Source organism: Cibotium barometz, chromosome 50 (genome assembly GCF_041138505.1).
Source record: "Cibotium barometz isolate CiBa-2024 chromosome 50, ASM4113850v1, whole genome shotgun sequence".
Lineage (NCBI taxonomy): Eukaryota > Viridiplantae > Streptophyta > Polypodiopsida > Cyatheales > Cibotiaceae > Cibotium > Cibotium barometz.
In genome coordinates, this window is record NC_141095.1 from 7,842,162 (window position 1) to 7,986,340 (window position 144,179).

The following is a 144,179-nucleotide window of genomic DNA, read 5'->3' on the forward strand; positions in this document are numbered from 1 at the left end:
GTTGTGTTCCTTTTCTTACTATGACTATAAAGTCGAATTCCAACAACGATAGCAACCATCGTGTGATTCTCCCCGTGGTGGAAGGTTTATTCACTAGGTATAATAAGGCTTAATGGTCCATGAAAAATACGAATTTGTTGGCCAAGAGGTAATGTTGATATTTCTTGATGGCATAAACCATGGCCAATCCTTCCCTCTCTATGGTGGTGTAGTTCACCTCCGCATCATTTAGCTGACCACTAGCAAAGCAGACTGGATAGTCCAATTTGAACCAGTACGCAACCAATAGCAAAATTTGATGCATCAATATGCACGTGAAATATGAGATCCCAATGGGGGGTCGTAGAATTGGCACTCTAGCCAACACTTGCTTTAGTCAATCATATGCTTCTTGATACTCCTTAGTCCACTCAAAGACAATGAGGAGCTTGTACAAGGGTCTGGCTATTTCAACATAGAAAATTATGAATCAGAAATAATACCCCACATGGCCCATAAATCTTTGCACACCCTTGTAGTTGGTAGGTGGTGGCAACTTCAATATCAGTTTGACCTTGTTATCATCCATGGATATACCATTCCTTGAGACAATGTGTCCCAATATCACACCATGCTTGACCTAAAGCTGACACTTCAAGGGGTTCAGGGATATACGATATAATCGACATTGCTCAAACACTTTCCTCAAGAAGGCTAGATGATCTGCCCCCATCAAGAGTGTGCACACAAATCAACAATGAATACCTCCGACCACTTTTGTAAGTAGTCATTGAAGGTTGTGCACATCAATCGTTGAAAGGTTGCTGGAGCATTGGTAAGGCCAAACAACATAACCTTGTATGCAAATGTCCCTCACATTGTATTGAAAGTTATCTTATTGTAAGATCCCTGTTCCCACCGAGCAACGGATTCAGGATACTGGCAGCGGAAGTAGCACTCTCGCGCGGGACAGGGTCCCACATTCGGGGCCTCACCCACGGATATCCGGATAAGAGACTAATCCGTCGGTTATTCCAAAATCGAACCCAGAAAAACTTCCTTTACCGGAAAGCACGGGCGATTCTACCAAGAAAACTTTTTACTCTAACGTAGTCAAGACCATTACTGATCGAGCTGATCCGACTGTATCTATAAAGATACTCGGTCAGATCAAGGAAGAAACTTGCACTTGGATCATTGGGATCAACGCTTTTTTCCCCATTCAAGAGGCACAGCCGTTGATTCCTATCCATAGAACAATTACTGTCCGGGATTTACTTTATCTATCGTAATAACAAAAGTTGAGTCTCGATTTACGGATCCATCAGTCCAGCCTAACCCCATCCAGTCCCATGGGTTAGCCAACCGCCCAACCACTGTAGTGATGGGATCCAATTAAGAATTTGGTTAGGTTTTGTCCCGGGTACTAAGGAAAAGAGTTCCAAGGCCCCCTAGCTGGATGTTCATGCAAAAATAAAACTAGTCACACCACTCACACACCCAATATGAAATTGCCTTTTGACAGATTCAACCAGTTTAAAACAAATCTTTAATAAAACCATAGTATCACTGATCACCATCTTCCAATTTATCCAGTTGATTCTTAAATTTCCATCATTCCTTCATCAGAGTATCTATGGCATCATTGGCAACTAGGACGCTCACCACCTGTCCACTTAGGGGCCGTTTCCTAATTCCTAGCCCATAATACTCGGCAAAATAATCACTTATCAAGATGGACTCTCGTTGAAGATCAGCAAGATCAACCAACAGATCCATATAAAGAGCCATGGACTCATCCGTTTTGAGGACCAGCAAGGTCAGTCAACCAGATCCATGCTCGGTTTCAGAAAACAACTCTTACTCCTTGTTCCAATATCTTCCTCGACGCACACGTGGGTATCCTAGGCGACCCAGAGCCCGGACCCAGAGCCTGAGCACCGTATGGTCAGCACCCTCTAGGATCCTTCGTCGCGCAGGTGACCTAGCGCTTCACTCATAGGCCGCTTCCTTGGCCCCTCATCTACCGTACCGGAAGCTCACCATTTTAATCGCACCGAGGCTGGTCAAGACCTCGGCCGACCTTGCTGCGCGAGACGTCCTCCATTGACTCTCCGTCAGCAGTTGCAACTTTATCAGTTAGGTCACCATGACCTCAATCCATAAGACGGTCAAAATGCTTCCCCAGCATTCTTGACATAAAATAGTCATTTACAAACAGTCACAAAATACAGTTTCTATATCGAATTTCCATCTTTCCACATTATCCCTCCTCAATCCACATCACTTATTCCACATTCCCTTCATATGTACTCATTCTCATCCATTCATTCATATCAACGACACATTATTTCCCATACACATTCACCTTCATTATTCTTCATACACATCCATGCATACATCCATTTTCACATCCTTACTCATACATCCACATCCACATACATACATCCATTCATACACATCCATGCATACATCCATTTTCACATCATACTCATACATCCACATCCACATACATACATCCATACATACACATCCACATGCATACATCTACCTCCTCATTCGTACATGTACATCTACATGCACATTCATGCATCTTCATCCATACATCCACATTTATATGCACATTCACATCCATTTTCACCTTATGACAACCCATATACATCTTATCTCATCACATACACTTCTTATCTCATTCCATACACATCTTATCACCTCTTAACTCATCTTATCACATCCTAACTCATCTCATATACATCTTATCTCATCTTATCACATCTCATACACTTCTTATCACATCTCATACACCTCTTTTCACATCTTAACTCATCTTATCACATCCTAACTTATCTCATATGCATCTTATCTCATCTTATCACATCTCATACACCTCTTATCACATCTCATACACCTCTTATCACATCTTAACTCATCTTAACTCATCTTATCACATCCTAACTCATCCTTTAGGCATACCTCTATGCAAGAATTTCAATTGTGATAAAAGTAACACTTTTACAATAAAATAATCATTTTTTTTCTATATTATTTTTATAATAAAATAATAATTTATTTATTTTTTTATTTCTATGCACGAATTTCAATATGATTAAAATAACTTTTTATAATAAAATAATCATTTTTTTTCTTTATAATTTTATAATAAAATAATAAAATATTCATCTTTTATGCATACCTCTATGCATGAAATTCAATTAGGTTAAAAGTAACACTTTTATAATAAAATATTTATCTTTTATGCATACCTCTATGCATGAAATTCAATTATGTTAAAAGTAACACTTTTATAATAAAATATTTATCTTCTATGCATACCTCTATGCATGAAATTCAATTATGTTAAAAGTAACACTTTTATAATAAAATATTTATCTTTTATGCATACTTCTATGCATGAAATTCAATTATGTTAAAAATAACACTTTTATAATAAAATATTTATCTTCTATGCATACCTCTATGCATGAAATTTAATTATGTTAAAAGTAACACTTTTATAATAAAATATTTATCTTTTATGCATACTTCTATGCATGAAATTCAATTATGTTAAAAGTAACACTTTTATAATAAAATATTTATCTTTTATGCATACCTCTATGCATGAAATTTAATTATGCTAAAAGTAACACTTTTGATATAAAATTTTATCCATTATGCATACTTCTATGCATGAAAATAAAAATAATAAAAGTAATACTTTTGATATAAAAATTTATTCTCTATGCATAATATAAAAATTCAATTTTCTCATGATTCTAATGAATTTCTTTCAATTAATCTAGGATGATAATTCCTAGAATATGGTAGGAAATCCTCTTTTCATGCTTTGAATGAAATTATTTTATGTGTAAAATTTTATAAAATTTTGCCATAGCTCCGCTACTATAACTGATAAATCTCAATTATTTTTTTTAAAAAAAGATAAGGCTTATCTTTAAGGGAATGATTAGAATGATCCCTAATTGGATCATTAACCCTTAATGGATTAAATAAAAAAGAATCATAAACTAAAAACATAGATAAAAAAACTATTAATTTATTCTCAAGCATAGATTAATCTTGGATTAAGAAAAAGCTTTATGAAAAGCTTCAATTTGGATTGAGAATGGGTCATGAATATGACTATTTCATAAGTGAGAGACGGAAAAATCATTAGAATTAAACATAAATGGAAATTTATGAAATTCTTTACTATTATTAATCAATTAACTTCAATAATATTCAAAAACCATACCAATTAAGCTTCTCAAGCTTGAGAGGGGTTGAGAAGAGAGAAACATTGAGAAATTATAGAAAAAATCAAAATTCACCATATTTACCTTACAAATTACTTGCTTCTTTATTCACAGTAGAGGCCCCCAACCAATCAATTGGTTTAGTATGTTGATGGAGCCACCAATGGGAATGAAAGAAAGAGGGAAGTGTCAAAAACTAGTGAATTATTAAAGAATTCACAGTTCTTGGCTTAGGTGGAGTAGAGTAACAATGCATAAGACACTATATTTTTTTCAACAAGGGGAGGCTTCTATTTATAGGAAAATTTGAGCTCCTAACTGTGAGGTGAAAAAAAGAAAGAAAACCCTGCCTCTATAGCCCTTCCACCTCGCAAACTTGGAATAACACACACGAACGGGGGCACCACCAGCCACTGGCTGGAACAATTCTCGCACTTCACCACCCAACCCACGCCAGACAGACAGCCCAAAAACAGAGGCACCATAAACCAAGACAAACACCCAGCTTTATATTCCCAGATCAAAACATTTCATACAAGCTTCTCCCGACATAGAAGCCTTACTCACACAACTCACAAACACAACACTCAGGCCTGTCAGCCGAGGATACACCACATCCCAAATCACCACATAATCCACTCGCCTGCATGCTGTACCAACCACACCAGAATGAACCCGGCCACTCTCACTCCAGAAGGCGCCCACACCAGCTAACCCTCGAGTCCTCTCTGCAGCCCATCACTTCTGCATGTGTCGTCAGCAGCAGCAGCTACACCATCATCTCTCTCTCAGTCTCTGTGCTGATCCTCTGCCAGCTTCACAACAAACCCAGGCAGCTTATCTGCCTTGCTACCGGCCCACCACCAAGCAGCAACCTGTCTTCTAGGCGGCCCACACCAGCCAACCTTCACTTGCAGCTTATCTGCTCCCCTCTTCACAGGCTCCCTCTGCCTTCAAAGTCACTGCCCACCTGTCTCTCTGTGTGTGTCCTCCACACTCACCAGTTCTCGTACCCCAGGGCGGCCATCTTTACAGTCTCCAGTCGCCCACCGGCCACTGCTCTACTTCAGCCCTTCTCTCAGCCCTTTGGTTACTTCTCCCTTTTCCGACCGCCGACTCGCCTGGCAACCACCTCGGCTACTCACCTCTGCAACCACACGACTCACACCTTCGTGACTCTCTGGCGATTTCTCTTCCTGGCGACCACTCTTCAGTCACACGTAGCCCCTCTACAATCCAAAGCTAACGTCGCTGCATCGGCTTCTCTCTCGGTCCGCTGGCAACCTCAACCATGTCTGCCCACGCTAAGCTGCCACCAGCCACCAGAACACATGCGATCGTCCACTCTCTATCTCCGAAGCGGCTGCGCCCCAGGCGCCTCTCTCTTCAGCTGCGCTCCATGCTCCCAGCTGTTGCGCCCAGAGAGCCCCTCTGGCCTCTGTCAGCCCATCTCTCTGCACATCACCTTGCTGCAGCTATGCTGGCGGGCTCCAAAGCGCCTCCACGTTGCCTGTACACGATGGCTCTACACCATCTGTCACTTCACCTGGGAGGCTCCCACGACTACACAATGGCCCGCTTCTCTTTTTCTCCTCGCCAGCTCGCCTTCCTTCCTCTGCAATCCTCGTGTTACACCTGGGAACCCCCTTTGAACAATACGGCCTTTCCCTTCTTATCTGCAGCCCACGCCGACTCCACAACTCGCCAGCTTCCAGAACGCTGCGTTGGCAACCACCCACGCTTTCATGTGGCCTTCAATTTTGCAAGCCACGTTTATTATCATTTATTTTATTTTTTTCTTATTTTGCCTAAGATGGCCACCCTCACTCCCATTCACACCAACAAATGCCCATGGCTACATTGGCCCCATTACCTCTAAATGCCCATGTTTCCATACTTCTATTACAATCCACGATGCCCGTTCATGCTTGGGGACGCATACACACCTCAAGACGACCGAGTGCTGAATATCAACTCAAGCTGACCATGTTCCAGACCGGCCTCAAAACAAAACCATCCACACTGAACGCCTGGCAACGCATTCACAGGCAACTCCCTCACACACGCCACACATCCATATATACACTAGCTCGAAATACCACTCAAAAAAACGCCTGACATACTTTGCCACCCCCCCCATCTGCTAGAGCATTCATGCTCAGCAGCATAAGCACAAATTCCATAGCTATCCACCAGGATCAAAAGGAAACAGTAACTCACCATCCCAGTCCCTAGCATCCATCAAACACCATGGTTGCATCACTGCATACCAAACATCAACCACGCGCATCACAAAATCACTCACGTCCACTTCACCCACAACAACCCTCCTCGTCTTCAAAACCTGTGGCATTCCAGCATCTAGCATCCCATCCATCAACACCTGTGAAAGCCAGCTTCCAGCATTTTGACCCTTCTCCACAGCAAAATCCACATCCTCTCCAATGGGAGTGTCCACCAGCACTTCCAGCTCCTGCAATTCAGGCATCTCTTCACAACCATTCAGCTCAACTGGCTCAGAATCCTTGTCATCCTTGGACTTTGCCTTCAGCATTTCAGCAACACGCAAAGAAGCCTTTGCCACACTCTCGATCATATCTGCATCCATCTCTATCTCTGGTTCCTGCTCATCAAGGCTAGCAATTTCCCATATATCATCCTCAGGCACACTACTCTCCTCACAAAGCTCTTCATCAGCCAAATCTACCTGCATACCTTCTTCAGCCACATTCCCTTCATATGTACTCATTCTCATCCATTCATTCATATCAACGACACATTATTTTCCATACACATTCACCTTCATTATTCTTCATACACATCCATGCATACATCCATTTTCACATCCTTACTCATACATCCACATCCACATACATACATCCATTCATACACATCCATGCATACATCCATTTTCACATCCATGCATACATCCATTTTCCCTTCATATTACATCTCATACACCTCTTATCACATCTTAACTCATCTTATCACATCCTAACTCATCCTTTAGGCATATCTCTATGCAAGAATTTCAATTGTGATAAAAGTAACACTTTTACAATAAAATAATCATTTTTTTCTATAATATTTTTATAATAAAATAATAATTTATTTATTTTTTTCATTTCTATGCACAAAATTCAATATGATGAAAATAACTTTTTATAATAAAATAATCATTTTTTTTCTTTATAGTTTTATAATAAAATAATAAAATATTCATCTTTTATGCATACCTCTATGCATGAAATTCAATTAGGTTAAAAGTAACACTTTTATAATAAAATATTTATCTTTTATGCATACCTCTATGCATGAAATTCAATTATGTTAAAAGTAACACTTTTATAATAAAATATTTATCTTTTATGCATACTTCTATGCATGAAATTCAATTATGTTAAAAGTAACACTTTTATAATAAAATATTCATCTTCTATGCATACCTCTATGCATGAAATTCAATTATGTTAAAAGTAACACTTTTATAATAAAATATTTATCTTTTATGCATACTTCTATGCATGAAATTCAATTATGTTAAAAGTAACACTTTTATAATAAAATATTTATCTTCTATGCATACCTCTATGCATGAAATTCAATTATGTTAAAAGTAACACTTTTATAATAAAATATTTATCTTTTATGCATACTTCTATGCATGAAATTCAATTATGTTAAAAGTAACACTTTTATAATAAAATATTTATCTTTTATGCATACCTCTATGCATGAAATTTAATTATGCTAAAAGTAACACTTTTGATATAAAATTTTATCCATTATGCATACTTCTATGCATGAAAATAAAAATGATAAAAGTAATACTTTTGATATAAAAATTTATTCTCTATGCATAATATAAAAATTTAATTTTCTCATGATTCTAATGAATTTCTTTCAATTAATCTAGGATGATAATTCCTAGAATATGGTAGGAAATCCTCTTTTCATGCTTTGAATGAAATTATTTTATGTGTAAAATTTTATAAAATTTTACCATAGCTCCGCTACTATAACTGATAAATCTCAATTATTAAAAAAAAAAGATAAGGCTTATCTTTAAGGGAATGATTAGAATGATCCGTAATTGGATCATTAACCCTTAATGGATTAAATAAAAAATAATCATAAACTAAAAACATAGATAAAAAAAACTATTAATTTATTCTCACGCATAGATTAATCTTGGATTAAGGAAAAGCTTTATGAAAAGCTTCAATTTGGATTGAGAATGGGTCATGAATATGACTATTTCATAAGTGAGAGAGGGAAAAATCATTAGAATTAAACATAAATGGAAATTTATGAAATTCTTTACTATTATTAATCAATTAACTTCAATAATATTCAAAAACCATACCAATTAAGCTTCTCAAGCTTGAGAGGGGTTGAGAAGAGAGAAACATTGAGAAATTATAGAAAAAATCAAAATTCACCATATTTACCTTACAAATTACTTGCTTCTTTGTTCACAATAGAGGCCCCCAACCAATCAATTGGTTTAGTATGTTGATGGAGCCACCAATAGGAATTAAAGAAAGAGGGAAGTGTCAAAAACTAGTGAATTATTAAAGAATTCACAGTTCTTGGCTTAGGTGGAGTAGAGTAACAATGCATAAGACACTATATTTTTTTCAACAAGGGGAGGCTTCTATTTATAGGAAAATTTGAGCTCCTAACCAAACAAACTGATTCTAGAATTTTCCAAGTCAGTTTGGTCACTTTTTGACCATTTTTAGGTCAGTTAAGCTAACTTTTTGGAACTAGACTTGAATGAGGAGAGAGGAGAGATGAAATATCTCAACTTTTATGATTTTAAAACTCATTTAAGCATGTGTTTTAGGTGCCTCATTGAAGGCCCTCCTTTTCCTTACTGATGTGTCAAAAATAGAATCCTTACACTCAAAATATCTCATATTTTTATATTACTCATAGTTTTTTACTATTAAACCTTGTACATTTTCAACTCTTCATCTTATGTGAGCATTGAAGGGACTCACCTTCCTTACATAGGTGTCAAAATGGAATCATTATACCCAAAATATCTCATTTTTTTAATATTGCTCATAGTTTTTTTACTAATAAACCTTGTACATTTTCAACTCTTCACCTTATGTGAGCATTTACTCATTTTTTGGTATTTTCTTTTTACAAATTGGATTTATCTCCTCCCTACACATGGATTGATGCTATTGGTCCATAAGAACCTTAATTGGACCATAGTCTAAAGATTTCTGAAAATTTAAACCCTTAGGCTAAGGTTCTTTATACCTATTTCCAATTAATTCCAATTGCATATTGGGAAATTCTTTTTGAATTTCTGTTTCAGGGGAACTCATCTTAATTATAAGAGATATTTTTCTATCCAAAAATATTCAAAATCTGAATATTCTCTCTCTAGAATAATTTTCTCTCTCTAGGCTAAAATAGTTAGAAACAAGGTCTTTATATTTTTTAAGGGGGGTTGATTATAGGGGAAGATACTAGATATCAAAAAGGGGTTGGGAGAGGAATCTTACACTTATGTTGATCCTCTAGTGCTATGTGATTGTAACCGTAGAATCCATCCAAGAAGCTGTAAGCTTATCTCCTAGCCACTTCCATGTTGTGTATAAGGTAGTGGATAATGGTCTTTCCTAGTGGTTGGGTTGACCTTTTTAAGATCAACACATACCCTAAGTTTTCATTTTTTTTTGGCACTATTAGGATTGCTGACAACCAATCCGTATGTTTGATTTCATAGATGAAATCTCCAATGAGCTTGTCTATTTACTCCTTTACAATTGTTGCATACTTAGGATTCATCTGGTATGGTTTCTACCTGGATGGTCTCAACCCTTCCATGATTGGAATCATATGCTGTACTACCTCAAGTAGTACCCCCTTCATCTTTTTGTAATTCCAAGCAAAACAATCCTTAAATTCCTTATGGAGAGAAATGATCTCATCTTCTTAAACGAAGTCAAGCCCTTTTAGCAATGTATACAGGTAGAGATTCCTCCCATGGTCCCGCAATATTGACTTCTTTCAATTCTGTGGGCCATCGTATGATGTGGATAGCCTATCCTCTTTCACCCTTGTTGCTGTCAGTCGGACTACTTTCTGTTCGCCAACAACAATATAGGTTTTGAAGTGGTCGGGTACTAAGAGAAAGTCTGGTTTGTCTTCATTTTCTATTTTGGTTTTAGCCATTATCTTTCTAGTCTCACATTCTGCTTCTGCCAAGGCTTTATTGCATTTTTGAAGCCCATCTTTTGTAAACTTGGGTGTTTCTAGCTCTTAAAGGATGACTTTCTCCTTGTGCCTTCCCTCCAGCGATATCTTACTAAACTCCTCACCCCAATTTGAGAACTCATCGTGTACCTTAGTGGCCTCAAGGTATCTCAGCCCCACTGAGCATCCGTGGGTTTTCTTCATAATAGGGCATTTCATCAAGCTATATATCATTTTTGCTTTCGCCACCGTCTGAGGCGTTGAGAACTGGTACGGCTTTGTGCTATGGTACCTTCTGTACTTGATGTCTCCTCTTCTAATTCTTCATCAATGGTCTGCCAATTAACCATACAGATAGAGGTCGTGGGGGGATAGTTCCAGATTCCACATACTCGGTCCCCCTGGGTTGCATCACGTCAATGGTGGCCAACACATGCATCCAATTTTCATTGAAGTCTAGAGGAGGAAGTGACGCATACATTTTCATTTCCTCTTCATCCTTGGGATCTCCCACCGAGGGCTGGCATATTTGTATAGAGGTGGTCTATTCCATTGTGACCAAATCGTTACCAAACCATTGCCCTTCCATGGCGTGTTCTAAGGCCTACTTACATACACGTGATCTAAGGCCTAATCATGCACCAATTTGGATTTCCATGTTCTCAGATCATTCTTTAAGATTTGTGAATCCCTACGTACATACACGTGATCTAAGGCCTAATCATGCACCAATTTGGATTCCCTTATGAAGGGTCTCCCTAATATTATGTCATGAATCAGGTTGGCAGAGGAAGTCCATGACCACAAATATATGATGGTAGCGAAACGTAAAGAGTTTGAATTTAACATTCTCCAAAAGCCCAATGGGCCTTGAAGACATTCCGTCAGCCATTTTAACCATTAGATCTACTTTTTTTAGATCAAGTTTCCCCCAATTTTTCCAGCAATGTTTTGTGATGATGCTATCCCCTGCCCCACCATCCACCAGGATAGCCAGTGCCTAGTACCCATTATGATGAATTGGGATTGTAGCATTTATGTCATCGCTTTCGTAGTAGAGTCCTAGTAGATTAACTGGTATCTTAACGACTCGGGTGTTCCTTGTATGTCTCAAGGTTCTTTCTGCCCTAGAGGTGGCAGAGCCTTATCTATAGTATCAGGTGGCTTTAGTCTGCCTTCTACCCATTCTTTTATGTATGTCCATAGGGTTGGTAAATTATGTAACAGTTTCCCTAATGGCATTTGTACAAGCGTGGACATCACAGCCACGAGACTTCCTATGTCTCTGGGTTCTTTGGAGATAGAGGGTTCTTTCCATGCATGTATGTGTCTCATATTCCTTCATAGGGAAGGAATGGATGGACTCCCCCAACCCATTTTCCTCAAACATTTTGGACAGTGTGTTTGCTTGAGACTCCTCTTCTGTTCCTTTTGGAATTGGGGTAGGCACGTCCAATTTCCTATCCCTTGTTGGCTCATTTCATTGATAAACTTTATCCCTGACCCAGTTGGCTCTTAGCTTGCCTTCATGAAGCCGTTGGCACTCTTCGACTAAGTCCTTGGCATCTTCGAGCTTTCTTATTTCCTCGTCGGCATTAGGGTATTCACCGACCCCCTTAGGAGTTGTTGGTTGCTCTCTTTTATCTTCTCGGTCCGACCCCTTGTGATTGATCCTTTGATCCCCCTCTTCCTTTGATTAGGTGGATCCGGAGTTGATTATATCTTCTTCGGATCCATCTTGGATTGTGACCCTTGTGTCACCCTTACCCAATTTTTTCACTCTTCTCTTGCGGCTAGTTCTAGAAACAGTTGCATCCGCTCAGTTCTTTCCCTTGTCTCCTAATTGAGCTTGAGTTCTTGTGTTAGAACGTTAAGTGGTGTGATATTCCCAGGCTATACACTAATGGTTGGGATGGTGGCCTGATTAGTGGTAGAAGTCAAACCACTTGCGCGGTATGGAAAATCCTTGATCAAATGATCGATCCCACATTTAGTACAAGTGAGTACTGGCATGTCATTGGGTAGAGCCACCACTTGTTGGGGTTGGTGTGTATGAACCAAATTCTTTTTTGGGCACTCAGCGACTCGATGTGGCCCTCCGTAGCATTGTAGCGGTCCTCTTCTCAGGTTTGAGTTCATGTCCTTGCCCTTCCATTGTATTGTGGTTTGAAACACAGGTAGTGTCATGTTATTATGTACGATGTAATATTCTGGCATGACCTCCGTCGTTTCTTCGTAGTACTCTCTGCTAAGTTCTACTTCCCCCACAATATCAACATCTTCTGACGGCTCTTCAATCAATAATTGATTGATTTTAGCCTATGGTGGTTATGGTGGTAGAACTGGTGGTGGCAAAGATGAATGTCTTGTGTACCGGAAACATCCCCCTAGGTAAGTAGGAAGAGTTAGGTTGTCCAGCAGTGGCAGTGATCTGTACAAGTGGCCCAGGTAAAGCCAATGGGGCTCTAAGTGCTTCAAGCTGTACCACATTTTGAAATCTTGGATATCTGCACATTAAAGTGTCATGATTTTGTAATTTTACATAGTGGACAGAATAGTGGACAGAATAGAGTAATGGCCTTGCTCTTAATTGTGGACACTCGGTGTGGTAGTGTGATTTAATCTGCACATAGAGCACCACACAAATTCCCTACGGGGGTAAAGATGATTATGCTCATGCCCCGATGTTTCTCTTCCCTCTTTTACTTTTAATTTCTCTAATATGGCATTACTCAGCTCATCCACCGACATTTTTTTGACTTGCTTGCTTTGAGTTCCAATTTCTTGGTGGCTCAAGACACGCGAAGTCAGAGTTGTTGAAGATGTTTTGACATCTTCTTTTGATTACAGCAATTCCAACATATTATCTTCATATTCGATTGCCAGTTTGCAACATGCATTAAGAGTAGCAAGTCAGGCTAGTACCAGTTAAATCATGCATTTTGTGGTCTCGAACCCCTCTTCGAAGCAAGGCAATAATTGATCATCAGTTAACCTCTCCCAAAGTTTTCACCTTGAATTTAAGTGCTTAAGACGAGACACATAGTCTCTCATCGACTCAATTTCCTTTTGTTTGATATTATGTAACTGTGCCACAGGGCTCCATCTATCACCACTTCGGGCAAAACAAGGCACAAAAATGTTCTTGAGTCTTGTGAAGTTAAATTTATCCTCGGGCTTGAGGGTTTAGAACCACTCATGAGCTTCTCCTTCCAAGGTCACTGAGAAGACATGAATCAATGTCACATCACTAATTGGCCCGTAGGTTTCACATGTGGATTCAAAAATCTCTACATGTTGGATAGGATCCCTGTCCCCAAAGAAGTTTTGGACAAGTTTGGAAATGATATGTGGTTTCATCTAGGAGGGTCGGGATTCTAGAGCAGTGCCTAGTTCTCTGAACATTCCCCGGCCCATCTCTGCAGCCATCTTTAGTAGGTCTATTCTTGTGGCTGCATTAAGGTCCATGGTTGGATCTATTCTAGACCTTTGAGGAATTGCTCCCCCTTCCTAGACCTCGTCCCCTTCCTGTATTGGCTCTTCTAGGTATTTCTAGTCCATGGGATGGTCTAGCCATTGTACCTTAGAGTGACTCATCATTAATCGCCTCCATACGTCTTTGCAAAATTAGAAGTTCCATGTCTTGTAGAGTATCGAACACCAAAATTAACTGCCCTTTTGAAAAAATCTTTTTCTTCGAATGCTGATCCACCTGATGTTTCCTCCGATTCTAGAGTTCCTGTGCCCAGTAAAAACTCCATTGATCTTCATCCAATGAACTCAAAACTTTGAGTCGATATGCCAAGGATTTTGCTAGCAGCAATTTATCTTCCATCGCAATCCGCAAACTCGGGCACAACAAACTCGATCGGTGTAATAGTCTCCATGCCAAAAGCCAGCTTGAAAGGGGTTAATCCAGTTACTACCTTGTAAGCTATGCAGTGTAAGATTCCTCCCTCCAGATTTTGAGGTGTGTAGGTGTAAGAATCTCCCCTTCTGATCTTATAATTATTCCCCTCTTTGAAATAAAAGAAAGATCCTGTTTTACCCTATTTTAGCCTGGAGAGAGAAAATGTCTAGAGGGAGGTAATTCAAAATTAAGATATTTTTGGATATAAAAATCCTCCTTGTGTCTAAAATGGTTTCCCTTAAAACAAAATTTCAAAAATTGAAAATAGGTATAAGGGACCTTAACCTAAGGGTCCAAAAATTGAAAATAGGTATAAGGGACCTTAACCTAAGGGTCTAAATTCTCAGAAATTTTTGGATTATGGTCCAATTAAGGTTCCTATGGACGAATAAGATTATTCCAAATGTAGGGAGGAGATAAACTAAAGAATAAAAGAAAAACCCCCCAAAAATGCTCATAAGATGAAGAGTGGACTAAGGACCAAAGAAAAGAATTTAAAAAACTGAATTTTGACACCTCAATGTAGGGATCTCCCCTCATGAAGTAGGCACCTTTTTCTCATCATTACCCCCAATTTTTAATCAATAAAATGGGATATTTTCATCTCTTCTCTCGCCTGTTTCAAAACTAGATCCAAAAAGTAAGCTGAACTGACCTAAAAATGGTAAAAAATTGACTAAACTGATCTAGAAAATTCTAGAATGAGACTGTTACTCTGCTCCTGTCGTGAGCCATATACATTGAATTTTTTAATAATTCAATTGATTTTGGCCTAATCCTCTCCAAAGTGAATTGGTGGCCACTATTGCTTAAAACAATAGTAGAACCCTCAATCCCTCAAGCCAAAAGAGAGCTTACAAGCTCATGTAAGCTAATTTTCTTACTTTGTTTAATGAAAAATCTATGGTTTTCTTGATTTTTATGTTTTTCAAATGTTTGACTTAAATTCAAATGCTATGCCTTTGGATAAAAAGGCCACCCCCTTCTCTTCTTTACATTCCAACCTTTCTTAATCCTAAAAAGATTAACTAAGTGATTAATTAAACTTTTCTTATTGTTTACTCTCTTAAATTTAGAAAATTATGTAGATTAGAGTTTTATAATTCTAAATTGGGTTAATTAAGTTTAATAAAGAAAGATAAAAATGAGAAATGGTCAGCCACACAAAGGAGGTTATGGCAAAAATTTTCAGAATTTTGTGAAAACGAAAGTTTGTTTTTATGTTATTTCAAAAGAGTAATTCCAACCATTTTTGCATCTTAAAGAAATATTCTAATTACTCCATGTACATATTCACCTACGAATATGCATGGATATCACTGATATTATTTATTAAGTTTGATTTTTATGCATAGAAAGATGCATAAAGGATTTTCTTTTATTATAAAAGTGTTATTCTTATTAAATCTGATTTTTATGCATAGAAAGATGCATAAAGGAATTCGTTTTCTTATCACAAAAGTGTTATTCTTATTAAATTTAAATTTTATGCATAGAAAGATGCATAAAGGATTTTTTTATTATAAGTGTTATTCTTACTCAATTTGATTTTTATGCATAGAAAGATGCATAAAGGAAATTTTTAAATATAAAAGTGTTATTCTTATTAAATTTGATTTTTATGCATAAAGGAAATTTTTTAATTATAAAAGTGTTATTCTTATTAAATTTGATTTTTATGCATAGAAAGATGCATAAATGAAATTTTTAATTATAAAAGCATTCTTCTTATAAAAATTGATTTTTATCCATAAATACATGTATAAAGAAATTCTTTTTATTTTAAAAGTGTTATTCCTATTAAAATTGATTTTATGCATAAATAGATGCATAAAAGGATTTTTTTTATAAAAGTCTTATCCCCATTGAAGTTGATTTTTATGCATAAATAGATGCATACATAATTTTTATATCAAAATTAAAATTCTCTTAAACTCCATGTTTAAATTCTGAGTATTTGATAAATGAATAATTAAATACTCTAAGAGAGAAATTTCTATCATTTTATTTTCACACAGATTGTAAATAAAAAATAAAAAATCTATCGAGATCGAAATATTCAGATAAATGATGAATTTATTCCTCATTCGAATTCGTAACTATTTTAGAAATCAGTTAAGTGAATATTCAAAGAAGAATTTCAGTAAATTAGTAACTGAATTACCAAACCTTTTCGAGAAAGATAGTTCAGAAAAAATCTTATCCGACTCAAACCTTGAATCAGACTATTACCAAGACCAAACTCTTTCGTCAGTTTCGAGGAAAGAAGGTGTGACCAGTTTAGAAAAATACACTCAGAACTCCCGCCAAATCTGAAACTAAGTTTGAGACCCTTCAACTTGATTTGTGGATCAAGGTCATAGAATTCGAGGAATTCTGGTATGACATTTAGAATTTCGATCAAGAAGTTTTGGGATACTAATTCAAGAAATACTCCTTGTACTCAAAAGAAAATCAAACTGAAAACTTGCATCGAAATGAGATGTGATGAGATGTGATGTGAATAGATGTGATGAGATGTGATGCAAATAGATGTGATGAGATGTGATGCGAATAGATGTGATGAGATGTGATGCGAATAGATGTGATGAGATGTGATGTGAATAGATGTAATGAGATGAGATGTGATGTGAATAGATGTGATGAGATGAGATGTGAATAGATGTGATGAGATGTGATGTGAATAGATGTGATGAGATGTGATGTGAATCAAATAGATGTGAATGAATGGATGAGATGTAATATGATGTGAAACGGGATGTGAATGAATGAGATGTGATGTCATGGAAATCGGGATGGAAATTAATGATATGGGATGTGAATGTGTATGTGAAGAATGGATGTGGATGTGTATGTGAAGAATGGATGTGGATGTGTATGTGAAGAATGGTTGTGGATGTGTATGTGAAGAATGGATGTGGATGTGTATGTGAAGAATGGATGTGAATGTGTATGTGAAGAACGGATGTGGATGTGTATGTGAAGAACGGATGTGGATGAGTATATGAAAGAATGGACGTGGATGTATATGAAAGAATGGATGTGGATGTGTATGTGAAAGAATGTGATGTGATGTGACATGAATATATGTGGATGTGAAGTGATAGATATGAATGTATGGATAGATGTGGGTAGTCGTACATGTGAACGATTGGATGGATGTGGATGAATGAGATGAGATGTGTATGAGAATGAGATATGATGTGGATAGAAGTGATGTGATATAGAATGTATGTGGATAGAATGTATGTGATGGGATGGTGATGAGAATGAATGTGATGGATATGAATGAATGATTGTGATGTGATAAATGTATGAATGTGTAATGAATGGATGGATGGATGTGGATGTGTAATGTGATGTGAATAGATGTGATGTGAATCAGATAGATGTGAATGAATGGATGAATGGGATGTGATGTGAATGGATGTGATGAGATGCGATGTGAATCAGATAGATATGAATGAATGGATGGATGGGATGTGATGTGAATAGATGTGATGAGATGCGATGTGAATCAGATAGATATGAATGAATGGATGGATGTAATTGTGAATAGATGTAATGAATGAATGGATGGATGTAATGTGATGTGAATAGATGTAATGAGATATGATGTAAATTGGGATAGATGTGAATGGATGATATGTGATGTGAATGAATATGATGTGATGAGATGTGGATATGGGTAGATACGTGTGGATGAGATCTGATGCGGATAAATGAGGAAAGATGTGATGAGATGGAAAATGATGTGATGAGAATGGAAATACATATGAAATAAATGAGGATTGATGTGGAACAATGTGGAAAGACGAGAGTTCGTTTATAGAAACTGTATTTATGACCTGTTTTTAAATGATTGTTTTATGTCAAGAATGTTGGGGAAGCATTTTGACCGTCTTGTGAATGAGGTTGTGGAGACCTAACTGATAAAGTTGCAACAACTGACGGAGATTCAACGGAGGACGTCTCGTGTAGCAAGGTTGACCGAGGTCTTGACCAGCGTTGGTTCGATTTAAATGGTGAGCTTTCAATACGGTGGATGAGGGACCAAGGAAGCAGCCTATGAGTGAAGCGCTAGGTGACCTACGCAACAAAGGATCCTAGAGGGTGCTAACCATACGGTGCTCGAGCTCTGGGTCATGGAAGATACCCACACGTGCATCGTGGAAGATATTGGAGCAAGGAGTAAGAGTTGTTTTCTGAATTCGCGCATGGATCTGGCTGATTGACCTAGCTGGTCCTCAAGGGATGAGTCCATGGCTCTTTATATGGATATGTTGGTTGATCTTGCTGATCTGCAATGGAGATTCCATTTTTATTTTTATAAATGAATATATTGCCGGGTACTATGAGCTAGGAACTATTGAAAAGGCCCCTGAGTGGACAAGTGGTGAGCATTCTAGTTGCCAATGATGCCATAGGTACATCGATGAAGGAAAAATTGAAAATTAGGATTCATCCGGATATTTTAGAGGATTATGATCAGTGATATGATAGTTTCATAAAAAATTTATTTTTAAAGACAGCTGAATCTGTGAAAAAGGTAATTTCATATTGGTGTAAGTGGTGTGACTAGTTTTTAGTTTGCATGAATATCTGGCTAGGGGGCCTGGGAACTCTTTTCCCTGGTACTCGGGATAAAACCTAACCAAGTTCTTAAATGGATCCAATCACTATAGTAGTTGGGGGCAGTTGGCTAACCCACGGGACTGGGATGGGGTTAGGCTGGACTAATGGATCCCAAAATTGAGACTCAATTCTGCTATGGTACAATAGATGAGTAAATCTCGGATAAAACTTATTCTATGGAAAAGAATCAACGGCTATGCCTCTCAATGAAGAAAAAAGCGTTGGTCTCTATGATCCAAGTGCAAGTCTTTTCCTTGATCTGACTATGGGACTTACGGGTTTGGTCAGATCACTTCAATTAGTTAAGGCTCTTGACTACGTTAGAGTAAAAATATCCTGGAGGAATCGCCCGTGCTTTCCGGGCGAGGGAAGTTTTTCCGGGTTTGGTTTTGGAAGAATCGAGGGATTAGTCTCTTGTCTAGATATATGTGAGCAAGGCCCTGAGTGAGGGACCCTGCCCCATGCAAGAAGTGCTACTCTCGCTACTAGCACCCCAGAATTCATTGCGCGGTAGGGACAAGGATCTTTCATGTAGTATGCCCAAAGTTCTGACAGAAGCTTAACATCCCAATCCGTCCGATGCTTTGCTGATGATGACGAGCTTGGTCAGAATACACACAATCTTCTTATTGGATGATTCTGCCAATCCATTGGCTTGCGGATAATAGGGGGATGATTTCTTGTGAAGAATCAAATAAAAGCCTATCAGGTTTTGTCCCAGGTACCAGGGAAAAGAGTTCCCAGGCCCCCTAGCCGGATATTCATGCAACTTAAATCAAACCGCTTCCTTGGTCCCTCATCCACCGTACTGGAAGCTCACCATTTAAATCGAGCCGAGTGTCAAGACCTCGGCCGACCTTGCTATGCGATACGTCCTCCGTTGACTCTCCGTCAACAACTGATGCAACTTTATTAGTTAGCTCTCCACCACCTCAGTCACAAGACGGTCAAAATGCTTCCCAAGCATTCTTGACATGAATAGGTCATAAATACAGTTTCTATAACAAACTCTCGTCTTCCCACATTGTTCCACATCAATCCACATTATTTAATCCACATCCATTTCATATGTATTCCCATTCTCATCCAATCACATCATTTTCATCTCATCACATCTTTCCTCATTTATCCTCCTCATCAGATCTCATCCATTTTATATGTATTCCCATTTTTATCCAATCACATCATTTTCATCTCATCACATCTTTCCTCATTTATCCTCCTCATCAGATCTCATCCACTCGCATCTACATATATCCATATCCACATCTCATCACATCACATTCTTTCAAATCTCATCCATTCATATCTACCCCGATCCACATCACATCCATTTCACCTCACATCTCATTCATTCACATCTATCTCGATTCATATCCCATCACATCTCATCCATTCACATCACATCTCATTCATTCTATTCCGTTTCACATCACATCACATCACATATCATCCTTTCACATCTATCCCGATTTTCATCACATCCATTTCACATCACATCTCATTCATTCACATCCCAATTCACATCACATCACATCTCATCCATTCATATCCCATATCATTCATTCACATCTTGATTCACATCACATCTCATTCTCTCACATCTATCCATTTCCCATCTCATCCATTCACATCCCATATCATTCATTTACATCTTGATTCACATGACATCACATCTCATTTATTCACATCCTGATTCACATCACATCTCATTCACTCACATCTATCCATTTCACATCACATCACATCTCATTCATTCACATCCCATATCATTCATTCACATCTCGATTCACACCACATCTCATTCACTCACATCTATCCATTTCACATCACATCACCTCCATCCATTACATCCATCACATCACACCCATTCTTTCACATACATATCCACATCCACTCTTCACATACACATTCACATCCATTCTTTCACATACACATCCACATCCATTGTTTCACATACACATCCACATCCATTCTTTCACATACATCCACATCCATTCTTTCACATAAACATCCACATCCATTCTTTCACATACATATCCACATCCATTCTTCACATATACATTCACATCCATTCTTTCCTCGAAACTAACAAAAGAGTCTAATCTTGGTCATAGTCTGATTCCGAGTCGGGTAAGATTTTTCTTGAACTATCTTTTTCGAAAAGATTTGATAATTCAGTTACTATTTTATTGATTTTCTTTCTTTGAGATTCACTTAACTGATTTCTAAATAAGTTACGATTTCCAATGAGGAATAAATTAATCATTTATCTGAATATTTCGATCTCGATAAATTTCTTAAATTTTCTTTTTACAATCCATGTGAATATAAAATGATAGAAATTCTCTCTTAGAGTATTTAATTATTCATTTATCAAATACTCATAGAATTTAAGAGAATTCTAATTTTGATATAAAAATTCTTTATGCATCTATTTATGCACAAAAATCAACTTCAATGGAAATAACACTTTTATAAAAAAATCCTTTTATGCATCTATTTATGCATAAAATCAAATTTAATAGGAATAACACTTTTAAAATAAAAAAGAATTTCTTTATGCATCTTTCTATGCATAGAAATCAAATTTAATAAGAATTACACTTCTTAATTAAAAAAATTCTAATATGCATCTTTCTATGCATAGAAATCAAATTTAACAAGAAAAACACTTTTGTAATTTAAAAAAAATTCCATTATGCATCTTTCTATGCATAGAAATCAAATTTAATAAGAATAACACTTTTGTAATAAAAAAATTCCTTTCTATGCATAGAAATCAAATTTAATAAGAATAACACTTTTATAATTTAAAAAAATTCATTATGCATCTTTCTATGCATAGAAATTAAAGAAAAAGTGAGCCTCTAACCAAGCAAACTGATTCTAAATTTTTTTAGATCAGTTTGGTTAATTTTTGACCATTTTTGGGTCAGTTTAGCTTAATTTTTGGATCTAGTTTTGAAATAGGAGAGAGGGGAGATAAAAATATCTCATTTAATTGATTAAAAATTAGAAGTAATTATGACAAAAGGTGCTTACTTCATGAGGGGAGATCCCCACTCTGAGGTGTCAAAATTTAATTTTTTAATCCTTTTCTTTGGTCCTTAGTCCACTCTTCATCTTATGTGAGCATTTACTCATTTTTTTTGGGGGGGGTTTCTTTTATTCTTCAATTTATCTCCTCCCTACATTTGGATTGATCCTATTGGCCCATAGGAACCTTAATTGGACCATAATTAAAAAAAATTAAAAATCTGGACCCTTAGGCTAAGGTCCTTTATACCTATTTTACTTTAATTCCAATTGCAAATTGGAAAGTTCTTTTTGAATTTATGTTTCAAGGGAAACCATTTTAGACACTAGGAGGATTTTTATATCCAAAAATATCTCAATTTCGAACTACCTCCCTCTAGACATTTTCTCTCTCCACGCCAAAACAGGGTAAAACAGGATCTTTCTTTTATTTTAGAGGGGGGAATAATTTTAAGATTAGAAGGGGAGGTTCTTACACTTGCACACCTCCAAAGCTGGAGGAAGGAATCTTACATCCTACCCCACTTAAAAAACGCGAGATGTACTCATCTCGCAAACTAGAGGACAATTCTTTCCCTTCAGATCCAATTGATTCTGGGGTTCCTTAAAATCTTGTCAACCTAACAGAATCTTGGGATAAAGATCCCTTATATAGAACTCATCATCATCAGATAACAATTCATTTAGATCATATCATTCATATCTTTAACACAATAATGGTCCATTAGACCAAAATTTCCAACTGAACAGTCTTCCATGGGAATTTCAGTTATACAGATTTTTAATTTGTCATCCTTTAACTTGATCCACTAGGTCAAGTGTTAACAATAGCAATTTGTCACAGCACAATCCACTAATCTCATAGTGATTCGCTGAAGTCATTATCGTCATTCCAGTTAGGAGCATCATCATAGGGACTCATCCGATTCATCCTCATTATGGTTTTGCTCAGCTTATCGTTTTTCAACCAAAATTCAGGAATCATCATTTTTCAATCAGAATCCAAATATCAACTCATCATTTTTCAATCAGAATCCAAATATCAACTCATCAGTTCTCAACCAAAATTTTAAAATCATATCAACTACATTCGAATTCATCATCTGGATAGCATTTTTGCTTATAATTTTAAGGTCTTAGATTTACTCGTATGTATTGCTAGTAAAGAACTGCAGTTATACCCTCGGTATATATGGGTAGTCAGGGTCCTTGGAATTATAAGGTAAATACCATCATGTCTAGGCTTCAAGCAAGTCAGGGATTCCATGCAATTGCGGTACTTCCATCTGAAGACCCAATTACTAATTTATGAATTTCAGTCTGAATATCAATTTGTATGAATTTCATCACACATTTCTAAAACTTCAAATTATAAGCATAAATGCTATCCAGATGATGAATTCGAATGTAGTTGATATGATTTTTAAATTCTGGTTGAGAACTGATGAGTTTATTTAGATTCTAATTAAAAAATGATGATTCCTGAATTTTGGTTGAAATGTAATAAGCTAAGCAAAACCACAATGAGGATGAATGGGACGAGTCCTTGTGTGATGATGTTCATAACTGGAATGATGTTAATGACTTCAGCAAATCACTATAAGATTAGTGGATTGTGCTTACAGATTGCTCTTGTTAACACTTAACCCAGTGGATTAAGTTAAGGGATGTCAAATAAAAAATCTGTATAATTGAAAATTCCCATGGAGGACTGTTAAGATAGAAATTTTGGTCTAATGGACCATTATTGTGATAAGAATTTGAATGATATGATCTCAGTGAATTGTTATCTAATGATGAGTTCTATATAAGGGATCTTTATCCCAGGATTCTATTGGGTTCAACAGACTATAAGGAACCCCAGAATCAGTTGGATCTTAAGGGAAAGAGCTCCTCTAATTTTGCGAGATGAGGACATCTTGCATTTTTTTAAGTGGGGTAGGATGTAAGATTCCTCCCTCCGGCTTTTAGGTGTAAGAACCTCCCCTTCTGATCTTATAATTATTCCCCTCTCTGAAATAAAAGAAAGATCTTGTTTTACCCTATTTTGGCCTAGAGAGAGAAAATGTATAGAGGGAGGTAATTCAAAATTGAGATATTTTTCGATATAAAAATCCTCCTAGTGTCTAAAATGGTCTCCCCTGAAACAAAATTCAAAAAGAACTTTCCAATGTGCAATTGGAATTAATTGAAAATAGGTAAAAAGGACCTTAGCCTAAGGGTCTAGATTTTCAGAAATTTTTGGATTATGGTCCAATTAAGGTTCCTATGGACCAATAAGATTAATCCAAATGTAGGGAGGAGATAAATTAAAGAATAAAAGAAAATCGCCCAAAAATGAGTAAATGCTCACATAAGATGAAGAGTTGACTAAGGACAAGGTTTATTAGTTAAAAAGGAAGAGATATTTAGAGGAAATGATGCATTTTTGACACCTCAGTGTGGGGATCTCCCCTCATGAAGGAGGCACCTATTTCACATGTGTGGAGGAGTTTTAAACTCAAAAATAATGAGATATTTTCATCTCTTCTGTCTCCTGTTTCAACTAGATCCAAAAAGTAAGCTAAACTGACCCAAAAATGGTCAAAAAATTGACCAAACTCATCTGAAAAATTCTAGAATCAGTTTGCTTGGCTAGAGGCTCATTTTTTCCTATAAATAGAAGCCTCTCCATTTGTAAAAGGTTAATAGTGTTTATGCACTGTTACTCTACTCCTACTACCTAGAGCCAATTACATTGAATTTTCTTGATAATTCAATTATTTTTGGCTTAATCCTCTCGAAAATAATTGGTGGCCACTCTTAATCCCTTTGTAAAAGGTTAATAGTGTTTATGCACTGCTACTCTACTCCTACCTAGAGCCAATTACATTGATTTTTTTTATAATTTAATTATTTTTGGCTTATTTTTGGCTTAATCCTCTCAAAAATAATTGGTGGCCACTCTTAATCCAAACAAGAGTAGAATCCTCAATCCCTCAAGCCAAAGGAAAGCTTACAAACTCTATGTAAGCTAAATTCTTCTTACTTCTAAATTTTAAAATAATGGTTTTCTGAATCTTCTTGTTTTTTATAGTTGATTAAATTGAATTCTGATGCTTTGCCTTGATGAAAAGGCCATCCCCTTATCTTCCTTACAATTCAGCCTTTCTTTATCCTAGAATGATTAACAAACAAATTGATTAAACTTTTCTTATTGTTTACTCTCTTGAAATTAAAAATTGTGTAGATTAGAGTCCTTTATATCTTATTGGGGTTAATTTAAATAGAAACTAGAATGTTAAAAATTGAGAAATGGTCAGCCATACAAAGGAGGTTATGAAAAAATCTTCTTGAATTTTGTGGAAAAGAAATTTTATTTTTATGTTATTCGAAAAAAGTAATTTCCACCGTTTGTGCATTCTAAAAGAAATATTCTAATTTACTCCATGTACATATTCACCTATGAATATGCATGGATATCACTGATATTAATTATAAAATTTGATTTTATGCATAGAAAGATGCATAAAGGATTTATTTTTATTTCAAAAGTGTTATCCTCATTAAAATCGATTTTATGCATAGAAAGATGCATAAAGGATTTATTTTTATTTCAAAAGTGTTATTCTCATTAAAATTGATTTTATGCATAGAAAGATGCATAAAGGATTTATTTTTCTTTCAAAAGTGTTATTCTCATTAAAATTGATTTTATGCATAGAAAGATGCATACAGGATTTTTTTTTATTTCAAAAGCGTTATTCTCATTAAAATTGATTTGATGCCTAAAAAGATGCATAAACGATTTAACTTTATTTCAAAAGTGTTATTTTCCTTAAAATTGAATTTATGCATAAATAGATGCATAAAAGAATCTTTATAAATAGATGCGTAAAGAATCTTGATATCAAAAATTAGAATTCTCTTAAATTCTATGTTTAAATTCTATGAGTAGATGTGATGAGATGTGGTGTGAATCAGATAGATGTGAATGGATGGATGGATGTTATGTGAATAGAGGTGATGAGATGTGAGGTGAATAGATGTGATGAGATGTGATGTGAATCAGATAGATGTGAATGGATGGATGGATGTTATGTGAATAGACGTGATGAGATGTGAGGTGAATAGATGTGATGAGATGTGATGTGAATCAGATAGATGTGAATGGATGGATGAATGTGATGTGATTAAAGGTGATGAGATGTGAGGTGAATAGATGTGATGAGATGTGATGTGAATCAGATAGATGTGAATGGATGGATGAAAGTGATGTGAATAGAGGTGATGAGATGTGAGGTGAATAGATGTGATGAGATGTGATGTGAATCAGATAGATGTGAATGGATGGATGGATGTGATGTGAAATATAGAGGTGATGAGATGTGAGGTGAATAGATGTAACGAGATGTGATGAGAATCAGATAAGTGTGAATGAATGGATGGGTGGTTGTGATGTGAATAGAGGTGATGAGATGTGAGATGAGTAGATGTGAATCAAATGAGATGTGAGATGAGTAGATGTGAATCAGATAGATGTGAATGAATAGATGTGAATCAGATAGATGTGAATGAATAAATGTGATGAGTAGATGTGAATCAGATAGATGTGAATGAATAGATGTGATGAGATGTCATGTGAATCAGGATGTAAATGAATGATATGGGATATAAGTGGATGATATGCGATGAAAATGGATGTAAATTTATAAGTGAGGAATGGATGTGAATGTATATGTGAAAGAATTGATGTGGATATGTATTAGAATGCATGAATGCAATCATTTGTTGACATTTGGTAGTGTAGGTTTACAATCACTGGTGCCTTTGATTGAGGTATCAAAGATCATGAGATCTAGGTGAATATCATTCTCAAGGAGCATGCGGCTCAAGAAACCCCAAATTATAGTTTAAAGGGCAATCAAGCAAAAGGAACTAAGGGAAATCTTGTGAGTGTCTGATCTTATAATTATTCCGCTCTCTAAAATAAAAGAAAGATCTTGTTTTACCCTGTTTGGCCTAGAGAGAAAAAATGTCTAGAGGGAGGTAATTGAAAATTGAGATATTTTTGGATATAAAAATCCTCCTAGTGTCTAAAATGATTTCTCTTGAAATAGAAATTCAAAAAGAACTTTTCAATATGCAATTGGAATCAATTGAAAGTAGGTATAAAGGATCTTAGCCTAAGGGTCCAGATTTTTAGTAATTTTTGGATTATGGTTTAATTAAGGTTCCTATGGTCCAATAGGATCAATCCAAATTAGGGAGGAGATAAATTGAAGAATAAAAGAAAAAGCCCCCAAAAATGAGTAAATGCTCACATAAGATAAAGAGTGGACTAAGGACCAAAGAAAAGGATTAAAAAAACTGAATTTTGACACCTCAGAGTGGGGATCTCCCCTCATGAAGTAGGAACCTTTTTCTTATCATTACCCCCAAATTTTTTTTACAAAAGTGTTATTCTTATTAAATTTAATTTCTATGCATAGAAAGATGCATAAAGGAATTTTTTTAATTATAAACGTGTTATTCTTATTAAATTTGATTTCTATGCGTAGAAAGATGCATAAAGGAAATTTTTTTATTACAAAAGTGTTATTCTTAGTAAATTTGATTTCTATGCATAGAAAGATGCATAATGGAAATTCTTTTATTATAAAAGTGTTATTCTCATTAAATTTGATTTGTATGCATAGAAAGATGCATAATGGAGTTTTTTGAATTATAAAAGTGTCATTCTTATTAAATTTGTTTTCTATGCATAGAAAGATGCATAAAGGAATTTTTTTAATTACAAAAGTGATATTGTTATTACATTTGCTTTCTATGCATAGAAAGATGCATAATGAAAAAAATTTTTATTACAAAAGTGTTATTCTTATTAAATTTGATTTCCATGCATAGAAAGATGCATAATGGAATTTTTTTATTATAAAAGTGTTATTCTTATTAAATTTGATTTATATGCATAGAAAGATGTTTAAAGAAATTATTTTTTATTTTAAAAGTGTTATTCCTATTCAATATAATTTTATGCATAAATAGATGCATAAAAGGATTTTTTTTAATGAAAGTGTTATTCCCATTAAAGTTGATTATGGATGTGAATATATGATATGTGATGTGAAGGAATTTGAAGTGAAGAGATGGAAAATGAGGTGATTGGATGAGTACACATATAAATGGAATGTGGAATAAGTAATGTGGATTAATGAGGAACAATGTGGAAAAATGAGAGTTAATAGAGAAACTGTATTTGTAAACTGTTTGTAAATGCTGTTTGTAAATGGCTGTTTTATGTCAAGAATGTTGGGGAAGCATTTTGACCATCTTGTGATTAAGGTCGTGGAGACCTAACTGATAAAGTTGCAACTGCTGAGACGGAGAGTCAATGGAGGACGTCTCGCGTAGCAAGGTCGACCGAGGTCTTGACCAGCCTCGGTTCGATTAAAATGGTGAGCTTCCGGTACGGTGGATGAGGGACCAAGGAAGCGGCCTATGAGTGAAGCGCTAGGTCACCTGCGAAGGATCCTAGAGGGTGCTGACCATACGGTGCTTGGGCTCTGGGTCGCCTAGGATACCCACGCGTGCGTCGAGGAAGATATTGGAACAAGGAGTAAGAGTTGTTTTGTGAAACCGGGCATGGATCTGGTTGATTGACCTTGCTGGTCTTCAATGGATGAGTCCATGGCTCTTCATATGGATCTGTTGGTTGATCTTGCTGATCTTCAACGAGAGTCCATCTTGATTTTTATAAGTGATTATATTGCCGAGTATTATGGGCTAGGAACTATTGAAAAGGCCTCTGTGTGGACAGGTGGTGAGCGTTCTAGTTGCCAATGATGCCATAGATACTCCGATGAAGGAATGATGGGAAATTATGAATCAACTGGATAAATTGGAAGATTGTAATCAGTGGTACTATGGTTTCATTAAAGGATTGTTTTAAAGTTAGCTGATGCTAAGAAAAAGGCAATTTTCATATTGGGTGTGTAAGTGGTGTGGCTAGTTTTATGTTTGCATGAACTTCCGGCTAGGGAGCCTTGGAACTCTTTTCCTTGGTACCCGGGACAAAACCTAACCAAATTCCAAATTGGATCCCATCACTACAGTGGTTGGGTGGTTGGCTAACCCATGGGATCGGATGGGGTTAGGCTGGACTGATGGATCTGTAAATCGAGATTTAATTTCTATTATTACGATAGATGAAGTAAATCCCGGATAGAAATTGTTCTATGGATAGGAATCAACGGCTGTGCCTCTTGATGGGGAAAAAAGCGTTGATTCCAATGATCCAAGTGCAAGTTTCTTCCTTGATTTGACCAAGTACCGTTAAAGGTGCAGTCAGATCAGTTGATCCGTAATGATCTTGACTATGTTAGAGTAAAGAGTTATCCTGGTGGAATCGCCCATGCTTTCCAGGTAAAGGAAGTTTTTCCGGTTTTGGTTTTGGACAAACCGACGGATTAGTCTCTTGTCCGGATATCCGTGGGCGAGGCCCCGAGTGTGAGACCCCTACCCACGCATGATGTGCTACTTCCGCTGCTAGTACCCCGAATCCGTTGCGCGGTGGAGATTGGGATCTCACATAAGGGGTCATTCAAATTCATGAAAAAATCTTAGGTAAGGGGTTTTCTAAATACTCCTTGAACACACATGATACATAGGGTTTCTTAGTAGTACACTCCTCGAGTAAATCATCCACCAAAGAAAAATTTCGGGCTTGCAAAAAGAACTATTTTCTTTGATTGTTGCGAGTAAGAATGGGTACAACAAGATGAGGCTGAATTTTCCCAAAGAATTGGATTGAATTGTTACCTCAATGTAGGGTTTGTGTGAATCTCTTTATGAGATGGTTTTGGATGTTAGAGATCTCTTAATTTGAGGGTTGCAATTGATGACCTTCTGGAATGATTTTCTCTCCTTGTATAGCTGCTCTAGGGAGCCACTAAAGATGAAGCAAGGATTGCAAATGAAGATGGAGAAGAACGAGATGATGCACGATAGAATTGACTTATCTTTGGTATTACATCAAAACGACTCCTTGTTGGAAATAACTCACAAATATGCTTGGTGTCTTGCCTCAAGTATATGCACTTGTCCTATACAATCATGTCCACATGGCATCAAAAAGTGGGATGCATGTGACATCATGTTTTCTTCTTCTTGCTCCACAAATAGGCTTCTTGGTTGTCATCCATGAGGGTTTTGCATAGCTACATTCAAGGCTATATCTTCAATGTCAAGATTGAAATTTTAACTTCCAAGCCATGAATCTTGTTGTTGTGGCTCCTCATGGGACTTAATATCAAGCATGTCAGCTTCTCTGTCAACTAGAGCGCAAGGGAATCTTATGGACTCTCTAATTGTGGTGGAGAGATCCCGATAAATGCTAAGATTATTGCATAGCCCCCTTCGTAGGGCTTTCGGTTTGAGAGGGAGAAAATGGAGTACACACTAAAGCATGCTCTCGAAGGAGGTCACTAAAAGCTCCTTGGGAAGTCCCACCTGCCAACTCTCATGAAACCCTCCCCTTAGGTTTGCTTTACACACCAACCAGCTTTTGGGGGTCATGAAACATGCTGAGTTTCTCTCCTTGGACTTGTGCACAGCTTCTAGGACACCAATAGAACTTAGCATAGCTGAATATCCTAATGCTTTAACCAGTTCGACATGCGAAAGCTTTGGGTGGTCTTCTTTCAACCCTAAGCACATATGCCCGGCCACCAATGCTGAAGAAGAAACTCCTCCTCAGTGTCAAAAGAACTTGAGAGTTCTCCACCGCTCCGCCTCAGACCTTTACTCGGAGATAAACAACAACTTCTTTCTTCGAGTAGCACGCTAGCTACTTTAGAGATGTTCGGCCAACACGGTGTCCACGTCTACCACTTCGACTATGCTTCCACTCTTGACAAAGGCTTCGCCCACTTAGAAAGACGGCTTAGAAGATGCGACTGAGAAAAAACAACTGCTACCGCTTGGCTCAGGTACGTAAGGTCTCCAGACGGTGCTCAGATCTTTTTCCGAGGGACTAACGGCGATTGAGATTGGCTGGGGTTTTACGACTGTGCCCTTCTCTCAAATAAGCTCCATCTCTCAGATCTGCTTTGCTCAGCTCATTCATGACCAACTGTTTAACCTCTCAGCTAAGTTGACAATAGCCACACTTGACATTGAGCAGAAAAACCAGAAGACAACGACCACGAGTTGCACTAGTGTGAGTGTTGAAGGCTAGGAAATGAATCTGCTCTGATACCATGTAAATAAACTCACAATGGTGAGAGCAAGCTCAAGTTCGAGTGGATGTGAAGGAGATAAGGAGATGAAGACTCACAACCACACAAAACACAAAGAGAGAAGCTCACACGTATACAAGAAAAAATCTTGCCTATTAGTTTCTCAAGATTACAACTATGCTCATCTCATACACAAAATGAAGCATAATATGTCTTTATGTAGGCATGGTCACCTAGGGTTATGGTTTGTATCCCTAGGGTGACTTCACACACACACTCTTTACCTATACCCTTACTCGCATACAAAATGAAGCATAATATGTCTTTATGTAGGCATGGTCACCTAGGGTTATGGTTTGTATCCCTAGGGTGACTTCACAGACACACTCTTTACCTATACCCTTACTCACATGCCAAGCTTATTTTCTAACAAGCACTCCATAGCAACTCTTGATGCAAAAATAATCAACATAGACGATATATATATATATATATATATATATATATAGAGAGAGAGAGAGAGAGAGAGAGAGAGAGAGAGATGGCAATGTATTTAGTATATTCGTATGATACAAAAAGGTACATCTTTTGTGGCCTTTGGGCTTTCCAAAAGGATAACAAAAATCCTAGCTATGACCAATCTTCACTTGGGAGAGATATTCCTAACAACAATGAGCAACAAGGTGTCTTTTATAGGCTATTGGAAGAATAATCAATTGGCTAACATGTTATCGGCCAATTCACTAGACCTTGATAAATCTTCATGCTTCTGATTGGAAGTAGATGCCCTCCTAAGCCTGGCCAACAGGATTTTGGTCCACATTTACCCTTCATCAAGCCTATGATAGAATATACTACTCAAATCCTAACATTTAACTATTCTAAATCAGGGATTAGCTTGGGATTAAGCATAGCCATGTGCATACACATTACAGGTTTTTTTGTGTTTTTTTAATGAAGAAGCAGATCATTTTCAGTTGTACTTTTTGATTGAAAGACCTGTACTTTCTAATGTTCTCATTGGACTAAAAATGTAGGGTGTATTTTCTAAATTCTTGATTGGTCACAAATCTGCAAGTGAATTTGATTGGAAGTCAAACTAAGGTACAACTTTTACCTTTTAGACGTGCTATGTGTTATCACTTTCTCATTCATCCACAGCATGGAATTTATATTCAAGGGGCATGACTGGACGAGTTAAGGGAGCATGATCATATTGCTTCATTGCCATGTGGGCATAAATTTTCTCTCAACATCTGGCATAGCTTTATCTTTAATCTGTATACTCTTTAAGTTAAACAAATGTTTTGAGAAGCAACTTGCCAATTACGAAATGCCTGCCTTAGTTCCAATCACTCCTTGGCAATGTTGTAGCTGAAAGATTTGTCTTGTAACCATACACATTCCCTTTCTTCCCCTTGAGATCTAAATTCCTTTTTGGCCTGCCTATGGTTGAGGCCTTAGCATTGTGTATGAGGGATTGCCTTGCTTCCCATCAAGCATTGCTTTCTATGAGTTAATGCACATTTGCCTTCCATGAGTTATGGGCCTGACATCCTTTAAATATCCAAATTTCAAAAACTCTCTCTATTCCTCTAGTTGAACATTCCCTTTTCAACCGTTGCTTTCTATGAGTTAAATGCACCTTTGCCTTTCATGAGTTCTGGGCGTGACATCCTCTAAAGAGGCAAATTTCAAAAACTCTCTAAAGTCTTCTCGTTCATTGAACATTCCCTTTTTGCTATTGGTCTCACTATTCAATCACCTACATTCTTATTCATGCGTGACATTGCAAAATAATAATAAGGCAAGCCATCGCATGTGATTCCTCACCTTGTTTAAGTTTGGGCACCACCTTTCGAACATTGCTCCCTGGGTGTGTTATGCATGCAAACCCTTAGCTGAAGACTCTATAAGTACCATCTGCCCTTCACACGCCCTGCTCTGAGGTAGGTTTCATCCTCACTACTAGCTAGTGTTTCTAGGTTTTGTCTGTCCTTGGGCATTTATTGTCTTCAAGCCCTTTCACAAAGTACCTCGATGATGCTCTTCAAACACCCTGCTCTCAGGCAGGTTTCATAATCACTGCTGAGTTATTCTTTAGCTTTTAGCCATTCTTGAAGAAATCAATATTTGGGGAAGATTTCGTCATTGTTGGTTCTTGACAAAACTATCTTCGTTGTGTAGCCTCTTTGTTCTTATATACCGTCACATGGAGGCTCCGACCAATTAAAAGACGAGGCCGAGTTGGAGCAGATGCTTCTTATCCCCATAAAGGATGTGATTCGAAAAGCTTACAGCCTCATGGCTGTTGCCCAGGCGGAGAACCACATCCGCACAGGCGGCTCGTTCCATTCATGGAAGGACGTGGATGCATGCTTCAGGCTGAAGAATGGATTCGTATCTTGCAACGACAATGTGGAGAGAGAGTACATGACTAGCCTGAGATACAAGCTGGTTAGCAAATTATCAACCCCAAAATCACGTGCTCTATCTTCTGCTTCTACTTTTTATTAAACACAAGAAAGGAGAATTCTTGAAGTTTGAAATGAAGACGTAAATTGTCACGCATGAGGAAAGTATATTTTGTTATATTTAGTAGTGTGAAAGGTAGCTTATTTCTTGAGACTGGTAATGTTGTGGTAATTTAATGATAACCTCCTTCACGTCCACGCAAATAATCCTCTTTTTCGACCAAAATATGAATGCACATTACCAGAGTAGAACGCATTCGAGCATCAATTGAATAAATGTCGTATAACATAAGGTTTCTATTCATAAAAGTTTGGCTAAGGTTTATATAAACAACATTTTTCCATTCGAGCAAGCAAATTTTCTCTCATCATCGTTTATTTTGTATTATCGACTTGCCTCGCTGCACCTCCTGCATTTTGCCATACCACGATCAGCAAGCAGGCCCGCTGTACAATTTTAGTCTATGGACAAACAACAAATGAAGAACTCTCCGCATGCATTTTGAGTCTTTAAATTTCGCAAGGATTAAGCGATGAGGAGAAATGTATGCAGATAATTCATCAGTAGAAGAAGGAGAAGCTAATTTCTGATTCATGCAGCTAACTGAGGATTCCTTTGTGTGCGTGTGGTACAGCCGAGCCTGATGATGAGAAGCTGACAGAGGAGGACCGTCTGATAGTGCTGGCATATGCTGCTGAGCATGATGACGTGGATGGACTCGTAAATCATCTTTCCACGAGGATGCCGTTTTTCTGGCTTGGCACCGTACTTCACGCGTGCGCATGGTTTGGGAGTTACAAGCTGCTTGCCAAGGTGCTGGAGAGGTACCCTCAAAGCGTAGACGTGGGCATCGTGGATAAAGACGGAGAGACTTCACTTCACGTCCTGTATGGTTCCTATGAGGAGTCCAAAACAGCTGCGTGCCTCCTGCTGCGGATTAATGCAAAGCATGGCCCATACAACTTGCTCTCTGTGCGCAGCATGGATCACATGGGTCAAAATACAGCATTGGGTAAAGCTTTAGAGAATGGGGATGAGGATGTGTGCAAAGCTCTTCTGGACGCCAGCAAAGAAATTCTTCTGGACGCCAGCAAAGAAACTTCAGGGCAAAAAGTAGATGCTCCAAACTGGTTAGCAACCAAGACCGGGTGGAACGACTGCATCTTGCTGTTGAGATACAGTCTGTTGAAATTGTAGACAAAATTCTGACTTATCCTGGAGCTAAGGAGGTGAACCTTATCAGCCCTAAGGATGAGGATGAAATTGTCCGTGTTAGATGCTTGCATTGCAGAATTAAAGCAAGATAAATCTGATTAAAAAAACCGGCCCCAGTAGTGGCTCGACAACCACCTTGATCAATAAAAAGCTTGAATTCGGCCTCATACCCTTGCATGTAGCAGCAGCCATCTCTTCGCGTCGTCACATTACAGCTCTACTCAAAGCTGGGGCTCGTCTTGATGCTAGGAGTGACGATGGCAAAACGCCATTACACTTAGAGGCAGAGGCGCAGGAGGGCAAGGCAGATGATGACGATGAGGATGAGGTTAGCCCTTTCTTTGTCTGCTTTGACCTTTTAGATAGTAGTCATAGCCGTTAATCATGACAGGATAAACTGGGTCAATACGAGAGACTTTTTGGGGCAGACATCTCTGCACATTTTGATCAGGAGTTCATCTAAGAAAAGAAGAGACTATGAGCCGGAAAGTGTAGTGAGAAGGCTGTGCTGGGAAGAAGGTGCTCTAGTGGATCTGAAGGACAGTAATGGTGAGACTCCACTGCATGTCGCGTCAAGGCTAGGCCATGAGGAGATTGTGTCCATTTTGCTTTCAGACAAGTGTCGGTACTCCCAAGGCACGGATCGAGAGAAATGGATTGCAATGAGCGACTTCTCAGGAGAAACCGCACTGCATGAGGCATCACGAAAAGGCCACAAAGAGATAGTAACAATGCTCCTCGGAAAAACCAAACACCCTGGTGAACTGCTTCGGGTGAGGGACATTGAGAACAGGACGGCCTTGCATTACTGGGTAAATGATGAGACAATGGTCTCTGCGATGTTGAAATATATTGCAGAAGAAATAATAACACAGCGCTTCTTGTTGTGGAATCTTCTTGCTCAAGACAGGTACTCCTGAAACTTTACTTGATATTCATCTGAACAAGCTTGCAGAGAAGGAAGCCAAGCTTGCAGGGGTGCAACCTAGCCTGCTAAAGGGTGCTGTGGACGAGGGGGACCTCGATATGGCCAGGGAGCTTATAAACAAAGGAGTCGCTACTATGGCTCATTGTGGACTCTGGAACTTGTATATCTTGCCAGAATCTCGGCTTTGGTTGTCTAAGAACTTATGCAGAATTGCTTCCGACCAACCTGCGCTAGAGGACAGCTTGGGTATGTATTCAGTAACACAGACAACCTGCAGACTATGTGCAATGTGCTTCTAACGTTCTCATTTTCGTGAAAAGTAGGATTTTTTCAGAACCTAAAAGCTGAAGAATTGATGAATGTTAGTTGTTTTAGCATCTAAATCTGCATATTTTTAAAAGAGCAACTTTTAAATTCCACGAATTTCATGCTGCAGAATCCATTAGTCCATGAACACTGTAAACCAAATTCAATGGATCAGCTGCAAGATTTCTTTTTTCAAAGAAACAGGCTGATTGTATTAGGAAATTAGGAGAAGTTACATCAAATAGAGAGCATCCACTAGAGAGGTGTCCTCAGAGAGAATGATCTCTCTAATCCTCATAGGTTCCTGAATCTCCGAGTCTATTCTGTCATCTTGCCTGTGCTTGACTTTCTTGAGCTTCTTGACAATTTTGGCTTCCAGGTCCTTCATCCTCCTTTGTATGTACCTTTTACCTGCATGAATAAGATGCACTTTCAGCCAACACAATCCACATATCCATAGAGCAACCAATGTTTTCACCTAGCATCAGGTTTTTCCAACCAAGTGACTGTCCATTCCAGGCATAAATGCAGGCAGTCAGAGAATCAAAGCATTTTTTAGCTCGAGGGCAATGGAGGAAGATATGCAAGTCATCCTGAAATTGCTGGCATCTGTGACATTTCCCATTTCCAATGTTCAGCCTGGCTGCCTTCTGCTGTGTCCAGATGGCTCTGTGCATTAGGAGCCAAGCAAGGCAAGCCTTCTTGGGTTCTATGTATTTGGACCAGAGCTTTTCAAAGAGTGTGTACTAATGAGCTCTATCCCATAGCACCCCCCATCTCTCATTGAGTTTACAGTGTATAGGGGGGGCTGTGTTCTTTATAGGAAAGGGTAAAAGCAGAGGCTACGAGGGCCATTGAAGGGCTTTTGGGTGAGGCATATCTCTGACTGACAGAAGCCAATGATCACTGGGGCACTAGAGGCTGATCCTCTCTCCTATTACTGCAAGCTCTGCCTTTGAGGCATTGAAAACCCTTATTAATTCAGCCGTGGACAGCCATGAGTTGCATGCAGCATCCCATAGGTCCCACCAACTGCAGATTCCTCTCTTATGCATCCTCAGTGCCATTTCAGCCTTGGAGGAAGCCACTCGAGGAAAAGGGAGCATGGGCCAACAAGTAGAATCCCTGCCATGAAGGCCCCATGTGTAACTGGGTTTGATTGAAAGGGTTAGGTCCCCCTTCAGGGCATTCCAGGCTGACCATAGAGATTTAACTATTGGGCTGCCAACATGTTTAATTTGATGCTTGTTCACCATGATAGTGAGTGGGAACAGGTGTTTCCATTTAGGGTGAATTGGTTGGTTTTTCTATTGATTAGATAGGCCCAGGTTTCTGTAGGATGGAGGAAGCTTCTCAGAATCCATTTGCCAGCTTGTCTAGCAGCAAGATTTAGTACATCTGTGATGCCCATCCCCCCTTTCCATGTACCATTGCAACACCAAGCCCATTTGACTTTAGGTACTTTACTTAGCCCAGGGTCTCCCCCCCACAGAAAGTTCCTACAAAGTCTAATGAATTCTTTAAGGTCTTCCTCTGGAGGTCTCCAGCAGCTTAGAAAATAGATTACAAAGGGGATTATAAAGTGATTCACAACCATTTTCCTACCAGTAAGGTTGAGTTGCCTCTTTTTCCATCTGCTTAGTTTGCTTTCTATTTTGGTTAGGACCCAATGCCATCTCTGAGTCAAAGTGACCTTAAAGCCCATGGGAATTCCAAACAGCCTGAAGATCACCCCTTCTTCCAAAGTGTTGCAGCCAGCCTGAATAAGCCATTCAACGGGCTTGTCAATTAATGACCTGATTCCTATTTTCTGATGATTTATGACTGAGCATGAAGCTCTACAGTAGATATCAAGACAATACTAGAAACATGTGAGGCTTTGGTTAGTGTTGGACACCATGGCATTGGTGTCATCTGCAAACATCTGGGTACAAAGCTGATTGCCATTGGGCAAAGTTATACCCTGCATTTCAGCTTTGGCCATCTTGTCCTTAATAAGCCAGTTCAAACCATCTGCAGCTATGGCATACAGTAGCAGGGCCAGGGGGCAGCCTTGTCTAATGGATTTGACAAGGGGGAAGGAATCAGAGAGTACTCCATTGACATTGACCTTGGCTGATGCATTCCCAAAACGAGTCCCAACCATCTGGATAAACTGCTTGCCTGCACTCATATGTTTGAGAGAAGGCAGTACATAGTGCCAGCTTAGCCTATCATAGGCCTTGTCAAAATCAATTTTAAAAAAGACAGTCCTGCTCAGTTTCCTCAGCATATTCCATACCTTCCCATAGAGTGATGATAGCATCTAGGATGAACCTACCTTTAATGAAGCCTTTTTGTTCCTGGCTGATCTAGTCTTTAAGTTGATTGGAGAGTCTCAATGCCAAGGCTTTGGTATAAATTTTGTAAGCACAATTAAGCATAGTGATTGGTCTCCAATTGCCAATGTTGTCCTTCTCCTCCTTTTGTGAATGATTTTAATCCAACCTTCATTAATCATAAGGGGGAGAGCCCCATAGGAGACATATCCTCTTGCCATACTGCAAGTAGGGGACCGATCAAGACCTCCTTGAAGGTTTGGTAGAATTCTGAAGGTAGGCCATCCACCCCTGGACTTTTCTTGCCCTTTAGCTGGTCTATTGCCCTACCTATTTCTTCTTTTGAGAGGTTAGCATCCAAAGTTTTGGAGGTGCCATCACGGATGGAGGGCTTCCTGGCCTCTCCTACGAGTGCTATACATCTGGCTTGATCCTTGGTCATCTCTCCACCTTTACTGAAAATGTTGTTGAAGTGTTGGAAGATTAGCCTTCTATTGCCTTCTTTTGAGCTGCAGTTAAGGCCATTGGAGTCCTTAAGAAAGGGAATCTTGTCTTTGCAGTGTCTAATCTTTAGCATTTTGAACATTTCAGGGGTAGGCAGGTCACTTTTCCCTGCCCACCAATCTCTGAAAAACAGATTGGCTTGCTGAATGGAAATCCCTTCCTCCCTTCTTATTTCAATTCTGGTTCTACAGATTTCATCCTGTATAGCCAGATCCTTCTGGTTGCACTGGGATTCCAACTCCTTCAGTCTCATGTACAATATATCTTTTCTTTGTTTCCTCATGTTGGTTACTTCCTTCCTGATGCATATTATTAAGGATTGGGAGCATTTGATGGTCAGGCTCCAAGCTCTAGCTGGAGTTAGTTCTCTCCCAAATAAGTTCTTCCTAGATTTTTTTAATTTCCTCCTGCACTATTGGAAGCTTGAAAAGGCCAGGATCTATGTGGAACCATTGGTTGGACACCTTTTTGTCTTTGTTGTCCAGCCACAAGGTAATGTGGTAATGGTTTGAAAGGAAGGTTGAAAGGTCAGATAGACATTCACATCTCACAAAGGTGTTGCACATGCTTCTGTTAACATATCCTCTATCCAATCTGGCCTTCCTTGCAAGCTCCCCCAAGGCATAGTTCTACCAGGTGAAGTCTCCTATGTTTCCCAGATCACAAAGCTCAAAGTGTTCAACAGTGGCCTGCCAAGATTGCAACTCTGAGCCTTTTAATACATGCCCCAAGCCTCTATATCTGTCACCTCTAGACTCCACCATATTGAAATCCCCCATTAATATGGTGGGACCAGGGACCTGTCTGAGGGACCTCCAAGTTCTTGATCTATTTCCCTGTGGAATAAAGGAGTATGTGGTCATTTCAAAAGCCACCCATTGGTCATAGACATCCAGTTGGATATCTGTTAGATCTTCTTGAAGGTCTATGTGCATCTCAACTGCCACACCTACTGACCCTTGATTGTGAGCTGTGTATATCCACACATGATCTTTTGACATGGTCTGGAGTCTTTTTTCTAGTTCCAAGCCACCTACCTTCACTTCTGTCAGAGCTAGAAAATCAATTTTACCTTGTTTTCTAAACCATTGTTTAACCCTTTGGACTTTGGAGGGGTCTGTGAGACCCTTAACATTCAGAGAGGAACAATTCATTTAGGTTTCCTCTGGGAGTTCACCTTCTTAGTCCCTCCTTTAGTAGCTGATTGTGGAGTGGTGGACCCTAACAGGGAGTGACCCCTTTTGAGTTCTTTAACCACCTCCATGTCAATTTTTTTTTTCCGAGAATTTCATTAGTTATAAAAAAACGCCCGTAGGGCTACAAAAGATCCTCTCCTGCTCACAAGAAAAAATAGAGCAGAGAAAACAGCAGGGCAGCCAGGGAGACTCTCCCTAGGTGCTGAAAAGTACAAGTATCAATCAGTACAAAGAACTGAATGGCTATATCATACAATAGGAGGGGGGAAAAGCCAAACAGGTGGCCTGTAGTGCCAGCGGGGGGACCCCGCGTGAAGGGTATAGAAGGGGCCGCTGCGCCAGGTGGTGTGAAAGGCCTGGAGCCGCAAGATAGCCTCATCCGAGTCGCCCCAAATGCGGTCGTACTGTCCCCGCAAGGTGTGGATCAACTCCTGCTAGATCCCCCGAACAGTCTCTGCTGGTGGCTCCAGTCTCCCCTCAAAGGCCCTGAAACACCGGGCCTTCCAGGTGAACCAGACGGTGATGCTGCTGAGGAGCTCCCATCGTAGATCCCTCTCCTGTGTCCAGCTGGCAGACGAGAAATCCGGTGAAGGAACAAGGCGAGGCTGGCCCCTAATGAATCTGATGGCCTGGCTGTCCTGCTCCGTCTCATAGCCCATAACAGGCCCTGACGAAGTCGACCAAGCAGCGGCACCCCACGTATAGGTACTTTGGAGAGAGGGGGGCCAGAATACGCAGCATCCGCAGCCAAATCAGCTGTGCCTGAGGGCAGTCCCAAAGGCAATGTCTCTGTGTCTCCATAGGGTGGCCGCATCGAACGCAGGCCGCCGGAAGACCACTGTAGACAAGCCAGGTGCCAACTGCTGAGCCCCTGTGGGGCGACCAGCCACCACTGGAAAGTCGAGATCCTGCGGGCCTGTCGACTAGTAGCCCAGAGCCGGGCCCAAAAATCCTCCAGAAACTCCTGTGTGAGAGTCCCTGTAGCCGCCAGTGCCCCGCTGCAGCTGGAGAGACCATCCTCCTCGCCAACAAAATATGCCGTCCCAACCGAACAGTATACTGAAAAAAGGTAATCTCTGTGGCCTCAAGGGATGCATAAGGATCGTGCCACTCGTACTCACCAGGGTCCCACTGTAGCCGGGCCAAGGGGCGCGCTGCATATGCCCATATGCGCCAATCCAGGAGCACATCTGCAGGGTCTGGGTCAATATGCCACTTCCGAGAAGCGGCGGCCACTACCCGTATCCTCTGAAAGGTGCACTCTGCAACCAAAGGCGACTCCACCTTCACTCTCTGAAGTCTGCCCTCATCCTGAATCTCATAGTAGAGGCATCTGCCATCCTCAGTGCAAGCTCTGACAACAATCAGGATCTCCAACTGTGTAAAGGCTCCCATCCACCGTGGGGCCACTAGCTCGATAGGCGTGAACCACTCCTCTGTGAGTGCCTCCTGAATGTCATCCCTCATAATCAACCCCCTCTGAAGTGACTCAGCCTCTCCACCTGGATCTCCTCTGGTAGACTGCAGAAGGCCTGCCAGTCTCCAAAGCTACGTGCTGGGCCTGCCGCCAAAGGTCCCCAGGCTAGACGCGGTCGAGAACCCAACATATGACCCTGCTCTGTGCGAACCGTTGGGCTCCAGATGAGCGGCTATCTGGCCCGCTCCTCAACACAAGAAGGAGGTCGTTGAGAGAGCCCCGGTCTTAGCAGCTCCCAAGCTCTCAGGATGCTCAAAGCAAATCTGTCCTCCCGTCCTCTACTGAGGCCTGTCCTCCTCATCTCTATGAAGATCCATCGAATCTCTGGTGCCCAAGTGCCCCCTGTTGGGGAGCCCTAGCGTGCAGCCGCTGCAAGAGAAGCTCTTTCCAAGGCTCAGCGCCTGGAAGCAGCCCCCGAACAATAAGCTTCCCCAATAAGGCTCTACTCTAATCGATTGGATCTATAATGCCCAAGCCACCCTGAGCCAGCGGAAGTGTAATAACTGCCCATGCAACCTTTGCCCGAGCTGGATGACCGTCCCGCCCCGCCCAGACCAAAGAAAGTTCCTGATCAGCCTCTGTACCTGGCTGATGCAAGAGCTCGAGAAGATCCAGCAAGACGTAATGTACCACATGGTCGCTAACAGTACTTGATTTGCCACCACCACCCTCTCGGCCAAGGATAGTCGAGTTGTACTCCAATACAAAAGCTTCTTCCGAATGCTCAGAAGAAGCGGGGCAATCTGCTGCTCAGGTGACAAATCTAGTCCAATCTGGCATCCCAAATACCGCACTCCTCTGCCAGGAGGAATCCATCTAAAGCCGGGGTCCGGGCTCCATGCCAGAGTGGGAGCGCTACTGATCCAAAAGGCCACTGTCTTGCGCCAATTGATCAAAGCTCCTGAAGGTGCACTAAAAACCTGGAGATACTGCTCTGCCCGAAGAAGATTGGCCTCCTGGCCATGCAAAAATAAGCCCGTGTCGTCCGCAAACTCAGCATCGAGCAGGTCCTCCCCCCGAACTGGGAGCTGGAGTCCTCTCAAACCAACCTCCTCTGCCGTCAAATACATGCTCACATCCGTAACCTGGGTCCAGAACTCTGCTCTGGCACTAGCATGGTTGGGCGCATAGACGTTGAGCACGCCCACTAGCTCATCATGCATCCTTAGAATGACATACTGTGCTCTACCAGGCACAATGATCCCTCGATCCACAATGGCCTGCCGCCATACATCTGCAATGACCATGCATACTCCTCCCTGTCCACCCAAAGGACCAAACCCTACAGACCAAAAGGTGTCCCATCTACCAGGCATCACCGAACCATATCTCTGGATCCTGCTCTCACCCAAGTGGTGCTCCTGCATCATCAAAATATCAATGCTGCCACCAACCAGGCATCTCTGAAGCTCCTGCCTCAAGCAACCACGATAGCGTATATAATGTGCTCCGCCAAGGCCCTGTACATTCCATGAGATGATCCTCATGGATGACCTGCTGAGGTGGATGCTGTCTCAGCCGTACGGCGGGCCTTCGCAAGCGGCTTGGATGGAGAATAGTCCCCATCCGAGCGGCTGCGAATCTGCCCACCCGGTGTACTGCAAGAATCACGGATCAGGCGCCAGTGGCTGTCCCATGGCGATTGCCTCCTGCTCAGACAGAGCAACCTCGTGTATACATACATATCCAGGGTCGCGTGCTAAGTCTGCCACTATCGAACGACCAAATGCCGAATCCCTGAGGCATCCACACTCCCGGGATCCAAGAAAAAATGAGCCAACTCCCATAGTCGGCCTATCACATCTGTCACCTCCAGATCGCTCACATGATGAGAAAGCTCAACTGCCTGAGTCTTCAAAGTGCTAAGAGTGAGCTCTAGAGTCCACTCCCGGTCGCATGGGCCACATAGAGGGAACGAGAAGGCCACCGTTGAATCAAGTGCCTCCTCCCTGCGGGCCGGAGGAATCACTACATGAACTCTGATGGGTGCTGGCTCATGGGGGCCCTCTGCTCCAAAAAGCCGTGTGAAGGCGTAATCAAAAGCCTCCGAGCAATGTCTAGTGCCGAGGCGACTCAGCCGACTGCGGATAGATGATATCCGTGAAGCCCGAATCGGCATGGTAAGTCTCCTCTGTGGTGCTCGAGCGAGGTCGGTGCTCAGCGCCCTCCGGACTGCAGGTGAACACCAGGGCCTCCCGGGGAGGTGAGGCGGGCGGGGGGGGGAGGAGGGGGGGCGAGGGGGGTGGAGAGGGAGCCACTGCCGAAACCGGAGCGGGGACGGGAGGAGGCGAAGGTGGAAGCGAGGCGGTGGGGGGGACGGGGGTGGGGGGGTGGGGGGGGGTGAAAGAGGGGGTGCTGGCATCTCCTGGTCCTCAGTCGTCACAGGGGTCTCCTCTTGGAGGGGAGCAAAGCTGTTCCTCACAGGAACCCAGTGATGCTGAGACTCTGGCTGCTGCTGTTGCGGTCTCTGGGCGTGCTGCTGTGGCTGTCTCCCTCGACGGCGCCCCTGTCCAGGCTGCCACTCCGAGGTCCCTGTGGCCTGAACAGGTGTCCCGGAGGCTGCCTGCCAAACCGCATCTGTGGGCGGCGGGCCATCAGGGGCCTGCTGCTGTGGTGAGGGTCGGGGTCTCCTGCGAGGGCGGCCAGATGACCGACCTGCTTGCAAATGAAGCACTGGTTCGGGAGCCCCGAGAACTCCACTCTCTGATCAATCCATCCCCCCCCATCCTAGGTAGCTGAATGACCTTAGGAAGGGAGGAGATGTCAGACACCAAAACTCTGACCGAAGGTAGCCCAGCTGCTGTGGCCACCACTGAAGCTGCCGTGGGTCCAGTCTCTAGTACCGAGCCCACCAATGCTCCTAGCCTAGAGAGGAGCGGAAGATACTCCCGGCGGAGTCCAGGGAAGCAAACTGTAACATGGAAAAGGCGCTCTCCCTGCTTGGCCGCTGCTGGGTCAAAGCCATGCTGCCAAGGTCTGAAGAAAGCCCGAGCACCCCTGATGTCAAGGGGACTCATGGCTAGGATCTTGGCCACGCTCTGGGCGGCGGTCTCGAACTCGATCTGGTAATGTCCACGGCCCAGTAGCTGTACGTCCAGGATCTTGCCCACATCTGCAAGAAGGCGGGCCTGGAGAAGATCCCGGATCTCCCCTCTGCTGGGGCGAGTGCCGACTATACGGCAGATGGTGGAATGAGCTTGGAGGCGTTCCACCTCTGCGGTGAGGCTCGCTTCCTCTTCTGGCGAAAGAGAAGGCCTGATGGGGGTGTCCTCAGGGGCGGGCGAGGGGGTTGCGGGGGAGTCCCTCTGAGGCGGGGCGAGAGGAGCCTCCATCAGAGTCTGAAGCTATGGCAAAGGCGAGGCGAAAGCGGAGATCTTGCAAGAACCAAACTGCACACAGAGAGGCAGAAGACGAAGGCCGGAGAAAAAGGAAAAACCCCCCTGGGGGCGGAAATCAGCAATTTATACACTACGATGAAGTTGTGAAGCTTAACACATGAGCGTTTCCACCTCCATGTCATTTAGATTGTTCACTTCAATATCAGCCCAGTTCCTGAATTGGCCTGATGGGTTCCTCTAACTGGTTCTCCTCATCTAAGGGTTGAAAGGAGTTGTTCAGATCATGGTCCATTTGGTTAATTTCTGCATTGATCCTGTTCCTATTCAGGGGAGAGGGGTGTATGATATCTTGACCAACCTCCAGTTCCTCCGGGTCTGTTGGAGTATCCAGTAGGGCATAGGAGTTCGCATACGCTCTCTGTTACCCAGGTCGACCTGGCCTGAAGGTTTTCCTCCTCGGTGGGACCGAGAAACCATCATTCTTTTCTTTTGTCAAACCGAGAGTATTGTGAGGGGGGCCTTGGGGCAGTACTTGACCACTATTTTGAGGACTTTTGCTGGAATATGAGGGGACAGAAGGGGGGCTAGGAGGCCTAGAGTCAGAATGCTTGATGGGACAATTCCTGGTTACATGTCCCTGGGCTCCACAGTGGAAGCAGGCATTGGGGAGGTGTTTGAAAAGGACTTTCTGCTATAGTCTCCACAGTTTATTTCTATCTCCTCACTTAGGGGTTTGTCAAGATCCACTTCCACTAGGATTTGGGGATGCTAGGTAGGATTGTAATCATTTTTTGGCCTTGATCGTAGGACTTTGCCTATGGGAGAAACTATCTTTTTCACCCAAGGGTAGAGATAGAAAGGGAGGTTGGGCAGCTCCACCCAAATAGGGTAGGCAAAAGGTTTAGGGCCATTGGGGTTGAAGTCCTTGGACCATCTGAAGAAGCAAAAGGGGAGGTTTCTATACATCCACTATCCTGACCCAAGCACTTTTAGGGCCATCTCCGAGTCCTTCAACCGAAATAGATAGTAGCCATTGGGGAGAGCCTGGATCACTTCCACTTTTATCCCTACACTATTCCAATTGTCTCTGGCCCAGTTCCGTACCGAAGGCCTAGGGCCGAACAGCAAGCCTACTAAACACCTGGCTGCATAATCCCTTTCCAACACCATAACCATGTTGTAAGGGGAAATCGGCTCCACCCACTTGAGTGGGCCCGGGTGTGTTTGAAAAAAAAACCATGTCTGAAGGCAGACATACTTACGAAATCATGGAAACGGGATTACCTTTTTGAGAAGGGGATGCCTCATTCGCTGGCTCCTTGTCTCCACTCTCCTCTTTCTCCCCGAGTTGTTTCTACAGAAGTAGGTTCAGCTCCTCTACCCGAGCTCAAGAGTCGTCCAACTGTTTCTTTGTTTCCAAGAAGTCCTCGACGATCTTGTTGTATTTGGTATTCGCCTCTCGGTTAGGATCCATAGCCGGGTGCCAAGAGGGGAGGTGAAGCTGCGAAGGAAGGAAATCACCCCAGAGGGATTGAGAACGCTAAGCAACCCCGGCGCTTGAGCTGGCGCTTTGCACCCTAAGCAAGGTAGGAGGCCCCCTCCACTCGGTGCCCATGCACCGAAGGGGGTGGGGGGGATCTCTCTAAGCAACTAGGCAGGGTATAGAACGAGAAGAGGGTGAGGGAAGCAGAGGGAGGGGCCGTCGCTTCAGGCGCTACCTGCCATCGCTCATGCAGGCAGCAGAGCACATGCTCACACATGGCATAGTTGAAGCTCCCGAAATATTGACGTTACACTCAGCTGCAAGGATTTTCTTTTTTTCAAATAAGGGGCAGAAGTTAGAGAAGACAATTACAACATATAGAGTGCTTTCATAAGCATCATATCCTTGGAGATGACAGTCTCTCTCTTCATGTCTCTCTCTTCATCAACAGTTCCTGCATTGTCTGTATCAGCTGATTCACTTGCCTTCCATTAGCTTTCTTATGCAGACGAAGAAGTTTAGTGTCCAGATCTTTTAACCGCCTTTGTATGAATCTCTCACCTGCATGTATCATGTTCTCTTTCAGCCTTATGCTGTTAGTAGGATTACTATTAAAAATGAATTCAAGTCTATGTAACCACAAACACCATAACAGTTCAGTTCTCAAGACAGCCCACAATGCATCCAATGCCTTCTCAAAGAAGCAGGTTTTTCCAGCCACCAAGGGTGTAGCCATTCCATGACTGAATGCATTTGGCCAAACCCATAAAGCATTCCTTTGCTATAAGGCAGTGCATGAATATATGCAGGTCATCCTCAACCTCATTGCATCTATGGCATTTCCCATCCCCAATCTTTAATTTGAGGGCTTTAAGCTGAGTCCAAATCGCTCTGAGCATAATCAACCAGACCAGGCATGATTTTTTTGGTTCCACATATTTATTCCATAATTTACCAAACAGAAAATATCATTGTGCTATATCTAGGAGGATTCCCCATCTCTTGTTTAAAGTGCAATGTATAGGAGCAGTCCCCAATTTGGGGGGGATAGGTAGCAGACTCTACCATTGGAAAGCTTTGTGTACTGGCCTATCTTTAATAGATAGCAGCCAGGTATCTGACTAGTGCCATAACCTGATTCTTGCTCCAATAAGGTCTATTTTTGCATATGAGACATTACAATATCTGATCAAATCAGCTTTGGACATCCAAGAATTGTTATCTATGTCCCATATATCCCACCAGTTGCATATGTCTTTCCTGTGTAACCTTAGAGCCCCTTCAACCTGGGCATTATCAATTGGGGGGAGGGGAATGCTTGGCCACCAGATGGATGTATGTAACTAGGTTTCTCAGCTATGATAAGGTCAGTTTTAATAGCATTCCAAGCCATCTAGAGTGATGAGACGAGCTGGCTGCCCACCGGTTTCACCACGAATTTGCTTGCCATGATTGTGAGTGGGAGGAGGTTCTTCCACTTAGGGAAATGTTTGAGATGGAATTGTTCCAGATTTCTGGAGATCAGCCATGCCCAGCCTTCAGAGGGGTAGAGAAAACTTCTTAACACCCATTTGGCTGCCAGTCTATTAGCTAGGTTGGACACATGTTGATACCAAGGCCCTCTTTATCAGTTTCTAGATAGCACCATTCCCACCTGACTTTAGGGATATTCCTAATCCAGGGGCCCCCTCCCCATAGATAATTCTTGCATAACCTTATATATTACAATAAATCAGATTCAGGAGATCTCCAGAGCAGCTGAGAAAGTAGATGAAAGAAGATATAATGAAGTGATTGATTACCATCTTCCTGCCCCCCAAATTAAGATGCATTTTCTGCCATCTAGCCAGTTTCCCTTCTACCTTGTTTAAAACCCAACACCATCTTTGCTTGAGGGTGACCTTGAAGCCCATAGGAATGCCCAACAGTCTGAAGATCACTCCCTCTTCCAGGGAATTGCAACCAGCTTGGATCAGCGAGTCAGGGGGCTTATCAATGAGAGTCTTGATACCAGTTTTCTTATGGTTGATCACAAATCCAGATGCCCTGCAATAGATGTCCAAGCACTCCTAGAAGCATCTAATACTTAGCTCATTATTAGCAATCATAGCATTTGTGTCATCAGCAAACATTTGGGTGCATAAGTGCTTGTTGTTGGGGGGGGTAATGCCATTCATTTCCCCTTTGACTGACCTGTCTTGAATCAGCCAGTTCAATCCATTTACAGCAATAGCATAGAGGAGGGGTGCTAAAGGGCAGCCTTGTTTGATAGATTTGGTTAGAGAGAATGCACTAGATAGCACACCATTGACATTCACCCTAGCTGTGGCATTTCCAAAAAGAGTACTCACCATCTGAATGAAAGGCTGACCTGTGCCCATATGTTTAAGGGATTCCAATACATAGTACTAGCTGAGCCTGTCATAGGCTTTATCAAAATCAATTTTGAAGAAGATGTAGTCTTGTTCAGATTCTTCTACATACTCCATGCCCTCCCACAGAGTGATAATGGCATCTAGAATGTACCTTCCTTTGATGAATCCTTTTTGCTCTTATCTGATCCTGTTCTTCAATTGACTGGACAGCCTCAGAGCTAATGCCTTGGCAAAAGTTTTCAATGCACAATTTAACATGGTAATATGACTCCAATTGCTCAAATCTTGCTTCTCCCCTTTAAGTTTTATCCAACCCTCATTGATTGAGAGGGGCAGAGTCCCAAAAGAGATAGCCTCCTGCCACACAACTAGTAAAGGTGATAACAAGATATCCTTGAATGTCTTGTAGAATTCAGCAGGCATGCCATCAACACCTGGGCTTTTTCTTACCTTGAGACAATCTATGGCCTTACCAATCTCCTCTTTGGAGAGATTGTTTTCTAGCTCTTTAGCTAATGTGACTGGGATAGTTGGCTTCCTATCCTGCTCTATGGATCAAATTCAGTTCTTCCACTCGAGCTCTGGAGTCTTCCAAAATTTTTTTGGTGTCCAAGAAGTCCACTAGCACTTGCTCGTATTTCAACATCGCCTCTCGATTCCCATCCATGGTAGGCGGCCACTGCACGAACTGTTGAAATGTTGTAGCTTCGTGTTCTTGACCCGAGGGGGATGGCAGCATAATAGTCCTAGAGCCAGAACTGGTGTCCTGAGCTCTGAGCAAAGTGGGGGTTCCCCTCCACTCGCTGCCCATACACCTGGGGGGGGGGGGGGGGGGGGGCGATGGCGAGAGAGGGGATTAACGAACTACAAACAGGCAGAGCCCTTGGGCAGCAGGTTGAGAGAGGCGAAACCCTAACGGGAGGGGGCCTGCCAAAACGTAACCGGAGTTTGCATGCTCGACGAGGAGTTTGTTAGCTTTACACCTCAATTGCAAGATTTTCTTATTCACCTGCAAAGTTTTCTTAAATATTGCAAAATCCAAAGCAGTTAAAGCCATAGTCACAGGGGACGAGGGGGACGGACCCCTCGGACGGGGGAACGCCGTCCCATGATGCGTGGGAACAGAACCGGGGACGGCCAGGGGACGTGTGAGCCCACGCTGGGGTCGGAGATTTCGGGACGGCGGGACGGCGGTTCGTGTGGGACGGAGCTGGATGCGGGACGGTCAGCGGACCGTTGGGCAGTGTGCTATTGCGCCCTGTAGGTCGTTGGACTCCTAGCCATTGGGCGCCTAGCCGTTGAGCAGCCGTCCCCACTTGGCCCATGGCTATAAGAAGAGCCCCCATTGGCAAGGCTCAAGCAAGGCTCAAGCAACTTGCAAGGCTCCTAGCAAGTTTGCCCTTGTCTTTTGCTTTAGCCTTTGGCGATTGGGTCCTGGGTGCCCGATCTCCTTTTTTGTAACACCCATTTTTTTGCTAGTATGACTTAATATTGATGCTTTGGAAGTGTAAAGTGACTTTGTTTTAGTATTGTCAAGTTTCTTAAATGAATGCTTACTTAAAATTACATATTTTGTATGCCGTCCCTTGTTGGCCCCCGTTCCCCGTCCCAGTTCCCAAGAATCCCCGTCCCCATCCCTGTTCCCCGTTATGTTCCCCATTCCCATTCCCGTTTCCCTTTCCCATCCCATGTTACTATGGTTAAAGCATAAGTTTTTTTTTTTTTTGGAAAAACGATCCTTCTATTAGTTAATGAGAAAACGCCATAAGGCTACAAAGCTCACCTCACAAGGAGGGATAAAAAACCACAGTGAACACCGGAGCCCCACCCCCTGGGGCTGGCCACTCTCTGGGGGGGGCTACCTAGTAGTACATGCGGGAGGTGAGAGGAGCCAAACTAGAGGCCTGTAGTGCCAAGTGACATCCTCGCCCCTCGCGATGAGGAAAGGGGGGGCTACCTAGTGCGGAGGAATGCCTTGCGGCGACCTCTCATGCGATCCGAGTCGCCCTGTGAAGTTTCCCCCAGTGTCCGCTCAAGGTGTGAATGATGTCCACCCAGAGGGCCTGTATGACCTCCGCCGGTGGAGTCGCCTGGCAGTCTATGGCCTCCCTGCATCGGGCTCTCCATATGTGCCAAGCCGTCATGTTGCTGATCATCTCCCATCTGTGCCCGTCCCCCTCCTGGGAGACTGCCGAAGAGAAGTCTGGCGTCGGAACCACCGCCATCGCCCTGTCAGAGACCTGGATGGTCACACTGCCAGGGACGTCCTCGTATCCAAGGGCTGGGCCGCTGTCCGTGGCCCAAGCCACCGCACCCACGTCGCCATCATCTCACTTGGCGAGCCTGCAAAAACCATCCTGAGAGCGCGCTACCAGACCTGCTGAGGGCAATCCCATAAGCAGTGCCGCTGCGACTCCTGTGCATGGCCGCACCGAGGGCAGGACGCTGGGTGTCTGCCAAAAGCTAGCCAAGCCCCCACAGCCAGTCCTCTATGCGCTGTAAGCCAGAGAAAAAGCGTCACCTTCCGGGGCCGGAAGCTGGCCCAAAGGTGCTGCCAGAAGTCCCTAAGGAAGGCATGGGAGAGCCCCTGTCTCGCCGCCAATGCTCGGCCGCCGCCGGGGTGCCCGCTATCCTGTGCCTCTGGATCCGCCGCCCCAGCCTCGCTGTGTACTGAAAAAAGGGGGTGCCTGGGCTGGTAGGGGCCGAGTAGGGATCTCGCCAAAGCCACTCGCTTGGATCCCACTGAAGGCGAATAAGAGGCCTGCTGTCCCAAGCCCATAATCTCCAAGAATAGTCCTCCCCTATCGAGGCCGGTGAGGGGTCTACATGCCACTGTCTCTGATGAAAGCCGACCACCCGCACCCTCTTAAAGATACAAACCTGGAACTCCTCCAAATCTAGTCGGGTCCTCTGAAGCTGGCCTCCCTCTCCCACCTCGAAGGTGAGTGGGGCGACTCTCTCTGCTGAGCCGCAGACCGCTAGAAGGATCTCATGCCGAGAAAAGACGCCCATCCACTATGGAAGTGTGGAGGGTCCTGTATTGGAGTCCACCACTCCCGGGGGATGGCCGCCTCAATGTCCTGCCTCATCAACTCTCTGCCCCTCGTCCCGCTGAGTCTCCTCTCCTGAACCTCTAGAGGCAGCTGCTGAAAACATATCCAGTCGTCTAGGGACTGGGCTGGGCCGGAGCTTAACGGGCCCCACGACACGTGAGATCGTGATCCAACCATATGACCATTGGGAAGTCGGATCAAGGGGTTCCAGATCAATGGCTGCCTCAGGCGCTCCTCATCGGTGCCCGGGGGAGTCTGGAAGAGTGACGGCCTCAGATGCTCCCAGGCCCTCAGAAGGCTAGCCGCAAAACGCTCCTCGAAGCCAAGGCCCACTCCTCTGGATCGCTGCTCTGTAAAGATCCACCTGATGCTGGGGGTCCAGGGGCCGCTAAGAGAAGGAGTGCGGCTGAGAATCCTGGAAACAAGAAACTCCTTCCACGGCTTAGCGCCTGGTAGGAGGCCACGAACCACCAACTTGCCAAGCAAAGCTCGGCTCTGACAAATAGGATCAACTATGCCTAGGCCGCCTCTCTCCCTCGGCTGGGTGATCACAGCCCATGCCACCTTGGCCCTGGCGGGCCGCCCGTCTCGCCACTGGACCAAAGAAAGTTCCTGATGAGCCTCTGCACTTGGCCAATGCACGCCCGCGAGAAGGCCCAGCAAGAAGTGATGTACCACATGGTAGCAAGCAGAACCTGGTTGGCCACAACCACTCGCCCAGCCAGAGATAAACAAGCGGTACTCCAATACAGAAGCTTCTTCCGAATGCTCAGAAGAAGGGGGGCTATCTGCTGCTCCGGAGATATGTCAATGCCCACATAGCATCCCAAATAACGCACTGTAGTGCTGGGGGGCAGCCACTGAAACCCATCAACTGGCCAAGTCGGGGGGGCACAGAACTGACCCACAGCCCACACGACTTGTGCCAGTTGATCAAAGCGCCCGAAGCTCTGCAAAACCTGTCCATGGCTGAGGCGAAGCGGCGGAGGTTCTCCTCCCCTCCCTGAAGATAGACAACAGTGTCATCCGCAAACTCCGAGTCTAGGAGCTCCTCCGAGGTGCGGATGGGGAGCTGGAGGCCCCGCAAACCTGTATCCTGTGCCGTCAAGAAAGTGCTCATGGCCTCCGCCACAAAAAGAAAAAGAAAGGGCGCCAAGGGGCACCCCTGCCGCACCGAGCGCGAGAGCTAGAACCTCTCTCCGCGCACGCCCTGTATCAGCACCTGGCTATGAGCCGATGTGTAGAGTGCAGAGACCCCACGGATCCACTGAGGAGGGAAGCCCATCCTCTCCATAGTGCCTTCCAAGAAGGCCCAGTCCACCCGATCATATGCCTTCTCGAAGTCGAGAAGGAGCACTGCCAGATCCTCCTGCCGAAATCTAGCCAAAGCTGTAGCCTCCCAGAAAGAGAAGATGTTATCCAGGATGCTCCTATCCTGGATGAAGCCTGTCTGTGTGGAGTGGATGATGTCCGGAAGGTGAGGCTGAAGCCGCCTGCTGATCGCCTTAGCTAGGACCTTGTAGGCCGTGCCTAGAAAGGTGATCGGTCTCCACTGTCTAATCTCCAGTCTGTCTCCTCCCTCTTTGGGGATCAAGTGAATCAACCCCTCTACCATGCTGTCCAGCATGTCTCCCGACTCCATGATCTCCTGGAATGCCAATCTGAAACCCCTATGCAAGAGACCCCAGTACCTCTGGAAGAAAGCCACTGAGAGACTGTCCTCACCAGGGCATTTGCCCCGAGGAAGTGCCTGAAGAGCCTCCTCCAGTTTCGTATCTGAGAAGGGGGAGAGAAGGGAGTGCTGCAAATGGGCCAGCACAACCAGTCTCGTGAAGCTCCAGACTGCCTCCCGAGCCTCTCTCACCCTGTCATCTGCTGGCTCAGCAGATCCCTGTAAAAATCTGTGGCGATCGCCCAAACCCTGGGGGGATCCACCACCACCTGGCCATCAGCCTGCCGAAGACGCCTGAGACCCTCTCGTCTGAAGCGAGGCCCTGTCGCCTCAAAGAAATCTCGAGTCACTCTGTCTCCAGCCTGTGTCCAAAAAGAAGCCCGAGCATGGAATCGGAACTCCACCCTCCTCTCCTCGATGGATCTGATCTCTGTGCGAGCTGACTCCATCTGCTCTGAAATCCAAAGGCTCGTAGGCTCCCTCTCCTGAAGTCTCTGAAGGGAAGCTAGACTCCTCCACAAGCTCCTCTCCTGCTCTCTGAAAGCCTCCAGACGGTCCAGGGCAGCCTGTCTGAGCATCCTACTGATCTCCTGCAAACCCCTGTCAAGATCGCTGGCTGCCGATCCTCTCCTGAACTGAAGCTCCTGCCAGACCTGCTCAACTCTGGTCGCAATCTCGGGCTCCTCTATGAGACAATCTGGAATCCGGACGCTCTGGTCTTGCTCTCCTCTCGTAGGGTCATCGATCTGGAGAAGCACTGGAAAGTGGTCTGAAAACGAGGAGCCTGCAAGTATACCCACAGTGCCACCTCTATCGCAAGCCCACTCATCAATGTAAAACCCGTCGATGCGAGAAAGGTTAACTCCTGTGGCCCGTCTATCCGAGCGTGAGAAAGATAAACTCCCCTACAACCTGCCAAACTCCGAGAGAGTCCACGGATCCTGGCCTCTAACCTGCAGCACTAGTTCCTCCCAGGCAGCGAGCTCCGGCCCATGAATGGTCTCCTGGCTGCCCCCCATCCTGTCCTCTGCATCCTCCAGCATGTTGCAATCCCCCCCTAGGCACCAATGGTCTGCCATGGGGAGGGACTGCCTAATGGTGCTCCAGAACTCAGCTCTCCCGGTCGCCCCATTAGGGGCGTAGAAGTTGAGGAAGCCAATGCGGTCTTCCCCAACCCGAAGGATGATCCACTGCGCTCGACCCTGGACCAGAGTGCCAGAATCCACAACCTCGGATAGAAGCTGCTCCTGACTGAGATGCATACTCCACCTTGGTTCCCCTGGGAGCCATATGCCGGTGACCAAAAAGTGTGACTCCTGCTTGCCTGGCAAGATCTTCCCGCAGGTGCGGGTACGCCCGACAGGAAGGTGGTGCTCCTGGATGAAAAGGATATCTATGGGTCCTCCAACTCTGGATCTCCTGGCGAAGTCTGCCCTGACCAATGTAGCAGCGAGGTCCACCAAGACCCTGGATGTTCCATGAGAGGATCCTCATGGATGAGCTATGGCAAGTGAAGCAGCCGCCACTGGCTCACCCCTCTCAGCTGGCCCGGATGAGCTGCCCTCCACTCTGTGAGTCTTGGGCGCCGGCTTGGAGGGAGAATAGTCACTGTTTGTCCGGGTGCGGAGTCTCTCCAAAAAGAGGGTGACTTGTCTCTGTGTCCAGCCCCACTCCACCTTCGCCCTGTCCAGGGCATAGGCGTGAGACCAATCCTCTGCATATATGTATCTAAAGGTAGGCTGCACCCTCGGGGCGAAGGAGAATCAGTAGCACCGCCTCAACTGAGGTGTGGACCGGATCCGCCCGCCAATCTCCTATACCAAACAAGCTCATGCGGGCTGAGTGTAATCGGGTCTGCAATAGGTCCGTGAGCCCCAAGTCACTGAAGTGGTGAGAAAACTCCAGTATCTGATCACGCAAAACTTTCTCTACAGAGTTGCAATCCCATGCTGTGTCTAGGGCAACACTGAGAGGAAAGGAGAAGGCCACCATGCTGCTCACCACCGAAGGAGAACGAGAGGGATGGCACACCACGCAAACTCGCAAGGGCGCGACCAGTGTCTCGAACGGGCCAACATCCAGCTGGAGACACCTGAAAAAACCATAATCCACTGGGAGCCCCATCACTCGCGGGGGCCCCCCACCAGGGGAGGCTGTGGAGAGAACTCTGTGGCGGGCGAAGCTAGGATCGCCATCTCCACCGGCCCGGAGTGGCGGTGGAACAGCCGCCCGCTGAACTGAACTCTGGCCTACCCAGCTGCGCTGCCCCGGGGTAGTGGGTGGTCTGGAGGAGTATCCTGGAGAGGCCGAGGGAGGGATGGTGGCTCGCGGAGAGGAGGGGGGAGAGCGAGGAGAGGATGGAGAGGCATCTGCCAGAGGAGAGGTGTCAGGCCGCCGGGGGAGGCGGGAGGGGGGGGCTGGTGGGGGGGGAGAGGGGGGGAGGAAGGAGTGCTCTCCGAGTGAGGGGAAGAGGGGCCGGGGGTCGCAGAGTGCGGCCCGGGATCCTCAGGAATCTGCTCCATGGAGGGGGCGGCGAGGCCCCCCGCGGGGGAGGCGGGAGCGGGGTCTCCACGTGGGGGGCTCCATCGGCGGCCTCAACGGGCACTGAGACTGAATCCTCGTCCATCGGGGTGGGACCTGCTGGCCGCCTATCCCTGACTGGAGCATAAGTGCGGGTAGGTGCGTGGATGCCAGCAGCTGGGGTCGCCTGTCTGCCAACCTGTGCTGCCTACTGGCGTCTGCGAGACGGTCCCTGCGGGCCGAGCGTTTCCGCCGGCGAACCTCCTACCATCCGCCAGCCTCCTGGGACTGCGCGGCATCCTCCGCCGGGGCCTGCTCGTCAGATGATGGCGCCTGCTGAGACGAGCCAGGGATGTCCGGTCTCTGAGGTGGATGGCCACCCCTCGGACCTCACCCCTCGGACCTCCTGAAGGGGGTCCAGAGGCGGCAGAGCGTGAAGGATGAACCCCCTTGCGGGGACAGGCGCGTGCGAGGTGGCCCATCTCCCGACAGATGTAGCACTGGCCGGGGAGGCCCGAATACTCCACGCGCTGTATCAGATGTCCTCCAGAAAGACAAGGGAGGAGGATCGTCTTCGGGAGGGACTCCGGTGACGGAACCACAACACGAATGGCCGGGAATCCTGCTGCTCGAGCTATCACTGAGGCCGCTGTCTGCAGGCGTCTCCACCACCTGCCCGAACACCTTGCCAATGGATGACAAGAGGGGCAAGTACTCCCTGCGGAGTCCAAGAAAGCAGATAGTGATGGGGAAACCTGTCGCGCCTGCTCTAGCGGGTCAGAAGCGGGGTCGAAACCGTGAGTCCATCGCGCCAGGAACGCCCGGGATGAGCGGAGGGCCATGGGGCTCCGAGCCAGCATCGTCGGAGCTGCCTGGGGGGACTCGAAATCCACCTGGTAGTAGCCACGTCCCAAAAAATCGACGCTGACGATCTTGGCAGGCATGCCAACGAGGCTGCCTTGCAGAAGGTCGCGAAGCTCTCTCCGCCATCGGACGGCTACCCACTATCTTGCAGACCAAGGAGGAGGCCTCAAGAGCGGATACTGTGGAAACAAACAACTGCTGATCTGCAGCAGCTGTGAACTCCAGACGGAGACCGGAATCGGCAGGGGTAGTCGGAGCGGCTTCCATGGAGTCCTCCAGAGGGAAAAGGCCAGAGACCAGGGTCACCAACGGGAGGGACACAATCCTACGAGGAAACGGAGAGGCGGAAGGTGAGAGGATAGCGGGGGCGGAGCGGGGGGGGGGAGGGGGGAGGGGGGAGCTGAGGCGGGGGAGCTAGCGGTGGGAGGAAGGGCGAGACGGAGGGGGAGGTGAGGGAGAAGGCGGGGGGAAGAGCCGCGAGAAGCAGAGGAGAAGGCGGGGGGGGAGAAATGGCGGGGGAGAGATGGCGGGGGAGGAAGCGATGTTTGGGACATCATAGCATAGCGGAGGCTACACTCCAACCCACACAGATTGTCAATCCGTGAATGCAACCCGGTTAGCGCATAGAGACTATCCCGAATGGGAGAAGATTAGTTAACCACACACTAATGACTTCTAATCCTACTCAATCCTTCTTCAAGAATCAAGCAATCAATCGTTGATTCCTTCTCAATCTAACATAATCAACGCATCAAGATTAGGCTACACTTAAGCACAAAAATGCAACTTATGCAAAGAATCTAACATGCAAAGAGCTATCACACAAGCCTCAACTACACATTATTTCATGCACAAAAACGCAAAAACGCCTAATCCACCTAGATTAGCAAGTGTGTAGACCACAACCTCATATCATTGTGAATACGTAGCGAATAGAGAGTACAAGATTGAAGCAAGAATGGAGATAGAGAGCCTTGGGAGAGCATAAGAGAAGGAGCTATGGAGCAAGCTCTCTCTATGAGCCTCTCAACCAAATGACCAAAAGTCCCCTTTAGCTCTCAAATGAGCCACTTTTTATACAAAAACTCTAAAACTCTCAAAAGTTTCCATGTGGGATTATTGTCAAGCCCACTCCCACATTCATCTACAACTTGGAACTCTTTACAAGAGCCCTAAGTGTCTTTTTTGTTGCATCCTTGCATTGATCTTCACTCGTCACGCAACACTCCCCCCTTCCTATTTTGCGCACGTTCTCGAGCGCGGTAGTAGCAAGAGCTGCAAAAAACAATGGATACAAGTAAAGTCTTTTATTGAAAAAAAGAAAAGAAAAGAAAAGAAAAGAAAAGAAAAGAAAAACCAGCAATGATAATTTCACACGTGAGCATATAAGTGCAAGGCTGATTAGAGTTTTAAAGAGTACTAAAATAGGTGAGTAAAGACTAGTCAAAGTGAGACTAAGTGGTAGATAGTGCTATGTAAAGGCAAATGTGCTTGCACACCACAGGTTATGACCGCAGTCTCAATGTCCTACAAGTATTTAAGTTATGCCTAAGTGGCAAACCTACTCCTAAATATGAGCAAAGGTGATTGGACCTCTTTTTGTTTTGTTGTTGTTATTGTTTTTGTTTTTTTTTTAAAAAAAAATTAAGTTTTTGATGTGTATAGAGGATGATAAAGATTAAGGTTTCATCCCAATGAGACCCAAGCAATGGCCAAGAGACCTCCGCTAAGAGAATCTAAAGGCCGCTAAGTATCTCAAAGGCGACAAACCCTTTTCTTTCTTTTTGTCTTAAAGGAGTACCCCATGAAGATGATGGCATCGGTCTCGAGGGCCCATAATGTACCCCAGAGTCCTACCAACATCTATCAAGGCGATAGATTCCTTGAAGGTCTTTTTCTGAAGTTTTTAGACATCAGTGTCACCCCATGGAAACCAAGGCATCGGCCCCAAGGTGCTAAGACAACCCCAGGTCCTACCAAGCATTCCACATGGCTGTAGACACGTCATGTCTCGATTCACTTTATATACATTTTTTTTAGGGTATATTTTCGTAAATTGTTTTTTAAAAATTAATTCTAGCACCTAGCTCATACCTAAGAGGTAGCTACCACCACTAGGAATAACTAATATACCTTGAGAGCATAAGAACTTGGCATACTCCATTGGTATATATCCTACACTGTCTTCAAATAGAATTACCTTCTACTAAGTCCTCTAAGTGCTAGAAATCACTCACCTCATTTTAACAACTAATCAAAAACTTAAACTAGCCAACATTGTGTGAATATGCAAACCATATATCCAAAAGATAAAAACACATAAAGAACAAAAGATTATGATTTGAATACACCTGTTGTAGTGCCCGTTGATGTTGTTCGTTTGCAGTGATGCATTGCTGATTTTGTGCAGATTGCTCCTCCTTGGTCTTTGTAGCATGTCTCCCCCCTTCCTAATTTGTGTGCATGGTAGGTGGACTGTTGGGGCGTGTTTGATGCTCTTGTTTAGCGGAGATCTCTGCAAAATTTTTATTAACAAACAAGAAAAGAAAAGAAAGGAATAAAATTTGCTATTAGTGCCAATCACCGAATATAGCCGAGGGGAAAAAACCCAGTGGGAGAAAAGTGCCCTGGCTTGTCGATCTTATTGTAGAGTCGCTGAGCTTACCCTTGCGCTGGTGGTGGATCTGTGTCCACTTCTGCTGGAAAGATATTATCAATTTCCTCAGGTTGCAGGGACAACCCTTCACAAAAACCGGCCTCTGGAGAAGGTGGTAGAGGAAGGAGTGCTTCCTCGCTAAAATATGGCATTGGTTCTATGGGAAGATTAAGCAGACAATTTCGATTTTGGAACTGCGCAATATAGATACTCATATTGATCCAATATTGACATGTTGAGGCTTGGGGAAGGAGGGCTTGCAAGATAGGTGGTTGCAAGTCATTTAAGCATGTATCCCTCCATTGTTGTGCTTGAATCTCCTCAGGTAATCTACGTTGATTTGGTCCTCTCTCTGATATTCTCACATTAAGAAGATTATGGCATTGGGGTGTAATTCCCACAATTTGTTTCATTAAGCCCGTGCCATATCGTCTAAAGTAAGAGCGGCATATCCAACAAATATGTGAAGCTTCTCCTAATACGAGTCGTGCACACTCTTGACAATGTGGAAATGGGTGATGCTGTTGATAGAATAACGTGACAAAGTGATGCCCACAGCAATTTTCACCTAAGGGAGCATAGAAGTACCTAGAATGAGTTTGAAACGGAGGAGCACTATAATCCCCGCGATGATCAGGTCGAGTACTATCGGGGTCAATGCATGGTGGACATGTATCTTGCCAAATATCTATCAGGAGTTATCTGGACGTAGAACAATGAAATTTAGAACACTCATATCCATCATTACAATTCCAATCAAAAACAAGATTATCTCAAAAAGAACACAATCCTCTACTAAAGGCATAAGGAACCACATTATTCAAACATTGATCTACCAAAGAGCTTCAATTGTAGTGTTAATGCCTTATCTTTCGTTTTGGGTATGTCCTTCTAAGAGGTGGGAATTTTATCAATTGTCTTGGAATTTGAGCAAGATAAGAGGATTTAGGCATTGAAGTGCTAGAATCTATGCTCAAATGAGACTCATTTGGACTTGTCTTAGGTACACAAGTTGATGGTGGAATTGTGTAACAAGGAGAAATTGGGACAACTGGTGTTTCAATACATGTTTTAGGAAGATCAACACAAGTGGATTTGTAGGTGCTATCACAGCCACCTATCCTATCTTGAAGAGTTTGTGTTGATTTCTTTTGCACCCACTGATATGGTAGCACTTAACCACGATCGACTGAGAACAGCCTCTACTACTACCTTGGACTTTCTTGCCACATAAAAGGGCACTGACATCTGGTGATCCTGAATGGACATCATAATGACACATTTTCCCTCTATAGGATTATCTTCACCTGAGAAGCTTCGCAAGTCAATAGGAATTTGCACAAGTGTTGGTTGTCCCAATGCTTTCCATGTGTCAAACGAGAGAACATTATAATCTGCACCAGAGTCAATTAAGGCAGAGACAAAGTAGGTGGTCTCATGAAGATGAAGGCACACTTGAATATTGAATGGATCGACATATGGTTCATCAGTAGCCAACTGTAGGGCCAACATAGAAGCTTTGCGACGCTCCTTGGCTTTTGCAATTCTAGCTTTAGTCTCTTCTTGAGCGTGACATTTAAGTAGGTCAAGTGCTTCTTTCTGTGTTTGTGCAGCATGCATCTGTTGAAGCATGGCTTCAGTTAATGGTTCATTGTATTTCTTGAGACGACTTCCATTAATGAAGTTAGGCATTTTCTCACCTTCTAGTGTCTCTAAACGCATAGCACCACTTGGAGTAAGCTCATTAATCACAAACGGTCCTAGGCCACGTTTCTTGAGCTTTTGCTTATGCTTCTTAAGTGTGTACAAGAGCACTAGGTCCCCTTTTTTGAATCGGCCAGTTGTTACATTTCTATCATACCATTGCTTTTGTCTCCTCTTCTCAGCATACATCCCCATTACCGCCAATCAGCGGGTCTCATCAAGCTTTTCCAATTCATCAATGCGTTGTGAAAGCTCATGACCAGTCCAATCCAATTGTTTAGCAACTCGTAGAGTAGGTACAAGAAATTCAATGGGAAGAATTGCATCTAATCCAAAAGCAAGCTCAAATGGGGTTGTGCCCACAGATGTTTTAAAGGCTGTCCTATATGCCCAAAGAACTGAGTGCAACTTTTGCTCCCAATCAGTCCTATGTCCCTCAACAATCTTAGTTAGTGCTGTGCAGAGAATCTTGTTAGTACTCTCAGCTTGTCCATTGGTCTGGGGATGATAGGGTGCAGAACGCTTGTGAATTACCATAAATTCTTGAAGCAAAAACTCTATGACCTCATTTACAAAGTGCACACATTGATCACTAACGATTTCAATGGGTAAGCCATAGCGTGTAAACACGTACTCATACAGGAACTTGGCTGTGGTTCTGGCATCATTTTTGACTGTAGCCTTTGCCTCTACCCATTTGGTCAAATAGTCGGTTGCGACTATAATATATTCTGCATGCGTGTGACGAGCTGGAGGTTTAATGGGACCGACAAAATCAATACCCATTTTGCAAAAGCACGTGTGCTTAACATAGGCCGCAATGGCATATTGTCCTTTGTGATGGGAGGTTTGGTCCTTTGACAATCGTCACAACGTTTCACATATTCTTCGGCATCCATTTGTAAGGTTGGCCACCACAGCCCAGACCACCTAATCGACTTAGCTGTGGTATTGCCCGAAAAGTGTCCACCCCCAACACCTGCATGTGCATGAGTCAAGATTTTCAAGTAGTCAGCTTCACATACACACATGCGTAAGTTGCCATCCTTGCCCCTCTTGTAGAGTTGGCTCTGTATCAGCATATAGTTTGCCGCTTCAACTTTAATAGCACGCTTTCGATGTTTAGAAATTTTTTGATCCGTATGACCATGCTGAAGATAGTCCACAATATACTTACTCCAACTTGGTGTAGTTGAAATTTGGAATAATGTGACATTATGAATTGGCTGTTGAATTTGACATGAAGCACAGTTATGAACAAATTTTTCAGCATCCGCATGCATGGTAGGCCACCATTGCCCATCCTGAGATATATGTCGCACACAAGTAGTAGCTGATGCATGGATTCCACCGATACCCGCATGTGCCCATTCCAAGATCTCCACATATTGATCAGGGTTAGGTATAAGCCTCAACACTCCATCATTACCCTGACGATATAATCTCCCTGAGATTAACTTGAATGGTCGCCATAGGTCCACATTAGGACTCGCTAGTTGTATCTGCCCACTTGTGAAAATTTCTAAGATGGGTTCAGACCATCTTGGAGCTGTCTCAACAAGAAAAAGTGTTGAATCTAACATATCATTATCCACACCCACAGGAGCTTCGCCAGAGGTGATTCGAGACAAATGATCTGCTCGAAGATGAGTTGTTCCTTTACAAAAAATATGAATTTGTTTGCCAAAAGGTAATGGCAAAACTTTTTCACTGCATATATCATGGACAACCCTTCTCTTTCTGTTGTGGTGTAATTCTTCTCAGCATTGTTCAACTGTCGACGACTAGCATATGAGATTGGGAAATCCTTATTATGTTCTCCCGATTGAGCCAAAATACATCCAATTTGCAAAGTTTGAAGCATCAATATGGACATGAAAGATTTGGTTCCAATCTAGTGCCTGTAAGATGGGTGCAGTCACTAATGCTTGCTTCAACTTTTCAAAGGATTCCTCACACTCATCAGTCCAATTAAACTTTACAAGAAGAGCATATAATGGTATGGCTAGGACAGCGTACATGTAGATGAATCGACGATAATAGCCACAATGTCCCATGAATGTTTGTACCCCTTTAGGGTTGATAGGCCGAGGTAATGAGACAATGACATCAATTTTATCCATATCTGTTGAAATCCCATTGCGAGAAACAATATGGCCCAAAATTTTCCCTTGTCTTACCATGAATTTGCACTTGTCAGGATTCAAGCATATACGATAAAGTTGACACTTTTGAAACACAAGTCTGAGGTGTTCTATATGATCATCACGCTCTTGTGAGTGAACACAAGAGCAAGCACGACCTGTTCCTTGGTGCTCAACCTCCTGCTCCTGGGACTGCTCCTGTAAGGGTTGTGGACTACGACAATTCAAAAATATGTAGAGAATTGGTAAACCCAGGCTATGTGGAGGAGGAATACACATCATATTCATCCAAGGAAAATCTCTTTGAAAGTCCCGCATACCCAAGCCAAGCACTGGAGACTCAACCAGGGGAACACAACTCTTTGATGTTGCTAGGCAGCTACCAACCTAGGACTCCAGGCCCCTCAGGTCAATGGCAGCAAAGGAAAGTAGAAGCCAAACTAATGGGCCCTTGTTATGAGTGCGGAGAACCCCATTGGGCTCGTGATTGTCCACATCGCTCAAGGCAAGCATCTCGATCCAATACAACAGTACAACAGTTTCCACCAATTGAAAGATATTGTCTAGGGTGTTGTGTAGAACACTTCCCCAAAGGATTGTCTGCTGAAACCACATGAGGAAGGCACCTCTCAACCAAAGGTCTCACTCAACCTTGTAGGGGCAGTTCCATCACCACCTTCATCTGAGAATGAGGATGTCGTGCCACTTAGAGTCATGACTAGATCACAGACACGAAATGCCGAAATACAGACTGATGAGACACCTCGAACTAGGGATACAAAGGCAAATCTAGTGGACAAGACCCTACATTCCAATAGAAAAAGGAACACTAGGAGGAAAAAGAACTGCAACAAGCAAACTAAAAGTGCATCCACTAGTTCTCAAGAAGCCTTTAAACAAAACATGAGGGATCAAACTTTTACATCCCAAGAAGTGCATGAGGAGCATCAACCTCAACCTGGGCCTAGTGCTAAACAAGATGAGGCTAGTACAACTGAGGATAGTTCTGGGGGTTCTATATTTGTGGATAAAGTGAATGAGACTCTAGATGCCATCATTGATGCTCATAGAAGTCGCATTGCAGCTTTATCTGAGCTACCCAAGAAGCTTCAAGAATACCCAAACCCTCGTGAGGAGAAGATCAATCTAGTTGTACATCAGCAACTCATTAGGGAAGCTCAGTCAATACTTGAGGGACCATCTCCACCTATTCCTCGGGGCCCAACCTCTCTTAAGCCAACATTAGAAACCATACGAGAAGTGTCATCAAGTCGGGAAATGAAAAGTGAGCTCATTTCACAAGCTCATAGCGAGAGGTCTGTACCAATTGACACCCAATTGAAAGGAGGTATTCTGCCACCACCTAGCCTTGTCTTCCCATGCAATGATGAAGTTATTGATGCTAACGAGGACATGGCAAATGAGATGTGGGCAGCAGTTCACGATTAAGTCAATGAGAACATGTCCTCTATTAGTTCACCTCCATTCTCTGAGGTGGATTTTACCAGGGGCACAGAAAACAATTCTAGACGCCCAAGCATCCAGGAGGAAGTTCAAACAATTGTTTCTCCTAGAAGTAAGCATACAATGAAAACCTTACCATCATATTTGGGAGAATATCAGAACTGTTCTCAAACCTTGAGGATACCCTCCGTGCATAAAAGGTTGACAAAGGAGAAGGATATGAGTATCGTGCAAGCTATTTTATCAGCACCAGTAGCTTGTACCTTACCTTTGCTTGAGTTGATAAAGCTTCGACCTGAGTTGTGGAATGATATTGCCACATGTTTGTCAGAGCAGGTATTGCTACAAAAGGATCACCATGAGTGTACTCTACACCCTGAGACAAAGCATGTTATGCCAGTTCCTATCAACAAAGTAGGAAAATTTTGTGAGGACGATCAAGGAAATGCTACCCTCCCATTAGAAGTGCGAAAAGTAGCATCAACTGCAATACTTGATAGTGGTGCAGGAGTGGGCATTGTAACAAGGTCCATTTGGGAAAAGTGGGGCAAACCAGCTATTAGGAGTACCAGGATGCGCTTGCAGCTAGCAGATGGAAGCTTAGAACATCCCCTTGGGCTGCTTGAGAACATATTGGTCACCACATGTGGGATTGAATATGAGCACACCTTTGCAGTAGTGGATTTTGGAAAATATCCAAACTATGAAGTGATATTGGGTAGACCATTCATGCGACAATTTCAAATGATTCAAGATTGGGGATACAATTATTTGTACCTCCGACATGATTCTATCATCACAAGGGTCAACCTAAGGAATCACTCATATCGTGATGTAACAAAGTCTCCAATAGATGAGTTTGATTCTGCTTCATCTGAGGGCTCAAGAGTTACATTGTCAGACGGGCGAGAAGATCTGTGGATGTGTGGAGCCTCATGTAAGGATTTCAACACTGGGAGACTTAAGGGTAATCGAAGTGTATCAGATGAGGCATACATTCCACAACCCTTCTGTTGAAATATACAAGTGAAAAGGGTGTGTGTGGGAACAAGCTCTTGGATAGAGGCTGTAAAAGAAGAGATGTAATTGTGAAAGAACCTGTGAAAAGGTTAGAAGAATCTACTGGGAGAGAATAATGGGTAGCATGAGGGAATTTAGGAGTGTGGAGATATTCTGGGAGATATTCAGGGAAAAGAGAAGAGGTGGAGAGAATCAGGCAAAAGGTGGAGATATTCAGGGAGTAAATCATGGAGAAATCAAGGGGATTTGATGCTTGATGTAAACTCTATAAATTGAGGCATAGCCCTAATGAGAATTTGCTGGTTTTTTGAGTATCCATGCCTACATTAATCTATGTGCTAATTTTTCACTAATTACGTCTTAATCACTTGCTAATCACTTTGTTAATTATGTTGATTCTAGTGTTTGATCCACCATAGCTCATCATTCAGCTCAAATTTCAACATGGTATCAGAGCCATGCCTAGAATCAACTAGATTTATGAGCCCATTAGTGAATTAATCAGGATTAGTAAGATAATTAGCAAAAAAATCAGTTTTTAGTAAGCTTTCACTCTTTCCCTTCACCCCCAGCCAGTGGAGGGTCTCTAGCACTTAGCACACTTCAAATTAGGTCATGAGCTTCTAGCTTAAGCTAGCTAAGGTCTTTGGCTTCAAGCCTATCAAGAAATCGTAGCAAACCGCCGGCGCATTCAGGAGATCTACGCGTTTTTTTCAGCGCTGCATTTTCTGGGTATTCTGCAGATCTTGAGCTCCTCCAATCAAATTGAGCTAATTCCTCCTAGCCCAAGGGGTAATCAAGCATGCTCTACAAGCTGGTGAAGACAGAAATCAATTTCATCAAGTCTACAGAGAGATCAAAGCTCTTCATCAAATCTGCAGGTGACTTTGGTAAAACAGAGATTAAGCTTTCATTATTTGGTCAAATCTTGTGTTTCTTGGCTTAATCCTCTACTAGACTCATTGCTATTGATGCCTTTCAAAGCATTTGAACTCATTTGAAGTGGAAGGCACCAGATCTGGACTCCCCGCATACTCTGTTTTCTGCACACAAAACAGAGCATTAATTTGCTAATCAGTGATTAATCAGTGCTAATCACTGTACTTTGGTGCAATTGAGGGTTCAAATTAACCATTAGGTATCTGATACAGATCTCTATAACTTCAGATTTCAAATCGGAGTTGGTTTGATACTCCAACCATCCCGTACAAATTGGTTACTCTCAATTTAATGTAATTTCTGGTGATTTTATGCTGATAAAATTGTTGTAATCATCTATTAAACACCAGATTGAGTTGTAAAAGGGTAGACACTGCCCTTGAATCTTGTTTTTGGATCAAGAGGTAAGACCCCCTTCACTTCACCATGAATTTAGCACAGGAAATAGCCAAATTTAATGGAGAACAGTTTTATACATGGCAAACAAAAACCATGTATTTGCTGATGAGGAAAAATCTGTGGGGATTAGTTGAAGGGAGAGATGAATGCCCAGAGAGAGGGGAAAATGAGTGGAAGTGTAGGAATGAAAAAGCATTGGGGCTTATTGCACTCAGTTTAAATGATGAGATCATTCACCATATCACAGGGATACAGTGGGCAAAAGATGCATGGGATGAACTCAATAAATTATTTGGTACACAAGCAAAAAATTCCAAGATAAATCTATTAATGCAATTTTACAAATTGGACATGAAGGAAAGTGAACCCTTAATCACACACTTGAACAAATATAAAAGCATTAAGCAACAGCTGGCAGCTATTGGCAAAAAGGTAGAAGATGATGAAGCATTAGCTGTACTTTTGAAGAGTGTGGATAAAGGAGATTATGAAAACATTGTAGCAACACTAAAGAATGTACCTGAACTGAAGATACATGAGATAGAAGCAGCTCTACTGGAGCAAGAGAGCAGAGGCAAAGAGAAGAAAGAGCTCGACTCAACAGCAGGAGAGGAAAAAGCATTCTTCACCCGAGGAGGATTCTCTCGAGGACGAGGACGAGGAAGAGGCAGAGTAGGAGGGAGGACCTTCACTTGCCACAAATGTGGAAAGCCAGGACACATGGCGAGAGACTGCTACAGCAAACCCAGTGAAGAAGGAACGACATCGGCAAACTTCATGGAGGCTCCAAGAGAAGTGGAGTCGGATCATCTTTTCTGAGAGAGAGAGAGAGAGAACCCACAACCGAATGTAACCTGCCCCAATAAAGTAAAACCACCTCTGAGCCACCGATGATGTAGGCCAAGTGGTAGATGTATGTGTGAGCACTTTAGTCAAGGTCGCGGGCACTTATAGTAGCCTTGGACACATAGAGAGAGAGAGTGTCAAGGACTATGGAGATTAGGGACTTGAGGCACTGGTCGCGGGCTATCAAGTAAGAGGGAAACTTGATACAGGGTCCAGGTGTGTTAGGATTATTCACTTGAGGGGAGGTGTTGAAATATACAAGTGAAAAGGGTGTGTGTGGGAACAAGCTCTTGGATAGAGGCTGTAAAAGAAGAGATGTAATTGTGAAAGAACCTGTGAAAAGGTTAGAAGAATCTACTGGGAGAGAATAATGGGTAGCATGAGGGAATTTAGGAGTGTGGAGATATTCTGGGAGATATTCAGGGAAAAGAGAAGAGGTGGAGAGAATCAGGCAAAAGGTGGAGATATTCAGGGAGTAAATCATGGAGAAATCAAGGGGATTTGATGCTTGATGTAAACTCTATAAATTGAGGCATAGCCCTAATGAGAATTTGCTGGTTTTTTGAGTATCCATGCCTACATTAATCTATGTGCTAATTTTTTGTTACCATATTATAGTAGTGATGTGTGTGAACACACTTAGGACCGCCGGGGCACTTTTTCCCTCACTAGGAGGTTTTTTCCCCCGTGCATTATATATACGCCCATTATCTTCTAGGGCTTGTAATCTTTCATTTTTTGGCACTCATAATACACTACTGTGTTGTGCTCAAGCTTCCTCATCTTCTTGAAGTTGTGTGTGCATTCCTGCAACCCTAATTCCAACAATTGGTATCAGAGTAGGCTTCCTCCTCCCGGGCAGCATCACCGGCACCTGCCGCTTCATCTCCTCCGATTGCGACGAGGTTTCACGAGCGTCTGCAGGTTAGTATATGCCGTGGGAGAGCCCGTAGGGATTGGTCGTTTCAGAATTTTGATCTGAAGTCATTTCGCCCTCCGTTTTTGCATTCCAAGTACTGCGCAGGCAAAATCGTCCTACTGTGCAGATTTTCTGTCAAGATTAAAATCTGCAGGACAGGTGCCCATTCGTCTGTTTTGGGCTGTGCTACATAGCACAGGTCGATTTTATATAGGTTTACCTCTTACAGACAGCATTTACATCTAGTAGTACAGTCATTGGCCATGGCTGACAACAATGATGTATTCCGCATGTTGGCTGCTGATGAGGATAAGTTGGATGGCACCAACTATCCATTGTGGGCATATATGATGCGACATGTATTGGTAGCAAAGGGGTTATGGAACATTGTGCAGGGTATTGATGCACGTCCTATTGTGGCTGGGAATGCTGCAAACACATCAGAAACAGGTACTGTTGATGATGGTGCAGGCACAAGTGCTGTAGCAGCTGTTCGAGAACCACCACTTTCAGCAGAGCAGATTCGTTGGGATGGTAGAGATGCGCAGGCTCATGCCTTGATTGCGCTGTCTGTCAAACGTACCATTATCCCACATATTCGCTCCTGCAGGACTTCTAAGGATGCTTGGGATGTACTTGCCACATTGTATCAGGCAAGAAATGAGGCTCGTGTTGCTTACCTCCGAAAACAGTTGGAGAGTGAGCATATGAACGAAGGTGATTCTATGGATAGCTTTTTGACAAAGATCAAGGATTTCAAAGAGCAGCTCATTTCTGCAGATGAAAGTTCACTTGTGCAGACTGTTTTGAATGGTCTACCAGATTCTTATCAGGGTTTTGCTTCCACTCTTCGCTTGATGATGAAAGGCAATCCCAATGCCTTATCATTTGAGGAGTTAGTTTCTGTTTTGCTGCAAGAAGACCAGTCAAGGCAAAACAGGAATATTATGCGTGTCGCAGATCAAGCTTTCGTTGCTAGTCAGAGAAGCGGGAAAGGTAAAGCTGGCTTTTCTTCTAGTAAGCAGAAATCTGCAAATGCTGCGCAACCAAAGAAGGAAGACAAAGATGAGAAGAAGGGTGACAAACAGAAGACATTTTGCAAGTACTGTAAGGGAAATGATCATGTCATCAAAGCGTGTCCTAAGCTGGCTGCGAAAGAGGCTAAGAAGAAAGAGGCTGGTATGGCTGTTGCAGATGCCTCTCCTTCTAACAATGAATCTGCTAATGTTGTGCAAGATACAGAATGGGCATTCAATGCGCAGTGCAGTTATGACCCATCTTTGCATGACACATGTATGTCTGCAGTAGATTCAGATGTATGGTACTTTGACAGTGGTGCCACTAAGCATATCACCTCGCAGCGCAGTTTATTCACTTTCCTTGAGTCTGCTCCCACAGGGAATACTGTCACTTGTGCCAATAACTCCTCTTATCCCGTTAAAGGAGTTGGACAGATTGTGCTGAATGTTGCAAATTGCAACACCTTTACACTTTTTGATGCATTGTATGTGCCAGGGATCAAAAAGAATCTGCTGTCAGTCTCCGCATTTGCCAAAACAGGTTTGGTTGTAAAATTTGTGGATGACAGATGTACTGTTCATGATCTCTCTTGTGGTGACATCATTATAGCATCTGGTTCACTATGTCGAGGGCTGTATAAGCTCAATATGGATGGCAAATGTGTAGAGGATTCAGCATGTGCTATTATGGATACGCAGGCTATTTCAAATGCAAAACTGTGGCATGCACGTTTTGGTCATCTGAATTTTGCAAGTTTGCTGCGCCTGCAGAAATCTGAAATGGTGTCTTCTTTGCCTAAGCTTGAGGCACCTGTCAAGCATGTTTGTGAGGGCTGCATATTGGGTAAAATGCAGCGTGCTTCCTTTCCCAAAGATGGATCAGTGAGAGCTGAACGCAGATTGCAGCTTGTTCACAGTGATGTTTGTGGTCCCATGCAAACTCCATCATTTGGAAACTACCTTTACTTCGTGACTTTCATTGATGATTTTACCAGGCATGCATGGGTATATCCTTTGAAGGCAAAGTCCGAAGTGTTTTTGTGCTTCAAACAGTTTTTGGTTATGGCTGAAAATGTGTCAGAAAGTAAGATGGGCACCCTCCGTTCAGATCGAGGGAGGGAGTATATGTCTTCAGAATTTAATGCATTTCTGGCTGAGCGTGGGATAAAACACCAATGTACAGTGCCGTATACACCACAGCAAAATGGTGTGGCTGAGAGAAAAAACAGGTCTCTCATGGAAATGGCAAGATGTATGGTTAAGAGTCAAAGTCTACCACATGGTTTTTGGCTTGAGGCTGTCATGTGTGCCACTTATGTACTAAACAGGTGTCCCACCAAAGCATTACAGGTTGTCACTCCATATGAGGCTTGGCATAGCCGCAAGCCATCTGTTGGCCATTTACGTGTTTTTGGTTGCCTGGCATATGCATTAGTGCCTGTGCAACATCGCAGAAAATTGGATGACAAAGCTGTCAAATGTATTTTTGTTGGATATAGTGCTGAGAGCAAAGGCTATCGTTTGTATCATCCACAGACAAAGCGCATTTTGGTTAGCCGTAATGTTGTATTTGTGGAAGATGCAGTTCAGCCCTTGGTTTCATGTACTAAGGAGACAGATATCAGCTCACGTGATGTCTATGATACATTATTGCCTCTTTTCAGTGGTGCACAGTCAAGTGCAATACCTCATGAGGCAGTTTTTCAGCCTATGCAGGTTTTAAATGATGGCACAGATCAGCCTATATCTGATGCAGATGTGCATGATGCACTTGAGGATGAGAGACAAGAGATTGAGGGCTCTAGGAATATGCCTAGATGGCTGGTGCAGACTTTGCGTGACAGCAAGTTGGATGCCCCTTTGTCTAGTCGCACTCGTTCTGGCTCTCATGGTGCCTCTTATGCGTCAGATTGTTATGCATTGGCTGTTTCTAGTATGTGCGATGAAAGTGAGCCTGTTTCATTTGATGAGGCACAAAGTTCAGAAAATTGGATGGCTGCTATGCAAGCAGAATACGATGCTATTATGAAGAATGGTACATGGTCTTTATGTGACTTGCCCCCTGGCAAGAAGGCCATTGGCACTAAGTGGGTATACAAATTGAAGCGTAAGCCTGATGGCACAGTGGATCGCCATAAGGCTAGGCTTGTTGCAAAAGGTTATGCTCAAGAGAAGGGCATTGATTTTGATGAGACTTTTGCTCCCACATGTCGTATGACCACTGTTCGTAGCATCTGTGCATTAGCAGCTCATAATGGTTGGAATGTACATCAGCTGGACATAAAGACTGCGTTCTTAAATGGAGATTTGCATGAGGAGGTGTATGTATCGCAGCCTCGTGGTTTTGTTCAAAGAGGGCAGGAAAACAAAGTGTGCAGGTTAAAAAAGGCTTTATATGGTTTAAAGCAAGCTCCACGAGCTTGGTATGAAAAGATACATGCATATTTGACTGCACATGGATTTCAGAATAGTCCAACAGAAAGCACTTTGTATGTTAAACGTGTGGATGGTGTACATCTAATCATTGCTCTCTATGTCGATGACATGCTGCTCACAGGACCAAATGAGAATCATATTGCTGATTTTAAGGCTGATTTGAATGCCTCTTTTGAGATGTCAGATTTGGGGCATTTGCATCATTATTTGGGGATACAATTTAAACAGTGTGATGGAGGTATTGCTTTGTGTCAGACAAAGTATATTGAAACATTGTTGCGAAGATTTGGCCTTGAAGACTGCAAGCCTATTGCTACTCCAATGGAGACAGGTTTGAAGTTGAGTCTTCATGATGCTGGAGATCACTTTGATGTCACACTCTATCAGACAGCTGTTGGTTGCCTCATTTATGTATGCATTACGAGGCCTGACATTCAGTTTGCAGTCTCTCAGATGAGCAGATTTATGCATAGCCCAGGTATTAAGCATTGGCAGGCAGTGAAGCGTATCTTTCGCTATTTGAGTGGTACTCGGCATCTTGGGTTGTTTTATCCCAAGGGGGGATCATTGCCGCCAGATTTACATGTTTTTTCAGATTCTGACTGGGCTGGTTGTTATGACACACGCGTGTCCACGAGTGGTTTTTGCTTCATGCTTGGAAGCTCATGCATATCATGGTTGAGCAAGAAGCAGCCTACTGTGGCCACTTCTAGTTGTGAAGCTGAGTACAGGGCAGCTTTCACAGCTACGGTTGAGTGTGTGTGGCTCAGACGCCTTATGGCTGATTTGGGTGTTGGGCAGCCATCTGCCACCACCATCTTCACTGACAGTCAGAGCGCATTGGCAGTTGCGCGGAACCCAGTGTTCCATGCTCGTACGAAGCACATTGAGGTGCACTACCATTATGTCAGGGAGAGACTCTCTGCAGGAGAGATCAGTTTGGCTTATGTGCCAACACAGGATAACCTTGCAGACCTTTTTACAAAGGCTCTGCCTCGTGAGAAGTTCGAAGCTTTTCGCAAAGCTTTGGGCTTACTCCCTTTTGTGGATTCGTCCACATAGCTAGACACTTCCCTATACATGAGTGCTAGCTCTTGTTCACCGCATCACTCCAGGGGCGATTTGTTACCATATTATAGTAGTGATGTGTGTGAATACACTTAGGACCGCCGGGGCACTTTTTCCCTCACTAGGAGGTTTTTTCCCCCGTGCATTGTATATACGCCCATTATCTTCTACTGTAGCTTGTAATCTTTCATTTTTTGGCACTCATAATACACTACTGTGTTGTGCTCAAGCTTCCTCATCTTCTTGAAGTTGTGTGTGCATTCCTGCAACCCTAATTCCAACATTTTTCACTAATTACGTCTTAATCACTTGCTAATCACTTTGTTAATTATGTTGATTCTAGTGTTTGATCCACCATAGCTCATCATTCAGCTCAAATTTCAACACCTTCCCTGAGCATTTAATTGATCCACTAGAATGGAGTCATGTCCTTGCAACATTATCGACATGTGCTTTACCTAAGCCAATTCAATTTTGTGACTCAGATGGATATGACATTATTCCTATACGAATGGTACAACCACGTGACCTTCTAGATGATTTGTACTATAGGAATGCATCCACAACAGAACTGCGTGTCGAGGAAGTCTCAGTGGAGGATTTAACACTCGAATCTGCAAATGATGCTGATAAGGAAGATGGATGGGACTCTGATTTTGATAATAATGTGATAATCCCTGAGGAAGAGTTAGGAAAGGCACGCCTACTCTTGAGAGGAAGGGAGGTTCAAGTAGAGATCCCTCGAAGTCGACCTAAACGTAAATGCTGTAAGAGCCATAAGAGAATCCGTAAACAAGATGAGAGGGAACGATGTGAGAGACTACAAAAAGAAAAGGAAGAGTCTAAGAGTGAACACTCTCGACCACCACCTCACTTCTCAGAAAAGAACGGATATCTATACTATGTCCAAGCACAAGATAGTATCAAAGACCAAGTAAAACGATCAGATGGAGAAAAGCTAAAAACTATTAGCAAAAATCGTAAAAAACCGAAGAAACAAAAACCAAAACTCAAGTCTAAAACCGATTCAAAAGAGAGTGTCGGAAGTGCAAAGACAACGGTTGAACAAAAAAATCCGATGCAAGATGGCAAAGGAGAGCTCAAAACCGCATGGTCTTCAATGAGTGAAGACTCAAGTGGACAAAAACAGGGTCTCAATGTTCTCCCCAACTTCACACAGTACACTCTTCAAGATCGGAAGATTGTTCTTCAACAGCCCATGCGACAAAAACCAAGCATGCCAGGGATTTCATATGATGGTCCAGAAGATGCAAAAAAGATTGATATTGCTAAGCCTGGAGAAGAGCCTCGCTATGTGTGGATTGCCACAGACTTGTCCTTAGATGAGGAGAAGTTATTAATTCAAACAATAAAGGAGTATCGCGATGTTTTTGCTTGGAGTTATAAAGACCTCAAAGGAGTTGATCCAAGCATATGTCAGCATACAATTCCATTGCAAGAGGGTGCAAAGCCTTCCAAGCAATGTCCTTATACTTACAATGAGAATTTTGCACGGAAGATAAAGGAAGAAATAGACAAGCTCTTAGAGGCAGAATTTATCTATGAGATTGAACACACTGAATGGGTCTCCCCTATTGTAGTGGTGCCCAAGAAAAATGAAAAACTTCGAGTATGTGTAAACCTCAAGAAGGTAAATGCAGCTACTGTGCGTGATCATTACCCACTTCCAATCACGGATTATGTTCTGGAACGAGTTGCAGGGAAAAAGGCATATAGTTTCTTGGATGGATTCTCCGGTTACAATCAAGTGTCAATTGATCCAAAGGATCAACACAAGACAGCCTTTGCTACTAAAGATGGCATCTTTGCCTATCGTGTTATGCCATTTGGTCTAACAAATGCACCAGCAACCTTTCAGCGGTTAATGAGTCATGTATTCAAGGAGTACCTTAGGCAATTTCTTGAGATCTCGGTGGCTTACGTTCAAAATTAGTATACTGTTGATACATTTGTGGAGCCACTCCACCCCTTGGCTGCTCACGCTTCTGTCTCATTCTTGCAATGCGAGTACATTCCTGTGTGGTATGGGTAAAGTTCCAAGCACAGGCTTGGCACCACTTTTTTGTGGGTTGGTTTGTGACTAGAGGAGAAAAGGTATTACATTCCTCGGTTTTATGGTTACCGCCACATGCTCCACAAAGATGAGGACCTGAAGGAAGTACACTCCTCATTCGTTGCTGTTGTTGTGGTGGCTGCATGGGTGGGTGATAGGTCTGTCCCAATCTCCTTAGTACTAGGTTAGCTATTTGGTCTGGATTTACTAGCGCGCTAGACCCTGAACTTTGGTCATCACCCCACTGATCTCTAGGTTTCACCTCAGGGCTAGAACCATCTTGGAATTTGAAGTTATCGGTGAAATCCATAGCATCATGGCAACACTCATTGAAATTTGTATGCTTCTTTGCATAGAGATGTGTATGCAGTGTTGAATTTTTGAGTCCTTTTAAGAAGAGAGAAATTAATCGACTTTGGGCGGGCTTCTCATCTTCTGGGCAACGATTAATGTACTGCTTCATTCTATTTACACAGTCTCTAACACTCTCATTCTCGCCTTGCTTGAAAGAGTAGATGTTTGCTACCGTGTCATGTTGAATCCCCATCAAGGAAAAAGCAGCAATGAATCTCTCTTCCAAAACTCGTAAAGAAGATTTGTCTGAAGCCTCTAATGCCTGAAACCAAGCAAGGGCCTTTCCCTCAAGAGTAAGCCCAAATCCTTCAATTTGAGTATGCTTGTCAGCCACTTGCTCAGCTCGAACTGCTTGCCTAAATGCTGCTACATGGTCGTATGGATCTCCCGACCCTTCATACTTCTTTACCAGTTTCTGAAGAGTTGATGGCCTTACTTGTCTTGAATACTCGTCATAGGGCCTACGGCCTCTCACTTTCAGTGGGAATTGTTCCTCTCTTTGGTAAGATGGTCCACATGCATCCCAAATTGGTGTGGGTCCCCTATTACCAGCCTCACCAAACCCCTCCAAAGATCTTGCCACCCGCATTTCAGGAGGTGCATTTATGGGAGGCCGAGTTGGCTCCTCTACCCTCCGATTGTCATAGTGAGAGAAATGTTGTTGTGGTGTGACCTGTGGTCGGACTTTTGGTGTAGGACAATATCTTGGTGCTAGAGTTGGGCTACTAGCAGTGGTCCACTTTGATGTTGAGGGTCCCTCTCTAGTGAACTCTCGTAGGGGAGGAGCAATAGTTTCTCCAAGAAAGGCTGTCTCTCCTGGTTTGGCTGTATTTGTTGAGAACACTTCCATGAATAATGGTTGTCCTTTCCACGTGAGCTCCCGAATCTCCTTCCAATCTAAGGTTCGGTATTCATTGGCCCATTTATCAATTATTCGGTTCATGTGTCCTGCAAGCTTCTCAACTACCACCACAAGTGCTAGAGGAAGATCGAGCTCTGGCATTCTAGTTGTGGCATACTATCCCTCTAAAGGGTCCTTATAGACCTCTTGAAGTGGGTCATCTTGTAAGACCTTTGTCACTGAAATTTGTAGTACAAACTCCCATTGGTTCTCAGCCCCCTGATCCATTTTGTTCTTGCCTTTCCTATCCCTTTCCAAATTTAGATCTACAAGAAGTAAATCATCTATGGATGGTTTTGAGGACTGGGCATTGGTGGATGGTCCAGGCATGTCCGGCTCAATGAGCCAGTCATCTCTAGACTCCCTTGCTTTGGAAAGCTTCGATAAGTCTAAGAACTCGGTTTTATAGAGCTCCCCTAATTTGTCTACATTTTCTGGATGGTAGGTGACTTCGTAGCGAACACCATCTCCACCCATGTACATGTTACCCTGGTCTCATTGACTAGAGGTGCTCTATCAAGTTCTGAGAAAATGTCTGCGATCTTAACAAGATACCGTTGTTGTGGATCCCTAAAGATCTCAGCTCCTTGAGCATTCGTGTAGACATATTGGAGTCTCACATTGAGTGTTAACGCCATAGTGTCGGCTTCAAATGGATTAAAAGATCTTGTGGGTGTCCTATTTGGGGCTAAGGGATGACTATTTGACGGCCCTAGATTGTCCATGGACAATGAGCTAGTTGTTCTGGAAAAGGTATTAGATTGGGATTCAGAAAGGGTTTCAGCAATATCTGCCAAATTTCCTACTGATTGGGTCCCACTTTCCTGCGTAGGTACTCTAGAAGGAGCCCTAGGCCCTATGGCAGAATCTATAAGATGTCCTGACCGCAAGTACAAAAGGTCAAATTTTTTTTGGTTTTTTATGTGTTTTTTTCTTTTTTGTTTTTGTTTTTTTATTTTTTTTAAATAAATATATATATATATATATATGTATATATATATGTATATATATATATATATATATAACCCTACCTAACCACTAAATGCAACTAAAATGAATATGTGTATAAATACCTATCCTATTTTTTTATTTTGATTTTATTATTATTATTTTTAAATGATTTTATTTTTTTTCTTTTTTCCTAATTACACAAAAATATGAATTATGCTAAAAAAATACTAATTATGCACAAAATTAAAATTAAGTTTCACTAATTATCCAAAAAATTACAGAAATTTAAGAAATAAAAAGTTGCAAAATATGCAAAAAATTTGGATTCCTAAAAATACATAATTTACAGAATTTATTTCTTTTTAATTTCTTTTCTTTTCTTTCCTTCTCTTTTCTTCTCCCTTTTTTTTAAAAAAAATTTATTGTTTTATGGTTTTTTTTCTTTTTTTTCTATCTCTCCCTTTAAAAAAAAAACTAATAAATTTCGTACTAATTACACAAAAATATGAATTATGCTAAAAAATACTAATTATGCACAGAAAGGCTAAAAAAATGCAAGTTACTTTACTTATGCAAAATTTTACAGAAATTTAAAAAATGAAAAATGGATTCAAAATACAAGCACAAAAATTGTTTTTTCTTTTTTTTAAAAAAAATCATTGTTTTATGGTTTTTTTTCTTTTTTTTCTTTCTTTCTTTTTTTCTATCTCTTTTTCTCTTTTTTTTTCCGCTTTTCTCTCTTTTTTTTCTTTTTTAAAAAAAATATATATTTCTTTATTATTTTGTTGTTTTGTTTTTATTACTATATTTTTTTAAAAAAAAATAAAAAAATAAAAAACATGAAAAATTAATGAAAAAAAATAAAAAAATAAAAAATAAAATTTAAAAAGGAACTAACCTTATCAGCTCGCTCCGCACCTCGCCGGATTTCTCGCTGCTCCTACGCGTTACCCACTTGCTCCAGCCCGACGCCAGCTGCTCTCTTCAATGAGCGCGTCTTCGTTCACCACCTCCTCTGCCGGCCTTCGCTCCCAACTCCACGCAGCCGACGCCTGCTTTGCTTGCGCCCGCCTTCAGCTTCCAACTCCACGCAGCCCACACGCAGATCTCCTCACCGCCCTACTCCCAACACCTTCTTCTCGTCTTGCTTCTGCCAGCCGTCGCCTGCTTGCACCTACAGCCAGCCTTCACAACTCCACGTAGCGTGGAGCCTCCTCTGCCGGCCTACCTTCGCTTCGACTTGCCCGCCTTCACGCCTCCACACGCTTTGCTTGTGCCTGCTGGTGCTTCAGTCGCCTTCACTCCACGCTGCTGTCCACTCTCTGAGGCGCCTTCTAGCCTCCACGCCTCCCACTTCAACGCAGCTACACGCCTCCAACTTCTTCAGCCGCCTCCACTCCACGCTGTCGACAGCCTGCACTTCGACCTCCTCTTCTGCTGCACCCGATGAAGACGCCCCCCGCAGCGCCTCTCCAAGCTGCGCCTCCTTCAGTGTATATTTTTTTTTCTTTTTTTTTTCTTTTTTTTAAAAAGCCGTCTCCAACACTTCCCACCTACCTCTCGCCAGCCACGTCAAAAAATACAAAAACAGAAAGCACTTAAACCTAATTAATGGCGGGGTTACTCTACCGCAATGGGGTTTTAATTTTTTTGCTTCTAATCAAAAAACAAAAAACACACAAGGCACCCTTGAGATCACACACTCAATGCCCTTGCAAACTCTACTCTAATCTACCCTAATCCACGATTTTGTAATCAATGGAGCACTTAGTAAGAAGTAATGGTTAACACCCTTCACTAACTTAGGTGTGCGTTCCCCGGCAGCAGCGGCGCCATTGTTTGGGACATCATAGCATAGCGGAGGCTACACTCCGACCCACACAGATTGTCAATCCGTGAATGCAACCCGGTTAGCGCATAGAGGCTATCCCGAAAATGGGAGAAGATTAGTTAACCACACACTAATGACTTCTAATCCTACTCAATCCTTCTTCAACAATCAAGCAATCAATCGTTGATTCCTTCTTAATCTAACATAATCAACACATCAAGATTAGGCTACACGTAAGCACAAAAATGCAACTTATGCAAAGAATCTAACATGCAAAGAGCTATCACACAAGCCTCAACTACACATCATTTCATGCACAAAAATGCAAAAACGCCTAATCCACCTAGATTAGCAAGTGTGTAGACCACAATCTCATATCATTGAATACGTAGAGAATAGAGAGTACAAGATTGAAGCAAGAATGGAGATGGAGAGCCTTGGGAGAGCACAAGAGAAGGAGCTATGGAGCAAGCTCTCTCTATGAGCCTCTCAACCAAATGACCAAAAGTACCCTTTAGCTCTCAAATAAGCCACTTTTTATACAAAAACTCTAAAACTCTCAAAAGTTCCCATGTGGGATTATTGTCAAGCCCACTCCCACATTCATCTACAACTTGGAACTCTTTACAAGAGCCCTAAGTGTCTTTTTTTGTTGCATCCTTGCATTGATCTTCACTCGTCACACGCAACAAGCAAGGAAGGAGGCGGGGGGGGGGGGAGAGATGGCGGGGGAGGAAGCGAGGAAGGAGGCGGGGGAGGAGAAGGCGGGGGGTAGATGGCGGGGGAGGAGGCGAGGAAGGAGGCGGGGGGGAGAGGCGGAGGAGAGGCGGGGGAAAGGGGGGGGAGAGGGGGGCGCGCGATGGCGAGGAGCAGCAGGGGGAGGGTAGACGGGAGGGGGGGGATGGGGCTTAGCTCGCAGGAGCAGATCAACGCAGGTTGGAAAATGTTAAAGCACAAGTTAAGTCTACACTCTTCGTGATCTAAAGGAGGTTTTATGATTTGGTGAAAAACTTGTTTATTTTGGCAACACGGTTAAGTTTACTTGGTGTGTTTATGAATAGGGGAAATTAAATGAATGTTCACTTAAAACGTATTTATGCAAAGTTAATATTGTTTTGTATATGATGTGTGTTTCATTGCAGGCAGAAGACATTTAGTGAAAGGGGTAGCTACGTTGCTCTTAAATCCTTACACGGGAACTCCCATATCTATTGGACTTCCTATCCTGCCCTATGAGGGCAATGCATTTGAGTTGGTCCTTGGTCACCCCACCCCCATTGCTAAAAATATTGTTAAAATTCTTAAAGACCCTTACTCTATTCTCTTCCTTAGAGGAGTTTCCTGGGTTATTAGGATCATGCAAGGTAGGGATTGCATCCTTATATTGTTTGACTTTTAGCATTTGGCACATCTCAGGAGTGGGAAGGTCAGCTTTCCCAGCCCACCAATCCCTAAAGAAAAGGAGGGCATACTTCTGGGATAACTCCTCTCTCCTGATTTCAGCCCTAGTAGTAAGGACATCTTTTTGAACAGCAGGGTCCTTCATTTTGGCTATAGCTTCCAACTCTTTTAGCTTTAGATAAAGCAAGTCTCTTCTGTTTTCCTGATTTTGGTTACCTCTTTCCTAATGCATATCAGGGCTTGGGTAGATTTGATGGCCAAACTCCATGCCCTTGCAGGGGTGAGACCACAACTGAAGAAATCAGTCCAAATTCTTTTGACTTCTTCCTTTATAATAGGCATTTTGAATAGGGTTGGATCCGTGTGGAACCACTAATTAGAAACCTTTTTATCATGGTTATCCAATGCTAATGTAATGGGATGATGGTCTGAGAGGCAGTAGACACATCTGTTCTACATTCACGTCTGATGTGGGAGGAGCTACCCAAGGTCTTGCTCATGTATGTTGTGTCCAATTTGGCTTTCCTGGTCAAGTCCCCAAGGGCATAATTCTGCCACGTGTATTCACCAATATTCCCGTCACATAACCCAAAGTGGTGAGTAGTGCTTTGCCAAGCTTGGAGCTCAGCAGCTTTAATGACTTGTCCCAAACCTCTGAGTCTGTCATTTCTGGATTCCATCATATTGAAATCCCCAATTAGAATGATAGGTTCAAGAACACTTCTCAATGTACCCCAGGTTCTAATTCTGATAGCCTAGGCACCTCCAGCATAAATACCAACGAAGGAGAAGGTGGACATTTCAAATGCAGCCCAATCCTCACATCCTGCAGTTCATTCTGATGGTCCACATGCATACCCATAGCCACTCCTCCAGATCCCTGACAGTGGGCAATATAGATCCAGATGTGATCTTTAGAGATGTTGAGCAGCCTTTTTTCAAGCTCATCCCCACTAGCTTTGACTTTGTTAGAGCTATGAAGTCAAATCTACCCTGTTTCCTTAGCCATTGTTTCACTAGTTGGACTTTTGTGAGGTCAGTCAACCCCTTTACATTTAGAGTGGTGCATCTTATTTACCTTTCTTCTGGGTGTTGACCTTTTTAGGTCCAACTTTGGAGGCAGCTTGAGGTGTGGTGGATCCAACTTGAGCATGCATTCTTTTCAATTCCTTAACTATTTCCATTTCTTTGGGAATACTGTTTTTTGTATCAAACAGATACTGATCAGCCCTATCTTGCTCTTCTCCCCTTAAGCCAGCCAATGTTGAGTGGGTAGGGATCAACTGGTCATGGTCCATTTGGTTTGTTTCGGCTAGAATTCTTGATTTGTCCAGGGGAGTGGATTGAATGAACTCTTGTGAGTCACCCAAGTCTTCGGGGTCCGATATGCTATCTAAGAAGGCAAAGGAGTTAGCAAAATCCCTCTAGTTACTCGGCCTGTTTTGTCTAAAGGTGTTCCTCCTGTTGGGTATGATAAACTTTTCTCCCTTGTCTTTTGAAGAAGAGGGAGCAAGGTGAGGGTGCACAGTTTGACTATTAGTAACTCTAGCAGGCTAAGTTTTGTTGTTGGTTGTTGGAAGGCTAGGAGCTGATGTCCTTCAGATTGGGGTATTTGGTAGGACACTCTCTAATAACATGCCCTTGCTTTCCACAATGAAAGCAAGCATTGGGTAGGTGTTTATACAAAATGCTTTGCTGTAAGATGTAGTCCCCACAATTGATTTCAATCTCATCTATTAGGGGCCTATCTAGATCAACTTCCACAAGGACTTGAGGATGCCAAGCCGGGTTGTAATCGTTTTTGGGCCTATGCCAAGCACTTTCCCTATTGGGGAAACATATTTTTTAAGCCAAGGGTATAAATAAAAAGGTAGGTTGGGCAGTTCAACCCACACCAGCAACCCACACCAGACAGGCTGAAGGCTTTGGACCGTGAGGGTTAAAACTTTTGGACAAACTGAAGAAGCAGAATGGGATGTTCCTGTACATCCATTGCCCTGATCCAAGAACCTTAAGAGCCATATTTGAGTCTTTGAACAGAAAGGGGTAATACCCATTTGGGAGGGCTTGGTTGATGTCTACCTCAATACCAATTGATAGCCAGTTATCTTTGACCCAGCCCCTAAGGAACTCAACTGGAGGCCAAGGACCGAACAATAACCCTACTAAGCACCAGGCTGTGTAATCCATTTCCATTGAATGAACCATGTTTGGCGGAAGAGAGACCAGAGGTTTAATGGAAGAAGAATTACCTGATGGGACCACGACCTTGGTTGGATTTTGCTTGTTATTATGCGCGTCTTCTTCAACTTGCTTGTGCAGCAGCATCAAATTCAGTTCTTCCACTCGAGCTCTGGAGTCTTCCAATTTTTTTTTGGTGTCCAAGAAGTCCACTAGCACTTGCTCGTATTTCAACATCGCTTCTCGATTCCCATCCATGGTAGGCGGCCATTGCACGAACTGTTGAAATGTTGTAGCTTCGTTTCTTGACCCGGGGGGGGGGATGGCAGCGTAATAGTCCTAGAGCCAGAACTGGTGCCCTGAGCTCTGAGCAAAGTGGGGGTTCCCCTCCACTTGGTGCCCATACACCTGAGGGGGGGGACGATGGCGAGAGAGGGGATTAACGAAGCCTACAAACAAGCAGAGCCCTTGGGCAGCAGGTTGAGAGAGGCGAAACCCTAACGGGAGGGGGCCTGCCAAAACGTAATCGGAGTTTGCATGCTCGACGAGGAGTTTGTTAGCTTTACATCTCAATTGCAAGATTTTCTTATTCACCTGCAGAGTTTTCTTAAATATTGCAAAATCCAAAGCAGTTAAAGCCATAGTCACAGGGGACGTGGGGGACGGACCCCTGGGACGGGGGAACACCGTCCCATAAAGCGCGGGAACGGAACCGGACACGGGACGGCTAGGGGACGTGTGAGCCCACGCTGCAACAAGGGGACGGCGATTCCGGGACGGCAGGACTGCGGTTCGTGTGGGACGGAGCTGGACGGAATGGTCAACGGACCGTTGGGCAGTGTGCCGTTGCGCCCTGTAGGTCGTTGGGCACCTAGCCGTTGAGCAGCCCTCCCCACTTGGCCCATGGCTATAAGAAGAGCCCCCATTGGCAAGGCTCAAGCAACTTGCAAGGCTCCTAGCAAGTTTGCCCTTGTCTCTTGCTTTAGCCTTTGGCGACTGGGTCCTCGGTGCCCGATCTCCTTTTTTGTAACACCCATTTTTTTGCGAGTATGACTTAATATTGATGCTTTGGAAGTGTAAAGTGACTTTGTTTTAGTATTGTCAAGTTTCTGAAATGAGTGCTTACTTAAAATTGCATATTTTGTATGCCTTCCCTTGCCGTCCCCCGTTCCCCGTCCCGGTTCCTAGGAATCCCCGTCCCCGTCCCCGCCGTTCCCCGTTCCCATTCCCCGTCCCATGTTACTATGGTTAAAGCACAAGTTAAGTCTACACTCTTCGTTGATCTAAAGGAGGTTTTATGATTTGGTGAAAAACTTGTTTATTTTGGCAACACGGTTAAGTTTATTTGGTGTGTTTATGAATAGGGGAAATTAAATGAATGTTCACTTAAAACGTATTTATGCAAAGTTAATATTGCTCTGTATATGATGTGTGTTTCATTGCAGGCAGAAGACATTTAGTGAAAGGGGTAGCTACGTTGCTCTTAAATCCTTACACGGGAACTCCCATATCCATTGGACTTTTTGGAAGTTGGGGAATGGGAAAATCTAGTTTCATGCTCCAGGTAATATTTGGAAATCCAAAAACTCAGAAGCTAATCTTCAGTTCGCTCTTAAGAGGATTAGACCTTGCATGTTCCTCGATGCATGATATACATATTGTATTCTGTCACTTGAATAAAACAACAAATTTTATCACCCTGAATTGCTTGTTGATATATGTATGTGGAAAGGTGGAAGAAGCTTTGTTGTGTATGGCTGTCAAAGAAACTTTCAGAGACACTAGTCCTTCTACTACTAAATCCCCTGATCAATTACTGCTCGGAAAGGAGTCAACTGTGCCTAAATTCTCCTCAACTGGAGCAGCACTCCGTGTCAAGGTGGCCAAGGCTCTTTACAAACTAACTCTAAAAGCAGATATTGTTACCGATGAGATCAAGGTATCATGAGCTTGTTTGGTTCTTTAAGAGTAGCTTTCCACTCGGATTCAACTTCAGGCTTGCTGAGGCAATGCATCTAACAGGAAGTGGACGCGATCGATAAATTTCCAATCGAGTTGCACTCTCTGAATCATGCATTGTTCAAAGATTTGGCATTGGCAGATCGATCAAAATTGGTGCGTGGATTTAGTAAAATTGTTTGGCTTGGAACATTAATGTTTTATTCTAACAATCCACATGAAGTTTTCAGATTTGATTGTTTTGCTTGTATTTAGGTGAAGTTTTGTGGTACGAGAAATGCCATACTGACTGATCAAAAATTTCTATTCAAGTTATACTCTCAGTGTCGCCAAGTGTTCAAAGATTTGGCATCGGCAGTTAAAAAGTCAAAGTTGGTGAGTGGAAGTATTGAAGTTCTTTGGATTGGAACATCAACATTTTACTCATGTTCATGTATTTATGTTTAATTGTGTGCTTGTATTCAGGTACGGTTGTTTCCTGGGGAACATGGTGAGAGCAAAGCCATACGGACACAACTAACAGGGCACACACCTGCTGTGCTGACCGTGCATTATAATGCATGGCGATATGACAATAAGACTCAAGCATCTGCTGGGCTTGCCGTGGAAGTTAGCAAAGAGCTAGAGGATTCCATGACTCCACCTCAATGGCTAAGAATGTGCTGGATGTACTCATGGGAAAGCCAACCCACTGATATCTTTGTGAAGCTTCTTCTTCCAGTCTTCCTTGCCTTTTTTGTTGCATGTGGAATACTAGTGCTGTGGAGGGTAGCGCCAATCAGAACAGAGTACAAGCTTTTGACTCTGCCAGTAGGTGTTTTTGGTGTCATCTGGGTATTCTTCAAGACTCTTTTGGCAGTTGTGCAGCCAGTGACAGACACAATCTTCAAATACATCAAATCTCCTGATCACAAATCCATGCTTGGGTACCAGCAAAAAGTGATTCGTGATATAAATTTTCTTCACGATCAGCTTTGCAAAGAGGCAAATTTTCTCTGGAAGGTTCTTGGCTTCATGGGGTCATCCTTCATAAAAAACAGATATAATATGGAGGGAACTAGCATGAGGAAACAACATCCTCGTTTGAACAATCTGCGCATTGTGGTCTTTGTGGATGATCTAGACAGATGTGATGAAAAGACCGTTTTAGAGGTTGTCACATACCCTTGCCTCCTCCATTTTTGTGTGTGCATAAAATAGCTCTTCTTGATATTTGGCACTATACTTACGGCTAGTTCTCGACACTGGCCAGTTTTGGCAATTGGTGGTGAACATAACCACCGTTCCAAAAAGAGTGCACAGCCACAAGAGTACTTACTACTCTTATATGTTTTGTAAGTAGAAATCAAGTGGAAATTTCTCCTTGCGTGGAAAGTGGGCCTTAGTCATGGGTTTTTCCATGGGTTTAATCTTCTTAAATAATACTTGTCATCTGATTAACTCTGCTTCTTTTTTCTTTTGGGTGCAGGTGCTTCGTGCAATCAGTCAGATCTTGGGTTCCTGTGGCATAAATGTTGTTATTGGTATTGACAAGGGCATGGTTGAACGTGCTATTACCAAAGAGAGTTTGAAAGATATTAGCGACAAGGTGCTGGAGTTAATGGCTGAAAAGATCAGAGAGGCCTTTGCGAAGGATACAGGCTCGTACACTTATGACTTGGCTGACAAATATTATTCAGCTTCCTTGAAGGACAGATTGGTCGAAACACAAGCAAGGAGAAAGCAAAAGCCTCAAATGAGGATACTAAAAAAGAATCAAAGAAGGAGAAGATACAGGAGGCGGATGCTGATGCAACAGGTCTGCAAAAAAAATCAAAGAAGGACCTTAAAAACCTTAAAAATTTCCTTGAAGGACAGATTGGTCGAAACACAAGCAAGGGGAAAGCAAAAGCCTCAAATGAGGATACTAAGAAAGAATCAAAGGAGGAGAAGATAGAGGAGGCGGATGCTGATGCAACAGGTCTGCAGGGCATTCAAATTCAAGATCTAGGTTCGAGTTCTCAGGAGGCGGATGATGATGCAACAGGTTCGAGTTCTCAGGTGGCGGATGATGATGCAAGAGAAGGCCACGGCGACACGCCTCTTGTCCAAGCCAGTAACGTCTCTCTCCATACAACAAATGAGGATACTAAAAAAGAATCAAAGAAGAAGATAGAGGCGAATGAGGAGAATGATCCAATAGGTCTGCAGGGCATTCAAATTCAAGATCCAGGTTCGAGTTCTCAAGGCCAGGATACAACAAATGATGGTAATTGATTTCTGTCATCATCTTTTTGTTTCGGTGGGTGGGTGGTTTTTTTTTTTGGGAAAGGGGTGTGTATATGTGTGTGTGTGTGTGTCTCTCTCTTTTTTCAAAGAAGGGGTGGTGGGTTTCAAGGATTTGCTAACTCAACCTTCCCACCAGCTGCTGATGATCAGCAACTGGAGAAATCCGAAGTGAACCTACTCTTAAAGTGTAATTAATCTCGAGTAACAACTCTTAGAACCCACTAATGCCGCGGCTCCGCTCCTTCCTTTTGCTGCACACTCGCTGTTGTTTGCTCTTGTGAGGATGAGGGCTTGTCCCAAAAGCCTTTGATTAAGCTTGCTCCGAAAAGCCTTTGTTGATTAAGGCTTTGATTAGCCATTACTAACCCACTGCAAATTTAGGACGAATAAGTACCTAAAATGCTTTTTTTTTTTGGCTTGCATTAATTAAATAAAATCTTTTTTTTTGGTTGCTTTAACATAACGGTCAGTTTTAGTGGAATTTAGCTAACGCTCGGCTATGACGGAGCCTTGCTCAGCGACTTCCGCATCTGAGGCTGCTTTTGGCATTCCATGTGCTCCATCTCCATCTCTGTCGTGTGATTGCATGTTCCTCCGTCTGCAATTGCTATATAGCGGAACCTTGCTCTGTGATTGAGTGATGCCACTTTTCACGTCCAAGATTGCGTTTGGCATTTCATGTGCTCCATCTCCGACTCCTATGGTGGAGGCTCGCCCTAAATGATGGCGCTCTTCCACGTTGAACGTTGGCTGCATGCGGTGTTCCACGGGCTGTCCGATTGGTTTTGGGTGCCATTTCAAACCTTGGTACAAGCCTCCCTCTCCAATTGGTGTTGGGTGACTTTCCACGGGTTCTTCGATTGGTTTGTGCTCTTCCGTGCGTCAAACATTGGTTGCATGCAGTCTTCCACGGGCTCTTTCGTCCTTCTAGCACAAATCCAGCTTCTCATGCACGGGATGGATATCATGTGCTGGATGCTGGTGATATGTTTGCATGCGTGATTCCAACCGGTAGTTACATTTGCACTTTTCCATGTCGAACACTGGCTGCATGCCATCTTCCATGGATATCACGTGGTGGGTGTTGGTGGTATCTTTGCATGCGTGATTGGAGTCGACAGTTGTGTTCTATGCATTCTGTTGTCCACAATACTCTTGGCTTGTCAATTTCCTTATTGCATGTGAACGGAATATGCACAAATTCAGCTTCTACAAGCCTCTTGACATTATCGGCATGGAGCAACATAATTGCACGGGATGGATATCACGCAGTTGGTGCTCGTGCTGTATTTGCATGCTTGTTATTTCTTATTTTGTCTTGCAGTTGTGTCAGATTCTTTATAAATTGTACATATGCTTCTAAGCATGATACTTAAAAGAATTCCAATGCAAGATGTCACAAATTTAGCATGTCACTTATCCGCTGCGCTTCTGTGTGACGAACTAGAACCGAGTGGTACCACTGCTCCAAGAAAACCAGCTCCAAATTCCATACCAGGAAGGATTCTTTTGCTACCCGAAGGTCCTAGCTGCGTTCGTAACGTTTTTTCACGTACACACCCTTCGGGTTGCACGATGACAAGCTGGCATCATCATCATCTATAGCATCATTTTCATCATCATCATTATCAGCTTCATCGTCATCTTCCTCATCAGCATTATCAGCTTCATCATCATCACAAGCATTCAGGAGGAGCATAAGTGCCTAGTCAGTAGCCCAAAAGCAATCGGTTGCTAGCAAGGGACTTAGGCAACTAGTCGGCCAGGCATCAGGGAGGTGACAACAAGTGTGGGATTAATCGCAACATTTATTAAGGTGTTTAGCATGGTTCAGCTGGCCAACCAGCATCCTCAACCCATATAAATAGCAGAAGTCATAAATCAGCAATCACATGAAGTCGTTTCTTCAAGTCATAAGTTTAGTAGTTGATGGAGACATTATCATCAGCATCAGCATCATAGATCTTTTAACACACCTTAGTTGTAATCATTTGCATAATTAATGTAGTTGCATTTGCATTCATCTAAACTCATCTCTATAGTAATTAAGTTAATTAATACTATGTTTACTACGATCAACCTCATCATGCAACATTGATGTCAGAGCATCCAGGGTAACCATGCTTAGTGTAGTCTAGAGCATATAGTATCTTCAGAACATAAGAATATTGTGTTTCCCTACCCCAGACTAGCTAATACACCTAGTCATTCTAGTAAGCCACTCCCACCCAACCTTCATTGCGCATCGAATCGGCTTTGATCTTCACCCGTGCTACTTTCACCTTAGCTTTCGCTCTATGCAAATGTATTCCGTTCGTTTAGTAGTTGCTTCCGCTCATATAAATCCAATAGTAAAGATTTTACAGGTGATCATTATAGGATTTAGCCTTTATTTGCATTAATAACCCTTCATTTGCATTTGCATAGCATATAGGGTTACATCAACATGTAGTCATTTTAGACCCGCATCTCATTCAGTCATGCATTAATTCTTTGCATTCACAAGGCAAACAAGACCATCCTTGGTTGTTCATAACTTTAGGAACTATGGAAAGAAAAGCCAAGTAGTATGAATTTGTTGTTTGTAGGACCAATAGTTGTATGGTCTATACACCCTTTTGGAGCTATGGAAAGAAAAGGCAAGAAGTAGTAGTGGGATCCTTCTGTGAGTAATTGCACAAAGTTTCCTACTTTGAAAAAAATGAAACTTTTTTTTTTCCCGAGAAAAGATTCTTTCATTAGTTATATAAAAAACGCCCGTAGGGCTACAAAAGACCCTCTCTTGCTCATAAGAAAACAGAGCAGAGATCCAATCAAGGCAGCTAGGGAGACTCTCCCTAGGTGCAAAAAAGTATAAATATCAGTTCAAAGAATTGAGGGGCTATATCATACAATAGGAGGGGGGAAAAGCCAAACAGGTGGCCTGTAGTGCCAGCAGCGGGGGAAACCCGCGTGTAGGGTATAGAAGGGGCCGCTGCGCCAAGTGGTGTGAAAGGCCTGGCGCCGCAAGATCGCCTCATCCGAGTCACCCCGCGGATGCGGTCATACTGTCCTCACAGGGTGTGGATCAACTCCTGCCAAATCCCCCGAACAGTCTTTACTGGTGGCTCTAGTCTCCCCTCAAAGGCCCTGAAACACCGGGCTCTCCAGGTGAACCAGATGGTGAGGCTGCTGTGAGGAGCTCCCATCGTAGATCCCTCTCTTGTGTCCAGCCGGCGGCGGCGGACGAGAAATCTGGTGAAGGAACAAGGCGAGGCGAGGCTGGCCCCTAATGAATCTGATGGCGTGGCTGTCCTGCTCCGTCTCATATCCCAGAGGAGGCCCTGACGAAGTCCACCAAGCAGCGGCACCCCACGTATACATGCCCTCTAGAGAGAGGGGGGCCAGAATGCGCAGCATCCGCCGCAGCCAAATCTGCTGCGCCTGAGGACAGTCCCATAGGCAGTGTCTCTGTGTCTCCAAAGGGTGGCCGCATCGACGCAGTCCGCTGGAAGACCACTGTAGACAAGCCAGGTGCCAACTGCAGAGCCCCTGTGTGGGAGACCAGCCACTAGAAAGTCGAGATCTTGCATGCCTGTCGACTAGCCCAGAGCCTTGTCCAAAAATCCTCCAGGAACTCCTGTGAGAGTCCCTGTAGCCGCCAATGCTCCAATGCAGCTGGAGAGACCATCCTCCTTGCAGTCAAAAAATGTCTCCCCAACCGAACAGTGTACTAGAAAAAGGTGATCTCTGTGGCCTTGGGGGATGCATAAGGATCATGCCACTCGTACTCGCCAGGGTCCCACGGCCAAGGGGCGCGTAGCATATGCCCATATGCGCCAATTAGAGTCCACATTTGCAGGGTCTGGATCAATATGCCACTTCCGGGAAGCGGTGGTCACTTACCGTATCCTCTGAAAGATGCACTCTGCGACCAAAGACAACTCCGCCTCCACTCTCTGAAGTCTGCCCTCATCCTGGATCTCATAGTAGAGGCATCTACCATCCTCAGTGCAAGCTCTGACAGTAATCAGGATCTCCAACTGTGTAAAGGCTCCCATCCACCGTGGGGCCACTGGCTCGAGAGGCGTGAACCACTCCTCTGTGAAGAGTGCCTCCTGAATGTCATCCCTCATAATCAGCCCCCCTCTGAAGTGACTCAGCCTCTCCACCTGGATCTCCTCTGGGAGACTACAGAAGGCCTGCCAGTCTCCAAAACTATGTGCTGGGCCTGCCGCCAATGGTCCTCAGGCTAGTCGAGGCCGAGAACCCAGCATATGACCCTGCTCTGTGCATAGCGCTGGGCTCCAAATGAGCGGCTGTCTGGCCCGCTCCTCATCACAAGAAGGTCTCTGAGAGAGCCCCGGTCTTAGCAACTCCCAAGCTCGCAAGATGCTCAAGGCAAATCTGTCCTCCCATCCTCTACTGAGGTCTGTCCTCCTCATCTCTATGAAGATCCATCGTATCTCTGGTGCCCAAGTGCCCCCTGCTGAGGGAGCCATAGCGTGCAGTCGCTGAAAAAGAAGCTCTTTCCAAGGCTCAGCGCCTGGAAGTAGCCCCCGAACAATAAGCTTCCCCAATAAGGCTCTACTCTGATCAACTGGATCTATAATGCCCAAGCCCCCCTGGGCCAACGGAAGAGTAATAACTGCCCAAGTAACCTTAGCCTGGGCTGGCTGACCATCCTGCCCAGACCAAAGAAAGTTCTTGATCAGCCTCTGTACCTGGCTGATGCAAGAGCTCGAGAAGATCCAGCAAGACGTGATGTACCACATGGTCGCTAAAAGCACCTGATTTGCCACCACCACCCTCCCAGCCAAGGATAGCCGAGCTATACTCCAATACAAAAGCTTCTTCCGAATGCTCAAAAGAAGCGGGGCGATCTACTGCTCAGGTGACAAATCTAGTCCAATCTGGCATCCCAAATACCGCACTGCTGTGCCAGGAGGAATCCATCTAAAACCCGGGTCTGGACTCCATGCCGGAGTGGGAGCGCTACTGATCCAAAAGGCCACTGTCTTGCGCCAATTGATCAATGCTCTCGAGGCTGCACTAAAAACCTGAAGCGACTGCTGTGCCCTCTGAAGATTGGCCTCTTGGCCATGCAAAAACAAACCCGTGTCATCAGCAAACTCAGCATTGAGCAGGTCCTCACCCCGGACTGGGAGCTGGAATCCTCTCAAACCAACCTCCTTTGCCGTCAGATACATGCTCATAGCCTCATCAAAGAAGCACCTGGCTACAAGCCGTGGAATATAGAGCCGCCACTCCTCGAATCCAAACTGGCTCAAAGCCCAGGCAAAGCATAGTGCCCTCTAAGAAACCCCAATCGACTCTATCGTATGCCTTCTCAAAATCGAGAAGCATCACGACCAGGTCCTCACTGAGAAATCTAGCTCGGGCCGTCCCCCCTTTCTAGAAGGTGAAAATGTTGTGAAGGATACTGCGCTCCTTGACGAATCCTGTCTGGGTAGCATGAATCAACTCCCCAAGGAAGGGCTGGATCCTCAAACTCAAGGCCTTTGCTAAGCCCTTGTCGACAGTATTGAGGATCGTAATAGGTCTCCAATGCCGAATATCATCTGACACTCCCTCCCTCTTGGGGATAAGAAAGATCAAGCCCTCTGAAAAGCTCTGTGGCATCACCCCAGTGTCCAAAAGATACTTAAAGCCCCTGCGGAGGCCTGGTCCCAAAAGGTCCCAATAGTGCATAAAAAAGGCAGGCGTCAATCCGTCCTCCCTAGGGCAACTATGGCGCGGAAGGACCCTCAAAGCCTCAGCAAGCTCAACCTCTGAAAAAGAGGCTCACCCAGAACTGTGCGCATACGATCTGTGACCCTCCTCTGCACATGGGCCCACACAGTCTGTCTGCAAGCATCCCGAGCCTCCGTGGCTGGCTCCGCTGAAAGCAGGTCTCTGTAGAACTCAGTGGCAATGGCTCTGATCTCCCTGGGCTCAGTGGCTACCGATCCGTCTTGCTTCCTGAGCTGGCGTACTCCTGCTCGAGCATGGCGGGGTCTAGTAATCTCAAAAACCTCCCTACTCACTCTATCACCAAGCTGCGTCCACTGAGAGGCTTGGCGACGATAGTAGAACTCATGTCTCTGCTCCACTGCCTCTCTGAACTCCTGGCGTGCCTGGCTCAGCTGGGACGCCACCCACTCACATGTAGGCTGCTGCTCCTGCAGGCGCTAGAGCGAAGCAAGGCTACGTCTCAACCGACGCTCCCACTCTCGAGTCTCTCCCAGCCGTGTCAAGGCTACAGCATGCAAAAAAGAGCTGAGCAAGCTCGATGAGTCCCTAGGCACACTGGCCTGCTGCATCCTTGTCAGAGCTCTGGCTATCATGCCATATCCTCTCAATGTCCTCAGAAAGACTAGGATCTATAAGTACCCTCTCTAGGATCCTCAACTGCAAGCTGGTCTCCCGTGTCCTCTCATCAAGTGTCAAAATAACTGGCGCATGGTCTGAAAAAGAGGTGCCAGCGAGAATGCCAACAAAGCCCCCACACTCCCCGAACCTGTCGCCCACATAGAAGCGATCAATCCGTGATGGATTAGTCCCTCCCTGTCGGTGGCGATCCGATCGAGAAAAACTAAGACTGTCCTGAGAGCGGGAGAAAGCCTCATGCTGCCATGCATCAGTGATCCACAGTGTCATGCAAAATCGCTCCCAAGCTGCAAGCTCCGTGCCGTGCACTGTAACATGACTACCTCCCACCCTATCGGGCGGCCGAGTCCTCAAGCATGTTGAAGTCTCCTCCCACCCTATCGGCCGAGTCCTCAAGCATGTTGAAGTCTCCCCCGACACACCAATGTGCGACCTCTGGCAATGCATCCGTAACAAGGGTCCAGAACTCTGCTCTGGCACTAGCATGGTTGGGCGCATAGACATTGAGCACACCAAAGAGCTCATCATGCATCCTCAGAATGACATACTATGCTCTACCAGGCACAATGACCCCACGATCCATAATGGCCTGCCCGCCATACATCCGCAATGACCATACATCCTCCTCCCTGCCCACCCAAGGGGCCAAACCCTGTGGACCAAAATGTGTCCCATCTACCAAGCATCACCGAACCGTATCTCCGGATCTTGCTCTCACCCAAATGGTGCTCCTGCATCATCAGAATATCAATACTTCCCCCAACCAGGCATCTCTGAAGCTCCTGCCTCAAGCAACCACGATAACGTACATAGTGTGTGCCGCCAAGGCCCTGTACCTGTACATTCCATGAGATGATCCTCATGGATGACCTGCTGAGGTGGAGGCTGTCTCAGCCATACGGCGGGCCTTCGCAACAAGCGGCTTGGATGTCCCCCTCTTCCCTGCTACAAGGAAATATGAAGGATTGCCTAAAGATGATGCTTGCTTTCTCTAGTTCACTCCACGTAGATAGTGTCAACATGTTAAATTCTGTGCTACACTTTTATATGTAAAAATGTCCATCATCTGTGTCTTTTCTGCACTTTGTCTGCAGTTCGCTTTCCATAAAAGCCCTATATGTATATTCCCTTGTCCATAGTATTTATGTTTTATCTTTTGAATTCGCTTCCATGAGAGGAATTTATTCGGAGTAATATGTTTGATAAAATAATGTTCGTATGGAACCAAATAAAAATCCATTGAAAATCTTAATATATCTATCCTACAAAATCTTCATGTCAATTTAGCAGTAAAAGTATGTCTATGATACTAGGATCTTCACTCACAAAAGTCAAATGATCTGATCATCTATCATGCAATATCAAATCATGTGATCATCCATCATACTTTCAAGTATTGTCCCTTACTTGATAGATGAAGTAAAAAATGCATCGTTGATAGCAATAACTACTTTCAAAAGTTTGAATAGAATTAAAGCATGGTAAAGAATGTTTAACTTATTTCTCCAACAAAACACCTTCCTTACTTAATATTTATAATAGAAATGAAAATTACCAATTAGAGTTTTGTTTTTAAGTGAATTTTGTTTAAGTGTGGGTTTTACAAGTTTGGGAGTCCGTGACAAAAAATTCCAAGCAAAGTAATATTTTTTAAAAAAAGAATACAAGTTTGTTGATGCGTGAAAAACCAATACTATATTAGAAAGAGTTCATTATATTGAAGCTCTTCTGGGTAAGGTATGGCTAAACCCTTCACAAAAAAATCACATTGTCCATAGCACTATTCATCCATATATTTTGTAGGATAACAACATGGAATGTTGAAGGATGTGGGAGTGGGATAATTCTCACTCTTCATAATTGGTGCAAAAATGGCACTGATTAATTAAGTGAACGTACCACTGATGTTTTTACCTCTCTTTGCATGCTTTGCTCTTTCATTTTTAAACACTTTGTTATGCTCCTTGAAGCATTCTTCTGTTTTGTTCATATGGTGCTCAAACTTCCACCAACTTTTCATTCATATCTTTCCATGTTTCATTAATTAGCATTAGCTTATTGTTCCTGTTAAAGGAATAAGAGAAAGGGGAAGACACGTTTTTAGTACTTATGTTAAAGAGGAGGTTGATGATTCAATTGGTTGTTAGAGAGTTTTCCTTTAAAATTTTGATTTTAAAAAAATATCTTCAAACTAAAATTTGAGATGTACATGAACTAAATATTGCACTTTTACTTATGATTGTTTTTATTGTGTGTCACATTACTCTTGTGCATGCAACATATACATATTCTCAAGCAAGAAAAAGTAGTTGTTTAAGTTATCCCAAAAAGTGTAATGATGCATGCACATGTTACTTGTACATGCAACTCTACTCATAGAGTCATGATGTTCTTTTCCTTATGTTTATTAAAAAAATAAGTGATTGTACTTTTGACTAATGATTGTATAAACAAATTCACTTAAAACTTAAAAATCCCACATCAAATAGATTTCTTAAAAAACAATCCTTTTATGAGATGTTTGAATTTTTACAGTGCTGTGTAAGTTTAGCATTATTATTATTTAGCTTATGGAAAGTTGCTAATGTGAATGATAATGTGTTAAATGTATAAGATAAAGGGTTTTGTATCAGAGGGTCCGTTTTTGACTAAGCTATAAATCGCTTCACTTAAACTTTCCATCTTGTGTATGCCTTATCAATTTTTACAAATACCACCTACTTTTAGAAACTTCATCTAATAGAATTTCTTAAAGATATAAATTTGTGATTACATTGTTCATTTGGACTCACCATATTTCAAAGGACAACCACTTCACCATTTGGAGCGCCCTTCTTTTTATGACAAGGAATGGGATTGCATGTCTTAACTTTATACCATTTTTTATCAGTAAAAGAAGGACACTCGAAATGGTGAAGTGGTTGTCCTTTGAAATACCATTTTTTATCATTAAAAGAAGGACACTCGAAATGGTGAAGTGGTTGTCCTTTGAAATGCCCTTCTTTTTATGACAAGTAATGTTATTTGTATTTATTAAGTGTATACCATTCCTTATCATAAAAAGGACACTCCAAATTGTGAAGTGGTTGTCCTTTGAAATATGGTGTGTCCAAAATTGTAGGAAGGAAAGCACTCTTTAATCAGGTCAAAAGGATAGGTTTTGGCTAATCTTAATGTTCCCTTTCCTAGTAGTATTTGTAGAGGTTATTTTTTCAAAGAAAAAGATGTGGTATACTCATTGTATTATTTGATTATTTATTTCTCAAAGAACTTCTCAAAATTTCTTTATGATTTTCCAAGACTCATTCACTTTTATAGTTTATTCTATAATGAACTTGATTGGTTTTTGATGTTTATATGCAGCTAGCCATTTTCTTTTAGCAAGCTATAGTTCCATGGAAAGAGAATTACTTTTAAAACTATGTGAATCAACAATGGGAGATCGCAAGGTTCCACGTGAGTGGAAACGGTTCTTGAATTATCATCGATTATCTTGGAATATTCTTTCCCAAGATCCTAAAATGAAAAACCAAGAATTCAAGGGATGGCAGAGAAAATTGATTCTTTGGATTTTTATATGTTGGAATTGGATAGACCAAATGAACGTGATCATTGAGGTACTTGCATTATGCCTTAGGCCTTTGTTTTTATCATACACTCAATTCATTTTTAAGCATGTAGAAAGTAAGTCATTTCATAAGTCAATTACTTTTTAGTAAGGTTTGTGATGTTGTCATGGTAGATTAGATCCTTTCAATATCGTTTCCATGGATCAAAGCTTCAATTTGTTTTTGGATAGAGGTTAGGTAGGCCTATAACCACTTTTTTTATATATTAGATTTAAATTTACTATTTATACAAAAGTTATTTTTTTTAGAAGAGCGCCACAGTGCTACATAGAGGGTGTTCCTTGGTTCTTGATCATGCACTATAATATTCTTGATCAATACTATAATAAGTTGCTAAAAAGACCTTGAGATACCAAAAATGTATAGGTAGCTTATCCCAAAGGTAACTTCGAGTAGAAGGTAGTCTTAAAGTTTCCTTCTTCTATCGAAAAGAAGTAACAATAGAAGGTCTCTTCCATTGCAGAGAGAAAAATGGCACCTTTGAGTATGTTGACACATAGATCAACCTATAGAACCAAGGACTCCTACCAAGCTTGGAAACTACTAGCCTTGGTCCCCATCCAAAGTAACACTTTAGAAATGTAAATTACAATTCCCTAGGAATACTCAAAGTAGAAAAGAATGTGCATCCATACTGATGGTAGTTGTGAAGTCCCTAGAGAAACCCTACAAAACCAATTAAATGTATATTTGGCCGAATTTATTAAACCAAATTCCTTTGACACCAAAATCTTGGGCAAATTATCTTATGGTGCACACTCAAATATCATTGGGTGTGAATGTTATGATCATGTTCCATTTTCTCACAATATCTAATGAGATGCCGAAAGACACAAATGCATCTTCTTGGGTTATAGCATGGATTTAATGGGATATCAAATCTATGATCCTTAGTCTAAGAAGATCATCAGTGAGCTCGGATGTGTTATTATCAGAACCATCAAATTGGATGGCTTCCCTTATCTTTATCATGTAGTGAAGAAATGATAAAAGAGTGATAATCTCCCCTTGCAACATGGGTTCTGTTCCATTTTGATGTAGGGAAGTCCATACCATTTCTTTTTGTAATGGATTTTGAAGATGAAGGCATAAAGCATGCCAAGATATTTTCCTAGTATAAGAGTTGAATTTCATTCCTAGAGAGGATTCGGATGTGTAGAAATGGATTAGCATTAGCATTTTGACATATGTAAGAAAGTGGTTAGGATTAATGAAGAAACTATGGAATAATGATAAGACAAAATATTTAGCACAATATCATTAACTTTTTTTTAGGTAGAGGAATGTTTTATATTGGCTTGACTACATCTCTATTAGTGACTAATTGTGACTCATAAGCTTGATGAAGCCATTCCTTAATCTTGCCTAGATTTGAGGACCTTGAGGTGAGTACCTACTTGGGTCTTTTCTCACCTTTTTCGTGGTGCCTTCTTTTGGACACCCTTTGGGCTAGACATTCCACATAATGATTCACATTTGGAGCTTCTTTGAGCCTTTAAACCTTAGTTCTATGGCTAGTACAATTCTTACTTCATTTAAGGGTCACATAGCACTCCCCTTTGCACCCAACATCACTTGGTATTTTCAACACTCCCTCTCTAGTGATGAACTACTACCACCATACATATATTGGATCAAAACTCTGTGTCATTTTCTAGAGTGGTTTATCATAGGTGCCTTGTAGGATATATGTTGGCTAAGGGCTTGAAATTTTACCCAAGGGTAGGTATACAATGAGTGGGTACAAACACAAGGTGGGAGATATGCTCTCTTCCATCATTTAGAAAATATTTTTTGATGATTGGCCTCCATCTTGGAAAGCCCATTCATTTGGTTTTTCTTTGATCATTATGTTTGCTTGAGTGTTGGCTTGAGTCTTCTTTTTGTTCCAATAATCTTTCTCATGTGGCCTAGTTTTCCACACCAGTTGCACTTTACTCTAGTTGGTGGTCTTTTGGTAAGAAATGCTTTCACCTGATAATGTGATGAATATCCATCCGCTTTGGCTTTGAGTCTTCTCCTCTTCAATCAAGCCTACTTTAACGCTGGTGAAGGTCGGGCCTTAGGGGGGTCACTCATAAATATGTAAGCGTAGCACGTGGGTTCAACAGACGGAGTTTTTAAGTTACCATTTTACACATTTTTTTACATACAGAAGAGTACCACTTAAAGAGGCTATTTACAGATTGAATAGACAAAGGGTGTGTTTTATTGATGAAAAATTTATAGATAAGGGGTTTTTAAATTAGGCCCTGAACGCATCTCATATGGAGGATTTACATATAGTGAATCCCACGAGGGTCATGCCGGGTAGATTTTTAAAGGTAGCCCAACCACCAATGGGCTAAATGCTTCCAAGGTTATGCTTTTGAGAAGAATTGGTATGGCATTCTCCTCAGCCATTGGAGCTCTGGACAACATATGTAAGTTGTTGAATGACACTTTTTGTTCAATTTAAGTGAGCATGAAATGTCTTCTTTAATGTCCAATCCAAAAAATGATTTTTCAAACTAATTTTTTACTTCTTTTGTTTGGCACTAAACAATTTTTTTAAGTTCATCCCATGTTCCTTATGAATTTTATTTTGATGCAATATAATGGAAGAAACCATGTCCTAGTTTTAATGCAATGATAGCTAGGGCTCTCTCATCGCTTCCAACCTAAAAACTTTTCGTCTATCCTTCTATCCCGAGACTATTCTCTCTTTCATCCTTCATGAGTACAAATTTAAGCTTTACTTGCCATGTATGGAAACCATCACCATTGAATTTTTAAACTATGAGTGGAGTTCCCATAATTTCTTTATGAGGATGTGAAGGTCTTAGCAATGGAGTTACCCAATGCCATTGTCTAGTCTCTTACAAAGAGATATATTTGCATTTTATATGATTCTCTTCCCAATTTCAAGAATTGTCAAACCTGAGAATACCTAATTTCGAGAGAGAAAATTAGAGTACCAGAGCAAGGTAGAAAATGGATTTGATGATGCAAAAGGCTTTAGCAATGCCCCAATGGTAGACTTGAGTCCTTAATGCCTCGAAAAAGTAATATTGCTTGGTAATAAAAGTATTTTCTTCTCACAAACCAGAGAATGATGTGGAGACACTTTCTGCATAAGCTATATGATGAAGCCATTGATGGACATAATGCTCATTTATTCCCAAATTTGTATATCAACTATGGAGAGATGTGTGTCACTCGCCAGGAGGTTCATAATGATTCTCTCTCTCTCGCTCCTATGTTTTGCTTTTGCATTGTGCAACGTTATCAATAATGCACTCTATCCCAAATCAAATGGAGGGGAGGGGTCCATGGAGGAGATCCATCATTAGGCAAGAGAGGGTGGCCACAAGATCTAAAATAGTGAAGAGAGGCTTCAAAGAAGAGAGGCCTCCATCGTGCGTCGGTGATATGTAAGAATCACATTGATTTGGGCCTGATGGATTGGTGGTGGTCGTGATCCCGTGGGTTGAGGTCGTCTTGGATACTGTGGCTCGCGATAGAGTGACTCCTATGCTCCTGGATACTGTCCTGGTCTCTGATGAAGGTGCTTGTGGACGAGTGTTAAATAAGTTAGAATAAACCAACATCTTGTGATGTGCCCGAGTGCCCATATTTAATGAAGGTGCTCGTGGACAAGTGTTAAATAAGTTAGAATATACCAACTTCTTGTAATGTGCTCGAGCGCCCATATCCAAACGAGCAAACAAATAGAGAGTATGTTTTTGGGCCATTCCTCACCATAAAACGATAAAATAAAGGGTTTTCTAGCACAATTTCCACTCCAATCCTCCGGAGTGGGAGGTTGGCATAGCTAGGGTGATGACAAGAGTCCTCTCAGCTAGTTATAAGCTTGACTGAGTACAATCTCAGGGCTTGGGAGATGGAAAACAACTCAAAAAGTATCCCATAAGATGGAAAACAACTCAAAAAGTATCCCATAAGAGCAAGCTTGCTCCAATAGACATGTGCATATGTACGTGTTCCATCTGTACTGGCATCGATGGTGGACCGGTCATGATGCCTCCCTTGCCCCCGTTGCTCCAGCCACTCCAGGCTCCCGGGGCGGAGCCTGGAGTGGCTGGAGCAACGAGGGCAAGGGAGGCATTGTCCATGCAATTTAAGAGACCGCGGCGGCGCTGGAGGCGGAGGCAGTGGCGCTGGAGGCCGAGATAGAGGTGGTGGCGCTGGAGGCGGTGGAGAAGATTGCGGCTATGTTGGAGGTGGCGCTATGTTGGTGGCGGCCGGCGATGGTGAGGGAGAGGGTGAGGTGGAGGTGGAGGTGGAGGTGGAGGTGGAGGAGGAGACCGGTTTAACCGGTCATGAGAGTCAATGGTCCTCCTCAACTACATTACTACTCAAATTCTTCACCTTGCTCCATTGTTTGGATAATCTTCTTTGTTAAGATGGGTCTCAACATTTTGTGTGCTGTGTCTAGCTCCATCTTTCTGTGGTTGTGAGATGAAACCCTAACATTCTCTCTCTCTCAGAGCTTTTCTTGCTTCTGCTTTTGCTCGTGGGTTCTCTGTAGGAGGACACACCTTAGGAGACTGCCCATCGCCTGCCCTCCCATAGCCACAATTGAGGAGATTGCCCGCTGCCTACTTAGAAACATTCCCGCCGATGAGGTGCTCGTCAACCCGAAAGCGCAAGCGGCGCCGCCGGCCAAGCCTCCACCACCATCCAGCCTAGCCGAGAGCTCCTTCCTTTTTCAATGGCAGATCTCATGATAGAGCCGCTGAGCCCCGCCGGCCAAGCTAGGCGGAGGAGAGGCATTGGACTAAGAAGCCCCCCCTCTCTCGGCTGAGCAGCCTGCTGTAGAAAGGCTTACCCACCGATCTCCATTTCAAGCATCCTCTGGCCGATTTTGTTCTGGTGCCTTTCTTCATGGCATTTTTCCTGCGGCATCCAACTTGCCAGTCTCGTCTGCTTCTATTTTGGGATGACCAGCTTACCATTGTTGTACTGTGCCATCGCCTGACGTTTCTCGCCGAACTCTCTGACCACCATAAAAGCCTGCACAAGAGATGCTTCTTCTCGACCATGAAGGGGTTATGTCGATGTTCTACTAGTCTGCATTTCTTTCTCTCTCTAGATTTTATGACGCTTTCAGCTTGCAGATACTGCACTACCGAGACACAAATTTTGGGGCTTTTTTTGAAATTCATGCAATTTGGGCCAAATCGGACATACAACTTTTGAGGTTTTCTAAAATTCATGCAATTCAGCACAAGTTGAAGCCAAATTGTATGAAAAATTTGAGGCTTTTCTCTTTGGAGCATATATTAGTGTTACAAAGCTGAGATTTAAGGCATATGGAGCATATATTAGTGTTACAAAGCTGAGATTTAAGGCATATGTACCCACAGTGAGTGTTTTTTGAACATTAGAGAGAATCTAGTGCAACAATACTCTTGCTTGGCGTTGCAATTTTTTGGAGGCTGAAAGTTTGCACAGGAACATTGGTTTACTTGGTAGTGCATGCAAGTGCTTCTTGGTTTATGTGTATGTATTAAAGTGTGGATTTTGGCATCATGGCTCAAAATGCTACAAATGTATTTGGAGGAGGACCAATTTCATAATTTGGAATCTACTGGTAGCCAAAAGGCTTTGATGTGGTAATGACACATGCCTACCTACCGTACAGCTAGCAACACCTAAGAGGGGAGCTGCTTACTACAAGAGATTAGCCTAATATCGTTGTATATACCGACGATTTAAACTTAGATTTTTTTTTCGCAACATTGGTATCACCGTTGGTACGTTCATCAATATAGGACTGTCTATAATTTCATCGATCACCGATGTCTTTACTGACTAGTATATCGATGTTACCTCATAATAGAATGTCGGTATATGCATTGGGCATTTATACCGACGTCCATACCAACCTTTATATCGACATACATACTAATATTGGTTTTTTTTTTCAAAAAATGGGACAAATTAAAGAAATTTGCTCTAACATGTCCCATTTTTGCCCACATTATCTAGCCAAGCACTTATAAATATAAATACATTAAAGACAAAGATGGAGAAAAGATAATCAAAATCATGCGTAAAATATGAAAAATTAAAAAGTACACAAATATTCATATTTAAGATACACTAACTCATTGACATTGACAAACCTAACAAGCAATATAAAACTCAAAACACTATATTAGAGAATTTGGGAAAATCTTTTGAAAGCTCTCTCACAAAGAAATTCATCAGCGAAGCTAGTGCTCTCATACAAATAACGAACATAGGGCTTACAAAAAATATGAGCATATATAAACAAAAAATCAATATAAAAGCTACATGTCGTGAGCTACTCGTCTTGTGATCACATTAGCACCTTTTCTTGCTTTTCGTGGCTCCCAGGAGGTCCCTGCATGAATAGAACCATAAGTTTTATCAAGATAATTTCACATAAAAAAGATAAAAATGCAGAAAAGATAAATGAGTTTATATATAATTTATACGTAAAATTTACAAAATTGAAAAGTTTAAAGTTTGACATTATTATATACGTATATAGTTGATGATGTGGACCGAACTGAGCTTGTGTCATTCTTGGCCCATCTTGTTGAACAAGGTGATAGTTCTATGAGACCATGTGAAGTCATACTCTTCTTGAGTATAACCATGTCCCACTACTTCTCTCTACACACATTCAAGGAAGAATATTTAGTATATTTAGCAATTCATACATACATTATTATATTACAAAAATGAAGAGATGAAAACTTACAAAGTACATGCGAAAGCGCCCACCATTGCCACCAGCATAACGGTAAGAAGTCCCTAAGACTTCGAGGTATGCTTTAGCGGTCTCCTATTGTTGTGCATGTGGTTATCAAGGGTGTCACGGACCTCTACCTTATCTTTTCTCTTGTCTTTGATGTCGAGATATGCGGGCTTCCTCTTTTCTTTCTTTATTGCATCTCGCACCATAGCTCATAAGATCTCTCATTCTCTCGAGCATTCTCTTGAGCATCTACTTGTTGTTGAATTACCTGGAGAGGGTTATCATTGGTGTGGGAACTCTCTATCAAGATGCTCAAGAATGTAATTCTTTTTCTCTTCTGGTCATTGTGCCACTTTGTAAGGATGTCATGGCCAAATTATACACTACAGAGCTAACGTAGATGCCTTAGTATACTCATCATCATAGTATCTATAGGAATTTCGGGGCGTTGATTCTATAGAGCAAGGAGTAAAGGCAGTAAGACCAAAAGAAGTGCCTATCAGAGTGAAACCCAAAGTGACGTCCGGAGTGGCTCTAAGAGTGAAACCTGAAGAGGCTATAGGAGTGATAACTTGAGTAGGGCATGGAGTAGTCTCAAAAGAATATGCAGGAGGACGATGTGGTGGAGTAGTAGCATCACTACCACCTCCACATATACCAGCATCAAAACCACCACCACCAGCACGGGTAGTGTCACTAGGACTACTACGTTGGCGACTACTACCACTATGGCTACTATGAGGCCCATGTCGTGAACTATGTGCATCATTGACATTAATTTGAGCATTTGGGGTGGTGGGACTCGATGAGCCAAGAACAGGTGAGGTAAAGCTCCAACCTACCTATCTCGCACTACTCAAGGGGGAGCATCTGGAAGAAATTTTGGATCTCATCATGTGTGTAGTCTTGCGGATTACTAAACATAGCCGCTTTAAAATAAAACATGGATTAAGACTCAAAAAATAACACTCATACATAAAAAAGCATAGATAGAAAAAGAGCTCGTTGTAAGAGCTTACCTTGAGTGGTTGAGAAGAGCTAATGGCTCAAAAAAGATAAGAGATCTACCAAGGGATTCACTCACAATAAAGGGGGACGTCACTTGCATGCTTGCACCTCAAGAAAAACCCCTATATATTATGCTCATAAGATGATAACAACCCCCTATTTAAGCTTATAAGAATATCTTTAAAATGACTATGTCACCCCCCTTCCTTATATCTATGTTTTTTCTATAGCATTTGCATACTCCCTCCCCTTAGATTAAAGTATGTTAAATTGAACCTGATTGAGTGAACACAAGTACTTTATGCATGCTACCAAGAAATAGATGTTAAGTACCATGAAATCATAAGTACAAGTCACCACAACCTACTTGAATCATTATTGAAGCATGTTGTGATCATTTCTTAATATCATTAGATCATTACCATACATGCACCATGAAAGTAAGTACTACCGAGGCCTCCTCTCCCTAACTTAAATTTAAGGTTCAGTATTCATCTAAATACATGGCCTTAATTGTATCTTATAAGCTTATGCCTCATTTAAAAAACCCTCCTTTTGTACACTCACATGGTATCGTAAGTTTTCTAAGAGCGAATCCCTCAGGGAGACCTATAACACAAGAAAATGAGGTAATCATGAGAGCAATGCTAAGAAAAATATACATATGAGCCATATATACTTTATACATACTCTGTATATACTCTATGCATACTCTATACATACTTTATATATGCATAATTATGCTCTATACTCTATGCTCATTACATGTAAAGACTATGCAAGCTCTATGTATACATAAGAAGTATACATACTCTTTGTATACATAGCATGCATATTTTATACATGCATAGAGTATAAAGTATGCATAGAGAATCTATACTCTTCATTTATACATGCTCTGTACTTTTTATACATGCTCTGTACTTTTTATACATGCATAGAGTATGCATGTTCTGAGCATACATAAAGAGTATGCATGCATAGACTAGTACAAGCTCTAAGGCTACATAGAGCATGCATTGAGTATCCTTTATACATTCATAGAGCATGCTCTTTGTTCTTCAATCCTAAACTCTAGCACCCAAGGGTGGAAACAAGAAAAGCATAAATAGTAAGAACATAGAGCATAGAGTATAAAGAGTATGCATGCTCTAACTCCATGCATAAAAAACTATGCACGCATAAAGAGTATGCATCCATAGAGCAAGCATACTCTTTATGCAGCCATAGAGCATAGAGCAAGTATGTATACTCTTTATGGAGCCATCGAGTAAGCTTGCATATATAGATCATGCATACTCCTTATGTAGCCATAGATCAAGCATGCATACTCCTTATGTAGCCATAGATCAAGCATGCATTCATAGAGCATGCATACTCTTTATGTAGCCATAAAACAAGCATGCATACTCTTTATGCAGTCATAGAGAAAGCATACATCCTTAAGGAGTATGCATGCTCTAAGGTTGCATAGATAATATGCATAAAGCCTTCAAGTATGTAGAGCAAGCATACTATTTATTTAGCCATAGAGCTTGCATACTCTCTATGCATACATAAAGCTCCGTCTCTTTATTCAAACATAGAGTATGAAGATCTTGTTTACATAATGTATGTATGCATAAAGCTTGCTTTATTTATGAATAAAGATCGCTCTCTTTATGCATGTATACAGTATGTAAGCTCTAAGCATGCATAAAGAGTGTGCACCCATAGAGCATGCATACTCTTTATGTAGCCATAGAGCAAGTAAGCATACATAAAGCATGCATGCATGCTCTTTATGCAGTCATAAAGCAAGCATGCATCCATAGAGTATGCATACTCTTTATGAAGCCATAGATTAAGCATGAATCCATAGAGAAAGCATGCATCCATAGAGCAAGCATGCATCCTTAAAGAGTATGCATGCTCTAAGGCTACATAAAGAGCGTTCATCCCTAAAGACTATGTATGCTCCAAGGTGTTGAAATATACAAGTGAAAAGGGTGTGTGTGGGAACAAGCTCTTGGATAGAGGCTGTAAAAGAGGAGATGTAATTGTGAAAGAACCTGTGAAAAGGTTAGAAGAATCTACTGGGAGAGAATAATGGGTAGCATGAGGGAATTTAGGAGTGTGGAGATATTCTGGGAGATATTCAGAGAAAAGAGAAGAGGTGGAGAGAATCAGGCAAGAGGTGGAGATATTCAGGGAGTGAATCATGGAGAAATCAAGGGGATTTGATGCTTGATGTAAACACTATAAATTGAGGCATAGCCCTAATGAGAATTTGCTGGTTTTTGAGTATCCATGCCTACATTAATCTATCTGCTAATTATTCACTAATTACGTCTTAATCATTTCTTAATCACTTTGTTAATTATATTGATTCTAGTGTTTGATCCACCATAGCTCATCATTTAGCTCAAATTTCAACATGGTATCAGAGCCATGCCTAGAATCAACCAGATTTATGAGCCCATTAGTGAATTAATTAGGATTAGTAAAATAATTAGCAAAAAATCAATTTTTTGTAAGCTTTCACTCTTCCCCTTCACCCCGAGCCAGTGGAGGAGCCCTAGCACCTTGCATACTCAGTCATTTGCCAAACCATTCTAGCCCAAGGTAGCTAACCCAAAGGGGCTCTGGCCTATGCAATCACATGGGCAAACCGCCACGCTGAGCAGCCGATTTTCGCTGATTTCTGGGCACCATTTTTCTGAGGAACTTTTGCCATTGCTACTTCATCAGGTCAAATCCTTCTAATTCCTCCTAGCCCAAGGGGTAATCAAGCATGCTCTACAAGCTGGTGAAGACAGAATTGAGTTTCATCAAGTCTACAGTGAGATCCAAGCTCTTCATCAAATCTGCAGGTGACTTTGGTAAAACAGAGATTAAGCTTTCATTATTTGGTCAAATCTTGTGTTTCTTGGCTTAATCCTCTACTAGACTCATTGCTATTGATGCCTTTGAAAGCATTTGATCTCATTTGAAGTGGAAGGCACCAGATCTGGGCTCCCCGCATACTCTGTTTTCTGCACACAAACCAGAGTATTAATTTGCTAATCAGTGATTAATCAGTACTAATCACTGTATTTTGGTGCAATTGAGGGTTCAAATTAACCATTAGGTATCTTATACAGATCCCTAAAGCTTCAGATTGCAAATCGGAGTTGGTTTGATACTCCAACCATCCCGTACAAATTGGTTACTCTCAATTTAATGTAATTTCTGGTGATTTTATGCTGATAAAATTGTTGTAATCATCTATTAAACACCAGATTGAGTTGTAAAAGGGTAGACACTGCCCTTGAATCTTGAATTTGGATCAAGAGGTAAGACCCCCTTCACATCACCATGAATTCAACACAGGAAATAGCCAAATTTAATGGAGAACAGTTTTATACATGGCAAATAAAAACCATGTATTTGCTGATGAGGAAAAATCTGTGGGGATTAGTTGAAGGGAGAGATGAATGCCCAGAGAGAGGGGAAAATGAGTGGAAGAGTAGGAATGAAAAAGCATTGGGGCTTATTGCACTCAGTTTAAATGATGAGATCATTCATCATATCACAGGGATACAGTGGGCAAAAGATGCATGGGATGAACTCAATAAATTATTTGGTACACAAGCAAAAAATTCCAAGATAAATCTATTAATGCAATTCTACAAACTGGACATGAAGGAAAGTGAACCTTTAATCACACACTTGAACAAATATAAAAGCATTAAGCAACAGCTGGCAGCTATTGGCAAAAAGGTAGAAGATGATGAAGCATTAGCTGTACTTTTGAAGAGTGTGGACAAAGGAGATTATGAAAACATTGTAGCAACACTAAAGAATGTACCTGAACTGAAGATACACGAGATAGAAGCAGCTCTACTAGAGCAAGAGAGCAGAGGCAAAGAGAAGAAAGAGCTCGACTCAACAGCAGGAGAGGAAAAAGCATTCTTCACCCGAGGAGGATTCTCTCGAGGACGAGGACGAGGAAGAGGCAGAGTAGGAGGGAGGACCTTCACTTGCCACAAATGTGGAAAGCCAGGACACATGGCGAGAGACTGCTACAGCAAACCCAGTGAAGAGACATCGGCAAACTTCATGGAGGCTCCAAGGGAAGTGGAGTCGGATCATCTTTTCTGAGAGAGAGAGAGAGAGAGAGCCCACAACCCAATGTAACCTGCCCCAACAAAGTAAAACCACCTCTGAGCCACCGATGATGTAGGCCAAGTGGTAGTTGTATGTGTGAGCACTTTAGTCAAGGTCGCGGGCACTTATAGTAGCCTTGGACACATAGAGAGAGAGAGTGTCAAGGACTATGGAGTTTAGGGACTTGAGGCACTGGTCGCGGGCTATCAAGTAAGAGGGAAACTTGATACAGGGTCCAGGTGTGTTAGGATTATTCACTTGAGGGGAGGTGTTGAAATATACAAGTGAAAAGGGTGTGTGTGGGAACAAGCTCTTGGATAGAGGCTGTAAAAGAGGAGATGTAATTGTGAAAGAACCTATGAAAAGGTTAGAAGAATCTACTGGGAGAGAATAATGGGTAGCATGAGGGAATTTAGGAGTGTGGAGATATTCTGGGAGAGATATTCAGGGAAAAGAGAAGAGGTGGAGAGAATCAGGCAAAAGGTGGAGATATTCAGGGAGTGAATCATGGAGAAATCAAGGGGATTTGATGCTTGATGTAAACACTATAAATTGAGGCATAGCCCTAATGAGAATTTGCTGGTTTTTGAGTATCCATGCCTACATTAATCTATCTGCTAATTATTCACTAATTACGTCTTAATTATTTCTTAATCACTTTGTTAATCATGTTGATTCTAGTGTTTGATCCACCATAGCTCATCATTTAGCTCAAATTTCAACACAAGGCTACATAAAGAGTATGTGTAAATCCTTAGAGCTTGCATCCATAGAGCATGTATACTCTTTATGTAGCCATAGAGCAAGTGTGCATCCATAGAGTAGGTATACAACCTTAAAGAGTATGCATGCTCTAAGGCTACATAAAGCCTTAGAGCATGTATCCATACAGCAAGCATGCTCTTTATGTATCCATAGAGCATGCATAATTTTTATGCATGCATAAAGTATGTAAGATCTTGTTTACATAAAGTATGCATGCATAAAGTTTTCTCTCTTTATGAAATTCATAAGAGTATGCATGCCTAAAGCTTGCTCTCTTTATGTATGTGTAAGCTTTAAGCATGCATAAAGAGTATGCTTTATGGATGCATAGAGCATGCTCTAAGTATTCTCTCTCTATTCCTAAACCCTAGCTCCCAAGGGTGCAAACAAAAAATGCATAAATAGCAAAAAAGCTTACGTCGAGTTCATTGAGAAGAGCTAACAGCTCAAAAAAGGTGAGAGACCTAGAATACAAGAAAATGAAACACCTCACCAATGAATTTAGTGCCACAAACATCATATCTTTCTCAGGCTCTCTCAAACTATTCTTTATCTGCAGCAGCTACAGCTAAGCAGATATTGGACTAAGCCAAGTCTCTAGCAAAGATGTTGCACAAAAATTCTAGGGCAACCACATCCTAACTGATCCTTTGGTCTTTAGCACACCCTCCGCTCCGGCCCAACCAGATCTTCTCTATGCAATTTTCAAAATCTACAGGACCTCTAGCGTACAAGCTTCATCAAACAAAGAGACCTGCAGGTAGCCTCTCCACCGTAGTCCCTCTCATGTGTCTCTTCTCTCTGGTGGTCTCTCTAGCCACACCTACCTTTCTTCAAGTAGTCCCTCTACCACTCCTCCTTACTTCTCTCTAGTGGTCTCTCTAGCCACACCTACCTTTCTTCAAGTAGTCCCTCTACCACTCCTCCTTACTTCTCTTCTCAATTCTCCCTCTTCAACCAGTCTCCGCCTTGTTTTCTTCCAGAAAGTAGCACCGCCTGGTTCCTTAGTTTGTCCATGTTTTTCACTTTTTCATTCCTCACCTGCATGCAAATACACTTGGTTACCATGTGTTGCTTTTCCACTTAGGATCCTCTACACACCATATTATGTACATTTCATCTTCCTATACATCGTGTTTGGATCGGGCTCAAGATTCCTCTCACAACGTATACAATGACATCTATACCGATGTATATATAGATGTCGTAATTTTTTTAGTTTTTAAAATTTCATGGAAAAATAAAGTTACACTATATCGACTCATAATTCATACTCCTACTTAAAGGAAGCCATATTTTCATTTCTCCATAACATTTCTCTTGATCTCTCTTGATATCCATTACATTTCTCTTAATCTCTCTCTGTTTCATTAATGGAGCATCACCGTCTTTAGAAGAAGCTCCTAAACAAGGGAGCATGGCATGGTTGGATCAGAGTATCTAATGTCCATGTACACATTGCAAGTACTCTATTAGAAGAGCATATTGAGATTCGTTATCATTATCATTATGTCAGAGAGAGATTACATGCAGGGGAGATCAATTTATCTTATTACTCTACACATGATAATGTTGCATATCTATTTATTATAAAGGCTTTACCTAGATAGAAGTTTGAAGCATTTTGAAAAGCTTTAAAACTGATCTACTACCTTGTAGGATTCACACTTACACTATAGGAGTAATTTGAAGGAAAATGCATACTTATAGTAGTACTACATGTGAATAGGATCTAACTAAGTGTACTTTTATCCATGAGGTTTTCCCCCTTATATATCTAGAGTGAAAGGACACTCTATCTACTGCTTTGTTATTATGGATGGATATATGTAAAAGGTCAACCCTATCGCCTCCACTAATTTTCACTCTCAACATTTTGTGTAGTGTGTCTAGCTCTATCCCTGTGTGGCTATGTGTCTACACATTAAATTAGAACTCTCTCTTTCTCTATTCCAATCAGATTGAGCTCACACATTAAATTAGAACTCTCTCTCTCACAACTCGAATCGGATGATTGAGCTCACACATTAAATTATAAGTCTCTCTCGACCCGAATTGGATTGAGCACATATTCATCAAGAACTCTCTCCCCCTCTCTCTCTCTCTCTCTCTCTCTCTCTCTCTCTCTCTCTCTCTCTCTCTCTCTCTCTCTCTCTCTCGCTCTCTCTCTCTCTCTCTCTCTCTCTCTCTCTCTCTCTCTCTCTTAGATCGAGCACACAAGTAAGAAAAGATCAATTCAACATGGCATATTATAACATCGGTAAGAAAATTACATTTGTGCACAAAGTTGAACAAAAATAAAAGCTCATGTAAATATATGTAAGATCACAAGAGTACAAAGTATATAAAGTGTTCAAATGTCTGTAAATGGCAAAATATAATGAGTATAAATGGTAGAATGTGAGGCCATCATATTCTACCTAATCCTGTACTCATGTCTATGGGTAATAGTATAACTATGTACAACGTCACCTCAAAATACAAAATGGGGCTCAAAACAAGCTAGGGATCTAGAGTAAGGAGAAGGAGGATCCTCTAGTCTCCATGGTTTGTACCCTTGTCATCCTCATGATCATCATCCCCCCTTGATGCAAGATGCTCCGTCAACATAGATTTTACGCCCAATGGCACTTTGTCGATCTACCTCCGTCATGTCCTCATCTTCGTGCAACTCCTACGGTTTAGAAAATGAATTAGTTGATGTTTGAATACTTTAGTTAGAAGGTTAAATGACATTTAATAAATAGTTGGTGGAGGTGGTTGGATCTTTAGAAACCTATAACCCTGATAGGTGGCGCCATCTCTATCTCATGAGGAGTGGGCTTGCGAGACCATAGTCCTTCACCTATTATTTAAAAACTACATGAGTTATTGGTTGATACAAAGAACATAAGATACACACATACATGCACATCCAAGACAAAATGTGAACATAAAAAAGTGGTAGTTAAGCCCTTCTTGCCCATCCTGCCAAGACATGATGTGCCCAGCCTATATCCTAGCTCATGCTGCATTCTATAGACATATGTTCGGAATCAAAAAGCATGTGTACATAGACCTAAGATTTAAGACAGGCATTAGTACATAGCTAGAGAGTAAATATTACATACCTTCTGCTGATCCCAGTGTGTTTTGAGCTGCATCTCCTACCCCAAAAGGCCCTCCACAATTCAAGATACGTACTAGTGGGAGATGGGTATTCTCTGCCACTACGCAATATCTCCTACACATGTCGAAGTCATATCCAAGAAGTTATAATAAAAAATCAATGCATGTATCAATAACTATGAGCTGTGAAACACACGCCCATCAAGCTGTCACCAAATTTCATATTGTTGGCGATTCAAGCTCGATGTAAGCTTGTGCCAGCTGTGCTATGTGCTGGCATGTTAGGTAGGAACATGTGTGAGACATAAATGACCGCGTCAATAACTGTGAGAGCTATGAAACACACACCCATCAAGCTATCACCAAATTTCATATCGTTGAGATTCAAGCTCGATGTAAGCTTGTGCCACCTGTGATATGTGCTGGCATGTCAGGTAGGAACATGTGTGAGACATAAATGACCACGTCCAGCTGGTCATAGTGTGTGAACATTAGCTAGGGTAGTTAGTAGTGTTGAAATTTGAGCTAAATGATGAGCTATGGTGGATCAAACACTAGAATCAACATAATTAACAAAGTGATTAAGAAATGATTAAGACGTAATTAGTGAATAATTAGCAGATAGATTAATGTAGGCATGGATACTCAAAAACCAGCAAATTCTCATTAGGGCTATGCCTCAATTTATAGTGTTTACATCAAGCATCAAATCCCCTTGATTTCTCCATGATTCACTCCTTGAATATCTCCACCTCTTGCCTGATTCTCTCCACCTCTTCTCTTTTCCCTGAATATCTCCCAGAATATCTCCACACTCCTAAATTCCCTCATGCTACCCATTATTCTCTCCCAGTAGATTCTTCTAACCTTTTCATAGGTTCTTTCACAATTACATCTCCTCTTTTACAGCCTCTATCCAAGAGCTTGTTCCCACACACACCCTATTCACTTGTATATTTCAACACCTCCCCTCAAGTGAATAATCCTAGCACACCTGGACCCTGTATCAAGTTTCCCTCTTACTTGATAGCCCGCGACCAGTGCCTCAACTCCCTAAACTCCATAGTCCTTGACACTCTCTCTCTCTATGTGTCCAAGGCTACTATAAGTGCCCGCGACCTTGACTAAAGTGCTCACACATACATCTACCACTTGGCCTACATCATCGGTGGCTCAGAGGTGGTTTTACTTTATTGGGGCAGGTTACATTGGGTTGTGGGGTCTCTCTCTCTCTCTCTCTCAAAAAAGATGATCCGACTCCACTTCCCTTGGAGCCTCGATGAAGTTTGCCGATGTTGTTCCCTCTTCACTGGGTTTGCTGTAGCAGTCTCTCGCCATGTGTCCTAGCTTTCCACATTTGTGGCAAGTGAAGGTCCTCCCTCCTACTCTGCCTCTTCCTCGTCCTCGTCCTCGAGAGAATCCTCCTCGGGTGAAGAATGCTTTTTCTTCTCCTGCTCTGTTGAGTCGAGCTCTTTCTTCTCTTTGCGTCTGCTCTCTTGCTCCAGTAGAGCTGCTTCTATCTCGTGTATCTTCAGTTCAGGTACATTCTTTAGTGTTGCTACAATGTTTTCATAATCTCCTTTGTCCACACTCTTCAAAAGTACAGCTAATGCTTCATCATCTTCTACCTTTTTGCCAATAGCTGCCAGCTGTTGCTTAATGCTTTTATATTTGTTCAAGTGTGTGATTAAAGGTTCACTTTCCTTCATGTCCAATTTGTAATATTGCATTAATAGATTTATCTTGTAATTTTTTGCTTGTGTACCAAATAATTTATTGAGTTCATCCCATGCATCTTTTGCCCACTGTATCCCTGTGATATGATGAATGATCTCATCATTTAAACTGAGTGCAATAAGCCCCAATGCTTTTTCATTCCTACTCTTCCACTCATTTTCCCCTCTCTCTGGGCATTCATCTCTCCCTTCAACTAATCCCCATAGATTTTTCCTCAGCAAATACATGGTTTTTGTTTGCCATGTATAAAACTGTTCTCCATTAAATTTGGCTATTTCTTGTGTTGAATTCATGGTGATGTGAAGGGGGTCTTACCTCTTGATCCAAATTCAAGATTCAAGGGCAGTGTCTACCCTTTTACAACTCAATCTGGTGTTTAATAGATGATTACAACAATTTTATCAGCATAAAAGCACCAGAAATTACATTAAATTGAGAGTAACCAATTTGTACGGGATGGTTGGAGTATCAACCCAACTCCGATTTGCAATCTGAAGCTTTAGGGATCTGTATCAGATACCTAATGGTTAATTTGAACCCTCAATTGCACCAAAGTACAGTGATTAGCACTGATTAATCACTGATTAGCAAATTAATGCTCTGGTTTGTGTGCAAAAAATAGAGTATGCGGGGAGCCCAGATCTGGTGCCTTCCACTTCAAATGAGCTCAAATGCTTTCAAAGGCATCAATAGCAATGAGTCTAGTAGAGGATTAAGCCAAGAAACACAAGATTTGACCAAATAATAAAAGCTTAATCTCTGTTTTACCAAAGTCACCTGCAGATTTGATGAAGAGCTTGGATCTCTCTGTAGACTTGATGAAATTGATTTCTGTCTTCACCAGCTTGTAGAGCATGCTTGAAAACCCCCGGGGCTAAGAGGAATTAGCTCAATTTGATTTGATGAGCTCAAGATCTGCAGAATACTCAGAAAAATCAGCGCTGAAGAAAACGGCGATTTCTCCTAAACGCCTTCGTGTTTTGCTGCGCCGTTTGATGTGCTTGTAGCTAGATGTGTTGGCTAGCTTGTGTTAAGAGGGCAAGGCCTAATTTTCACTGTGCATGGAGAATAGAGTCCTCCATTGGCTGGGGGTGAAGGGGAAGAGTGAAAACTCACTAAAAACTGATTTTTTTTGCTAATTACTTACTAATCCTGATTAATTCACTAATGGGCTCATAAATCTGGTTGATTCTAGGCATGGCTCTGATACCATGTTGAAATTTGAGCTAAATGATGAGCTATGGTGGATCAAACACTAGAATCAACATAATTAACAAAGTGATTAAGAAATGATTAAGACGTAATTAGTGAATAATTAGCAGATAGATTAATGTAGGCATGGATACTCAAAAACCAGCAAATTCTCATTAGGGCTATGCCTCAATTTATAGTGTTTACATCAAGCATCAAATCCCCTTGATTTCTCCATGATTCACTCCCTGAATATCTCCACCTCTTGCCTGATTCTCTCCACCTCTTCTCTTTTCCCTGAATATCTCCCAGAATATCTCCACACTCCTAAATTCCCTCATGCTACCCATTATTCTCTCCCAGTAGATTCTTCTAACCTTTTCACAGGTTCTTTCACAATTACATCTCCTCTTTTACAGCCTCTATCCAAGAGCTTGTTCCCACACACACCCTATTCACTTGTATATTTCAACAAGTAGTGTGTGGACACAACACATAGTGTGAGTTGTGTATTATGGCTTTATGCATTGTGTGAGTTGGGAGATGGCTTTCCTCTATGGTTAGGGTTTGCAATATACATTAGGGTTTGCTCTTGTGTGTGTGTCTCCTCTCCCTCTACCTGTTTTTCATCATGGTATTAGAGCTTGGTGCTCTCTATTAGGGTTTATGAGTGAGTGAGAGAAGAGGGAGAAGAAGCTATGAAGCTTGCTGGTGATGCTGTGAAGAAAAGCTTGGAGCACACCGATTTCTATCAGATCTGAGAGCTTGGCCTACTGGGTAAGGTACTGGGTAAGGACTACTAAACACCCTTGAGTGGATTGCAGGTGATTCAAGCACAAATAAGCCAAATTAGTGTTGCCCAAAGCAAAAGAAAATTTTGGTTTTTTGCAAGCTTTCCATTAGAGCTTGGAAGCGATGATGTATTGTGAAAATAGATGCAATCCGGCAAAGAAACATGTATGTGACAAGGATTAATGTATTGGCTGTTGGCTATATATAGAATGTCTCTATATATATAGCCCTAGGATCTCCTCTATATATACTCATCTATTGTGTGTATTCCACACACTTTGGGGTTTCAGTCTCTATGTCTTCAACAGCCAACGGTGTCTCCAGCCGGCGTTCTGTGCCGTTTTTGCAAACCAGCCACACCACAGACTATTGACGACACCAGCGCGTTCTGTGCCGTTTTTGCAAAAGCAACATAGCCGGAAGCTGGTCATCCTTCCGGCCATTAGCAGCCAAGATTTTTTTGGGTGGCCGCCGCTAGCCAAACTCCGCTCTCTGAAGGAGCTTCAATTTTTCCAGCCCTCTGCCGCCGCCAGAGATCGGCCTTCTTTCCCAGTCCCTCTCCAAACTCCGATTTGTAGGTGGTGTTCAATTTGCAGCACCTGCGGCTCCGATTCCTTGGGAGCTCTGCAACTTAACAGCTCTCCAATATCTTGACCTTGGTGGGAACTGATTTGGAGGCAGAACACCCTCTTGTCTCAGGGATAATCAGCTGACAGGCCATCTCCCAGAACACTGGGATGCAAGATCTTCTCTCGTATACCTAGATTTGTCTGATAATCTGCTGGCCGGCCACGTCTCCTCCGTTTCTAACCTTACTAATCTCCGAAGCCTAAACCTTTATGGGAACAATCTGGGAGGCCAGTAGCAGTGCTCCAAATCTTCTTCTCTATTTCAAGCAGTAGCTATGTATGGTTTTAGCTTTTCTTTTGGCAGGCGTATTTTTTTGCTAACGTTTTAGTTTTATGTGTAGAAGAAAATAATTCTTCTTGGGCACCATAACCTTTGATACCATTGATCTTTGATAGCTTTTCTTTTGGCATTGTTCCCATGGATTAATAATATCTTTACCGTGCTTTCTTGATGTATTGGTTGTGTGTGGGCACAGCAGCACCTGCACCTGTTCCCCTTCTCTTGCATGTGACCTTGTATGTGTGTGTATTCATACACACACATACGATAAGGAAAACTGCTATATGGGTAGGTATCCATCAAGTGCGTGGAGGATACTCAAATCTTACTTTTCAGATGAGGAGCTGATAGGTATGATTCTCATATTAAATCCTCAAGAAAAGGTATGTCAATTGTGATGCTTTTAAATGCATCCTGTTTCTTTCATATTGATGGAATTCATATTGATGGAATGTGCATCCATTGACTTGGTTACATGTTTCGTGAATGATGGTTACATGTTTCATCGATGATGGTTGACTATGTTCTCGTGGATTGTGTCCATGATGCCATGGTGTTGTTCCGTGATGATGGTTACATGTTTCGTCCCGACGATGATGGTTGACTATGTTTCCATGGATCGTTGTTCCATGGTGATGGTTATATGTTTCGTTGATGTTATTCATTCCAAGTTATATGTTTCGTTGATGTTATTCATTCCAAGCTATATGTTTCGTTGATGACTATGTTTCCATGGATTGTATCCATGATGCCATGATGTTGTTCCAGTTACATGTTTCATCGATGATGGTTGACTATGCCGTGGCGTTGTTCCGTGATGATGGTTACATGTTTCGTCGATGATGGTTGACTATGTTTCCATGGATCGTTGTCCCATGGTGATGGCTATATGTTTCGTTGATGTTATTCATTCCAAGCTATATGTTTCGTTGATGATGGTCATTCCAAGCTACATGTTTCGTTGATGTTGGTTCACTTGGCTAATCTATATTTGTTGATTGTGTTTCCATGGATTTTATCCATGATGCCATGGTGTTGTTCCGTGATGATGGTTACATGTTTTGTGAATGATGGTTGACTACGTTTCCATGGATCGTTCCCATGATGCCGTGGTCATTGGATGCACCGTGCCTTGGCTTTGGCTCATCATATTGACTAAGTTTATTTAAGTCTATCAATGTCTTTTGTGGTCGACAATGCAACCATGCAGGTCTCAATGGATATATGGGTGATCTTGTCTTGCCATGAGAGAGGGCAGGGTCAGTTGGCAGCTCTTTTCATGATCAGAATGACGGTCTTTATTCTTATGTGACTGATCAATGGTGGTCAAATCTTGGAATTCACTCTATGGCAACTAACAAGAAATTCTGTCGAGCATATTTCTCGAGAGGTCTAAATGGCTATAATGGTGGTCAAGTCTTGGAATTCAATCTATGGCAACTAACAAGAAATTCCGTCGAGCATATTTCCCGAGAGGTTTGATTTCTCGTCCTATCAACTTATGAGGTTTATGTTCACATCATGTCATCCATCTTCACATGTCAGAGGTTTGATTTCTCGTCCTATCAACTTATGAGGTTTATGTTCACATCATGTCATCCTGGCTACATGCTGCCTGCGGATGTCAAAGGTTTGATTTCTCGTTCCGTCATCTTATGAGGTTTACTATCCTGATTGTGAATGTCCCGTTAGCTTATGAGGTTTATGTTCACGTTATGTCATCCTGACTACATGTCAAAGGTTTGATTTCTTGTCCTGTCATCTTACGAGGTTGGTTTACGTTCACGTCATGTCATCCTAACTTCATGTCAGAGGTTTGATTTCTCTTCCCGTCAGAGGTTTGATTTCTCGTCCTATCAACTTATGAGGTTTATGTTCACATCATGTCATCCTGGCTACATGCTGCCTGTAGATGTCAAAGGTTTGATTTCTCGTTCCGTCATCTTATGAGGTTTACTATCTTGATTGTGAATGACACACGTTTGATTTCTCGGCCATCATCTTATGAGGTTTACTTGCAAGTACGTCATGTCAGAGGTTCGTTTTTTCATCATGTCTGGTCATCCTACCTATGGACGTCAAAGGTTTGATTTCTTGTCCTATCATCTTATGAGGTCTGATTTCTTGTCCTATCATCTTATGAGGTTTACTTTCATATCATGTCATCCTGGAGGTTTGATCCAAGTTATAGTTGTCTCATTATCTTGACTCATAATATTGGAGGTTTGATCTTATGTCATAGATTTTTCCCATGGCAAAGATATGATTCTAGCTTTCCATGATATCCTTACTAACTAGAATGAGTGTCATGTTCTATTTTAGTGTTTATTGACAGGTCAATCTTCCAAGTCAACTTCTCCAAGTAACCAGATTCTCTTACCAAATTTAGTTCATTTAACATTGATTGGATGATCTTCCACAAGTTGACATTGCCATGCATGTTCTTGCGGATGGACTATACTCCTAAGCAACCATATAATAGATACCTTTATGTCTATTTCTTTGTGTACATCTTTTCGTGTACATCTCATATTTCTATAACAAAATTATGGTTTTCCATTTGTTATGGAGACTTCTTCCATATTACAGGGTTTATGGATCAGGATTGTATTTGGATATTGTTGAGCTTCAATATAGAGAAGAGACTACAAAAATATAGAGAAGAGACTACAAAAATATTATTTGGCATCGTCACGAAGATAGACTCGAACTCAACCTACATGAATGGATCAAGACAACATGAAGATGGATGACGATAACTCCTTCAAAGCCTTCATGGCTATTGTATATATGGGAGTGATGTAGCTCCTTCATGGATATTGTGTATATGGGAGTGATGTAGCTCCTTCGCAGCCTTGATGGCTATTGTATATATGGGAGTGATGTAGCTCCTTCATGGCTATTGTATATATGGGAGTGATGTAGCTCCTTTGAATAATACTTTGTAACTATAAAATAATTTAATATAGCGGTAGGTGTATATAGAGCTGTGGGTTTTTCCCTTGAGCCCCCAAGGGTTTTTTCATCCACAGTTAGAGACCCTTCTTTGAGTGGGGGTGTTGGCTATATATAGAATGTCTCTATATATATAGCCCTAGGATCTCCTCTATATATACTCATCTATTGTGTGTATTCCACACACTTTGGGGTTTCAGTCTCTATGTCTCGTCTCTCTCTTCCTCTCACCTCTCGTCTTCTCAACATTGGCAACTCATGTGCAAGACCTACAATGAATTTGGAGCAAGTATGATGCATTTGAGTGATTAAAAAATTATTGTTTTTGAAGCTCTCACAAAACAGAGAAAAAGAGTCACTTGGTGGATGAAATTAGAGCAAGTTTTTTGGCAAAAATCAGTCAATTGATGGGTTGTACACATGCCTTGGGAGTGTTAGGCAACTATACATGGTCTCAATTGACACTACAATCAGCCCAAATCCCCTCAGGAGCAGGCGGTGCAGATCATACAGAGAAAACAGAGTATTCTTCTCAAACTTTTGATAAGTGAAGGCCAACTTCCACTTGTGTGGTTGATTAAATCCAAATTTTGCTTAGAAATTGGGTAATACACAAACCCAAGGAGGTTGCTACATGATTGGTTGGAGTAATTATGAAATATGGAGCTGGAAATGAGCTGATTAAACAAGCTGTCTACTGGGATTATTGAAATAGAGTGTGATTAATCAGCTAATTACTCTCTCATCTTAAAAAATTGGTCTAATTCCTTCTACATGGAGTTAGTGGACATCATTACTAAGCTAATGAATGCTTGGTCTCTCAATTTGGACAAGCATTGAAGAAATTAGAGCAATTCTACTACTGGTCTTACTGGTTTTTCTGGTTTTTCTCAAAACAGAGAAGGGGGTTTGACAAAATTGATATGTACGCACCTTGGTTTGTGTTGATATGCTACATTGAGCTTGTTTAGGTGTCAATGCAAGTTGTCCACACTTGATTGAACCACTACATTGCAATTAGAAGCCTTGGAAAGCGTGCCAAAATAGGGTACCTTGGACTATGTATGCCAGTTTATTTTGGATGCAATCAGTTTGATTTTGTACATCAAAAGTGAAGTTTGTTGACTACTTTGGAGTATCTGGAACACTTAGAGTGTGGTTGAGCTGAGGAAGGCTCTTTTACAGATTTGGACGTGTGCGGAAGGTGCATTTGCATTGAGCAAATATGTCAGACAACCTAGTACAAATTGTGGGTGAAAAGTTGGATAGGAAGAAGAACTTCTAGGCATGGAAGTATAGGATCAAAAGCTTTCTGAAGGGAGAAGTTTTTTGGAATCTTATTACGGGTGAGGAGCCGGAGCCGAAACTACCCCGACAACCTACACAGCCAACAGGTTATAGCTCATAAGTAATGGTCAGAAAGAGCATACAAAGTTTTGCATTATCTGTCTATATGTATCTCGGATTGTATACTCATACATATACATGATGCTGAGAATCCCAAGGATGCATGGGACACATTGGTAAAGTGGTTTGATACAGACACTAGTGCTCGTTTGCAAGTCTCAGTTGACAACAAATTCATAATGTGAAACGGAAAGGAAGGAGCATCCATGATTATGTACAAGAGATAAAGAAGTATGCAGGTGCATTGGCAACAATCAATGCCCCCATGCTGCCTACTGATGATTTGGTAGACATTACCTTGCGTGGTCTTAGCAAGGAGTATAAGTCTTTTGATACATCCATCTCGGTTCAGAGTATAGGTTTACTAGATTTTGATGAGTTGGTTTCACTCTTGCTTGTTGAGGAAATCAAACTCAGTGTGACTCCTTTCATGATGCATCTACTAGCCATGATGATAATGGCAAAAATCAGGCTTTCTATTCACAAAGGGGTTTTAGAGGCAGGGGGAGATTTGCATCACGTGGCCATGGTAATGGTTGTGGATGGCAGGATAGGTCACCACCACAACAGAATTTTCAGCCTACATATGGTGCTAGAGGTAATCGTGGATATACACCTCATAGAGGCAGAGGTAATCCTCGTGGTAGAGGATGTTGGCAAGGTCAACAAACATATATGCAAAATGTGGAATGCCATTACTGTGGGAAATTTAGTCATATGGCACATGATTGTTTTCGCAAACAAAATGATTTGAGAGGGGGTAGAGCACAACATGGTGGAAATTACGCAAGTGGTGGAAATTACTTGTTTGCCATGAAACATGTGGATCTATGATGTCGAATGGTGAAAGTGATGACACTTGGTATATGGACTCTAGAGCATCAAACCATATGACTTGTCATGGCGAATAGCTTGAGCATATGAAGCCTATGGATGTGAAAGGCTATGTGGAGACAGGAGATGATACCCAACATACTATCACACATGTTGGAAGTGTACCATTGGTTATGCACAATGGTGAAACAAAGTCTATGGGCAGATGTCTTGTATGTGCCTTCTATTACAAAAAGTTTGGCCTCAGTTGGTCAAATGGTGGAACAGGGTTTACAGGTTCGTTTCAACGAGCATGGTTGCTTCGTTGAGGATTTCAAAAATGGATGTAGAGTCATTGCCAAAGGCAAGAAAGAAGCCAGGTTATTTAAGTTGGATGCTGGGATTCTTGAGTTGTTGAAATCAGCCATGTTCTCTAAAAGCCGAAATGTGGTACAAGACATTGACATGTGGCATAAGAGGATTGGACATGTGAACATACAAAGGTTAAAATACATGCAGACAAGAGGCATTGTTAGTGGGCTGCCTAGATTCAAGTATGATGGGAATATGCATGTTTGTGATGCCTATCAGTTTGGAAAGCAGGCAAGGTTGCCATTTTCTAGAGAAGGCAACATGAGTAGCAGGCCACTTGAAATAGTTCATAACGATGGGAATATGCATGTTTGTGATGCCTGTCAGTTTGGAAAGCAGGCAAGGTTGCCGTTTCCTAGAGAAGACAAAATGAGTAGCAAGCCACTTGAAATAGTTCATAGCAATGTATGGGGTTCTGCACAAAACCCATCAATTAAAGGTAGCTTTTATTATGTGACATTCATTGATGATTTCAGTAGAATGACTTGGATTTACTTTCTCAGAGAGAAAAGTGAAGTGTTGGGAAAGTTTATGGACTTCAAAGCTTTTGCGCAGAGAAGTAATATGGCTCTTGGATAAAATGTTTGAGGACAGATGGAGGTGGTGAATACACCTCACATGCTTTTGAGCAATGTATGGGGTTCTGCACAAAACCCATCAATTAAAGGTAGCTTTTATTATGTGACATTCATTGATGATTTCAGTAGAATGACTTGGATTTACTTTCTCAGAGAGAAAAGTGAAGTGTTGGGAAAGTTTATGGACTTCAAAGCTATTGCGCAGAGAAGTAATATGGCTCTTGGATAAAATGTTTGAGGACAGATGGAGGTGGTGAATACACCTCACATGCTTTTGAGCATTTCTTGAGAAAGCATGGCATAAGAAGGCAGTTAACTTGCAGGTATACACCTCAACAAAATGGTGTTGTTGAGAGGAAGAATAGAGTCATTTGTGATGTGGTCAGGGCGATGCTCAATGAAAAGAGCATGCCATATTATTATTGGTCAGAAGCATGTGCCACCGCGGTGTATGTACTTAATAAGACACCCACAGCAGCCATACATGGAAGTACGCCAGAGATGCGACTTACAGATTTTAGGCCAGACATTGGACACCTCAAAGTGTTTGGGTGCATAGCTTATGTACATGTGCCTGACGAGAGAAGGAGGAAGTTGGATCCTAAGGCAGAAAAGTGTGTGTGTTTGTTGGATATGCACAGGATCGCAAGGCATATAAATGTTACAATCCACAAACTAGGCAAGTGCTTATCTCACGAGATGTGGTGTTTGATGAACTTGCTAGTTGGTACAAAGCAAAGGATGAGGGTGTCATTGATTCTCTTGATGCTGATGTGCATGTGAACTTCCCACAAGCAAGTTCTATTTCTATGTCTGGGCCAGCAGAGTCTGAGAGTAGCATTGTACGTCCATGGTCAGGACGCTTTAGACATGAGAGTGTCAGCACTGGTAGTGCTGTGGATAAAGGAAAAAAGAAAGTTGAAGGAATTGGAATTATAGGTTATGAGTCGTCAAGTTTAGAGAGTTTGGATGAGGAACTTGGCATACCAGTTTTACGCACACGTGGTGCAAGGCAGGATAGATATGTGCCTCCACATGCTAGAGTGACAGGTGTTGAGAGTGATCCGCATGCATTGCGGAGATCCCAAAGGGTCAGGTATCCAGTTGGACAGGTTGACATATCGTGATTTTGCTATGCATTACGCATATATGACCTCTTTGGTGAAACATGTGGAAGCTACATGCTATACAGAAGCTATTGGAAAGCATGTATGGGAGAAGGCAATGGATGTTGAGATGGATGCATTGGTTCATAATGAAACATGGGATTTGGTTGCCTTGCCACAAGGCAAAAATGTCATTGGTTGTAAATGGGTTTACAAAGTGAAATGCAAGTCAGATGGTTCCATTGAACCCCATAAAGCGAGATTGGTAGCTAACGGTTATGCACAAACCCAAGGTTTGGACTATGATGAAACATTTAGTCCAGTTGCAAAGATGGGAACAGTGAGAGCAATCATTGCTATGGCTACAGCAAATGGTTGGGAAATGCATCAAATGGATGTGAAAAATGCATTTCTAAATAGTGATCTACAAGAGAAAGTTTATATGGCACAGCCAAAAGGATATGTACACCTAAGGTATCCCACTCATGTATGCAGATTAAAGAAAGCATTATATGGTTTGAAGCAAGCACCTCGTGCTTGGAGTGATAAGATGAGCCGATATCTTACCTCCCTTGGATTTGAGGTTTCTACAGCAGATTCTTCACTCTATGTGAAGAAAACAGATCATGGGATTATCTTACTTGTCATCTATGTGGATGACTTGATTGTCACAGGAGATCATGCTACCGATGTTATGCATGTCAAGAAGGCATTGAGTGGGCAGTTGGACATGAAAGACTTGGGTGAATTGAGATACTTCCTTGGAATTGAAGTGATCAAAGACCATGCAGGTACATGGTTAGTACAACACCAATATGCATTGGACATGAAAGACTTGGGTGAATTGAGATACTTCCTTGGAATTGAAGTGATCAAAGACTATGCAGGTACATGGTTAGTACAACACCAATATGCATTGGATATGTTGGCAAAATATGGGATGACAAGGTGTACGCCAATGAGTACACCTTTGGAGCAGAATGTGAAGTTGCGGGCTGATTTTGGTGAAGAGTTGGTTGATCCATCTATGTATAGAAAGATGGTTGGAAGCCTTATTTACATGACTATCACACACTCGGATCTCAGTTATGCTGTGGGGCTAGTAAGCCAATTTATGCAGAGCCCCAGAAAACCTCATTTGGTTGCAGTGAGATGCATTATGCGATATGTAAAGACCACTGCACATTCTGGTCTTCTTTATGAGCATGGTAAAGGCTTGGATATACATAGCTAAGTGATAGGGTATGTTTATTTTCCTAATAAACTATTGTTGTTGCCAAATTGCTTTCTAGGAAGTTTATACCGCCCAATAACACCATCCCAAAAACAAGGAACGAGGCATGAAGAATGATGACGAGTCTTGGGACTTGACTATGAAACGATCCATGCATGCATCAATGATTGCATTTTGTATCGAGGAGAGTATCAAATCTCCGTTTTCTGTCTCAAATGTAGTTCATCACGTTTTAAGGATGGGAGGTAACTACCGACATGCCGGGAGCTCCCAATGCATGCTGGTGGCGGCGGGTGCTACTACCTAAGTATACTAGTAGCTGTGAGGTGAAAAAAAGAAAAAAGAACCACGCCTCTATAGCCCTTCACCTCCCAAACTTGGAAAATACTAACACAACGGAGGCACCACCAGCCACCAGCTGGAACACTTCTCACACTTCACCACCCACCCACACCAGAAAGATAGCTCAAAACCATGATAAACAACTGATCATTCACATAAACATACAGAGCACCAACCACACTGTATAAACTCAACAGTTACACCAAAAACCAGGACTCTGGCCAGGATTTACTGCCAAGGGAATTCACCCTTGCGTCTGACAACCAAGCCTCTGTCTCCTGGTCTCTGCACTCTTCAAAGGGCGCCCCACCAGTAACCCTTCTTCACTTCCTCTGTAGCCCCGCTACTCTCTTTCCAGCTGCTACCTGCCAAGTGTCGTAGGCGAGCCCCACTGTCTCCAGCCCACACGTCGGCACCTCTACTGCAGCCAACACACACAAAAAACCAAGGCTCTCTCTCTGGTCAGCATCCACTCTCTGCCTGCAGCAGTCGTCGCCCACACAAAACTAGCCACTTCCCTCTTCAGAGGGTGCCCACACTAGCTACCCTCACTCTCTGCAACTCTCTCTCTCTCTCTCTCTGTCGTGACCAGTAGCTTCGCCAACCACAGAGCCTCTGCACAATCTCTTCAGCACCAACACCAACTGCTCAACACAGCATCACCTTCTCTTGCATCCAGCCCAAGCCACATCAACTTCAGTCCCTTGCTAATAGCAGCCCTCTCTTTGCTGCTCCAATCACCAGCCCGTGTACTCGCTGAATTGGCGTCTCCCAGCCGCTAGCTTCACTCCTGCTCTCCTCGATTATTCCAGAGCCTATTCTTTTCCATAGAATAATTTTTGTCCAGGATTTACTTCATCTATCATACCATAACAGAATTGAGTCTCAATTTACGGATCCATCAGCCTAGCCTAACCCCATCTAGTCCCATGGGTTAGCCAACCACCCAACCACTGTAGTGATGGGATCCAATAAAGAATTTGGTTAGGTTTTGTCCCGTGGGTACCAGGGAGAAAAAGAGTTCCCAGGCCCCCTAGCCGGATATTCATGCAAACTTAAAACTAGTCACACCATTTACACAGCCAATATGAAATTGTCTTTTTCACAGATTCAGCTGTCTTTAAAACAATCATTAAATGAAATCATAGTCCTGATCATAATCCTCCAAAAATTTCCGACTGAATTCTAATTTCCAATCATTCCTTTCTCAGTGTACCTATGGCATCATTGACAAACCAGAACGCTCACCACCTGTCCACTCAGGGGTCTTTTCGATGGTTCCTAGCTCATAGTACTCAGCAATATTCACATATTAAAATGGAATCTTTGTTGAAGATCAGCAAGATCAACCAACAGATCCATATAAATGAACCATGGATTCATCCGTTGAGGACCAATAAGGCATCATCCAAATCCATGCCCAAATTCAGAAAACAACTCTTACTCCTTGTTCCAATATCTTCCACGATGCACATGTGGGTATCTTCGGTGACCCAGAGCCCGAGCACCGTATGGCCAGCACCCTCTAGGATCCTTCGCAGTAGGAGGTCACCTAGCGCTTCACTCATAGGCCGCTTCCTTGGTCCCTCATCCACTGTACCGGAAGCTCACCGAGGCTAATCAAGACCTCGGCCAACCTTGCTACGCGAGACGTCCTCCATTGACTCTCCGTTTAGCTGCTGTTACAACTTTATCAGATTAGGTCTCCACAACCTCATTCACAAGACGGTCAAAATGCTTCCCCAGCATTCTTGACATAAAATAGTCATTAAAAAAAAACAGGTCATAAATATAGTTTCTATAGCAAACTCTCGTCTTTCCACATTGTTCCACATCATTCCTCATTTATTTCATCTGTATTCCCTTTCTCATCACATCATAATCATTCACATCACAATTCATATGACACCACATCAATTCTCGTCACATTCAATTATATCACATCCATTTACACCCATCACATCTCATTCATTCATATCCATCACATTCGTTCATTCATACCACCACATACATTCTCATAACCATCCCATCACATAAATTCTATCCACATTATATCACATTACTTCTGTCCACACACCATATCTCATTCATACATATCCATCCAATCGTTCACCTGTAGTACGACTACCCACATCTATTCATACATTTATATCTATCACTTTACATCCACATATATTCATGTCACATCACATCATTTTTCATCACATCACATTCTCTCGTATACACATCCACATCACATTTTTTTACATACATTCACATCCATTCTTTCACATACATCCGCTCACATCCCATATCATTCATTTACATCCTAATTCACATGACATCACATCTCATCACATCTATTCACCTCACATCGCTTCAACCCTATTCACATCACATCCATCCATTCATTCATGCACATCTATCTGATTCACATCACACATCTCATCACATCTATTCACCTCACATCTCATCACATCTATCTGATTTACATCACATATCTCATCACATCTATTTACCTCGTATCTCATCACCTCTATTCACATCACATCTATATATCCCTTCATTCACATCTATCTGATTCACATCACACATCTTATCACATCTACTTACCTCACATCTCATCACCTCTATTGACATCACATATATCCATCCCTTCATTCGCATCTATCTAATTCACATCACACATCTCATCACATCTATTTACCTCACATCTCTTTTTCTTCCTGAATTATCTTTCTCGAAAAGGGGGTGATATTTCAATTACAAATTTATTGAATTTCATTCATTGAATATTCACTTAATTGATTTCTAAATTAATCATGAATTTCGAGGAATAAATTAATCATTTATCTGAATATTTTGACTTCGATAGATTTCTTGAATTTTCTCTTTACAAACCGAGTGAATATGAAACAATAGAATTTTCCCTCTCAGAGTATTTACTTATTCTTTTATCAAATATTCATGGAAATTAAACATAGAATTAAAGATAATCTAATTTTGATATAAAAATTCTTTATGCATCTATTTATGCATAAAATCAATTTAATAGGAATAACACTTTTGAAATAAAAAGATTTCCAATATGCATCTTTCTATGCATAGAATTTAAATCTAATAAAAATAACACTTTTATAATAAAAAATTTTCAATATGCATCTTTCTATGCATAGAAATTGAATCTAATGAAAATAACACTCTAATAATAAAAAAATATCCAATATGCATCTTTCTATGCATAGAAATTGAATCTAATGAAAATAACACTTTTATAATAAAAGAAAATCCTTTTATACATCTATTTATGCATAAAATAGGAATAACACTTTTAAAATAAAAAGAATTTCTTTTAGAATGCATAAACGGTGGGGATTATTCTTTTTGAAAAACATAAAGATAAAACTTATTTCCACAAAATTTAAGAAAATTTTGCCATAACCTCCTTTGTATGGCTGACCATTTCTCAATTTTTACATTCTAAATTTACTTTAAAGTTTATCCCAAGATGAAATAAAGAACTCTAATCTAATTAAATTTTCACTTCTAAAGAGTAATCAATAGGAAAAGTTTAACTCAATTTATTTGTTACTCATTTTAGGATAAAGAAAGGCTAAAATTCTTAATGAAGAGAAGGGGAAGCCTTTTCATCAAGGCTTATAGTTTATAATCACATTAAAAAGCAAAGAATTCAGAAAACCATAGATTAGAATTTAAAAAAAAGTAGAATAAATAACTTACATGGAGTTTTATGAGCTTTCCTTTGGCTTGAGGGATTGAGGGTTCTACTCTTGTTTGGATCAAGAGTGGCCACCAATTCTTTGTAGAGGAATTAAAAATAAGTGAATTATCAAGTGAATTCAATGTTTTTGGCTCTGGGGAGGAGTAGAGTAACAGTGCATAAACACTATTAAGCTTTTACAAAGGGGGATGCTTCTATTTATAGGAACAAGTGAGCCTCAAACCAAGCAAACTGATTCTAAAATTTTTCAGATCAATTTGGTCAATTTTTGGGTCAGTTTAGCTTACTTTTTGAAACTAGACTTGAATTAGGAGAGAGGAGAGATGAAATATCTCATTTTCTTGATTTAAAATGGAAAGCAATGATGAGAAAAAGGCACCTCCTTCATGAGGGGGAATCCCCATTTTGAGGTGTCAAAAATCAGTTTTTTAACTATTTTTCTTAGTCCTTAGTCCACTCTTCATCTTATGTGAGTATTTACTCATTTTTTGGGGGGGTTTTCTTTATTTCTTTAATTTATCTCCTCCCTATATTTGGATTAATCTAATTGGTCCCTCAAAACCTTAACCCAAAATTTTTAGAAAATCTGGACCCTTAGGCTAAGGACTTTTGAGCATATTAATTTTTATTTCTAATGCACCTTAGGAAATTCTTTTTAAACTTCTGTTTCGGGAGAATTTAGTTTAATAAGAAAGTATATTTTTCCATCCAAAGATATCTAAAAACTGAGTTATCTCTCTCTAGAATATTTTCTCTCTCTAGGCCAGGTAGAAACAAGATCTTTTATTATTCTGAAAAGGGGATTGATTACAGGGGAAGAAACTAGACATCTTGAGGGGCTGGGGAGGAATCTTACAGAGAGCACCCAATACATGCCGCGGGTGCTACCTAAATATGCCGATATTTATCGGCGCACTAAGAGTACTGAATGCATGCACTAAGAGTACTGAATGCATGCTGATAACTATACTGACATACACTGAGAGCACCGAACGCATGCCAGTAGCTTTCAATGCATGTCGATAACTATTGACATGCACTAGGAGCTATCGGCATACACAAGAAGCACCTAATGTCAGAGTATTGTGGTAGTCTATAGGCATGCACTGGGAGCACCCAATGCATGATGCCAAGTGCTACCTAGGCAAGCGGGTATCTTGAAATGCCTGCCGGATGCTACCTAAATATTCTAGTAGTTGCTAGCATGCACTGGGAGCTCCCAATGCATGGCGAATGCTACCTAGTCAACGGTAGCTTCGAGTGCATGCCAATAACTACCGGCATGCACCGGGAGCTATCGGCATGGACCGGGAGAACCAATGCATGCCAGGTGCTACCTAGGCCTATGGGGTAGCTTCCATGCTTATAGCTAACGACATGCATCAGGAGCTACCAGCATGCACTCAAGAAGGGCACCCAATGCATGCCGGGCGCTACCTAAGTATGCTGGTTGGCATGCACCAGGAGTATCCAATGCATGATGGGTGTTACCTAGGCATGCTAGTAGCTTCCAATGCATGCCAGTAACTCTGGACATGCACCAAGAGCTCCCAATGCATGCCGGGTGCTATATCTAAGTATGCCAGTAAGTACTGGCATGCACCGAGAGCACTGAATGCATGCTAATAGCTTCCAATGCATGCCGACAAGTACCGACATACATTGGGACCAGTAGCTTCTAATGCCAGTAACTCCCTACATGCACTAGAGCTTCCAATGCATGTCGGGTGCTACCTAAGTATGTTGGTAGCTATCGGCATCCATCGAGAGCACCGAATGCATGGTGATAACTACCGGGTGCTACCGACATGCACCAAAAGCACCCAATGCATGCCGGTTGCTACCTAAGTATGCCGGTAGCTACCGACATGCACCAAAAGCACCCAATGCATGCCGGTTGCTACGTAAGTATGCCGGTAGCTACCGGCATGCACCACAAGCACCGAATGGGTGCTACCTAGGCAAGTGGGTATCTTTAAATGCATGCTGGATGCTACCTAAATATGCCAGGTGCTATCAGTGCATGGTGAGTGCTACCAGGAGCCATAGCCCTACAAAGGACTACCGTATGCAATTATGACCCAAAGCGTATCAAGCTACCTAGGCATGCTGGTAGCTTCCAATGCATGCCTATGGAAACTAACCTTGGACCCATGAGACTTGGAGTGGAAAACTGGTTCCATGTGAGCCTAGACCGGGACGAGTCAGCCAAGCTTCCACTCCATGCATCCAAGGTCAGGTCTACATTGTCATGCACATGAAGCAATGCCAGTCTGTGCTGAGTCTCCCTCTGACATGATGTCAGGTGATCTGTGTATCTGGTCTATGACCAGGTGCCAAACATTTATAGGTGCATGTAGAGAAGGGGCCAGCCAATAAGGCTACCCCAGGGTAGAGCCTTGTTCTCTGTGTAGCAAAGAGGGTCGCTACTCCATAAGTTGATAAATAAGAGTGCTGATGTGCTAAGTGTAGCAAAAAGGGTTGCTATCCCATAGGCTGAGGATAAAAACACTAATGATATGTAGAAAAGAGCGGGCTGTTGTTCCAAGATAAGTTGCTGAAGGAAAACCATGTAGATATGCTGTCAATGAAGAAGATGTGCTGATGTAGGGCAAGCACCAATAGCAAACAACAATAGCAGGCAGCCCCGCATGGGACTAGAAATCTCAGGTTTAAACTGAAAAGAGAATGTACTTTCTTAATGTAGCATATAGAGGTCTATATCTCTTTTTGAAGAGGACGATGAGCTAATACTAGAACACTAAAAACATACACTGTATGCAGTACACGATGTAGCATATAGAGGTCTATCTCTCTTTTTGAAGAGGACGATGAGCTAATACTAGAACACTAAAAACATACACTGTATGCAGTAGTTATGACCCAAAACATACACTGTATGCAATAGTTATGACCCAAAACATATCAAGCTATGCATCCAAGGTCAGGTCTGCATTGTCCTCCACATGAGGCGATCCCACTCTATGCTATGAGTCTCCCTCTGGAATGATATCAAGTGATCTGTGTATCTAGTTTGCGACCGGGTGCCAAACATCTATAGGTGCATGTAGGATTGCATGGGCTAGTCCATAAGGCTACCCCAACACAAAGCCTTGTGCTCTTGTTCTGGGCATGGGGGGTCCCAGGCTATGCCCACCAGCTTGGCTTGGGCCGGAGGGTCTATCAGTAAGCCCTATGGCCCATGGACAGTTAGTAGCCCACAACCCCAAGCCCTAGAGAATTTGTCATACCAGGCAGCTCTCCATCGTTTTGGTGGTCTTAAACCCAAGACCCTAGAAAGGCCCCAAGCTATGCTCACCAACCCTTGCATGGGCCGGGCAGCTGTCGGCCAACCCTAAGGGCCCTTGCCAAGCAGCCGACATATAGAGTGTATCTACCATGTCCAGCACACACACAAGACTAGCTTTGAGGCTTGGGGTAGCTTGGAGCTGGGTAGGTAGATTGGAGAGCTAGGCTAGGGATGAACTAATAGGCAAGGACCCATGTGTGGATGCCCGGTGACCGGCCAAGAGACTATAAAAGGGTGGCGAGGGTTAGTCAGTCAGTCAGAGTCTTGCGAGGATATGCGAGAGCTCTGCAGGAGTCAGGAGCCTTGATCTAGTGCAAACGTGCACCTACTTCATTGCAATCGAGGCCAACAGCAATCTCAAGGCCCACGAGGGTAGCCTCATGGCGGTATGGGACGTCATGGGCTATAGGCTGATCAGTACTTCTAGCTAGTTAGCTCAGCTCATGGCTTGGTGGGGATAACCAATACTTATGGGCTTTGCCCATAGCTGTCGTGGTTGGGTGGTGAGTCAGTAGGCCTCCACCCCTTCATGGTTTTATGGATTTGTTTTGCACAAGTTTAGAGTCTTGTTGCAGGTTATGCCCTACGAGAAGACCTTGGGGATTTGACAGGCTGAGTGTGGGGAAGTCCCACATTGTTTGTGCATGGCTAACCTAGCAACCTAGAATGATTTCAAGTGATTTGTGTATTTGGTCCTGCAATCGGGTGCCGCGGATATCAGTAGATGCATGTAGAGAAGGGGCCAAGCCATAAGGCTACCCTAGGGGGCATAGCCTTGTACTCTTGTTGTTGTGGGCATGGGGAAGGTGTAGAACCAACCCCAAGGGACCAAGAGGGCCTAGGGCTATGCCCACTAGCCTTGGCTTAGGAACAAGTAACTGTTGACCAGCCCTATGGCCCATGGACAGCCAACTAGGCCCAGTCCCTAGAGAAGCTGTCATACTGGGCAGCTCTCCATCATTTTGGTGGTCTTCAACCCAAGACCCTATGCCCACCAGCCCTTGCATGGGCGAGGTAGGCTCTCAACCCTAAGGGCCCTGGCCAAGCAACCAACACGGCCAGGGCCTTGCATGGGCTAGGTAGGCTGTCGGCCAACCCTAAGGGCCCTGGCCAAGCAACCAACACGGCCAGGGCCTTGCCCAACCAGTCAGTTGTGTCATGTGCACAGAGTGTATCTACCATCATGTGCAACATGCACACAAGACTAGTTTCAAGGCTTGGAGTAGCTTAGAGCTAGGTAGGTAGATTCACAAGGTGGGATTGATGGGCAGACACCCATGTGTGGACACTCGATGATTGGCCAAGAGCCTATAAAAGGGTGGCCAAGGTCAGTTAGCCAATCAGAGTTTTGTGAGGCTATGCAAGAGCTTTGCAGTCAAGAGACTAGATCTGGTGCTCTATAGACGTGCACCTGCTTCATTGCAATCGAGGCCAGCAAACAGCCTCAAGGCCCATGAGGGTAGCCTCATGGCAGTATGGGATGTCATGGGGTAGAGGCTGATTGGTACATCTAGCTAGTAAGCTTAGCTCATGGCACCCCCTTCATGGTTTTATGGATTTGTTTTGCAAGTTTGGAGTCTTGTTGTAGGTATGCCCTACAAAGAGACCTTAGGGATTTGACAGGCTAAAGTGTGGGACAGTAGCACACTATTTGTGCATGGCTACCGAGTAGACTGGAATGATGTCAGGTGATCTGTGTATCTAGTTCTGGAACGATCAGGTGCTGGACATCAATAGGTGCATGTAGCATTGCATGTAGAGAAGGGGACAGCCCATAAGGCTACCCTAGGGCAGAACCTCTTGTTATGGGCATGGGAGAGGTGTAGAACCAACCCCCAGGGACCAGGAGGGCCCCAGGTTGCGCCCACTAGCATTGGCTTGGGAAGGAGCGATTGTTGACCAGCCCTATGGCCCATGGATAGCCAGCAGAGCAGCAGGCAACTCGGCCCCAGACCCTAGAGAAGCTATCAGCCAGCTATGGGATAGCCCAGACAACGAGCCATGTCGTTGTCAAGCAACCACCCGCGGCTTGCTTGGGGTGGCCAGACCATACACAATCAAGGGAAAGCTTCATTCTCGCGAGTATTTAGTGATGAAAAACAGGTAGAGGGAGAGGAGACACACACACAGGAGCAAACCCTAATGTATATTACAAACCCTAACCATAGAGGGAAGCCATCTCCCTTCTCACACAATGCATAAAGCCATAATCCATAATACACAACACACACACTATGTTGTGTCCACACACAGCTAACCCTAGCTAATGTCCACACACTATGACCAGCTGGACGCGATCATTTATGTCTCACACATGCTGCTACCTAACATGCCAGCACATGGTGTAGCTGGCACAAGCTGACATCGAGCTTAAATCTCAGCAGCCCCTCTCAAGCTCATGATGTAGTACTACCATAGATGTAGACGAGCTTGGGCTATCAAAGCTCTCAACACTCCCCCTCAAGCTCATCCCACGTACTCCCAACATAGTACGGAAGTACACAAACTTCCACCTGCTAAGTGGCTTTGTAAAGATATCGGCCACCTGCTCTTCAGTCTTCACATATACTGCAAATCCACTGTACCATTCAACACTTTCTCTCTGACAAAGTGATAGTGGACCTCTGTGTTTGGTCTGTGCATGAAAAACTGGATTCTTGGCCAACTGTATGCTGCTCATGTTGTCACAATGAATGACAACCTTACCATCCATAGGCTCACCCAAATCAGCCAAGAGACTCTTTAACCATACTCCTTCACATGTAGCAATGGCTGCACCCCTGCTGTATTCAGCCTCTGTACTAGATAAAGCAACAATAGGTTGCTTCTTGCTACTCCAACTCACCACCACTGCACTTCCAAATGTAAAGGCATAACCACTAGTAGACCTCCTATCATACAAGCTACCTGCCCAATCTCCATCTGTGTAGCCATGTATATCCAAGCCTTTACCATGCTCATAAAGAAGACCATAATGTGCAGTGGTCTTTACATATCGCATAATGTGCTGTGGTCTTTACATATCGCATAATTTTGTGCAGGACCCCATACATCGCTATGAACTATTTCAAGTGGCCTGCTACTCATGTTGCCTTCTCTAGGAAACGGCAACCTTGCCTGCTTTCCAAACGGACAGGCATCACAAACATGCATATTCCCATCATACTTGAATCTAGGCAGCCCACTAACAATGCGTCTTACCTGCATGTTCTTTAACCTACATGTTCTTTAACCTTTGTATGTTCACATGTCCAATCCTTTTATGCCACATGTCAATGTCTTGTACCACATTTCGGCTTTTACTCTACATCCATTTTTGAAATCCTCAATGAAGCAACCATGCTTGTTGAAACGAACCTATAATCCCTGTTCCAACATTTGACCAACTGAGGCCAAACTTTTTGTAATAGAAGGAACATACAAGACATCTGCCATAGACTTTGTTTCACCATTGTGCATAACCAATGGTACACTTCCAACATGTGTGATAGCATGTTGGGTATCATCTTCTGTTTCCACATAGCCTTTCACATCCATAGGCTTCATAATGCTCAAACCATTCACCATGACAAGTCATATGATTTGATGCTCCTCCAGAGTCCATATACCAAGTGTTATCACTTTCACCATTCGACATCATAGTTCCCACAACATGTTTCATGGCAAACAAGTGATTTGCACTACCGTCATTACTGCTTGATGCATAATTTCTACCACTTGCATAATTTCCACCATGTTGTACATAATGTCCACCATGTTGTACATAATGTCCACCATGTTGTGCTCTACCCCCTCTTAAATCATTTTGTTTACGGAAACAATCACGTGCCATATGACCAAATTTCCCACAGTAATGGCATTCCACATTTTGCATAGATGTTTGTTGGCCTTGCCAATGTCCTCTACCACGAGGATTACCTCTGCCTCTCTGAGGTAATCCTCTCTGAGGTGTATATCCACGACCACCTCTAGCACCATATGTAGGCTGAAAATTCTGTTGTGGTGACCTGTCCTGCCATGCACGACCATTACCACGGCCACGTGACGCAAATCTCCCCTTGCCTCTAGATCCCCTTTGTGAATAGAAAGCCTGATTCCTGCCATTATCATCATGGCTAGTAGATGCATCATGAAAAGAGTCACTGAGTTTGATTTCCTCAACAAGCAAGAGTGAAACCAACTCATCAAAATCTGGTAAACCTGTACTCCAAACCGAGATGGATGTATCAAAAGACTTATAGTCCTTACCAAGACCACACAAGGTAATGTCTACCAAATCATCATCAGGCATGGGGGCATTGATTGTTGCCAATGCATTTGCATACTTCTTTATCTCTTGTACATAATCATGGATGCTCCTTCCTTTTCATTTCACGTTATGAATCTGTTGTCTCGCAATTGAGACTTGCGAGCACTAGTGTGTGTATCAAACAGCTTTACCAATGTATCCCATGCATCCTTGGGATTCTCAGCATCATGTATATGTATGAGTATAGCATCCGAGATACATATAGACAGATAATGCAAAACTTTGTATGCTCTTTCTGACCATTGCTTGTGAGCTTTGCTGTGCAGGTTGTCGAGGTAGTTCCGGCTCTGGCTCAGCATTTGTAATAAGATTCCAAAAACCTTTTCCCTTCAGAAAGCTTTTGATCCTGTACTTCCATGCCTGGAAGTTCTTCCTATTATCCAACTTTTCACCCACAATTTGTACTGGGTTGTCTGACATATTTGCTCAATATGCAAATGCACCTTCCGCACACGTCCAAATCTATAAACGAGCCTTCCTTAGCTCAACCACACTCTAATGAGTGTTCCAGATACTCCAAAGTACTCAACAAACTTCACTTTTGATGTAGAAAATCAAACTGATTGCATCCAAAATGAACTGGCATACGTAGTCCAAGGTACCCGATTTTGGCACGCTTTCCAAGGCTTCAAATTGCAATGTAGTGGTTGAATCAAGTGTGGATAACTTGCATTGACACCTAAACAAGCTCAATGTTTCATATCAACACCAACCAAGGTGCATACATACCAATTTTGTCAAACCCGCTTCTTTTTGTTGAGAAAAACCAGAAAAACCAATAAAAACCAGTAGTAGAATTGCTCTAATTTCTTCAATGCTTGTCCAAATTGGGAGACCAAGCATTCATTAGCTTAGAAATGATGTCCACTAACTCCATGTAAAAGGAATTAGACCAATTGTTTAAGATGAGAGAGTAATTAGCCGATTAATCACACTTTGTTTCACTAATCACAGTAGATAGCCTGTTTAATTAGCTCATTTCTAGCTCCATAATGCATAATTTCTTCAACCAATTATGTAGCTTCCTTCTCAAGTGTATGTACCACACAATTGCTAAGTCAATTTTGGAATTTATCAAACACAACACTTGATTTGTGGTGGCCTCCACTTAGCAAAAATGTAAAAAAGTGCTCTGTTTTTGCATATCTAGCTGCGTCGCCTGCTCCTGAGGGAATTTGGGATGTTTGTAGTGTCAATTGAGAGCATGTATAGTTGCCTAACACTCCAAGGCATGTGTACAACCCATCAATTGTCTGATTTTTGTAAAAAACTAGCTCTAATTTCATAAAAAATTGACCTCTCTTCTCTGTTTTGTGAGAGCTTCAAAAATAGTATTTTTTCAATCACTCAAATGCATCATACTTGCTCCAAATTCATTGTAGGGCTTGCACATGAGTTTCCAATACATTCCCATTTGCCAGATACATGTTTCTTTGCTAGATTGCATTTATTTTCACAATACATCATCGCTTCCAAGCTCCAATGGAAAGCTTGCAAAAAACCAGAATTTTCTTTTGCTTTGGGCAGCCTTAATTTGCCTTGTTTGTGCTTGAATCACTTGCAATCCGCTCAAGGGTGTTTAGTAGTCCTTACCCCATAGGCCAAGCTCTTAGATCTGATAGAAATCGGTGTGCTCCAAGATTCACAGCATCAATGGCAAGCTTCACAGCTTTTCTTCACAGCTTCTTCTCCCTCTTCTCTCACTCACTCATAAACCCTAATAGAGAGCACCAGGCTCTGATACCATGATGAAAAACAGGTAGAGGGAGAGGAGACACACACACAGGAGAAAACCCTAATGTATATTACAAACCCTAACCATACAGGGAAGCCATCTCCCTTCTCACACAATGCATAAAGCATTATCCATAATACACAACACACACTATGTGTTGTGTCCACACATAGCTAACCCTAGCTAATGTCCACACACTATGACCAGTTGGATACGGTCATTTATGTCTCACACATGCTGCTACCTAACATGCCAGCACATGGTGCAACTGGCACAAGCTGAAATGAGCTTGAATCTCAACATTCAAGACCCAATATTGTGTCCTCCTCTCCCTCTCCCTCTCCCTCTCTCCCTCTCTCCCTCTCTCTCTCTCTCTCTCTCTATTTCTGCACATCTACTTCAGTTTTGTGCGTTATTTTTTTCTTGAAAGATTGCTGAATTTTGAGCATTGAAATTACCGATTCGAGCTCAAAGCTTCTGCATGTCATACCAGGCAGCTCTCCATCATTTTAGCAGTCTTCAGCCCAAGACCCTAGGAAGGTGTGGAGTGCACGAGTACAGCAGTTCAACATTCATAAGTCAACATTCACTCAAAGTCAGCATCATCATCATCATAGATCTTATTAGATCTCAGCTGTAATAACCATCTCATCTAATATAGTTGCATTTCATTTGCATTGAAAGCATTCTCTATCTCTTAAGTATATTTCTAAGTGCATTTAAGACTAAGGTTGTACCACGATCAATCCCTCAAATGTCACTGATGATTTGTGTATCTGGTTTGCAACTACATGCTAGAGAATTCTATAGTGCATGTAGGTTTCCATGTAGAAAAGGGGCGCCGAGCCCATAGGGCTACCCTAGAGCAGAGCCTTAAGGCTCTTGCAATGCGTATGGGGCAGCTTACAATTTACAACCATCTCATGTTATAATCAAAGATCTCTTACCCCCATAGCGTGTGGACCTCAGGCATATAGAGGTCCAAGAGGTCGCGAAGCTGAGACGATGGAAAACCTTGCCTTTGTCCAAGTCCACTATGTGTCCCCGCTCATAGATGGAGCACTCTATGCCCACATCCCCTATACAGGAGAGTGTCACCAACGACAGTGGGACTGGCTGCTCGGGCGAATTTGTGACACTCCTCTTGTCACTCCTATATTGAAATTAAAACAGATAGTTTATTAGACATTAAAAATCTAGTATAACATACAAAACATACTTCATACTACTTGCACCTCGATGACGCCTGTATGCGTGCTTTGTGTTGAAACTCAAATTTAGGAATTTTGGGAAATATGCACAATTTTGGGACCATTCTTTGTTAGATCCAATACAATGTTTACTGTGCGATATGCAAGATTTATTATTGGATGTTCTCAACAAGCATTCTTTGTTGTTAGATCCAATACAATGTTTACTGTACGATATGCAAGATTTATTATTGGATGTTCTCAACAAGCATTTGAATAATGCGATATGATTTATATACTATTGTAGATTTGTAACCAAGTGTATATGATGTTGGTGGTGGAATGTAAATTTGTCTGCACACACACACACACATGCACACCAGGAATTAAGCTTGTTATATCACATAGCCTCCAGTTGACCATCAAACACAGAAACTTTAACAAAGAAAGGATATTCAATGTAACTTTAAGTTGTAAGAAAGTCTAGGTGATAGAATTAAAAAGATCACCATCTGTATTGAATCAAAATTCTTGAACAATGGGTGAACCATAAATCTAAAAGCTTAAGAAAGCCTTACAATCTGAATAATGATCGAACTATGAGTTTGGTAGCTTCATACAACATTGCTAAAAGATTACGAAGCTAGTTGCCCATATGCTAACAAATCATTCTTGCTCAACTGCACTGACATGTTGATTCAATTGATTCTGTTTGGCCGTCAGTATTATAGCCTTTGGAATCTTGATTTTCTCTGGAAGTCGTCCACCCTTGGGCTTCCATGCCCAAATGATGCAGCTAGTATCTTCCCAGCGCTGAGGATCATTTCTGCTCTCTCGCCAATACTTGTTCCAGCAATCCTTATAAACCTCCACATCACTTGCATTCTTCTTCTTTGAAATTGGTGCCCAATATTGTATCTGAACTTGTAGGTAGTTTATCGAGTTGTTGTTTTGATCAACATCACTTGTTGTCACTCCCAACCATATTGGGTAATTTGCATCACAAGGTTGTACAAGCACAAAATCTCCTTTAGACACATCAAGAGTCGGGTTGAACTCTTCAGTAGGTTTGTTGCACATTGGACCACAATAATGGTCCTCATTTACATCAAACCCTTCATCTACATTATCCTCCACTTGAAGGTTAAGAGGCTCAGCTTTTTCGCATACACTCCTTGGCCAAAAGTCATAAAATCCAATGTCTTCCCTTGCACTAGGGGTTTGCATGTTTAGCATAAGATTCTCCCAATAGGCAAGGACCGGATTGATCCACTTAGCATAATCACTTTGGTCTCCTTTCTCTTGCAAGTGCTCTTTCCACCAATTGACATGTTTTTTTAAGCCCTCCACAACCTTCTCATTTTCCTTAACATACTCAAAGGGTGGCAATACTTTTGAAAAACCTTCAGGAAGCTTGGGTCCTCCCTGGTCATTTCTCTTCCATAACTCTATACCGCTTTCTGGTAACCAATCAACATTTTTGGGATGTACTTTGTATTGCATCAAAGGTATTCCATCACTCATATAAAACCTGAATTGCAATGGCTTTGAATGTCCAATCAAGCTATCGGCTCCATCATGTAAGCATCCCTAGACAAAGCCTTTGAAGTCTGCCACTTTTGTAGGAGAAAGGGTGCTGGATGCATGCTAACACACTCATTAAAGATCTTCATCAAATGTGGAAATGTGAAAATGGTTCGTTTCCTTAACTTCTCAGAGAAGCGACTGAACAATGCATCAATATCTTCATGAGTATGACCAACCATAAGAAAACCAAGCTGCACCATGTCAAACACTCCTCGTGCAACCAATAGGGATAGATAGGCAAATACATAACGGTTCTTATTTTCAGAACCACAATTGTCAAGTTGCAACAACAACGTCCTTGGCAATCTCTTAAAAAATGTCCTTGAATTTGATGGCATTAAACTTGACGCATTTCCATTGCCCGTATCTTGCACATGTGTGTTAGTATGAAAGATTGACTGCATATGTGAAGAACAATTTTCCTCTATATCCACATTTGTTTCTGTCTCTGCATCTGCATCCTCAATGCTCTGCTTGCAATATGCATTTCTCTCCTTCAGTACTTCCATATGCTGATACAGGGCCATAGTAGACAAAACACAATCAAAAAGATCTGTTCGTGGTTCAGCATCTGAGTTTTGTGAGCTCAAGTCACCATACATGTGTTGCTCTCCTCTTTCTAAGTTTCTTAAACATTTTGAGAGAGATGAAATTGTGAAGTTGGGATCACTTGGCCATAACCCCAAGGCAAAGTGACCATAAGCTGTTTGTCCATGTCCATGAGTGAGCATTCCTGTTAAGGATACTGGAAGCCTCTCAACCCCATTGAGAGATTTAGGAACTGGTTTAATTTGTGGTATGGCAGTCTTGCTCTGGTCCATCTTATCATGTATAATACACAAATACCTGTTTGGGTTCATTTCGGAAGAGCTCCTCCAAGCATAGTATAGATTTCTACAACTCATTTGTTTCAACATGTGTGCCCTTCTTTGTGCCATGTATCTGGCACGCTCCTCTTGATTTTTTGTTGATTCCAACTTGACCTTGATTGCCGTACAAATGTCGCATTTTGAGAAGGTGCTGGTTTTTGATAAACTAACTGTCTTGAACTCTGTGTTCCACAATCTTGAGAATGATGGTTGTGATAGTGGCCGGTATTCGAACGAGACAAGTGTGTCATTCACTTCACGCAATATGTCCACCTGTTTGTACATTGTTGGTAGAACACGTTGGGTCTCGTGGGCTCCATGCATAGTTGTCCTTGACCTATGTGGCATTTGATCGGCATTATTATCTATGAAGCCCTGTATGATTGATTTTGCCATCTCAACATGTGTCATGCCCTTCCGTATTATCCCACTGTTGCCATGACTGACATTACATGCACCATTCAAGAACTTCTTTCTGAGCCTATAGAACGTTGACTTACCGATGCCATGCATTACATACCATGCTTTACTACAAACCTTCTTCCCATCAAATGTGAACTCAAAGCACTCGTCATCTTGACCTTGTCTATAGGCCATGCCCATGCAATCTAGTACAAATGTGTATCGTGTACTATAGCTTTGTCCCCAAAAGTGTACCCTAGCTTGCATGATTTTGGATCTATCTCCAATTTGACAACATCGGTTCTCGCAACAATCAATGGTTGCGACATTGTGAATGTTTGCAACATCACATTTTTTGCCAGCTCC

At 42.4% G+C, this 144,179-nt stretch overlaps 1 protein-coding gene and 1 pseudogene across 2 annotated transcripts; both read left to right on the forward strand.

Moving 5' to 3' along the window:
• The first annotated feature begins 33,826 nt into the window (after positions 1 to 33,826).
• LOC147609774 (uncharacterized) lies at positions 33,827 to 86,927 on the forward strand (annotated as a pseudogene). The gene is made up of 10 exons (XR_015264149.1): positions 33,827 to 33,887; positions 34,366 to 35,002; positions 35,098 to 35,274; positions 35,375 to 36,120; positions 84,733 to 84,851; positions 85,020 to 85,226; positions 85,310 to 85,402; positions 85,502 to 85,621; positions 85,712 to 86,398; positions 86,715 to 86,927. The product of XR_015264149.1 is annotated as an uncharacterized LOC147609774 (transcript).
• Positions 86,928 to 86,929: 2 nt separating this feature from the next.
• LOC147609775 (uncharacterized) lies at positions 86,930 to 98,656 on the forward strand (the record flags this gene model as incomplete). The annotated part of the gene is made up of 2 exons (XM_086786887.1): positions 86,930 to 87,494; positions 97,247 to 98,656. Coding segments are annotated over 2 exons (918 nt in total), but the record flags the coding sequence as incomplete, so codon positions are not given.
• Between the last annotated feature and the right edge of the window lie 45,523 nt (positions 98,657 to 144,179).